The sequence below is a fragment of the Heloderma suspectum genome, chromosome 4, assembly GCF_057233095.1.
Source record: "Heloderma suspectum isolate Gila_16-S chromosome 4, 16-S_ref, whole genome shotgun sequence".
Lineage (NCBI taxonomy): Eukaryota > Metazoa > Chordata > Lepidosauria > Squamata > Helodermatidae > Heloderma > Heloderma suspectum.
In genome coordinates, this window is record NC_139461.1 from 188,057,373 (window position 1) to 188,180,559 (window position 123,187).

General features: G+C 41.9%; 1 protein-coding gene across 1 annotated transcript; it reads left to right on the forward strand.

The window, feature by feature from the left end:
- The first annotated feature begins 4,039 nt into the window (after window positions 1-4,039).
- Window positions 4,040-121,215, forward strand: CAMSAP2 (calmodulin regulated spectrin associated protein family member 2). The gene is made up of 17 exons (XM_084848208.1): window positions 4,040-4,912; window positions 19,317-19,576; window positions 55,282-55,443; window positions 57,026-57,109; window positions 72,785-72,926; window positions 74,302-74,441; window positions 99,391-99,484; window positions 100,945-101,038; window positions 103,027-103,109; window positions 104,359-104,428; window positions 106,188-108,387; window positions 109,808-109,944; window positions 111,821-112,041; window positions 112,745-112,817; window positions 113,969-114,084; window positions 115,560-115,678; window positions 117,914-121,215. Exons 1-17 carry the CDS (start codon window positions 4,774-4,776, stop codon window positions 118,217-118,219), a joined length of 4,440 nt encoding a protein of 1,479 aa, XP_084704334.1. The 5' UTR covers window positions 4,040-4,773; the 3' UTR covers window positions 118,220-121,215.
- Window positions 121,216-123,187: the final 1,972 nt, after the last annotated feature.

The following is a 123,187-nucleotide window of genomic DNA, read 5'->3' on the forward strand; positions in this document are numbered from 1 at the left end:
CTACCCATAGATATTTGTTCATACAAAGTACACGTATATCTGAGAATACTCACATCAACAATATAATCAGTCAACTAGCATTCTGTACAGTAGACTGAAGTAAAATTAATTTTATTAAAACCCAGTGTTAGATTGCAAATAAACATATTATTTGTTTCAGCCAGGTTGAGTAACTAAGGCAATGTACACCCACAACATCAATTTTTCGAACTCACAAAAAGCACAGGGAGGCAGCTGCGTTGGTCCATTAGAAAAGTTCCAAAAGCCCTAACAGGGCAACAACTTTATTAAGCCCAACTAATAGTCAATTTCTAATAAAAACATTGCCTCATTAGGGATTTTGGATTTTTTGACCATTACTGCAGGGATGGCTTGCAATGTTTAGCACAAGCCTATGCAACAAAAAACGCACATTTGACCTGTACTACAAAATATGCAGAACTGTCTGGGAAAGTAAATAATGAGAAAGTAATTGTGTCTAAAATGTTGAGATTTTATCCCAAGAAAAGCCTACATTTTAGGCTGTTAATCAATTAAAAGCTGGGGGATTCAAGTTCAGTAAGATTCCAATGTTAAAACTGAGGTGGATGAGCAGCTAGGGCCCCAGTCTTAAATATATATGCAGTTTAATCATATACATGATCCTTAACTTATGCAGATGCGAAGTTCCACTGAGTTTGTTGTTGTTGTTCAGTCATGTCCGACTCTTCGTGACCCCATGGACCATAGCACGCCAGGCCTTCCTGTCCTGCGCTCTCTCCCGGAGCGTGCTCAAGTTCATATTCATTGCATCCGTGATGCTATCTAGCCATCTCATCCTCTGCCGTCCCCTTCTCCTTTTGCCTTCAGTCTTTCCCAGCATCAGGGTCTTTTCCAGGGAGTTTTCTCTTCGCATTAGGTGGCCAAAATATTGGAGCTTCAGCTTCATTATCTGTCCTTCCAATGAGCACTCAGGGTTGATTTCCTTTAGGATGGACTGATTTGACCTCCTTGCAGTCCAGGGGACTCGTAAGAGTCTTCTCCAGCACCACAGTTCGAAAGCATCAATTCTTCGGCGCTCAGCCTTCCTTATAGTCCAGCTCTCACAGCCATACATTACTACTGGGAAAACCATAGCTTTGATTAGACGGACCTTTGTCGGCAAGGTGATGTCTCTGCTTCTTACTATGCTGTCTAGGTTGGCCATAGCTTTCCTCCCAAGGAGCAAGCGTCTTTTAATTTCAGGGCTACAGTCATCGTCTGCGGTGATCTTGGAGCCCAAGAAAGTAAAATCTGTCACTGCTTCCATTTCTTCCCCTTCTATATGCCAGGAAGTGTTAAATAGGAGTAAAACCTGCTCCTACAGAGTTAGGCATGCCTAAATGTGTATAGGATCAGGCTGTATATCCACAGATCATTGCAGCCTCACAAAATCAGGGCTATGTAGGCATTCATTCTACAGCTCTGTGATGGCAGCAAATATCAGTCATCCACATGACCCCTACAGCAGTCACACAGACCTGCGTAGCTCATATGGTGTCCTGTTCCCACACATCCAGTCTCTGCTTTTAATTGTCAAAATAAAATGCCTATTGGAGAGTTTTCTTTAATTTTACTTTTTTAATGCCACCATCTTCATATTAAGTACAACAAAGAGTCCTGTGATGCCTTAAACCAACCTTCCCCAACTTGGCGCCCTCCAGATGTGTTCGACAGCAACTCCCATAATTACTGGCCATGCTGACTGGGAATTATGGGAGTTGCAGTACAAGACATCTGGTGGGCACCAGGTTGGGGCAGGTTGCCTTAAACGTAACAAATATATTGCAACATATGTTTTTGTGCAGCATAAGCTTCCAAGTTGATAGTTGTATATAAGCAACCTAGAGCACAATCCTATGTATGTTTAGACAGAAAAAAGTCCTACAACATGCACAGGATTGCAGCCTTACTCTTAAAAGAAAGGGATATATAGTATGAACACAGTATAGAGAAAGCAGCATTCTGGCACAACACAAAAGCTGTTTTATTATGAGCCAGACCATTGGTCCATCTCGTTGTACTGTAAACTGCAGTGACCATCTAAGGTCTCAAGAAGGGGTCTTTCCCAGCCCTGCTACCCAAAGATCTAGATGTGAAGTCGGAGATCAATGAATAGGATCTCTCATACCTGAGGTCTCCCCCCAAAATATTTGGGTATCTATATGTTTTGTGCTGTAGAGCAAATAGCAGCTTTTCATCATGAAAACGGCAGAGAGAGGAATTAAAAATCCCAAAACTGATTCAGCTCTCCCCTGCAGCTGCTATTACTCCTTTAAAAACTGTGGGAGATCCTATTATTCATGGATCTCCTGCATCTAGCTTGGCCCCCAAATCTCTTTTAACTAGATATACCAGGAATGAACAGATCTTCTGTTCTACCTTTCTCCTGACCTACAGTCAGATGAATGGGGTGACGGGACAATTCTACTTCCTTTGTAAATGGCCACATAAGCACAGTGGCAATGATAACTTTTTCTACTGATATGCTGATCCAGATATACTTACCAACATACAAGCACCCAGGCTCTAAGTATATGTACTTACTAATTCTGTATATTTTATTGTTCACCACTCTAGAATCGGTCTAGATGTGGAGCGGTATATACATGTTGTAAATAAAATAAATAAATTTCAGTGGAACTTAATTCCATGCTTAGAACTGCAGTGAAGATCCTATGTATGAAATACACACATAGGACTACAACTTTCCCAATGAAGTGGTCAAGTTAATCCTTATCACCCTTTTCCCTACAGCAGAATGACAGCAGAAGCTGGCACCATCTTTGAAACCCAGATGTCTCACATTCTGCAGGAACAGTCAATCCATTTGACATGGAAGCATTCCAAAAGGCAAATACTCCCAGTTAAAATTAGTGGTGGTTTGAGTGCTGGACTTGGATGCGGAAGAACTGCATTTAGATACCTACTTAAGACACAGATAATAGTGGGCCAGTCCCAGTCACTCTCTCTCAAGCTGCCTAACCTACCTCACAGATTTGTTTCAATTCTGGCACCCTAAGCCTAAGCTCATCACAAAAGGGTGATACACAAATGGGATAAGTAATTTTAAAAAGTAATGAAATTAAGAAAGAATGCCTGATACAAACGTATTAAAAAATTCAGATGTACAAACATATATGTGAAATTGTTACATAATTCCCAGGGCAGCAGAATGTAACTTTTTATTTTTTTTCAGGTTCAAGAAAGAGCACTGCCAATATGTATACCTGACAGCTGCCTTGTTTTACTTCTAATATTTCCTCCAGTGCATTAGTCTACATCAGTCTTCCCTAGCCTGGTGCTCTCCAGATGTTCTAGACTACGACTCCCAGCATCCCTCACCACCAGCCATGGTGGCTGGGGCTGATGGGAGTTGAAGTCCAAAACATCTGGAGGGCACCCAGTTGCGGAAGGCTGGTCTGCGTCAATGTTCTCTCCCCGCCATTCCAGCCTTCCCCAACTGGGCGTCCATCAGATGTGGCTGTGGGATTCTGGGAGCTGTAGTCCAACACATCTGGAGGGCGCCTGGTTGTGGCCTGTTCTTATCTCCCCTTGCAAAGAGAAGGACACCGCAACTACACGCGAATGGCAACGCTGCCCGCCCAGCCCTTGCATGACGCCTCTGCCCCAGGCCTTCCAGGCGCCCCCGTTCTTTTAAGCGGCCCACAATCTTCCCTTCCCTTTCCTCTGCTGGGCCCCGCCGTCGTCCGCTTCCACCCCGCTGGCAGCCTGCGCCTGGGATGCGCCTTGGAGCCAAAGGAGGAGAGATGCCGCCCAGCGCCAAGAATGGCTCATGGTATCGCCGGCCGGCCGGCCACGTGACACGACCCTCCGCTACCCAAGCCGGGGGCCCGGGGAAGCCAGCTCCCCTCTTCTCCGCCTCCTCCTCCCCTCGGCTTCTCCCCCGACAGCTCCGCCCAAGCCGAAGCCCGCTCACGATGAGGAGGGGGCCGTGGCGAGCCAGCGAAGCGCGCATGCGTCTTTGCGCCCGGTGGCTTTGCTCTTCTTTTCCCAGTCTGGTGCGGCAGGAAGAAGGGAAGCAGCGGCGGCGCCGCGGAAGAGGCGACGCTCGAAAGGGCTAATTGGGAGCTAAGCCAGAGACGACCAAGGCGAACCGTCGAGCGCCACCAGGAGGAACAAGCCCCGCACCCAGCGCCGTCGGGTGGTGCCTCCCTCTCCCAGCCGGCTTGGGTAGCCGGTCTGGAGCGCTTGGACATCTCGCCGCCGCCGCCGCCTCGTTTAGCTACTGCAGGAAAATCCGAGCCACCTCCCTCCGGACTCTGGCTCCTTTCCCCGCCCCCTCTGCATTTGGGGAGAAAAGGGGACACACACACACACAGCAGGAATCTCTTAAGGCTCTTCTTTTTATATACATAACAAACAAATCCGCCAGAGGAATCTCCGAACTTGTCATTGTTTGTATTATTCCAATTTTTAAATCGTGGGGAAGCATCGAAGGACAGCGCCCTAGGGGAAAGGCGTAAACGAGGACACCAGCTTGTTCTACATTCCTATACGGGGGGAGAGGTGGGGGGGATTTCTCCCCATAAACACAGCTGACTTCATTGCACCGCCTCCGTCCTCAGCTGCTACACCCGCATAAAAACGAAAAAATTGTACAGTATTAGGTTTTTCTTGGTTGGTTGTTTTTTTTTTTACATATATTTTTCGAAGGCTGTCTTCTAGAAAGAGAATCATGTAAATCGATTTTTTTTTTTTTTAAGGCTCTGTGGGCCGGGGTAGGGAAGAAAAATGGGGGATGCTGCAGACGTCAAGGAGATGAAAAAGACGTTCATTGTCCCTGCCATCAAGCCGTTTGATCATTACGACTTCGCCCGAGCGAAAATCGCCTGTAATCTAGCGTGGCTGCTAGCCAAAGCCTTTGGGACAGGTAGGATGGCGCGTCATCTAGCCTCCCTTTCCCCTCATTCTGGGTTTTTGGCTCGGTTCTCTCACTGGGGTGTGTGTGTGTGTGTGTATGTATGAATGTGAATCATCCATCCGCTGAGTAATGTGCAAGGAAAAGGCACTGGGGGAGGTATACTGGATAAATAACCCTGTGCTGTGTTGTTGTTGTTTAAAATTGTACAATATGTAATTGTGTGTTTGTGTACAACGAGTAATTGTAATTTGAATTCCTGTTAATGCTTAAAATACAGATCTTACAGTGTGATGTGTGTAGTGGCTACTGCCTTCCCTTCCCTCAGTCTCCCCCCACCACCCTCAGTGTCATAAAATAGACACTGTTTTCCCATTTAATAGCTGGCACAGAAAACTGGAGCAATGTACGAGTGCTGTTAGCTTTTGAAGGGTGAGGGTAGCCTGCAGTCATTTGGGTAAGGTAAAAGAATAAGCAGCCATAGGAGGCTCTGGGGGAAGAGCATTTCATACCAGCTGCCTCCCTTCACAACCCACAAGGGTTTCCCCTTGTCTGGATGTATAAAGAGAATTTCTTGAATGCTCTCTAAAAGGTGAGAGATTGCCATGCTGATTATAAGTGAGGCCTTGTGGAGGAGTGGCCTTGGGGTTCTACAGTAGACACACTAGCCTTTTTTTTTTTTTTAACCAAGGCAATATTTATAAATATATAAATATTTATAATTTTTATTTTGTGCTACTGCTGATGAGGGCAGAAACCGAAATGTTTAGCTTAATTTTTTTTTTTAATACTCTGTTAGTCTTTCTATCTTTCTATGGTGCTTCTTTAATACATAGCATGCAATAACAAGGAGCGGGGATGTTCCCAAAAGAGGTGTTGTGAAGTAGCAATCCATCATTTTGCCTCTTCTTTGTAGTATAACAGGAAAAGGTCCTGCTCCTCCTTGCAATTCTGCAACTGTTGCTTTTAAAGCTAGGCCATTGTTGCATGTTGTATCAGAGCAACAACATAAGTGTGGTATTTTGTTCTCAAACTGTCCGCATGGAAACTGGCAATGCTTGACATGACAAAAGGCCTTGAGTGCCTCTGTTGGACTTAATACCCTCCTGTGGGATATAGGTTACTCAAACTTTCTTGGAAATGGACAAATCAGTAGCAAGTCCTATACTTGGCTGTCAAAAAACCCTGGCTTTTTTGTTTGTTTGTTGGGGAAGCTGCACACTGTCTTTTTCTATACTTTGCAAAACAGTGATTTTTTTCTACTTCTATCTAATTATCTTGGGTTTGTGTAGCAAAATGCTGATGTGTTGGACATCTGGAGAGAACTCACTGTGGGAAATTTTAGTAATGGTATAATATCCCCCCCCCCCCAAGATTCAGTTCTGCAGGTACAATCATGAAAACATTTTAATTAACACATTGTGGTAACATTGAAATCATTCTTGTCTGGTAAACAAGTGAAACAGCATTCCTGCATTTTCACCTCCTAGTAATCAAATACAGAATAAAGTGATGTGCATGCATGTTTGTATGAGCCCTAAAGCTGCAACCCTATGCACACATTCTGGGCACTAAGTCCCATTGAATTAAGTGAAACTTACTTCCAAGTAAACATGCCTATAGGATCAGGCTGAAGAAATGTATGATTTCTTCTAGCATGTAAAAAGATAAAAGTAGTGGAAGAGTAGCACAGAAAAACACAAGGAAGGCAATTTGCTATTTTCTACTCTGTGCTAAAATGCTGGCTTATTTTATTTATCTAAACATAACATATAGAGTGGTGCATAAGCACTGAAGTACTTTAAAATTTGGACAGTTGTAATTAGGATCAAGTCTTCCAAGATAACCTGAAGAGGGGATAGGAAGTAAGAACTAATACAAACAGCATGAAAGACTGAAATATTACCCCCTTTCCATGAAGTAGAACTTGGAAAAATAATCTTGAGCAGAGAAGACCATGATTTGGGCTTTTAAGTCAGTTTTGTTACTCGTCTTCACAAAGAGAGCCGTAGATTGTCTTGCGGACATATGTACTCACTGCTCCAAGAAACAACAAACAATTGTCAAAATATAAATGTGGCTTTTGTATTGTGTCTCCATATTGTTCAATTGTTTAAAGAAGTGGTTTATTTCTTCAAGTTGTCCTTTATTTCACTCTTGAACTGGAATGGCTGCTGACCAAGAAGTAGATTGTACTATTCTATCAATTATGGATTATCTTGTCCCATTCCATCAAATATGTAATCGGGAAACCTATAACCACTATACTTTCCTTGAGAAATGGAAGGTTAATTGGTCTTGGAGGGGCGTACCTGAAAAGTGTTTGCCCCCAAGCAACATGCCTTACAGTTAGGGTGTCAAACACAAAGCTCAAGGGCTTTACCAGTCTTTTTAGGGCTCTGGCATTGTCCACAGCTCTCCACAGTTGCTGCCCTTAGTAGGACAAAGGAACTGACACTTTGGCTGTGTTCACATGACACGCTAAGCCACGGTGGGTAAGTTCCAGAAGCAACCCACAAGGGGTTAATGTGTCATGTGGGGGGCATTCTCCCCACTTACGAGGGGTTAGCTCCCCACTCTCAGAACCCACGCTGTGCAGTAGGGGTAAAGGGCCCTTATTGTGTCATGTGGGGAGCTCCTGTGGACAAATGTGAGCGGCCAGAGAGACAGCTGCCTAGAGTGGCTGGAAACGCCATCGACACTCTGCCCCACTTGGCAGATCACTAGGGCCACGATTTGCTGTGCAGCAGAGGCCTGGCCAGTGCAAGCCCATTTCCACTGTGGTAGCTGCTGGGATGCATGGCTGCTGCGGCAAGAATACACTGGAGGGGGCATGGCTACCAGGGGAGGAGGTAAGTAAACCATGCTGCCCAGCGTGGTTCAGCAGTCGTGTGCAGGGAGGGCCTCCCATGGTTCCCCTACCCCTTCCTCCAGCATGGCTCCGTGCTGCCATTGGCTCCCATAATCATCTAAATGTGCCCTCTCAGTCTCACCAGTGGCTGCTACTGCATGTCATAGCATCAGCCCAAAGAAGTGTATGCCACGATAAATCTGTTCACTTTTAAGCAGCCACAGAACTGTTTCTGAAATCAGGAATGGCTTGTTCTCCTAGGCCATACATTTAAAAGTAACAGTAGTTGTATACATGAAGTATAGGTTTCATGAATAAAATTCATTGTCTGCCTGTCTGTCTGTCTCTCTCACGCACTTTTACATGCACACGCGCACACACAGAATAGTCCCTGGAACCTACCTGGCACTCCAGCATGTGAACTCAGAAGTTAAAATTGCTTCCACTTTGTGTTTAGATCTTTTCTTATTTCACGATTCTAGTTTTTAATTAACCTGAAGTTGACAACCTGTACATTTTAGGTCAATTAACCTTTGAAAGAAACTCTCCACTTAGGTGCTTCCTTCTTGCAATGTATGCTTCTTATATCCTAATTACTAATAGCATTGTTTGTAGAACCAGAATGAAGCAAGCCACAAACTTTCGAACCATTGCAAACCGGAAGTTCGAAACGTAAATTTAGAAGTGGTAGTGTAGAACATGGGAAGCTGCCTTCTACTGAGTCAGACCATCAGTTCATTCAGCCCAGTATTGTCGACACTGACTGGCAGCAGCTCTCCAGGGTTTCAGGCATGAATTTTTTCAGCCCTACCTGGAGATATCAGGGATTGAACCTGCGAGCTTCTGTGTGCCAAAGCAAATGCTCTACCACTGAGCCATGGCCCCTCCCATGTGGTATAATAGCATGCTACCCTGGAGTAGCAGTATGCTACTTAATAACAATAATGCTTAGTATTTATGTAGCATATTCTAAAGCATTTTACACACGCGCACGTGCGCACACACACACACACACACACACGACAACAACCCTGTAAGGTGGAATAGCAAATGTGGGATGGGGCTGAGGCTGAGAGAGAATGGCTTAGCAAAGGCCACGTATTCAATTCGAGCAGCCGTGGCTATAATAGAGCAACTGCAGAAGGTTCCAGGTTCAGCCCTTGGCATCTCCAGGTAGGTTTAGAAAGGAATCCTGCCTGAAACCCTGAAGAGCTGCTGCCATTCAGTCCCAACGGTGCTGAGCTAAGTGGACTAAGGGTCTGACCCAGTATAAGGCAGACCTTATTATGTTCCTAATTCATGGCATAGATGAGATTTTAACCAGGGACTTTCCAGTTGACAAATTCAATCTTGCTATACTAGCAATTTATTTACCGCACAGTCCTATGCATGTTTACTTGGAAGTATATTGATGTGAATAGAATGCTGAACTAGATGGACCTTTAGTCTGATCCAGCGTGGCTGCTCTTACATTCTTAGGTCTAAGGCTAAAATCCTATACCACTTTCTTGGGCATAAACTCTCACTGAATTCAAAGGGACTCATTTCCAAGTAAACACGTATAGGATTGCACTGCACCAGCCCTAATCAAATATTCCTTTCACTAACATTGAAGTTACAACCGCCATGCCATTACAGTGCAGCAAAATGTAAGGTTTGGCAGATAGACTGGGGGCATCGCAACTTACTGAGTGCATTCAGAGGAGAAGTGCAATTCAAACTTCCTACTATCAAATAACTCTTTCCATCTTGATTTGCCTGCCGTATTGATGCATTACTCAGGTTTCTGTGTTGCATGTTAAGGTGGCAATAAAAGTCTAAAAATACGTGTCTAAAGTCTAAAATAGGCTTAGGGAGCAAGCTATGGCCCCTGGACAGCATCTGGGTGGGGGGCATAGGATTTTTCGGATTCCTGGCTCCAAGGTTGGAGACAGGGCTCTGACCTTGGAGACAGGGAACCATGTTTCCCAACTCCTCCCCTGCCCCATTGCAGCCGGCATGGAGAGAACCACGCTGGCTGCCTCCACGAGCTCGCAAATGCAAGCTCATAAGGAGGGAAATGGGGTGCTCCCGTGGGCGGGGAGGGGATGGCTTACGTCCAGCCTTCCCCCTCCTCAAAGCATCTGCTAGATGGGTAAAAATGCCTGTCTACCTAAAATGCAGAGCGGGCAATACAACATGTTCTGCATTTGGATACTCGTAAGGCTCCAAGGCTTATGAGTACCCAGGGCAGATCTCATAGGATTGTGCCCTTAGAAACTCTCATCTCACAAGTATATATGTATATAACAGATAAGATAATTCAAATATTAATATGAATAATGGGACCCAATAAAGTAATTGTTAATACATGTTATATGTATTATAACATATAGAAACATTTAGGGCTGTATTCTTGATTTACATTAAGCACCTGTTCAACCTAGCTTATTGCTGTGTTGAATTTCTTCCATGATGAAATGTTTGAAAATAATGTAATTTGTATTAAGTACTTTAAAAAAGTACTTAAAAAAAAAATGAAGGGCCGCGGTGGCCACTGCAGATTGGAAGGTCGACAGGTCAGCAGTTCGAGACCTGAGTGCTGCGTGACGGAGTGAGCTCCCGTCTTCAGTCCCAGCTCCTGCCAACCTAGCAGTTCGAAAGCAAGAAATTGCAAGTAGATAAATAGGTACCGCTTCAGCGGGAAAGGTAACAGCGTTCCGTGCACCTTGGTGTTCAGTCATGCCGGCCACATGACCACAGAAGCGTCTTCGGACAGCGCTGGCTCTTCAGCTTAGAAACGGGGATGAGCACCGCACCCTAGAGTCGGACACAACTGGTTGGGGACACCTTTACCTTTTTACTTTAAAAAAAAAAGAAAAAAGTGAAAAAAAACAAGGGGGTATACACTACAGTAGAACTACTTATGGGGTATCTTGAGATTTAGCGAGTAGGGTAAACTTAATATGTTGGACAGCTCTCATGAAGACAAATGCATAACTGAAAGGCAAGTCTTGCCTTTTTCAGGTCTGTCTTAATGCTGCCTGAATGTAAAGCTTACAACTTTAGCATAGTAAGGGTGCAATCCTATGCATGAGTCCTACAATTCCCAGCATTTCCCAGCCAGCATGGCTGGCTGCGGAGTGCTGGTAGCTGTTGGAGTTTTTCTGTCTAAACATGCATAGGATTGCACCTAAAATAATTGGCCCAGTAAACAGTATTCTTGTTCTTCACCATTTTAGATTCTATATGCCCCTCCTTTGGGGAGTACCAATATATATGTGGCTCATAGGATTCAGATTGACAGAACTGTGGTGGCTGTACGTCCAAGCGATGTAATATTGCCCCTTCTTGAACCAGGCAGGTGGTTAAATTGTTCACATTGTCTTTATCGGGCTGCACTTTTTATCCTGGCATCATACCACTAGTAGCATGGTGACACAGCTATTGCAGCCCTGTACAGTTTTTGAAGGTATATTGGTATGGGACATTGGGCTATGTTTTGTGTGGAGAGCCCATGGTGTGATATTTAGCTGCAAGGCCTGAAGACCAAATTAGACATGTCAGAAGATTTGTATTTAGATCTCCCATAGTTCCTCCCCAAAGGTAAAAACAGTAAAGGGGGGCCTGCAAAGTGGAAAGGCTGAAGGAGGGAGTGTAACTCTTTCTTCTGTGCCACTTCCCTGATTTAACTTGTTCCCTCCTTCCCCAAAGCTACTATTTGCCCCTCAGAGGAAAACATACATCTGATGTTATGTCTAGTTTGTCTCCAAGAGGCTAGAAAAGTCATTACAGTTGGAATCTGCTTGGGTGATCTTATATCCTATTTTATAGGTTCCCTTTTACCAGAGAAGCTCTCTGCTTGTCACTTCAACTCAGGATGTAAATTTATTTTATTCAAAATCAATGCAACAGTAGTGTGGATATAGATATCCTTTATGGTATAAAAAGCTCTTGAGCAAATTGGTCAAAGTTAAAACAGAATGCACAAAGACTATTTTCTTGGTATGACTTGTTTTGGGATATAGCTGCAGAAATCTACCTAGATCTGATAATCTAATTTAGTTGGTTAGTACATTTTTCTATGGGCCGCGGTGGCTTAGTGGTTAAGACGCTGAACTGCAGACTGGAAGGTCGGCAGGTCAGCAGTTCGAGACCTGAGTGCTGCGTGACGGAGTGAGCTCCCGTCTTCAGTCCCAGATTCTGCCAACCTAGCAGTTCGAAAGCAAGAAATTGCAAGTAGATAAATAGGTACTGCCTCAGCGGGAAAGGTAACAGCATTCCGTGCACCTCAGTGTTCAGTCATGCCAGCCACATGACCACGGAAGCGTCTTTGGGCAGCGCTGGCTCTTCGGCTTAGACACGGGGATGAGCACCGCACCCTAGAGTCGGACACGACTGGTTGGGGACACCTTTACTTTTTTACCTTACATTTTTCTATAGCAGGAGTCTGGCACCTGTGGCCCTCCAGATGTTGTTGGACTTCAATTCCCATCAGCTCCAACCAGCATGGAGGATGGTCAGGGATGATGGGAGTTGTTACCTAAAAACATCTGGAGGTCCACAGGTTCCCCACCCCTGATCTATAGACTGCTACATTGTTTACCTGTCTTACCTTCTCCTGCAACTTATCTGCATATAATGATGCTCACTGAGGAACACCATGATCAATAAGAGCATCAGTACAAAACCAAGTCATTTAAAAACTTTTCTTAGCACTGACATAACGTAAAAATATGTGCTTTGCGTCTGACTTCTTAGGATGCTTCTACTGTCTGTCTCATCCTGGTTATCTATCTTGTTCTTGATGGCTTTTTAAAGCTAAATATATTTCTCTATTTCACCTTTCCATCTTGAACCAGTTGTGGCAGTTTTGTCCTTAAATGACTGCCTGAGGTCAGTAGTTGGCTTAATAAAGGTGAATAAATTGGAATTAAATCCAATCAAGACAGAGTTGCTCACAGGGGTTGGGGTGGCCCTATTCTCAGAAAAGAGGTAGAAATGTGGGTTCTGGATAGGGTTGCAGTCCCTGTACAGAGCAGATTTGTTGCTTGCAAGTGCTCTGGACCTGGGGCTCCTCTTGGATTTGCAGGTGGAAACCATAGCCAGGAGTGCTGATATAGTAGCAGATATAGTACCTGACCTTCTTCCTGGAAAAGATCCCTCCTACATGCACTGAGTATCTTTTCGACTAGACTGCTGTAATGTGCTGTGATGGGGCTGCCCTTGAAGACAGCTTGAAAGTTTTTGTTGTTCCAGAACATGGCAGCAGGATTAATGGTTGGTATTAACTATGGGGAACTTCTAATTCCAATCTTGCAATATCCCCACTAGTTACTAATCTATTTCTGGGATAAATATAGTTTGCTGGTTCTTACTTTTTAAAGGTGGATAAGCTTGGTTCTCAGATACTTGGGAGAGGGCCTCCTCCTTACATGTTGAAGTCTAATAATGAGACCTTGCTGCAGGCCCCATCTTTATCAAGAGGTATGTGGGCAAATACAATCTGAATTTGGTCTCTTTAGATGGCCTTAAATAAGGATACTCGCTTGTTGCAAATGACTTTTAATATGTAGTGCCTAGTTTTATTGCTATCAGCTTTAATGTGCAATATCTTTTAGCCTTGCTTCTGCTAGGTTTTTTTTTTTGTGTGGGTTATATCATTTTTAGAAATTGTTAGTTATATTTTTATGATTTATATAGTATGCTGACTGCTGCCCTGGGTACAATTAGTAGAAAAGTGGGATATCAATAATTATTATTTAAATTGAGAAGCAGCGGGTAGCATCCATCTTCACGTTCTTTGTCAGTAACTTGGGGTGGAGATTCAGAGACCTGTACTGAATCTTGCACTTCGGAATGTTTGTACTGTATAGAGCAGAGGTACAAAGAAGTGTTTGTGCTGCTACTACTTGAAAGGTGTGCCACTTAAGGATGCAGGGATGAGGCAGGGGAAAGGCGTTGGGGGTGCCTGTTTAGATTGACAGAGCAGGCCCCCTGTGCCTAAAAATATAAGCAGCAAAGTTGTCGAGTTTTGCCCTCATTGGGTAGTATGGGGTGTTACAGTAGCTTTTGCAGTGCAAACTTATGCTTGTGCCACAACATCTTCAGGAGGGCATAAGATAGGGCTGTGCTTCTGTAATCAAGACTTTGGCCTCTTTGTGGTTAGTGCTTTCTGAAAATGGAACACAAATTGCTTCCTGATGTTATCTCCTTCCATCTTAAAGTAATTTCTACTTGCTTCAGCTGATAATCTTAACCAACATTATACTTACTGCAAGCTAGTGTGCACAAATAGCTAGTTAAAACTGCTCATCAGCTTTACTGTCTTAGCCCTTTGGGATAGAGGGGAAACTAGCAGAATGTCAATTTAACAAATTTAGTATTGGATTCTTAGTGTATTGTGAATTTGAAGTGAGAACTTCATAAGTGCTACACACTTCTTAAAAAAATCTTATAGTAAATATGATGATTAAAAAGAAAATGTAAAGCACACATGTATTTATGATGATGTTATAAAAATGTAATTAGGCAAGTCAGATTTCCAAAGTATACAATGTCCATAGCTTCATGAATGAAGAGTTCCTCTTTTGGTCCGTATTTCAGAAAGCTACTTGAGGCATGTCTGCTGGAATCAGATTGTTTTTCCTTAACGCCAAATCACAAATGGCTTTTGAAGTGCCTTTAAGTTCACAAATAATACTGGAGAGTTGACAGAGCTACGGAAAAGGGAAACTAAAGTGATCAAAGAGTTGAAGCATATTCCCTACAATGAAAAACTAAAGATGTTGAGGCTTTATTTTAGGGGGTAGAAAACTGTGGTGGAGGGGTGAAGGGAAGCCATGATTGTTTTATAAGACTTTATGGGGGTGTTTGGATGATTGTACACTGCATGCATGCCGGTTGTTTACATAATTACCTGCACTGCAGCGCAGGTTGGCATGTTGTATGAGCCTGGTGTGCGGTGCAGCAGGGGTCGTTTGTGCCCACCCTACAACCGCTACTGCATATCATGGGTTGTGGGGGGGGTATGAAGCCAGCCATGCTGCACGCCAGGTTTGCACGACATGCCAACCCATGCTTCAGTGTGAGTAATTGTGTAAACAACAGGTGCAATGGTGGGGGGAGAAGCCACAATGACTCCTTTCCCCCGTGATCATCTGAACCATGTGTATGAGTATGAAAGACTTGGGGGTCATCCAACTAAATTGATGGGCTGCAGGTTCAGGACAGATAAAAAAAGCCGTTATCTGTACAGTTAAGGTATCATATTACCAAAGGTCTGCAATCCCAATCACTATGCTTGTGTCCCACTCTCCATTTGAGAATGGTGATTCTCTGCTTCTCAACCCTGGAGCTGGAGAAAGGGTAAATTATCATCCCCATGATTGCACAGGACATCCAAAGCACTCTAAGCACCTCGGAAGTAGAACATGACAAACTCCAGTGCTCCCCTTGAAGATGAGGAAAGGGTGGAAGATTGTTCGAGCAGTTGTGTTGTGTTTTGGAGATACCTGAAAGGCCTCAGGAGCTCTGTGAAATGCACGAGTGGTTCCTTGTGTCTTGGTTCCTTGGCTGCAAGCTTGAGAAGAAAGCTGGAGCCTTTTCTTGTTGCGCTGTCATTCCAAAGCACCCCAGGCACTTAAGACATGTGGCTTGATGACTACAGGAATGGTCTTTCATCCTGGCCTGAACCGTGTTTGGGACGAAGACTGGGACATGCCTGCTTCTGAGGTGCTTGGAGCACGTCAGAGGTACCGCACAGCTGCCAGGATGGTGTTCCACTTTATGGTTTTTTTAAAAAAAGACCCACCCTCTGCTCTATATGTGAATGGGACAGGTCTGTGAATAAATACACACAGTTGCCCAGTCAGATCTAGTTTGGTGTTAGGAACTTTCTCTTTATATAAGGATTTTAATTTGCTTGCCTCTAGAACTGCAGTGCTTGGGTATTTCACTCCATCAATTATACTAAGACCAAAGCTGACTGATTGTTTCCACAGTACTGTCATACTTAATTTCAGCTAGACAAACACAATTCACTGCTCTAAAGTTATGCATGAGTAACAGACTCATGTGAGTTTTAAATTCAAAATTCATTGTTTGAACCATAATAGAAATGTCTTTATGTTACATTTTCATGAACAGAATAAAATTTGTACTAGAACGAGATGAGGGGCATTACATAATTTGGATAAAGTAGTCTTCCCTATAAACCAGCTTTCTCCAGTTATTTCTTTAAAGTTTAAAACTAAACTTCATTTTTGTCTCTTTAGTGTAAATTTGAAGTCAACTGTAATGTTTTACCATTTAGCTTCTGTTTATGATAGTGCTAATTCTTTTTATTAACTCTGCAGTATTAGTGAAAGTAAGCTGCTGTAGTATTACGCTAATTGATTTTCATATCTAATTTTTTGGGAAGCAGAGTGAATAGTTACTTAGGTCATTAATACTTCTTGTCAGCCAAATCCATGTGAATTGTAGCAACTTAATCTACAGAAATGGGATTACTTTTAGAACATGTTCTGCAAAAGGGAAAATTAAATTCAACTGGAGTCCCATATATCTAAACGTAACTGTATAAACAAGGGCACACGTTTAAAATTCCCATAAATTCCTTCAATCCTGCTTGTGTTCAGCATACATCGATGAAAGATCCTGTAACAAAAATGGGTTTTCAGTTCTTGTGAAGGAAAGAAACAAAATTGTATGGTAAGGAAAATCACAAGTTCATTTAGAAAATCTAATTAGTATAGTGAGACAGGATGGGAAAGACAAGACTTAATACATCTTTTAAAAACTTTTTTGTTGCTTGGTTTGTGGTTTGGTAGTAGAAAATAAGTCTAGGGTACTATGTTCTTTTTCTAAAGCAATTTGTGTAAATTTGGCCTTCATGGAACAAAGCCAAAGAAACTTGGCATAATTGGTTTTGGGGACATTTTACTGGTCAAAGGCAACCAATTAATACCCATATTTTACATGCTAGGAACACTGAAGCTAAGAGACAAGTGATTAGCAGAAGACCCGTCATGGCAGAGATTTTTAAAAAAACCCCAACGTTCTGTTTTGCTTGCTGTTGTTGAACTTTTGGGAGACAGAAACCATTGCTGATCTACTGCAAATCACCCAGAGATCTACCGGTAGATCCCAATCTACTTTCTGCCCGCCCCTGTGCTAAACCATGATGTAGCATTGCGTCAGAGCACAGCTGCCAATGAATGCATCAGATAGAGGCCTAGTTCTCACAAGCAGCAGATGAAGAGAAAAACCTGTATCTGGGCTATACCACTTCAGTTTTCAGTTACGGGTTCACATGGTTGAATGTTGCTATATTCAGAAACGATTCCTTGTGCATAGAAAACTAGCAAAGTAGGGAAAAGACTAGATTAAAATCTAGGGGAAGAAGTCATTGATAATTGGCATTGATCTTAACTGCTCTGGTTACATAGTTCATAATGTTGGAGAAGGTAGAAGCAACCTCAGTGTAATTGCATCTTAATACTTTATATAAGCTGCCTTAAGGATCTTTCTGGACTGAAAAATGGATTAAAAAGCAAATAAATAAATGAATTTCAGAAGATTTAAATTAGTAGATGTTCATAATTCTATATGTGCTAAAGTGGGTGAATGTATTTTTCACTTTAACTTGTATTATCTTAAATGTTTGTTCTTGTGTATCTGGCTATGATGTTGGTATAGCATATTTTGTGATATGCCTGCATGGCTCTTGGTATGTGGCTTCTGCAGTGCTCTTCTGCAGGCAAAGGATATCTTAGAATTTCTTCCAGAAGTACATTTTCCTACTTGCAAATGAATGTAGAAGAGTGGTTAGGACATAGCTACTGATCTTTAAGGAAATGGCTGAATGAGCAGATGATCGGTAAAGAGGCTTCTGGGAGCTGATGCTGTGTGTGGCTAAGAGAAGGGACATTGAATCAGGACATATGAGTCAATGTGCAGATACCACTAGCCTCCGTGGAGGGCTGTTAGAGGGATTACTGCGATACTGTAAAGCACTTCGTACACTCTGAAGCAGCCTTCCTCAAACTGATGCTCTCCAGATGTTTTGGACTACAACTCTCGGAATTCCCGACCATTGGCTATGCTGGCTGAAGCTGATGGGAGTTGAAGTCCAAAAGTCTGGTGGGTACCCAGTTGGGGAACACTCCTCGAAAACATTATATAACAGTTTCTTGTTACTGGATTTGTGTCTGACCATTCCCACACTATAAATAGATGGCCTGAAGCCACTTCTTGTATTTAAGGAGTGGAGTTCTTGGTTGAGATGCCCAGTTTGTGCAGTGAATATTGATCTTTCTTCAGTGACTTTATGGGTAAACACAAACTTGGGGCAAGTGATGGCCATTCTTATTTTATTCACAGCTTGTGGTCAGCTGTTCATGGGTGGAAAAGACTATGACTTGGTTTGCACATAACAGCAATTATGGGTTAATTAAGCCATAAATTACCAAAATATAGTGGGAGTGAGTGAGGATTCTGCCTCCAGCATGCTCTTCGCTTCTGCTTTCACTTAACAACTTACGATCATTCCATTCATAAGTTGTTAGCATGACATCTTAACCTGGACACTCTGGGTTGTTTAACCCCTAAAATCCATGGTTGTTCTTGGGTTAACTCTAGGTTGTTTAACCTGTAAACAGTCCAGAGTGTCTGGGTTTAAATGTCATGCTATAATGTCTTGGGCATGCTAGGTATTACCCCCACCCTTGACTTTTCAGCTTGTCAGAATTGCAAGCTTTTGCCAACAGCTGGGCAGCTCATACAACAGCCTTCTTCAGCATCACCAATTACCTTATACTGTGTAATGTCTGATCTACTCTCACCTTCACTGTCCACATAGGACAGCCATCTGAATGGGACCTATGCGTGGAGAATCCTGCATGCGTAGTCTGTGCACATAAGATTTTAAGCACATAGGCCCTGTTCAGATGGGCCTTTCCCACGTGGATAGCAGAGGTGGGGCAGGTATTCAATCATACAAAACACCATTTGCATCTCAGACACAAGTTTACCATCTTGCGTTAGAACTAGGCCTCAGCGAGGATAGAATCTCTAGCCCATGGAGGGAGGGAGAAATTTGCTCCACAGGATGGTGCCTTATTTAACTTTATATGCTAATTGCTTTATAAAGTAAAGGTAGTTTATATGGGAACTACACTTTGAAGTGGTGGCTGCATTTGCACACCACTGCAAAACCACCTAAACGTAGGCTTATAGTTGTTGCATGTGAGATATCCTACTCGGCACCAACACAACCTTTCAGGGCCATTTTCTGCAAATCATGAGCAACTCTGCAAATAAAATTAAAGGGGGCATGGCTATTGCTCTTAACCCCAAGTTAGACCTTGGCAAGTTTTACAGGATGAAGAGTGAAAACTAGTGTTGTGATCTTAATATCTTGCGTCATGAAATTTAGAAATCTGAACTTCAGTAATGTAATTATTATGATGTCTTTACTTCTGGTGTGTTATGGTTCATTTAAACAGATTATCACTAGGAACATGTCCTGGCAATTAGACTCTCTTTTTTAATTCAAGGTGGCTTTTTTCTCTCTCACTTTTGTAGAAAATGTACCAGAGGAGCTTCAAGAACCATTTTATACAGATCAGTATGACCAGGAACATATTAAACCTCCTGTGGTTAATTTGCTGCTATCTGCTGAACTCTACTGTCGTGCTGGGAGTCTTATTCTGAAGAGTGATGCTGCCAAACCTCTCCTGGGTCATGATGCCGTTATCCAAGCCTTGGCACAAAAAGGCCTCTATGTTACTGACCAAGAGAAATTGGTAACGGAGAGAGACTTGCACAAGAAACCCATTCAGATGGTGAGTGTTGGCATTAAACCTTGGTTCATGAAGTAGTGTACGTTGTTCCTAGCAAGTATTAGTAGCATTTCTATTTTGAAATAAACTTTTCATAAATTAACTAGTAAAAACATTTCATAAATTGAAGTTGCACCTTACTTTGCAAGAAATAGGCATAGGCACAAGAGATTGTTTCATATTCTTCCCTGTTTCTGGCATTCATTCACAACATTCATATTCAGGAATTATGGCAATTCAAAAGGTGGTTGTTCTCGATAGTAAGAATTTGACCTTCTTCATATGGGATTAGATTCAGAATCAGTCATACTTGGAGCAGACCCATTGAAATCAATGGGACTTAAGTTAGTTGAGACTAAAGTCCTTTTGAAATCATTGGGTCTATAGCAAGTATGACTAGGGCTGGATCCAACCCATGGTCTTTCATTTTAATAAAAATATTATACTCTATATATTATATTATCTATATATTTCCTGTATAGATTCCTAAATTTAGATTTATATTAATAATTGCAGGTTTAGGAAATAGTTTCTGTAAGAACATAGCATCATTTACTTGAACGAGAGTTCAGAAGCTACACATCTCTTTGAAAGAGCTGGTTAAGCATGAGGGCCACAATATAAGATAGCCCTATGCATGGGGAGAAATTTGAACACAGTGGAAACGTTTTTAAAGTTTTCACTGGACCTGGTCACCCAGCTCAACAGTCAAGTACTTCCCATGTAAAACCCAGATGGCATGTTCTGCTGGGTGATTGGCTTTAGTAAAACTCTCAAAACCGCTGTAGCTCCATCTTTGCTCCTTGCTTGCCCACCTGTATAACTCTCTAGCACTGGGGCTAATGTTACTCCTTTCATTTTTGAAGTGTGAGACAAATGCATAGAGACTAAACATCCTTCTTGTTAGCACTACTGGGAGACATCACAGCCTCTTGACAAATCTTTAGCTAGTGAAGAAAATCACTCAATTGATATGACTTTTTTTTTTTTGCAAGGGGAGGGAGAAGGGAGGAATTGTAAAGTTTTTATTCCATATCTCTTACCCAAAAGACAAGTACTCTGCTATTACCAAACTTCGTTGCAATATGCAGCTACAGGAGAGAATACTGGGCAGAGTCTAGAGTACACTCTGTCTCTGTAGGATAAAAGTTACACCCAGCAAGCCTGGCACGGAACCCAGAATGAACTGTGGGTGCATTGCCAGAATTCTTTGCAATGCACAGCAGTTCTGTGCCCAACATGACAGGGGCTCTTTGGCAGATAAATAGCTGTGGGAATGTTTCCCCAAAGGTGGGAGGTTTTGAAAAACCACTGGCTTAGAGTATTGGAAAGAAATACTACTTATGGGCTAATGAGAACTTTTTCACAGTTGAAAATGGAAGATTGGAAAAATACAAATGATACAAACACATCTTTTTTACTCAGGATCTTTGACATGAATGCAAAGAATTAGAAAAATAAACATAGAGGAGCACGTACAATGAGTTGTTCTACATATAGCAGTATAAAGTAAAGCCAGCTAATCAGATAGTAGAATGACAATTCACAAATTTCACTTGTGAGGGTATTCTTCCAAACCACTAGATGGGGTGAGAGTAGCCTGGGAGAAAAGGGAACAAATGATACAAACCCGAAAATATAAGGCAGCCTTCTCCAATCTGACACCCTATAGATGTTGGCTGGGGGTTGTAGTCCAATTTATCCTAGAGGACACCAGGCTGGTGAAGGCTGATATAAGGAATCATACAATTAGAACCTCTTTATGCTTTTCCTGGTTGTCCAGGCCATTTCGCTCCAGGTACCTGACAATGTGAATGAAATACTTTTCTGATCATTCAGATGCCATAATGACACCACCACCCCTCTGCTGTTGCAATTATGGCAGCTCTTTAAGGTGTATCTGGTGGGAGGGGCCGTAGCACATGCTTTGCATGCAGGAGGTCCCAGGTTCAGTCACCAGCATCTCCAAGTAGGGCTAGGAAAGAATCCTGCCTTAAACCCTGGAGAGCTGCTGCCAGTCATTATCGGCAGTACTGGGCTAGATGAACCAATAGTCTCATTTGGTATTAGGCAGCCTCCTAGGTTCCTATGTACTTCCATTCCCTGCTGTTTTATATGGGCAGGTTATAGTGAAAACTGAATGTCTCCTAGGTTGTACGCTTGTGGTTTTATTCAAGTAGCTGCTGACTGAAATAGCTGCTGACTGAAGTTGAGGCATATGCCTACTAATCTCATGTTAAGCCCTATGACCTGGGGTTTTAGCTTTATTAGTAACAGTGGTTCTATATGAGGCAACAGTGGGCTGCATGTAGCCTGTAATGTCCATCCCTTTGTACATGTCACAGATCCCATAGTTTGTTTACTCTGGTTTCTGTGTGCTTGACTGACGTTCTGCTGTGTCTGGTAGTGTGGTGTGGAGGACCAATTGGCAGGAGTTGCAGGTTTTGTCCTTTGGTGTGTTTGAGGCAAAACAAGGAGTGCTGAATACCCGTGTTGTGGGAATTGCCCAAGGCTTGTCTCCCAACTAACCTCTTTCCCACAAGTAAGAGCAGAATAAATAACGAGACAGGAATTCGTAACAGACAGGAAGGGAGTTCTGGGGTGGAGAAAACATGGCATAAATATGACATCCACCTCTGTTGTCATCTTGATAGCACCAGTGTTATTAGGGACCTTTGACTTTTACTGTGCTAGCCCAGTAATGATAACCGCTACCAGCTTTGCACGTGGGAATTTTAGCCTGTTTGTTCAGATCCTTTAATTCCAGAACCCTGTCGACAGCAGCAGGATGCAAGCTGTTGTTAGGCCTGTGTGTCTTCTGTTCCACAGAAATGACATTTCAGGTTCTGTGCCGAGAATAAATCATGCAAATTAATGGTGCTCAGATGCAAGTTGTCCATACCTTTTTTAAAAAACAAGGATTCGCAGAAGGCCAGTTTAAAGAAAGGAGCAAATGTCTTGGTGATGGGACTTACTCAGGTGTAAGTGTGTGCAGTCCCAATCTGGATCAGGACCATGGTGCTCCAGGAAGGGAGGGGTTAGGCTTCCTCACACCCATTTACCCCCCAAATTCCACACATCCCCATGTAGTGGCCAGTAAAAACTGTGAGTACTAGATTGTTAATGTGTATTGGGGAAGTGGCTTTGCTTGAAAGACCAACGGTCCTCCTAATATGGGAAGTGTTGCTGAGGTTCAGTTAAGAGGTATCGTATAAATATTTTGAGCTTTGGTATATGCAGCAGTAGAGCGGTGCGAGGTGGGGAAGGAGAACCATATTAAATGCTTAAGGACTACTATATATACCAACCAGGATGATGCACTGCTTTTTTTTAGTTTTTTTCTAATCTGGGTTTTGCTAATTGTGCACACAAATTTGGCAGCTGCTCTCGGTATCTCAAGCAAGGTCTATGTGATAGTAGTTAAGTGCTCTTCTGGGGTCTTAAACAGCTTTGTCTTTAGAAGAGTGAGGTTAGAAACATGGGAGTTATTCCACAGTTTCCTAACTTCTTAGGTCCTCCATATTCAAGTCATTCAAATATTGGGGACTCAGGGTTTTTTTTTTTTTCAAATATCCATGTCCCCTAAAATACCTGAACATAAACTGCAATGCACAAACTGCATGTGCCACCTCAGATTCTGTCACTGAGCCCTACTTCACATGACTTGACCACCTCAGGAAGCCTGTTTGGTATGACACCCCCATAAGCAGTTCATATGTAGCAGTTCACCTGCTGTATCAGCTACTACCATGTCACTGTATCCACACCAGTACAAAAACATGCCGTTCTTCTGCAGAATGACAGAGGAAAAACACCGTGGTTGTTGCCCTTTATTTAGACAGTTCTGTGTGATAGGTAGGTTAAGGGCCAAGCTACATGTTCTACTAACTGCATTGGTGTAGTTAACTCTGCTATTTTTCTTTACTCTGGTGTAAGTCTGTGCAGTGCCAATCTGTATCGGGACCATGGAGCTCCAGGAAGGGAGAGCCATTTATTTTATTTTATTTATTAAATTTCTTAATCGCCCATCTGGCCGGTCACCCAGCCACTCTGGGCGATGTACATTGGTATAATTTAAAACAGTAAAATTATACATTAAAACATTATTTAAAATTACCCTAACCCACCCCAAATGCCTGCCTGAATAACCAAGTTTTCAGTGAGTGGCGGAAGCTCATTAAAGAGGGGGCATGGCGGAGTTCCCTAGGGAGGGAGTTCCACAGAGTGGGGGCCACCACAGAGAAGGCCCTCTCCCTTGTCCTCACCAATCTAGCTGTCCTGGCTGATGGGACAGAGAGAAGGCCATCTGAGGCTGATCTTGTTAAGCGGCCTGTCTGGTGTCGCTGGAGGCACTCCTTAAGATAGGCTGGGCCGGAACCATATAGGGTTTTAAAGGTCAAAACCAACACCTTGAATTTGGCCCAGGAAACAACTGGTAACCAGTGCAACTCCTTCAGCACTGAGGTGATGTGATCACGACGGTGGCTGCCTTTAATGATGTGAGCTGCCGCGTTCTGCACCAGCTGCAGCTTCCGAACTGTCTTCAAGGGTAACCCCACGTAGAGCGCATTACAGTAGTCTAGACGAGAAGAGACCAGGGCATGTACTACTGATGGGAGCAGATGGTTGGGAAGGTAGGGGTGCAGCCGCTGTACCAGATGGAGTTGGTACAGCGCTGCCCGGCTCACAGCTGACACCTGAGCCTCCATGGACAGCTGGGAGTCTAAAATGACCCCCAGGCTGTGGATCTGGACTTTCAAGGGTAGCCATACCCCATTCAATACCAGGTCATCATCCTCCAACCTCCTCTTGTCTCCCACCAAAAGTACCTCGGTCTTGTCAGGGTTCAGTTTCAGCTTATTCCTCCCCATCCAGCCACTCACCGTCTCCACGCATTTAGACAGGGATTCCACGGCCAACCCTGGTGAAGATTTGAATGAGAGGTAGAACTGCATGTCATCCGCATATTGATGACACCGCACCCCAAACCTCCTGATGATAGCCCCCAGCAGCTTCACATAGATGTTAAATAGCATCAGAATGGTTAAATACCATTTCCCCCAAAATTCCACACCCACCCATTGGGGGGGTAGAAAAAGAAAAAAAAGCTCCCATTGATTCCAATAGAAACTTCTTTTTTAAATCCCCTGCTGGGGCTGTGGGGAGTTTTGGGGGGAAATGAGTTGGCTTAAACCCTCCCCTCCTGGAGTGCCATGGTCCTGATCTAGATTGGGACTGCACACTTACACAGGACTGCTGAGCCCCCACCTGATCCGACCTGGTCCATGTGGATTACAGCAACAGATCTAATGACCTGGTTCGCATGTCACAACCCAAAGTATGGGTTGAGTATGGGTTGTTGCTGAATCGTGGGTTGTTGTTATGTGCAAATCCTGCACTACAATTTAACTATGAGTTGTTAACCATGAACAACCCAGAGTTCACAATCCAACAACAAACCATGAGTTATCTTCCTGGGCTGTTCATGGTTAACAACACATAGTTAAACCTTACCTCAGGGTTCGTGTGTAATGACAACTCACGATTCAACAGCAACCCACAAAAACAGCAATTCATCGACAACCCATACTCAGTCCATACTCTGGGTTGTCATTACATGCGAATCAGGTCAATTGGTGAGTGTCCAGTGATGTCTCTGCACAAACTGGATTTTAATGTGAATTTGATTCCCAGATAACTAATTCAACAAGTATATGTGCATGTGCATGTGCTCCTGCTTTTGTTTTTGTTTTGTTGTTGTTGTTCAGTCGTTAAGTCGTGTCCGACTCTTCGTGACCCCATGGACCATAGCACGCCAGGCCTTCCTGTCCTCCGCTCTCTCCCGGAGTGTGCTCAAGTTCATATTCATTGCATCGGTGATGCTATCTAGCCATCTCATCCTCTGCCATCCCCTTCTCCTTTTGCCTTCCATCTTTCCCAGCATCAGGGTCTTTTCCAGGGAGTTTTCTCTTCGCATTAGGTGGCCAAAATATTTGAGCTTCAGCTTCAGTATCTGTCCTTCCAACGAGCACTCAGGGCTGATGTCGTTTAGGATGGACTGATTTGACCTCCTTGCAGTCCAGGGGACTTGTAAGAGTCTTCTCCAGCACCACGGTTCGAAAACATCGATTCTTCGGCGCTCAGCCTTCCTTATAGTCCAGCTCTCACAGCCATACATTACTACTGGGAAAACCATAGCTTTGATTAGACGGACTTTTGTCAGCAAGGTGATGTCTCTGCTTCTTCTTTCTAGGTTTGCCATAGCTTTCCTCCCAAGGAGCAAGCGTCTTTTAATTTCATGGCTACAGTCACCATCTGCAATGATCTTGGAGCCCAAGAAAATAAAATCTGTCACTGCTTCCATTTCTTCCCCTTCTATATGCCAGGAAGTGATGGGGCCAGATGCCATGATCTTAGTTTTGTTAATGTTGAGTTTCAAACCAGCTTTTGCACTCCCCACTTTCACTCTCAACAAGAGGCTCTTTAGATCCTCTTTGCTTTCTGCCATTAGGGTGGTATCGTCTGCGTATCTGAGGTTGTTGATAATTGTCCCAGCAATCTTAATTCCGACTTGTGATTCATCCAACCTGGCGTTTCTCATGATGTACTCTGCATATAAGTTAAATAAGCAGGGCAACAATATATACAGCCTTGTCGTACTCCTTTCCCAATTTTGAACCAATCGGTTGTTCCATGTCTGGTACTTATTGTTGCTTCTTGACCCTCGTACAGGTTTCTCAGGAGACAGGTAAGGTGGTCTGGTACTCCCATCTCTTTAAGAATTTGACACAGTTTGTTGTGATCCACACAATCAAAGGCTTTAGCATAGTCAATGAAGCAGAAATAGACGTTTTTCTGGAATTCCTTTGCTTTCTCCATGATCCAGCGAAAGTTGGCAATTTGATCTCTAGTTCTTCTGCCTCTTCGAAACCCAGCTTGTACTTCTGGTAGTTCTCGGTTCACATACTGCTTGTAGGATTTTGAGCATAACGTTGCTGGCATACGAAATGAGCGCAATTATACGGTACTTTGAATACTCTTTGGCATTGCCTTTCTTTGGAATTGGAATGTAAACTGACCTTTTCCTGTCTTGTGGCCACTGTTGAGTGTTCCAAAGTCTTTCCCATTCTATTGTTTTCCTCGATTTCTTTGCATTGTTCATTTAAGAAGGCCTTCTTGTCTCTCCTTGCTATTCTCTGGAACTCTGCATTCAGTTGGATATATCTTCCCCTTTCTCCCTTGCTTTTCGCTTCCCTTCTTTCCTCAGCTACTTGTAAAGCCTCATCAGACAGCCATTTGGCTTTCTTGCATTTCTTTTTCTTTGGGATGGATTGAGTTGCTGCCTCCTGAATAGTGTTACGGACCTCCGTCCATAGTTCCTCAGGCACTCTGTCTATCAGGTCTAATCCCTGAAATCTATTCCTCACCTCCACTGTATATTCATCAGGGATATGATTGAGGTCATACCTGAATGGTTTAGTGGTTTTCCCTACGTTCTTCAATTTCAGCCGAAATTTTGCAAGAAGCAGCTCATGATCTGAGCCACAGTCAGCTCCAGGTCTTGTTTTTACTGACGGTATAGAGCTTCTCCATCTTTGGCTGCAAAGGACATAATCAATCTGATTTCCATATTGACCATCTGGTGATGTCCATGTGTAGAGTCGCCTCTTGTTCTGTTGGAAAATAGTGTTTGCTATGATCAGCATGTTCTCTTGGCAAAACTCTATTAGCCGTTGTCCTGCTTCATTTTGTACACCAAGGCCATGCTTGCCTGTTATCCCAGTTATTTCTTGACTTCCTACTTTAGCATTCCAATCCCCTATGATGAAGAGGACATCTTTTTTTGGTGTTAGTTCTAGAAGGTGTTGTAGGTCTTTGTCAAGGGCTCCTTGGAGGCCTCCCTCAGTCTATTCCAGTAGCCAAGTCCAGACACAGACGAAGGGATTCTTTTCAAAGCTTTATTCCTCTTTTACAACTTAACAGCTCTACTGTTAGCAACTAGATATGAGCAGCAGAGTACCTATGCCCTAAGTTGGAACAGTTGGTCCCCGTTTGAAGGAGAATCATTGGCAGACCCTGAACTTATGGGCTAGGGAGAGTCCTTCCCCTTTCCCCTTGGATCCTCTGGGTGCAACTGTTGTTTGCGCGCCAACCGGGCCCTACGCCTCCTTTCTGTGCCCTCCATTTGGTGCCGCTCCCTGCGTCGGCATCGCGCGTCCAGCAAGTCTGCTTCCTGCGGTCTCTCAGTCCCGGGACTGCTATCTATGCTAGGAATGCCGGTGGGAGGAATCCCTGCCAGCTGTTGGCCCTAGGAAGGATGAGCGCGCTCCTCTCCCAGGAGCGGCTGCTCTTCCTCAGAATCAGAACTACTCTGGGATTCTATGGGCTTAGTGTCCACCCTGACAGTCTTCATAGAACCGATCAACCTCAGCTTCTTCAGCCTCAGTGGTTGGGGCATAGACTTGAATTACTGTGATGTTGAATGATTTGCCTTGGATTCGTACTGAGATCATTCTATCGTTTTTAAGATTGTACCCCAGTACTGCTTTTCCCACCCTTTTATTCACTATGAGTGCTACTCCATTTCTTCTAAGGGATTCTTGCCCACAGTAGTAGATATGATGGTCACCTGAATGAAATTCGCCCATCCTTGTCCATTTTAGTTCACTGATTCCCAAGATGTCGATGTTCGATCTTGCCATCTCATGTTTGACCACCTCCAGCTTACCTTGATTCATTGATCTGACATTCCAGGTTCCTAAACAATATTGTTCTTTACAGCATCGGATTTTCTTTTCACCACCAGACACATCCACAGCTGAGTGTCCTTTCGGCTTTGGCCCAGCCGCTTCACTCTTTCTGGCTCTACTTGGAAATTCCCTCTGCTCTTCCCCAGTAGTATATTGGATACCTTCCGACCTGAGGGGCTCATCTTCCGTCGTCATCTCTTTTAGCCTTGTGATAGGTTTCATGGGGTTTTCTTGGCAAGAATACTGGAGTGGGTTGCCATTTTCTTCTCCAGTGGACCACATTTTGTCAGAACTCTCCACCATGACCTGTCCGTCTTGGGTGGCCCTGCACGGCATAGCTTATGGCTTCAGTGAGTTACGCAAGCCCCTTCGCCACAGCAAGGCAGTGATCCATGAAGGAGTTTTGTTTTGTACTGGCAGATGAAAGGTCCATGTTTTGTCTTGTCACATAAATCCTGCTTTCATATTATTTTGGTATCTACATACAGGTTTGTTTGGTTGTTTTAGTTAATCGTATATGATATGGTTAAAGCTTTTCACAGCAGTTACCTCAGAAACTGCATGCTGCAAATAAAATCTTTAAAATTACTGTCTGGTTTTCTTAATTGGGATCAATGTACTCTTTGTGGAAAACTGTTACTACATGGGTTGCTGTTTGGCTGATCATCTTTTCCTTAACCTTTTTGTTTAAGCATTGTGTGCCCTGATTGCAATTTTAGATAAACGGGGCGTGGAGAGGGTAAAAATGTTAATTATGAGTTGACAATATGCAACCTCCATTATTCTCTTATTGGAAAGAGGGCATCCTCACGTTGAGAACTAGACCAAAACGCAAATGCAGATCCTTTTCGTGAAGCTCATTCAATGCATTTAATAAGCTCTACTCTTAAAACATCTCTATATGTTTTCAGGACCCACCCATCTCTATTTAGGCAGAAGTTTAAATTGTGGAACATATTCTAGCAGATGGAAATGATGCTTAATCACTTCAGCAGATAAAAAATGATGTTCTGTGTGTGTGTGTGTGTGTGTGTGTATATGAATGACTGTGTATTGTTTAATGTGATAATGGCTTTAATGTGATAAAGAATGACCATTAAAAAACTATGTTTTAAAGTGGTAAAACACTATGCAAAAATGCCCTTGTGTGACATTCAGCTATTAATTTGTCTTTAGGTAAGATTTCATATTTTCAATAGAAATTAAGGTGGAATTCTGTTTGTAAAGTTTCCTAAAATATAGGATTTCTTTTTTAAAAGTGTGGGGGGTGGGAGGGGGTTATGTAGTGTGCAGGACTAGTCCAGTCCCCTGCCCCCCAGGGGAGATTAAAACAAAGAAAAAAACCCACTTTTGTTGACTCGGGGTGGGGGTGTTTGAATTTCAGGACAAAAATGGGCTAGTAAGCTTAAACTCCCCACTGTCCCAGAGGGCTACAGTCATGATCTGAATCTGTGTGTGCTTACTCTGAAGTAAATAAACCAATTATGCATAGCTCAGCTAAGTGTGATTACAGGAATGTTTAGTTCCGCCCTAAGTATACTACTACTCATACTAATTTTTAAGCACTAAAACATTTAAATATGTTCACCTCCATATGTTGATATGTGGAAGATAGTTTGTCTATTTATTGATGCTGCCTAGAACTGAATCTGAACCAGGCCCATCTTCATAATACAGCATTTTCAACTTGTTCATAAATTATCTGGAATTAGGAATGAGCAGTGAGGTGGCCACATTTGCTGCTGACACCAAATTATTCAGGGTAGTTAAAACAAAAGTGAAGAGCTCCCAAAGGATCTCTCCAAACTGGGACAATGGGCATCAAAATGGCAAATGCAGTTCAAGCTAAGCAGGTCTAAAGTGCTGCATGTTGCAGGGGGAATCCCAACTTCATGTATACACTGATGAGATCTGAGCTAGCAGTGACTGACCAGGATAGAGATTTTGGGGTTGTGGTGACAGTTCAGTGAAAATGTCAGTCCAGTGTGCAGCAGCTGTAAACTGTATTTTGTTTTTGTTTTTTAAGAAAAGGCAAATTCCATGTTGGGCATAATTAGGAAAGGAATTGAAAATAAAACTTCCAATATCATACTGCCCTTATACAAATCTGTGGTGTGAACACCCTTGGAATACTGTGTACAGTTCTGGTCACCACACTTCAAAAAGGATATTGTAGAGTTGGAAAAGGTGCAGAAAGGGGCAACCAAAATGATGAACTGGCTGGAGCAACTCCCCTATGAGGAAAGGTTACAATGCCTGGGTCTGTATAGAGGTGCACAAAATTATGCATGGTGTGGAGAAAGTGGATAGGGAGGCATCTCTCTCTGTCTCTCTCATAGTACTAGAACCTGGGGTCATCTCATGAAGCTGAATAGTGGGAGATTCAGGACAGATAAAAGGAAGTTGTTTTTTCAACAGCACATAGTTAAACTATGGAATTTGCTACCACAAAATATAGTGTTGGGCACCAGTTTGGATGGCTTTAAAAGAGAATTGGACACATTCATGTAGGTTAAGGCTATCAATAGCTACTAGTTATGAAGGCTAAATATTGCCTCCAGTATCAAGGCAATATGCCTCTGTATGCCAGGTGCTGGGAACATGAATGCCATTTCGCTTATGTCCTGCTTGTGGGTTTCCCATTAGGGCATCTGGCTGGCCACTGTGTGAACAGAATGTTGGATTAGATGGACCCTTGGTTTGATCTAGCATGGCTCTTCTGTTCATATCCTTGGACAGCTGGCAGGGCCCACTGTAGATGTCTCCTCTGGGCCACCTTTCAATTTTTTTTCTGGTACAGCACCAGGCAGTCAGTTGGCCACCATTTTAACTTTCTCACAATGTCCCTGACGTAGTGTTTCTCCAGAACATAAATTTTTTCAATGCCCCAGAGCAATACATTAGAGGAATTGTGGGGGAAGTAAAATGTCAGCTGCCTAGTGCTTACCAGAGGAGCACTGACAGTGGACAAGCTCACAGAGATTGACCCACTGGTATAGGGAGAGGTCCTGTACTGAGGGACACCTCAAACTTTGTTCTGGCCCTGTCAGGCCATAGACTGGCAGTGGCTCCCTAACTTCACAGGGATAGAGAGGTCTTTCCCAGTCTTGCTACCTGAATATTTGCAACAAGAATATTGTGTGTGTGTGTGTGTGTTTTTAAATGGACCAGTTTAAATGGTACTCAAGTTGGTCCATATGCATGCAGCACCTGCACACCAGCAAATGTATAGGGCAGAACATAGCTTAACAACTGTAGTTGTGATACAGCATCTGCTTGTCACAGTGTCTTGACACTTCTTAGAATTTCTCCCTGCACTGGCTAAAAGGCCTAAATAAGTAATATGCCTTTTTCCCATTATCTTGTTAGAGACGCCTAAGGCAAGGCCAAAAATCTGCTAAAGCTACTTGGGTAATCCAGGTTTGAGTATGCATTAGGAAGAATTATTATGTCATAGCGTGTGTTTCCTGCAGATTGGTTCTCATTTCTTAGAGAGACAATTAGCTTTGTTGTTGGAGTGAGAATCCTTGGAAGACAGTGGAGCTTTGTTATAATGCAATTAGCATTTGGGACTGTCCTTTATCTAGCAATTACAAAGTTTATATGGCATTTTTAACAAAATGCAGTCATAAAATAGCAGAACTGTATGAGAGCAATATTATTCTGCCTTCTATACTAATAGATATCAGTCAACAGACCAGAATGAAAAACATTCAAAAACAGCCTTAATTGCAAAATAAAATTTAAAAACAAATATGTAAGTAGCATCAACTAAAACATATAGCTGTTCAAAACAAATGACCTGAGGTACCCCCCCTCCAAACCAGTCTGCCAAAGTCAAATAAATAATTGCTTCCCTATTTGCATTATCACTAACAAAAATTTACCAGAACTGGTGATATTCATGGAATATTATGTATCAACAGGTACTTAACATTAAATTGGACTGGCCTATCTGGTAATGTGGCTAATAAAGGAGCAATCATTTGCTGCTCATCTCTATCATCCAAGTGACAAAACAGAAGGACACTTTTCACAGATTCTACCGCCTGATAGTTACACAGACATGCTCTTTGCAAGGAGGCAGCAGCATATCTTCCCCAAAGCATTTTGGAAGGCAACACATGGAGGGCACAATTCTATGCATATTTAGACAGAAAAAAGTCCAAAACTCCCAGCATTCTCCAGCCAGCATGTCTGACTGGAGAATGCTGGAAGTTGTAGGTGTTTTTTCTGTCTAAACATGCATAGGATTGTGCCCTAAACCGAGCAAGAATAAAAAAACCTACAATATTTAGCAACATAAAATTGCTCAAATAGGCAGCTGCCTGAAAAGGGTTTTCATAAGGAATGCCTAGAAAATAAGGTGAACAAGTTGAACATGCCCAAGTAGAACAATCTCGAAAGGAAATGTACCAGAGTCTTTGCTTTATTAGAGCTACTGCAGAATCTAATCCCATTTGAAGAAGAAAAGGGGTGGCAGTCTGATGCAATGAGCTCTTTTAGCAACACACTTCATGTAGGCACTGCTATAACTATCATCAGGAAGACAAGACAGTAGTCCCACAGGCTGCCAACCAAGCTCTTGCATCAATAGGGCATCGTCTGGTTTCCATTAATAAAGCTACCCCAGGAAGAGATACAGGGATGTGCAAAAGAGTTCATAAAATGTGGCTTGAACACTGTTAAAATGTGAAGACATTCCTTAATATCCAAATAGCAGCTCCATAAAGGAGCAGAGAGAATATCTTATCATTAAAAGCTTTAAGAGATGCAGGAACATACTGACTGCCTTTTGTGTTGGAAAAAACACAATAATGCAGTCTGACTAACTTGAACTTTCAGAAAGGCAAAGGATCTTTGTGTAGACTATGGGATGGAATGATGGAACACAACCCCCAGATGTTGGAAACTTTTAACCTGTTCCATAACCTGTTTTAACCTGCTTGATCATCCAAAAGCCCTCTGTGCTGAATAAATTTCTTCTCAAATACTGAAATCTTTGATTTTCCATAATTAATATTTAACTCATTACTCTTGCAATAAAAAGAAAACTTAATTAGCGAATACCAACGCCCAGGTCTAGAGCGAGAGAGAATGACTGCATACAAATTTTCTTGTCTCCATGTTTCAGCAAATGCACACAAGAATCATCTAAGGCATTTTCTAAATAATTTAACAACAAAGTGGGAGCAACAGTACAACCTTGCCTGACACCCCTAGATGTAGGAATGGCTTCAGTAAGCTGTTCCTGATTACTACATAATTTGAAGAAGGCTGTTACTATACAGGGACTTAATAAGAAAGAACAATATTTTATAAACCAGAATATCCAGTTTCTGCCATAATGTGGCCCTAGGAATAGAATAATAAATTCCATTTATCTGCTAGTATGCTTTATATATCCACCTGTGTGGTAGTTTTTTGTTCCACTTACATTAAGGTCACTGGTTAGGGACTTTGTATGTAGAGTGGGGAAGAGGGCACATGTATGTCTCCTGCCTTGTGTACAAAGTTACATAAAATTTGGGTAGTATACAGTTACATCTATATATGGCCAAATTCTCTGACGTTTCTCGGAAAGGAAGAATCGTATTAATTGGATGTGCATGAGTATGGATGTACACACACTATTTATTTATTTATTTTGTTTCTATACCACCCAATAACTGAAGCTCTCTGGGCAGCTCACAAAAATTAAAACCACAGAGTGCAACATAAAACAATATAAAATATGAAAGTATTAAAACCACAGTATAACAATACAACCAGAATAAAACCTAGCAGCAATGCAGAGAGTTAAAATACAGATTTAAAACACCAGAGCTAAAAGATTAAAATGCTAAAATACTGGGAGAATAAAAAGGTCTTCTGTATTAGGCCAATAAAAAGGTCTGTCTGTATTAGGCCAAATTACATGTTACATGCAAATGTGTGCAATGTGTGTAATGTTTGCATGAAAAGCAGCTTTGAGAGGGCATGATGGGAAGCAGAGAAGTGGAAGAGAGAAGGGTTAAGTGATGTTCTTGCCACCTCCAGGCCAAGCTGCCCCTTCTTGAAGCAGTTTTTCATTGAAAAAGGGCCCATCTGGCTACCATCAAAGTAATTTGGGTGAACCATGTAGTTTGGTCTTCATATTATCTCAGCTGGGTTGATGGGGTGTGGAGGGGATGTCCTTGCTGCCTTACCACAAATGAATGTTTTCTCAGGTAGTCAGACTGCAACCCGGCCTGCGGTTTGAAGAACCCTAATGGAAACTTCCCAAATCCATACTTTATGAAGGATTGTGGCCACAGCTCTTGATGTGACAGCATAACACTTTCAGTGGCATTCTCTTTATGTGGTTCCCTAGGCATGTAGGCCCCTTTGGAGTCATTGAAAGAGCAATCCTCTTCCTTGATCTGTTCTGAGGGCCCATGGGCAACACAACCTCCATGGGCCCCCTTCCCTCAGTGAGTCTTAGTCCAAATAATAACCCCTTAGTCCAAATAATATCCCCTCTGATGCTGTCCCTTTGAACATAAACTTTTGCCACTGAACGATATAGTAAATTACCTTTTCCATGTCAAGGTGGTGTGACCGGGCTCTACAAACCCATAAGCCCTTCTCAGTTGTAGGCCCCTAATTATGGAATACCCTCCCCCAGAGAGGTCTGCCTGATTAATTTAATTTCTTTCTGGCAAAGACCTTTTTATTCTCACAGACTTTTAAAAAATGGTATACTTTTGCTGTCATGTTGTGTTTGTGTGGTAAGGTGGTTTTAACTCTATAGAATTTTTAAGGTCTTGGTATTACTTTGTGTGTGACATGACTTAAGCCTCTGCTTTGTTTTAACTAATGGTTTTTAACTGGTTGATTGTTTTAATGTTGCTACTAGCTTGTTGTAACCATTGGTTAAAAAAAAAAAGCTTCACCAGTCAGTGTTGTGCTTTTATTTATTTATTTGTGTGTTTGTGTGTTGTAATTTTTATCTGCTTTATTTTATTTTCTACATCTTCCGCGGAAAGATTGTCAAAGGGTGACAAAAAACAAATAAATTGAATGAATAAATAAAATAATGATGTGCTGTTATAATAGGCAACTTAGAGCCTCCCAGATGTTTTGGATGACAACTCCCAGCATTCCTGACCATTGGCCATGCTGGCTGAGGCTGATGGGAGTTGAAGTCCAAAGCATCTGGAGGGCACCAACTTGGAGAAGGCTGATCTATAGCACACCAGCAAATTGAATGCCAATATGTCAGATTTATCCATCAGCACTCACTCTCCTACATGGTCTCTAATTTTACCTCCATGACCTCCTCTTGGACTATGAAACAAAGTGCCTTGTAACTAGGGATGTACGAAAGTCATTTACCTTTTCGACAGGGTGATTCGTGGGGGGGGGGCGCTCCACACCTCTCCCCAAAATCCTAACCCGGCCGGCTCTGCTCCGCAGAGATTCCACGGAGCCGCTGGCCGGGGCTGCCTGCAGCTGGACATCTGGCCGCTGGGCAGCCTGCAGGCAAAAAACAACAACAACAGCATACGCAAATGGTGGCAGCTACGGCGAAAAAAAGGGAACGCAAATGGCGGCCACCGTAGCCACCGCCATTTGCATATGCTGGGGTTTTTTTTAGCTTGCTGCGATAGGCTACATAAATGCTTACATAGCCTATCACGTACTCTGCAAGGACGCAAATGGTGTCCCTGCGTTAGCCGTGATAGGCTATACAATTATTTACGAAGCCTATCACAGCTATGATGAAGCGAATGGCGGCCGCGCTGCGGCCGCCATTCACAAGTCAGCGCAGACGGCAGCAGGTAAGTGCTCCATTTCTCACGCCTTTCGTGGGGTGAGGGGGTGGGGGCTTCGTTCCACCACGGATTTGGGGGGCATTCGGCCTCGCCAAGATCTGTGGCGGAATTCTCTGACATCCCTACTTGTAGCCAACTGCCTGAGACAGGAGGAAGTTGCATGTGCTTCCATCTCAAAGGCCTAGCAACAGAACGGTGCCATTTCCCAGCGTGAGGATGCAGTGGTAGGAACCAGGCAGAGAGGACCAAAATTGTCACGTCAAGATTCTGGTATGATAGAGACAGACATGAATATAAAAGCAGCTTTCGCAGCGCAGTGAGTATTCTCTATGCGTTAATGAGTGTCTTTTGCCTTTATTAGGTTTCTAGAAGGGGAAATAATATTGAAGGCCCGGTTAACTTATGAGTTCTGCATTGTAGGTTTTTGATTGGATATTTCAGGAGTAGCTGAACCGTTAGGGAAATTACATTTTCCTTGCCCTGAGGTTGAAAATTCATAGATTATTTGTACTTAGGCTATATTGCAAGGAATGGGTTGGTCTGGTACCAATATATTAAGAAAAATTTCTGAGAGGAAAACCTGAAAGAATGGCTACCTCTAGGATGACAGAGAATTTCCCTAGGAGGCAGATTCAAGGTTTCCTCTTGCAGCATGTTAGTTTTGCACCATTGGGGTTTATTTTGCTGTACTAACTGGTTGCGCAAACTGGCAAATTGTCACCTGGATGACTTTTATAGGCTGCCACCTTCTGTGTTGTAGGTTGGTCTGTGAAGAATATTTGGGCATGGAGCATCTTGCAGCAATGCAATGCTTGGACTAGTTGTGCATCTGGTCCTTTCCAGTCCTCCAACTTGGAAGTCATTCCACTTATCTTTTCTCTGACTTCTGTCTTTCCTCTGGCTTTCCTCTCTTCCCTGGCCTTAAGGGTAGGCATAGTTGGGCACCTGCTGAGGATTCCTACTGTAGCAGGGACCAAACAGTCCCCTGAACGTGCTCATTCCCTTCACCATTGCAACCTGCTTGTTCACCTTCCTCTTTCTCTGGCCCAGACAACAGTGGTAGCGAGAAGGAGGAGGAGCAGATGGCACTGTCTACTTGCTCACTGGCTCTCCATCTGTCAACAGGCAATTTCTCGATGATGAGAAAGAGGATGAGGAGTAATAGCAGATAATGACAATGGTGAGAAGGCAGACTCACTGAGGGAGGGGACCCATGGAGGTTGCGTTGCCCATGGGCCCTCAGAAACCAGCACTGTTTGTGAGGGGCAGTGTGTACCACAATTATGCAGGAGAGCAGAAAAGCACAGTATGTGGTATTGCATGCTTCCTTAGACTTGACTTTAAAAAACCCACCGGTTTCTAGTCCTTATTGTTCTGAAAATATATTTGAAAATAAGTGAGCAATGTGTACTGAAATGGCAGAACCCAGAAAAGTAGCTGAATAATATTTCCAGTAGTTAGAATTAGAATTGAGCTGCAGCACTTAAGAACATAAGAAGAGCCATGCTGGATCAGACTAAAGGTTCATCTAGTCCAGCATTCTGTTCATACAGTGGCCAACCAGCTGTCAACCAGGAACCCACAAGCAGGACACGAGTGCAAGAGCACTTGTCATTCCTACTTGCCTTCCTCCGTGACTGGCAAAATAAGAAAGAACATGCTGGTGATTCAGTTTGCATAATTTGGACAGATTGCACAATTTCTCTTTTTTTTTTTTGTATTGCACATCACTGCCTTGTTGTGGCGAAGGGGCTTGCGTAACTCAGTGAAGCCATAAGCTATGCCGTGCAGGGCCACCCAAGACGGACAGGTCATGGCAGAGAGTTCTGACAAAATGTGGTCCACTGGAGAAGGAAATGGCAACCCACTCCAGTATTCTTGCCAAGAAAACCCCATGGAACCTATCACAAGGCTAAAAGAGATGACGCCGGAAGATGAGCCCCTCAGGTCGGAAGGTGTCCAACATACTACTGGGGAAGAGCAGAGGGTATTTCCAAGTAGCACCAGAAAGAGTGAAGCGGCTGGGCCAAAGCCGAAAGGACACTCAGCTGTGGATGTGTCTGGTGGTGAAAAGAAAATCCGATGCTGTAAAGAACAATATTGTTTAGGAACCTGGAATGTCAGATCAATGAATCAAGGTAAGCTGGAGGTGGTCAAACATGAGATGGCAAGATTGAACATTGATATCTTGGGAATCAGCAAACTAAAATGGACAAGCATGGGCGAATTTAATTCAGGTGACCATCATATCTACTACTGTGGGCAAGAATCCCTTAGAAGAAATGGAGTAGCACTCATAGTCAACAAAAGGGTGGGAAAAGCAGTACTGGGGTACAATCTTAAAAACGATAGAATGATCACAGTACGAATCCAAGGCAAACCATTCAACATCACAGTAATTCAGGTCTATGCCCCAGTCACTGATGCCGAAGAAGCTGAAGTTGATCAGTTCTATGAAGACCTACAACACCTTCTAGAACTAACACCAAAAAAAGATGTCCTCTTCATCATAGGGGATTGGAATGCTAAAGTAGGAAGTCAAGAAATCACCGGGATAACAGGCAGGCATGGCCTTGGTGTACAAAATGAAGCAGGACAAAAGCTAATAGAGTTTTGCCAAGAGAACACGCTGATCATAGCAAACACTCTTTTCCAACAGCACAAGAGGCGACTCTACACATGGACATCACCAGATGGTCAATATCGACATCAGATTGATTATGTCCTTTGCAGCCAAAGATGGAGAAGCTCTATACAATCAGTAAAAACAAGACCTGGTCCTGACTGTGGCTCAGATCATGAGCTTCTTCTTGCAAAATTTCGGCTGAAATTGAAGAACGTATGGAAAACCACTAAACCATTCAGGTATGACCTAAATCATATCCCTTATGAATATACAGTGGAGGTGAGGAACAGATTTAAGGGATTAAACCTGATAGACAGAGTGCCTGAGGAACTATGGACAGAGGTGCGTAACATTGTTCAGGAGGCAGCAACTCAATCCATCCCAAAGAAAAAGAAATGCAAGAAAGCCAAGTGGCTGTCTGATGAGGCTTTACAAGTAGCTGAGGAAAGAAGGGAAGCGAAAAGCAAGGGAGAAAGGGGAAGATATATCCAACTGAATGCAGAGTTCCAGAGAATAGCAAGGAGAGACAAGAAGGCCTTCTTAAATGAACAATGCAAAGAAATCGAGGAAAACAACAGAATGGGAAAGACTAGAGATCTCTTCAAGAAAATTGGAGATCTCAAGGGAACGTTTTGTGCAAAGACAGGCATGATAAAGGACAAAGAAGGCAGGGACCTAACAGAAGCAGATGAGATTAAGAAGAGGTGGCAAGAATACACAGAAGAACTATACAGGAAAGATCTTCATGTCCCTGATAGCCATGATAGTGCGGTCACTGAACTTGAGCCGGACATCCTAGAGAGTGAAGTCAAGTGGGCCTTAGGAAGCATTAGTAACAACAAAGCTAGCGGAGATGGCAGTATTCCAGCTGAGCTATTTAAAATCCTAAAAGATGATGCTGTTAAAGTGCTGCATTCAATACGCCAACAAATCTGGAACACTCAACAGTGGCCACAAGACTGGAAAAGGTCAGTTTACATTCCAATTCCAAAGAAGGGCAACTCCAAAGAGTGTTCAAACTACTGCACAATTGTGCTCATTTCACACGCCAGCAAGCTGATGCTCAAAATCCTACAAGCTAGGCTTCAGCAGTATGCGAACCGAGAACTACCGGAAGTACAAGCTGGGTTTCGAAGAGGCAGAGGAACTAGAGATCAAATCGCCAACATTCGCTGGATCATGGAGAAAGTAAGAGAATTCCAGAAAAACGTCTATTTCTGCTTCATTGACTGCGCTAAAGCCTTTGATTGTGTGGATCACAACAAACTGTGGCAAATTCTGAAAGAGATGGGAGTACCAGACCACCTTACCTGTCTCCTGAGAAACCTGTACGAGGGTCAAGAAGCAATAGTAAGAACCAGACATGGAACAACTGAGTGGTTCAAAATTGGGAAAGGAGTACAACAAGGCTGCATATTGTCACCCTGCTTATTTAACTTATATGCAGAGTACATCATGAGAAACGCCGGGTTGGATGAATCACAGGTCGGAATTAAGATTGCCGGGAAAATTATCAACAACCTCCGATATGCAGACGATACCACCCTAATGGCAGAAAGCGAAGAGGATCTCAAGAGCCTCTTGTTGAGGGTGAAAGAGGAGAGTGCAAAAGCTGGTTTGAAACTCAACATTAAAAAAATGAAGATCATGGCATCTGGCCCCATCACTTCCTGGCATATAGAAGGGGAAGAAATAGAAGCAGTGACAGATTTTACTTTCTTGGGCTCCAAGATCACCGCAGACGGTGACTGTAGCCATGAAATTAAAAGACGCTTGCTCCTTGGGAGGAAAGCTATGGCAAACCTAGACAGCATAGTAAGAAGCAGAGACATCACCTTGCCGACAAAGGTCCGTCTAATCAAAGCTATGGTTTTCCCAGTAGTAATGTATGGCTGTGAGAGCTGGACTATAAGGAAGGCTGAGCGCCGAAGAATTGATGCTTTCGAACTGTGGTGCTGGAGAAGACTCTTACGAGTCCCCTGGACTGCAAGGAGGTCAAATCAGTCCATCCTAAGGGAAATCAACCCTGAGTGCTCATTGGAAGGACAGATGCTGAAGCTGAAGCTCAAATATTTTGGCCACCTAATGTGAAGAGAAAACTCTCTGGAAAAGACCCTGATGCTGGGAAAGACTGAAGGCAAAAGGAGAAGGGGACGGCAGAGGATGAGATGGCTAGATAGCATCACCGATGCAATGAATATGAACTTGAGCACACTCGGGGAAAGAGCGGAGGACAGGAAGGCCTGGCGTGCTATGGTCCATGGGGTCATGAAGAGTCGGACACGACTGAACGACTGAACAACAACAACAAGAAATGTAGCACCTTTTTTAACTAAGCAGTACATACAGCCCTGGGCAAAGTGTGTCATTGTGATGTAGAGTCAGAATAGGACCAGGGAGATCCAGGTACAGATCTGCACTCAGCCATGAAGCTCCTGATTGACTTTGGGCCAGTCTCATACTCTCCGTCTAAACCACCTCGCAGGGTTGTCATGGGGAGAACCATGTACTGGCCTTGAGATCCTTGAAGGAAAGACAGGATATAAATGTAATAAATTATTTATTTAGTTATTTATATACCTCTCCACACCAAAGATTTCAGAGCGGTGAACAAGATAAAAGAATAAAACACAATATTAAAACAATTAAAACATTTTAAAAGATTCTGAACTTAATAAACTGCAGCTGGTCACTCAAGGAAGGCCTCTCGAAATAACAGTGTCTTCAGGAGGTGCTGAAAGCAACACAACGTTGGCGCCTGTCTGACCTCCAAAGGCAAGGAGTTCCACAGAAAGGAGGCCACTACACTAAAGGCTCTTTACCTGGTGGACTCCAGCCGGGCCATGGGTCCATGTGGAACCACCAGGAACGTGCCCTCTGTTGATGTCAGTGACTGGGCAGGTTGGAAGGAAGACTGCGTTCTCTCAGGTATCCTGGTCCCAAATTGTTTAGGGCTTTGTACATTAGTACTGATACCTTAAACCTGGCCCTGTAGCAAATAGGAAGCTAGTGCAGTTCCCTTAACAAAGTAGATACATGCTGAAAAGGGGCAACTCCTGACAACAGCCGAGCTACTGCATTCTGCACTAGCTCCAGTTTCCGGACCAGTGTTAAGGACAGCCCCACATAGAGTGCATTGCAGTAAATTGTTGATAATGATAAATTGTTTTCCTTAATGATTAATGATAAATTGTAACAATTAATGATAAATTGTTGTCATTATATCCTTCTGAGAAATGTGCCTTCCCTCAACTGGACTTCATGAGCACCAAGTTAGACCCTTATCATGATCTTTTGATTTGTTACTCCTGAGGATACCACAGCTTCACCATATTTAGGCCAAGCTAGGTTTATTAGCAGGATGCAAATGTATTTTTTTCTGAAAAGTGAGAAATAGTTAAAAAGAGAACATACTTTAAACATATGTGCTTTCCTTCTTCTCTTGCTTCCTCCTTGGAATAGGGCAGGTTTATATATAGAAGATAAATGGCACTTCCTCTAAGCTTCTCCCAGTCTGTTCAGTCTATGTGGCTCCAATCAATAAAGCACCTACTAATCAGTTACACTGGAATGAGCAATGATATGTCCTTACTGCTGTTCTCTACTTAACCGTATTCCAGTGTATTTGCAAGTTCTGTACCTGATGTTTGGTTTCCTGAACACAGATTGAATTGCGTCGTGTAGCTTTATTCTAGATTACAAATCCGACTAGGACTGTGGAATAGACTGCCATAGTGAATAACTACAAGGGCACAGATATCTTTTTGGATTTCAGTTTCCTACACCTATATTTCAACATCCTAAGCTTCAATAAATACCTAGACCTGAAATGGGGGGTTTGTATCACTTCAGTTGTACTGCAAAACTATTTCAAAATGCCTTTTTTCACCTCATAGCAAGAATATTCAGTCCCAGCATTTGGTCTCCATGATTAACAGACAATACATACAACTCTTGAAAAAAAAATTAAAAATAATGAACCCAGCACTCAGGGTTCACACATCGTGCTCAACATCCTATGAATGGGCCAGTCACAAGATGTTGATTAAAGGCGGAAGTGGCTGGCGTGCTGCAGGCAGCATGCCCGCTGTCTCCCGCTTGTCCTACAGCCCATGGGTTAAACAACTCATGGGCTGTCATTATTTGTGAACTGCCTTGTTAATTACAATTTTGAAATTGCCACTCTTGGCTAATATTGTATTTGCAATTGGTATGCATTCATTTTAACTAATGAATTTATGAATCAGAAAATTTTCTGCAGCAAAATAAAGCACTGGAAAATTTCTTGCCCCACATCACTGCTCCGAGGTTAAATGTGTATAGGATAGCAGCGTTATTGAAACAATTCATGATTCAGCTGTGGATTCTGGTCCTGACTTGTTCAAATAAACCATCATTTAAACTCACCACAGTTCCTCTTTTGGAAGTAACAACAAACCGCAGTCAGTTTTTAAAAAGGAAATGGATGCTGCCATTCTCTTTCTCGTGGCACATGCGGGGGGGGGGGGATTGCCTGCTAGTTCATAGCTCATGTCCTTTGATTTCTATTATATACTGGGGGGGCTTAGTGCTTTATAATTCACTATAGTTCTTTGAAAACTGGTGTTGCGGGGTGATATTTGTTGGAATTGGATTCTTTGAATTCATGTTGCACACCGAATGTCTTAATGAATATGAACGTGGCTGTCTGAACTTGGTTCTGGAAATGCTTATGCACAGCAGATTAAAGATTTAGGTTAAAATAGCTTCTGAACAATTGACCTTTATGTTTACTGAGGCGTAATTAATGATCAGTGAGCACTGAACCCTGTACATAGGTGGAACTATATTAGATACAGTTCAATGCATACTGTAATTATTATTATATAGAGCAATAGTTTCCAAGTGTTTTGCTGAGGGCGTGCATAATGAAATTTTGTCAGACTTTTATTTCCAACTCAGTTTTTCCCCATCTCTACTCTGTCACTACTTTAAAGCTTGAATTAAATTGTTAAAATCACTTCTATATCAAATATGTATTGTCAGACAGTTGAGTTATAGAAGTTAGAATTAAACATTATGTAAAATATTATGAATTACACAAAACCCATTTTAAAAGGACTTATTGACATTAAAGCTATATCTGTTTGGGCAAGTGTCTTAAGTAGATAGTCATGTCCGATTTCTGTTTCTAAACATCACTGCTAACTGATGATTTTATTCTTAATCACTGTCAGCAAGTATGCAGAGTTATACTTTTGGGGCGGGGGGTAGGCAATAATGGTAAAACCATAAACTCATTTGCTGAACTACCAAACCTGGGAGTTCTATAGAACATACAAAGCTGCATTATACTGACCTGGTTCTCACACAAGCACAATCCATGAGTTGTTGGAAGCGAGCAAGCGTGCTGTCTCCCATCTGCTCACTGCTTCCATTTCAGTTTTGCTTTTGCCCTGTTCCTGGGTTGTTTGTCATGACGTACGAACCCAGCATTGTGGGTTGTTGAGGGTGAAACAAACCAGAGTTTTAACCCAACAGCATCTTTGTTAGAAACTGTGGAGAGCTGTTCTGTGTCAGGGTAAAATGGTACTGAGCTACATGGACCAAGGGTCTGACTCTACTACTACCGTGGGGTGGGAGATTTATTTATTACATTTATATTCCATCTCTCCCCCCCCCCTGCTCTTGCAAGGAACCCAGAATAGCCTACATGGTTATTCCTTCTCTCCATTTTATCCTCACAACAAACCTGTGGGGCAGCTTAGGCTGAGAGTCCGTGACTGACCCAAAGTCATCCAGTGAACTTCATGGTCAAGTGGGAACTAGAACTTGGATCTCCTGAGTCCCAGTCGAACACTCCAAATACTACACCACATGGGCCCTTGTGAGTTTCAGATCCCCTCATCCAAGTGCTCCTTTTGATCTTAAAAAAAATTAGACATGCACCCCTTTTTATGTTTTAATAAAATAGCCATGAAAAGAAACAAGTATGGCTGTTATAGACATGTCCAGTTTGACACGAAGTGTTAGGAATTTATTTTCAAGGCTGCTTGACAAGGCGGCGGCTGCTGCTGCTGCTGCTGCTTCTTCCTGCAGGAGGAGGTTGAGCATGCCCCTTGAATTGAGGCTAATATTCTGTTTTAAATAACCCAGTACCCTGGAAGACAGTAAATGGACAAAAGCTGTTTCACTGGCCTGACATAGGTTTTTAAGGGTTAATTTTACTGCCCAACGAATGTTTTTCCTCCTCCAGCTCAGATTATGAATTGGAATAAGCAAAGAAGTTCAGGAGTGAACAGAGCTGTAGTCTTGAGTAAATGTCTTGCTCTTGTCTTGTTTTGTTCTGTGGACAAAGCTTCTTTAAAGTAATAACAACATTAACTTCCTTCTCCAAGAAGTCCTTCATTGTGGATTATATTTAATTGCCATTTAAAGTGGCAAGACATTTCAGTGTATTGGTGTAATAATGCTTTCCCATTCCCGCCCTCTGTGCTTGAACTGTCACTAGGCTTTCTCTTTTGTCTAGCTGTCATTGCTTTGCCAGCCTGTCATGGCTCCTTATTCACTAGATGGAAATGTGCAGGTCAGCTTTCTAGTAAATCAGTTGGCGGCTTATTGCTCTGAAGGATTTGTGTTACAGTAATGACCAAAGGGGACTCCAGTTTTAATGTGATAAGTATATTTTCCCCCTGTCCATCTCCATTCCTCTCATGCCACTAATGCATTGTTTTAAGTAGGAGCCTGGGAAATGTCCCACTGAGACTCCTGTCCTGGGTCCTTGTAAAAAGCAGTCTGACAGAACTTCCAAGTGGGTGCTGCTGTTCCTCTGCCCCTCCAAAGCCTATTATAAAGGATAAATTCCCTGGCGTGGTTGCTCTTGCGCCTTCTTCGAAAGTATTGAACTTGTGCTAGTTCTAAATGTGCCATTACAAGGAAGCAATGTGGAAATATTATGATGATAGAGAAAATAGCTTGCACTGGCGAATTATTTCAAAATTAGCTTTAAATAAATGAAAGCAATCTGAATTCATTTAAACTAAATGTTACAAAGAACATAGGGATCTTTGTGCAATGTGTGCCTGGCCTTCTGCCCTAAAAATAGTATTTCCTGGCTTTACAGATACGCAAAAGTTAGCATCCTTTTTATGACCTCTTTGTAAATAGAAGCTTTTCAAAAATATGGCCTCTGTTTATAATTTTCAGGTAGTGGAAATTTCTAATTTTAGACACCAACTAGAAAGTTAAAAGTGTGTGTGCACGCAGACACATTTACTCTGTAATGCACAAAAGTGAGAAACTCCAGGCGAAGACAAAAGCTGCACAATTTCTTGGAAGTATGACTTGTTAAATTTGATGCAAAATGTTAAGGTCCAATTTTTCCAAAACATCAGCTTGATGGCAGAAGCATGGGAGCGTGATATGACTTCTATGTATGAATACATTTTAAGGAAACAGATGTTTGCAAGTCTTACTATTCTAATAAGAGGAACAATCCTGTGATTTCATTCCTCATTTTGTGTTTCTTAGAGAACCAGGATTACAATTAAAATTTTATGTTGGCTTTTAATTAGATAGGGTTGGAGCCATGGGAGTTATTTTATTGATGGGGGGGGAGTGTCAATGTAAATGTTTTGTTTGAATAAAATGAATGCCCTCTTTGATGTTAGTATGTGTGTAGATTGGATAGAGCACAAAGCAATATATTATTTCATACAAATAAAAAGAAAATAGATTTTGCACTGCATAAGATAATTGACAGATTGATTCAGTGTGCAAACTTAGTGTCATTGAACAAAATAGTAAACATTTCACTGCAATGATATAGCTTTGTTCCCTGAGAGTCTTCAAAACTGTGCAGTGCTTAATGGCTGACCCCAGGATTTTACACTGACAGTACTACATGACACTTGTATTATATTGTGGGATGTAGTAAGCCTCTTGACTCTAGAAATATTGTGATTTGTTAATAAAATCCAGTCCTGCGAAGAGCTACTTTATATATAGGTGCCTCAATCCAGTGAGGTGTACACGGGCACAAGAAGTAAACATTGGTCCACATCTCTGACTGGATGATGGACCCCACAGTCAAAACAGATGTTGTGCATTTGCATCTCAACCTGATCTAGGTGCTGGGAGTGCTCATGGGTAACTCTGGTCAGAAATTTAATGATAAAGCTACTCAGCTGTTCAGGGGGATGATTTGAGTCATCTCTTTGTAAGAGGGGCTTAATCTAGAGGGCTGGACTGAGCCCCTCTTACAAAGAGCTGATAAGTGCAATCACGTCATTTGATGTCTTCTGCACCTGGATCAGGGTGGGTGTGTTTTTCCTAGATTTCTGTAGGATAAGGCATTCACGCAATTTAAAATTGTAGGCTTAGGGTGCAACATTCTGTGCGTGTTTAGAGAGAAATAGGATTGTTCCATTAGGCCGCAATCCTATGTGTGTTTAGACAGACAAAAGGCCTACAACTCCCAGCATTCCCTTTTATCTGTCTAAACACGCATAGGATTGTGGCCTTAATTATCTTATTTCAGAGGGTCTTCAAGGCAATAAGGCTCTGTTTATCTGTTCTGCCCATGTTGCCAGTGTTGCTGAACATTTTGTTTTTTGTTTGGGGCGTGTGTGTGTGTGTGTGTGTGTGTGTGTATAAGAGAGAGAGAGAGAGAGAGATTACTTTTGTTTGCTTTTTATTGTAACCTACCTTCCCTACTCTGTTGGAGTAGGGAATAGCAGGATACAAATAAATAAAAACAGGCTGCAATCCTATACCCACTTATGTGGTAATAATCCTCATTGAATTCAATAGGACTTATGTCTGAGTGGATATGTATAGGATTGCACTGTTATTTTACCATAAGTGCATGGATCAGGTAGCCCAAGATGTATTAGGTTAAAGTGTCTCTCTTGAAGAGAGCATGGCCAAAGATGGAAGGGGTGGGGCTAACTGGGCATAACAGGAAGACCAACAATCCCTGCAGGAGTTTTTCTACACAGACACACTACTAATTAGCGTGTACCAAAGCGGAGCAGGAACCAAGAGATTGTGCATGGCATGATTTAATGCATGGATACAGACTGAGTGGTCACTCTCTGGGGATCCTCAAACAAGCCACAACCATGCTTGGGTGAGGCTTGATCATTTCCTTCTGCGAATTGTGACACTTCCTTGGTAACTGTGCCGTTCCACACTCTTTCTTATCCAAACAGGGTATGTATTGATGTAGAGGGGAGCAGGGCACATATATTTAATTTTTCATTCAGTATTGGCTTGCCTTGAGCTCCCCCCCCCCCTTGTAAACACTTCCAGGGATCTGTGGCTAAGATCGTGAGCTTGGTAATTACGGATTCAATCTAACCACTACCATTAGTCTGGTTCGCACATAATGTCAAGCCATGCAGCTCCTGCCTGATTCCTTCTGCAAGTGGGAGCAGCCAAACAAGGCAGGGACACTCTCCAGTAATGTTAGTATTATGCCTAAACTGGGAGCTTTGGCTTATCTCTCGCCCAAACAAGCCAGACCTCCCGCAATGGGGGAAGCCACAGCTCAGGTGAAGCTGCCTCAGCTGTCACTGCTTCCCCCGTGCCCTGTCCTCCCCAAGGCACAGCACGGGAGACTTCCTGACTATTACTTCTAATCACAGATCAGAGTGGAGACCAAGCTCCACATCATGGAGGAATCTAAGGAGGCTCTGCAGGCCAGAAGGGAAACCTCTGCAGGCCAGATTAGGTCTGCAGGTTAAAAGTTCCCCATCCTTTCCATTTCAGAACCACTGTTCTCATACTAGCCTTGTTTACAGTTAACTAGTGAATGAGAGTCACTAGGATACAGAAGAAGGAAGAAACATCTAATGTTTTTATTATATTTTGGACATGAGCACATGGGTATACATGCTTGAATTAGTGCATAAAATGTACTACTCTCACTTTACATACATTCCAGTCTGTGTTTTTTGTTCCCTGCAGAAAGAATTCATAAGGTCTCCCAATGAGCCCTTGTGTCATACTGGTTAAGAGCAGCATCTATGAGCCAGGTTGCCCCCTCCCCCGTTCAGTCTTTCCCCAGACATGAACTTACACAAGCCTCTCTCTGCCTGCTCCCCACTCTTTCTGCTCCATAGCTGCATTATGAGCCACCTTCTGCTAACAGACGTAAAGACAAGCTAGACATGGTGGGGTAGCTACATGTATTTATTCATGTCTGCTCCAATCACATACATAGATGAGGATGGCTCTTTTGTTTTTTACATGAAATAGATCTCGTGGGTGAGGGGAGCGAAATGGTACTTCGTCTCATGCTTCACCCTGCTGCGATATGTTGCTGCAAGCAATTTTCTCCTCTGTGCAGCAGGTCTGTTACCAGAAGTGAACTGGGCTACAGTGAAGTGTAATTAGTTAAAGTGGGAGAAAGGGCTGGATTCTCCTTTTGGCTCCCCCTAACCTTGGGTGTTCAATTCCGTGCAAAAACACATGTGAACAGGGAAGGCACGTGAATAAAATATTTGTGGTTGTGGTTACCCCGTGTCATCTAGTTTGGTTCTCATAGTCACTTCCTTGCTGTTGTTCAGTCGTTAAGTCATGTCCGACTCTTCATGACCCCATGGACCATAGCACGCCAGGCCTTCTTGTCCTCCGCTCTCTCCCAGAGTGTGCTCAAGTTCATATTCATTGCATTGGTGATGCTATCTAGCCATCTCATCCTCTGCCATCCCCTTCTCCTTTTGCCTTCAATCCTTCCCAGCATCAGGGTCTTTTCCAGTGACTTTTCTCTTCGCACTAGGTGGCCAAAATATTTGAGCTTCAGTTTCAGAATCTGTCCTTCCAATGAGCAGTCAGGGTTGATTTCCTTTAGGATGGACTGATGGTCCTTTAGGATGGTCCTTGCAGTCCAGGGGACTCATAAGAGTCTTCTCCAGCACCAACCTTTGAACGCATCAGTTCTTTGGCGCTCAGCCTTCCTTATAGACCAGCTCTCACAGCCATACGTTACTACTGGGAAAACCATAGCTTTGATTATACAGACCTTTGTCGGCAAGGTGATGTCCCTGCTTCTTACTATGCTGTCTAGGTTTGCCATAGCTTTCCTCCCAAGGAGCAAGCGTCTTTTAATTTCATGGCTACAGTCACCATCTGCGGTGATCTTGGAGCCCAAGAAAATAAAATCTGTCACTGCTTCCATTTCTTCCCCTTCTATATGCCAGGAAGTGATGGGGCCAGATGCCATGATCTTAGTTTTGTTAATGTTGAGTTTCAAACTAGCTTTTGCACTCTCCACTTTCACCCTCAACAAGAGGCTCTTTAGATCCTCTTCGCTTTCTGCCATTACGGTGATATCATCTGCGTATCTGAGGTTGTTGATAATTCTCCCGGCAATCTTAATTCCGACCTGTGATTCATCCAACCCGGCGTTTCTCATGATGTACTCTGCATATAAGTTAAATAAGCAGGGTGACAATATGCAGCCTTGTCGTACTCCTTTCCCAATCTTGAACCACTCGGTTGTTCCATGTCCGGTTCTTACTATTGCTTCTTGACCCTCGCACAGGTTTCTCAGGAGACAGGTAAGGTGGTCTGGTACTCCCATCTCTTTCAGAATTTGCCATAGTTTGATGTGATCCACACAATCAAAGGCTTTAGCGTAGTCAATGAAGCAGAAATAGACGTTTTTCTGGAATTCTTTTGCTTTCTCCATGATCCAGCAAATGTTGGCGATTTGATCTCTAGTTCCTCTGCCTCTTCGGAACCCAGCTTGTACTTCTCGTAGTTCTCAGTTCACGTAATGCTGAAGCCTAGCTTGTAGGATTTTGAGCATAACCTTGCTGGCATGTGAAATGAGCACAATTGTGCGGTAGTTTGAACAGTCTTTGGCATTGCCCTTCTTTGGAATTGGAGTGTAAACTGACCTTTTCCAGTCTCTCCTGTACAACTATCCAGAACTGAATTCGGGCAGATCTGAGAGATGATGTTCCAAAATGAAGTTCTAGAAAAGTGAGTCCACAATTCTTATTTCTCTTACTTATAACATTATAAACAAGTAGGATGAACCTAACAGTGCATTGATATAATAGAGAGGATTACAGCTATTGTGTAATCCTCTCTATTATAGGGTTGTGGTCAAGGTATAGAAGCGGGGGGGAAGTACTTAACTCAGTGCCTTCTGTGAAGAGACAAAATATTGGATCTGCATATCCTTGTTTCAAAATGTTTAATTTGGATACTTGCGCACATGATTTTAAGACATTTAGAAATAATACAATGCAATGCAAAACACGTGTAGTTGGGAACATCATATAAAAAACTGCAGTATTTTTTAAAGAATGAAGAAAATGTTTAAAATTCGAGAAGACATTGTTGAATAAAAGTGGACTAAGGATTTTTAAAAAATTAATGTTGACCTGATAATTGAGAGGCTTGTATTCTTTTGAAGGTGGTTAAAATCTAGCATTCTTATTTACTCAAATAAGACATAATAAGAAAGAAGCAAGTGGCACAGCGATATAGCTAGGGAATAAATTCTAAATTAAACTCTGTTTTCCAGTTCCATGAATTATATGCTCTACAGCCAAGAGTAATGTTGCTTGTATTGATGACATAGAGACGCATTAATTAATTTGTTTTTTAAACTTGGATTGTATACAAAAATAGCTCCATGTGTGTTAAATAAGAGAATGTAATTATAATTCTTGAGAAAACAAAACCCTTCTAAATCTGGCCCCATGGAGAATTCTACAGTTAACATCTTGCATGAATGGAATTTGACTCTTCTACTTGTCACTGATGAATGCTGGCACCTTCCACTATATGTAGTTTTTGTTATGTAGTGTTCAGGTTGCAGTGCAGAACTGCAACCACACTATTCACTGGATGATAGAAATAAAGACCGTATTTGTTACAATTTTTAGGGGGGTTGCTATTTATGAAGCTTGAAAGATTTGATAAACTACGATATAATTCTACCACCTGCCTTGGACCTGACTGACCTCATTTCAGTTGTAAGCCCCTCTGTTGTGCAAAGATTCCCTGCCTCCACCTCTTTTTCAATAAGTAAAAACTGAGGGTAGCCCACCTCATGCTGCATTGCTCTCCTGCCTCTTTTGCAGTAGTGAAAGGTAATTGGCACACACCTGATGTCAGCTGCAGCATTGTCCAAAGTTCTTGATTTCTTGTGTCTTATCTTGATTTTGACCTTCAAGAACAAATGTTGCCTAGAGGGAATCTTGTGCAAGAAAATGCATGCATAGGCATTTATCCATACAGCTCTCTCACTTGCACATAGGGATAATTTAATGTGTACATATCTCAGGTTTTTCTACCCCTCAGATTCTATGGTATGTTTACAGTAGTAAAGTATTCCTGAGGTTTCATATAGCTTTTGACTGTCTTTATCCAGGTTTGTAAATGTGAATTACTGAGCAGGACAAATGAGCATTTTTTTTAGTGTTCACTTTATTCACAGATAAATATTAAAAACAAACATTCCTTCGTTTGCGTCCACCTTATTTTGTTCCTTTGCTTCCCTCTCTAAAGAGGACGTTGTAGAAATGTGGGGCAGACAAATTCTGTGAGGTTTCCTCTGCATGCATTTTGTTTTGTTCTTTGCTCTTTTTCTTCTTACAAGCTATGTTGGTATCTAGTAAATTCCCATAACATCTAGGAAAATAGCAAGAGTACATCCCTTAAGTCCTTAATTCTCAGGAAAGTTAGTAACTGGTGACTTTATACGCCTAGCTTTTAGGAATATTTATACTCATTTCTTTTCTTTTCAATTTGGGTGCTGTCAGTGAGGCACAAGGCGGAAGATGAATCATGGTGTGTATCAGAAAACTAGTCATCTGCATTGACCTGCCAAGTGGTGGGGAGGATTACACCACTTCTCTTCTGGATTCTTGCTCAGGTGCAGAAGTGCAGTTAGATGTTGCTACCAAGTGGTGAGGAGAATGCAGGCAACAAGCTTATCAAATGGTTTACAGTACACCTTGCTAGATTACCACTTGATAACTGGTCATCAATATTCACCTAGAGTCGAGGCCTGAAGTGACACAGGATTCTGGCAAGGAAACTTCTGTCTCATTGCTCAGGCAAAAGAGGAAACTGAACGTGGAAGGCGTTATAGAAGTTGGGCATTAGCACATGGTCTGCTGTGGCCTGCGGCTATTCAGTAGGTCATTCTGGTTTCTTACCTTGTAGTTCCTACCTTTAGACAAAACTTGGAACTGTGAGCGCTAAATCCCTTCCTGACATCCCCTAAGTTTAAGATTCAGGATCTTTTGCAGTCTCTACTCCCAACAATAGTAAGTATTGCATGGCAAAACCTTTTTCTCCTGTAAGACTATGCTGTCCTGTGGCCATATACAGGACATGTAGGATCCCAAAAAATCACCACATCACCAAAAAAGAGGTCAAAGGAGGGTACAGATTTGCATAAATTGAATACGCTAATTTATTTAGGCATAATTGTTATAAATAGAAATACAGTATATTTCACCATAGTGGAGAAGACTGTGACCAGTGAGCAGGGAGCTGTGTCCCTGCTCAGTCTGCTGCCCAGGTGCTAACTGTTGATGGGTACCTTCAAAGTCCCTGCTCTCCCTTCTTCTGGTTCTTTTATCTTGAAACCAGATTTAGACTGGACAGCCCTTCAAACAGAGCAGGAGTGGCCAGCGTCTGGGTATCAGGGGTCTACATTTCCCACCCAGAACCACTAGAGCTGCACCCTACCCTGCCAAATCACAGCGCCAGCAAAAATAGCCATGACTTTGCAAATAAGCAACGTGTGCAGGGAGCGCATGCCTTGTTTGCAAGCAAAATCGTGCTCCCAAGAAGCTTCCAGGAGTGAAATTGTACTTGCAAACAAGGCATGTGCTCCCTGTGCACAATCATGATTTGTTTCATTGCAAAATTGCTATTGTTTTTTTTTTTTTGCTGGTGCCACAGCAAATGTGGGAGTGGGGCAGGAGACCACAAAAATGGCTCGGGGGGGGGAATGTTTCCCACCCTTGAAATAAGGGATGCCTTGAAATAGAGAACAGATGGCTACCATATGTAAATTAATGTGCATCTGTACTCTTCTGGTCTCCTTGAATAGGTTTTTTCAGAGAGATGGCTTGGGGAATAGGCCCTACCCCATCTTCTGCCCAAATAAGATCTGTAAAGGTTTGGAGCAGGGCCTTTTCCATTGGGGGGGGGCACACACATTGTCAAGCTCCTTACCAAATAAAGTTTTCCTGTCTAATGGTATCCTGCCAGCTGGTGAGAGCATTTTTCTCATGAAAAGCCTTTGCTACTGGGCCCGTTGCTGGTATGTTAGCCCTAAATATGGGTTAAGTAAACATGCAAGGAGGGGGAGGGGGACTGAGCACACTAGCTCTACCACTCCCTCTGTTGCCATTTTTATCACCCTCCATGTGGAGAGTGACTTTCTGAAGGGAAGAGCTTCTTCTATCCATACAGGCATCTTCCAGGGTTTTGGAACCCTAGAAAGTCAGGGTTCTAGTTCACAGGGAGAGCCTCCATAGATACAAGAGGCTCTCCCCCTCAGAAAGTCACTCTCCATCTGTATAGGGTGATGGATACGTACAAAGAGCGGGTGGGGCCAGCATGCTTACCCTTGCTCCCCCTCCCTGTCCTCCTGCATTTTATCCGCATTTAGAAAGCCTGAATAGGGTGATTGTTGTTACTGTGTATGTGTGCTTTTATATTTCCTTTTATTATTGAGTTAGTACATTTTTAATCTTGTGGCTAATGCCTGGTTATTATATTAAGGAGTTCTTGTGCTGCTGCTTTTTGCCAGTTGTGTTAAAGATTTTCACTTCTCATTATGGAATTTTTAATTTTATGTCATCTCAAATAGCTTGTTGTAAAGGGATGACTCAAATATTAGTAATGAAACAATTCAGAAGCAACATATTTGCTTCTATTCACAATGCTGCACTTGTAACAACTATGTATCTTGAAATACAGATCAGGCTGTGTAAAAAAGGGAACATTGGTGTTGTGAATCTTAGCCTGAGACAGCGTGGTTTCATTATATGTATGACTCTCGTTGTCCAATTTCAAATCCAATTTCCCCTGGGTGGCTAAAAGGCTAAACCGTAAACTAAGACACCCCTTGTTCAGATGTCTTGTTTGCTATAAACTTGGTAGGTTGCCTTTGCCTATTACCGATCAGATTCTGCAGTACTGGAATAATCACGCTGGCATGTAATACTTAACACGATTTTATAAGGATTTCTAAGAACTTCAGAATGTTCAAACTGCTATTTTATTACGTCCCAAGTGTTACTACTCCCAATCAGCCCTTCCCATAGGTAACCACTGGCAGAGGATTTATGCTCATTGCTAAATTATTTATGGGAGATCTTACTGCTTCCTGCTGTGATTGATAAAATATCTTATTTAAGATCATTCATTAGTTTTGCACTTGGATATCTATTTGTCTTTATGTGTCAGTGTATGATCTCCTTCAGATTCACAACTATTTAAGAAAAAGAAAATGGAGGCTTAATTTTTGTCAGCATGTATTTTCAAAATACCTATGACAACTTCTCTTTGCAGAGTGCTCATTTGGCTATGATTGACACGCTGATGATGGCATATACCGTAGAAATGATCAGTGTGGAAAAAGTGATTGCATGTGTACAACAGTATTCCTCCTTCTTCCAAGCCACGGACTTGCCCTATGACATAGAAGATGCTGTCATGTTCTGGATAAACAAGGTAGGATCTGCAACAAATACACTCTTCATTTAATATAGGATGTTTTGTTTCTCTAAGGTGAGATTATACAAGTCAACTGCTACAACAGATCACTAAAATCAGTTTGACTGCAGAGTTAGTGGGTAGGTTCAGACAACATGATAACCCACACTCAAAGCTTGAGTATGGGTTGAGTGTGGGTTGTCATTGAACCATGGGTTGTTGTTGAAACGTGGGTTATTGTGTTGCCTGAGCCCAGCCACACTAAAAAAACCCCATGATTTGTTAACCACAAACAACCCACAATTCACAACCCAACAACAAACCCAGGGTTCTCTTCATGAGTTGTTTGTGGTTAACAAATCATGGTTTGTTAACGTGGATGGGTTCAGGGAACACAATAACCCACATTTCACTGACAACCCACGTAGTTGGGGGTGTGCAGCAGCAAGACAACACGCTATTTTCTGCCTGCTTGCCACTTCCACTTTTCATCAGCTTTCATAAAAATTCTAGGAATGCCTCGTTCCTTGGTTGTTTGATGTGACATTTGAACCAGGAACTCTAGGTTGTTGAGGGGTCAACAACCCAGGGTTTTAAACCCACGGATTGGTGTTGTGTATGAACCGGGTCGCTGTGCCAGTGGTCCATAGTTTTGGGCTGGACTTGGTAGCCAAGTCTAAATTTGTCACCAGGACACTGCCCCTCCCCTTGTTCTTGACCTTGTGCTGTGCCTCCATATAAGGTCAGGAACAATGCCCTGCTCTTCCCTACAATTATCTTCTGAGCTGGAAATAGTGGGCAAGTTTGTTTTGGCCTACTGCTGCTGAGATGTTCCAGGCACATCCCTGCACACCTGCTGGGGCAATCCCTGCCCTGCTGTGCAGATCTAAGGTTGGAAGGTTTTGCATCTGTTAGCAGCTGTCAGCATTTAGCTGCATCGTAGCAGCTTGTGGTTAAATCCAAACTGCGCTGGGTGGCTGCTGGTTTAACTGTTGTCAGATGGAGCTAATATCTATCTCTGTGCACCCACGCACACATATTCGTGCTTGTTCTACCTAATTCGTAAGGCTGTGGGTGGTGAATGATTAAATATGGAAATAAATTAAAACAGTAACTGAGTCCATATTAATCTCTGCAACCAGTGACTCCAGCAGATGGAGTTCCACACATGGGACAGCCCTTGAGCATGCTCGTTTGTACCCTTCCATATTCTGGCATTGTACAAGGGCAGTACAATAAAGGTAGCATCTCCTTAGATGATTTAAGTGACTGCAATCAGTTAAAAGGGTTGAGGCCTTCTCTAAGACATGCTGGGCTCAAACATTTTAGGGCTTTAAGGGTTAATTCTACTTTTCCACTTAAGATTAAAATGTGTACTCTAAATGCTGAAACTTTTTTAAAAAAGAAACTCCCTCAAAATGGGTTGAAAGTAGTGTATTGTATTGTGTAAACTTTAGTAAAATCTAGCGACATTGTATTGCATAATAAAATTATGCTAAATTATCTTTACAAAAAGCCCTGTTCCATATGAACTAGGCTGTTGCTTTCAATTCAGCAAGAATTCAACATTCATTTAAAGCTCTTTCATTTGTCATTTTAGGTAAATGAACACTTAAAAGACATCATGGAGCAGGAGCAAAAACTAAAAGAGCATCACACTGTAGAAACTCCAGGAGGTCAAAAGGTATGTGTAGGAAATACACTAGCAGAAAAAATAGTTCCAGAACAACTGGAACTAATGTCATTCCTTGCTGAAGTATGCTAGTCTACAATTGTAAAATTGTTCTGCAATTGAACCTTAATGCCAGTGTTTCATTAAACATTCATACCTCTTGGGTCGGGGGGTGGGGGGGGCTGTATTTTCGTGATAAGTTATGAGGGGAATTGGAGAATTTTGCTTTTGGTACAATGTAGCCAGAAGCCCTATTGAAAACAGTGTAGGACAAGGTGAACTCCCTTTGCTTTATGTGTGGTAAGGATTCAGCTTGGCATATTGCCCTAGTGAGAACAGAATGTAGAGTATTAAGAATAAGTTATGGAGCTAAATTTGTATAATTCTGTCAGCGAACCTCCTGCCATAAAAATACTCAGCCTGCACTGAGTTCCAGACTGGATGGAGCGCACTGAGGCATCATGTGACTGCTGTCTACACATACCAGCTTGTAGCCCATCACTATAACCTAATCAGACCGTTGTGGTAGTGTGCTAAAAACCAGTGAGCATAGAGGTCATCATATGCCAATAGAAGGTGTACAGCCCCCCAGAATGGGCTGCTGGGGTTGGAGCATGGTGTAGACTTCATGTTTTCTAGCAGCAGCTTCATACTGATGTGGTCATATGACTTTATTTTTAAACTTCCATGGCATATAGCAGCTTCTTTAGCTGTGGAGAGCAGTATCTGTTTTTATTCAGTAATATGTTCCTATCTTCCTTGATAGCAAAAATGAATCTGAAAATGTGGAGAGAGATTTGTGGGATGTGACAGCTCCATAAAAAGTTAGCACCAAAAGAGTGGGTAAACTAGAAATGTGATACTTTAAAAACAACCACTTGTATTTATTTGAACACCCAGGTATATGCAATGGGAATACTTGACTGGGTCAAGGCTCCCTACCACATGTACTTGAATTTTTAAAGCAATCTACACTTTATTTACAGTGAGAAACACTGGTATTTCACCCGAGTACACACACACAGAGTTTGGATGACCATATCTCATCTTAATAAGCCAAGGTATAAATGCGTATTTTTCCTGCACACCCATACTTTTTGCTCCTCCTTTTACATGAGCTGCAGTTCAGCCAGAAAGCCTCTAATTAACCATACTTTCCTCTTTTATCTGAACTAGGAAACTATGGTTACTGGCTTCAGGACAAAGCGGGATATTAAATAACTTCAGACCATGGTTTAGTGTATTGGCTTGTTCTGAAACTAATCACTATAGTTCCCTGGTTCAGATGAAATGGAAGACTATGGTTAGTTGAAGACTTACTTGTTTGCTCATGCCACAAAGGAGCTGCATGTGTGAAAAAAAGGCCCATTCATAATTTGGCTGATTAAGCCAAGATACGATAATCTGAGCACGGTCATAGTGTGTGGAGCTGACGTCAGCCACTGTAAATGCCAAAAACATTACTTGAAAATCTCCCTCACAGGACCATATCACTTACTTTGACAGTCTTACTCTCTTTTTGTTACTTTATTTATTTATTTATTCATTTATTTATTATTTATTATTCATTTATAATTCTACCAAAACTGGCACTCAAGGCAGCTTACAATCACTAATAAAGTTTGATAAAAACAATAATAAAACAAATACATTAAACACAATTAAAAACACAGCAACGGAGTATAATCAGCCTCCAACCCAACAGAGCTGCTTTCACACCAAAGGCCTGCTTGACTAAAGTAGTCTTTGCCTACTGGCAGAAGGACAGCAGAGAGGGAGCGAACCTAGGTTCCCTCAGCAGGGAGTTCCACAACATTTAATTATTACTCCAGTAGAATCCTGTACTGGAAGTCAGTCTTTTGATTAGTCAGATCTGTAGCCTTCAAATGTGCACTGTGCTGTTGGGATCCAGAAATTCCTCAGCCTCCAGAGAGATGTATTATACTCTTTCCCCCAGTTTGCCTTATTTTTCCTGAAGTTCATGGCTAAACATGTCACGTGCTCTGCTTCCTTGCTATCTCCTAAGTTGTGCTGTTCACAGCTGTGCAGCCATCACAATTATGTTTCTTCACTAGTTTTCCCAAGGCTGACATAGGCACATAATTACAGCTGTCACTCCTGATGACTTTAGTCTCCTTTTTGCCCTGTCCTCCCCCTGACCCCAGATTGTTTTCATTGTGTACAGGGGAACTAAATTATTTGCCTCGCTGGAGACTGTAATTAACTGATTCAGAACTGGGTCAGATTAAGGAACACTAATGTGCTAAATTACACCAGTTCAGAGATTCCCCACCCCCACTGCTCTGATGCTATGACTGGAGGACTACATTGTGGCTTTAACCTTCACTTGGAGTTGTAATTTTTCTTCCCCTCTCTGTTCAGAGTGGAAAGAACTACAGAGCTTCTTTCTGTAGTAATTTGAAGCATGTTAATATTATTTCAGTTATGCATAGTGTTTTAATCTGTGTCAATATTGTTGGTGTTCCCTAGAGAGATGTCTGGACTAGCAATGTGCTGTTCACAGTTGCCAAATCATTTGGTGAAGGCAATAACCATGGCCTTTTTTTACCTCTACTGCATAAGTCAGCCCATGCCCTATAATCTCAGCTTCACTGTCTCCTGAAATTCCCGCTTCAGAGTCTGCAGGGAAAGGAGGAAGTCTCTTAATGGTTTCTACCTTTGGGTTTTGAGCTTCCCAGGGCACAGTCCGAGTGGGTAAGAGCCACTCCCATTTTATCATCTCCCACCCTTTTGGGAACTGGTTTTTTTTTTTCATTGTTTCATTATTTAGTTATATATTATTACATTTATATACCACTTTTTCCCCTCTTGCAAGGAACTCAAGGCAGCTTACATGGTCCTTGTCCTCTTCATTTTATCCTCACAACAACCCTGTGAGATAGGTTAGGGTGAGAGTCAATGACTGGCCTAGGGTTTGTTGTTGGGTTAACCACTGGGTTGTTTAGCCTTAAACAACCCAGTGGTCCAGGTTCACACATCATGGTCCACAACCTACAAAGAAGCTGATCATGGGTTGTGCTATAAAGTGGAAGAGGCGGGCATGCTGCAGCCCCAACAACCCATCAGTTATTAAACCGATGGGTTGTGGTTGCGTGCGAACCAGGTAATTTTGTTGCTATCGTTAAACAATTGGGAGTAAGAAGTCCTTGCCAACCCACTGCAAATATCCCAGAGATCTACCAGTAGATTCTGATCTGTTTTATGCCCACCCCTGTTTAAAGTATGTAGCAGTTAAAATGGACAAGGAGAAGAATATCGTGGAACCAGAATGTGTCTGTGTTTATTGAGAAAAGGGAAAGAGGGCAGTGGGCCTGTGCCCCAGTCATCTCGCAAGAGTGAGTGACAGCTAGTGATTCCCACTGCTGCTGCCTCCACTTTCTTTGCACACCTCTCCTGCTCCTGTGTTAACAACTGGTGAGCCAGCTGGTACTACTTGGTGGAGGGAGAAGATTTGTCCCTGGGTTTTGGCCTCCGGTTGCTTGACCCTGAATCTAGATGATGTCAACAGCCTTGATAAACGTAGCCATTTTTCTCAGTTTTACATGACTTGAGTCCTCTGTTTTTGAGTCATAGCCTGGATATAAAGAAGTTTATTTTGTGCATTTCTTCTTTTATCCATCATATCATGGAAGATGTGCTTACATTTTAAAATTAGAAGCTCCATCTGCAGCCTGTTTAGGTTATTGGTTTGGTTGTTGCCATTAGCTACTAGGCTGATAGTCTGACATAATAAAAGTTCTGATTTATGCAAAAGGTTATGCTAATTTTATATGCAAGTTTATGGCTTTCAAGAAGCTTTGTTACAGCAGTGTAAGTCCCAGGGTAGTATCAAGGAAGCTTAAATAATTTGTCATCTTAAAATCAATTTCACAGTGGAGTTATCTCAAATGAGCTTAAGACTGAGGTAGAGCCAAATTATATCTTGTGTGAACCTGGTTTATAACATAATTGCTGTCAACTTTGTTACCTTATAGTCATTCTTCCCATAAGGAAAATGACACACGAAATTATTTGAACAGTCCAATCAAGTTAAATGTATTTTTCCTAATATTTAATAACTTGCTGACTAACCCAAAGGGTTCTTGCAGCAATTTAGAATAAAATGCAAAGAGAGAGAGAGAGATCTGTATAAAAATAAGAAATAGATTCAAATTGTAATTACGAAACATACAAGAAAGTACATTAATCTGCAGTTAATAAAAAAGTTCAAATGTATCACAAAGCCTTCATAAAGATAAAAGGGGGTCAGCCAGATAGATCCCCTTAGGTAGGAAGGTCTACAGCAAGAATGCCACCACCAAGAAGACCCTAGACCAGGTGGCCTCTTACCACACTTCAAATGGTGACGAAACTCTGAACAAGGCCTCCCTGGACTATCCAGGCATGATGGGACCAGGGAACAAGGTAGAGGATGCACTCTTTCAAATTCAGTAAGCTAAGACTTTCAAAAGCTATAAAAGTCAAAGCCAGCGCTCTTAACTGGACAGAAACTAACTGGTAACCAGTGCTGCACATTTAGGAATAGCCTGTTAATGGTCCCTGTGGTGGGCACCAGTTAAGAGCCTTGCTACTGCACTCTTGACCGAATGCAGTTTCCAAACACTCTTCAGAGGCGCTGTATGTGGATTGTGTTACAGTAATACCACCTCAAGGTTCGCAGGTTATATATTGTGGTAGCCTACTCCTTATCTAAGAAGGGCCACAACTGTTGCACCAAGTAAAGCTTGAACTAGACCCCCTTGGCCACAGATGCCATCTAAGCTTCAAGTACAAGAGTTACTAAAAGGGTCCAAATTGATGTATAGTCAGTCACAGCCAAAGCCAAGTGTCAAACGTGGGAGAGTCAGGGTGGTATAGTGGTTAGAGTTTCAGACAAGGACTGGGAAGTCCCGAATTCAAATCCCCACTCAGTCATGAAGCTCACTGGGTGACTACTGGCCAGTCATACTCTCAGCCTACCGCACCTCACAGGGTATGTATGTATCATTTTGAACTTCTTAATGGAAAGTGGGATATAATGCAAAAAATTAATTCTAAAAAGAAAAGAAAAAAAAACGCCGATAGTAACTGCATGGAAGGCCACAGGTAATACCATGACACTAATTTTAAAACTCGGAGAAAGCAAGAATATTTTTACTCCATGCCTGCATTTCAATAGTAATGTGATGGTAGACAGTCCCAAAGCTATCCCTGAGAGAGCCTTTTTATAGAACCTCTAGGGTTTGTTTTGATTGATGTGAAGACATTGTGCTGTGGATTTAAACTGTAAATTTTACTTCTGAATATGTTTCTGTTATGGACTGGGAGGGGGGGGAATGATTTTCCCTACTGGTGGACTCCTCCTTTACAAGCCCCCCCCCCTTGTTGAGGAGGAGGAGGAGAATGATTGCTACTATTACTACTACTACTACTACTGATAGGCTGCTACCAGGCAGGATGAACCTGCTGACACACCCTAGTCTGTCCAACTGCTTGGGGAGTTTCTGAGCTCTGTTGCCAAGGACCCCTCCTTTTCAGACCAGACCAGGAAAACAAATTAAAAAAAGGCACTTTGGATTTTCTTGCTCAAAGCCCAGAGACACAGAACTCATCCAAAAAATCTTGTGGAAATTTTAAGAACATCAGCAGCAGCTCTGTAACTATGTGGTTCTTCATGTGGGGAAGAGTTGAGTGAGAATTCCCTTTTAAAACAGCACAGCCAAATGTTCAAATATTTTAAAAGGTGGGAGGGGAAGAAAAGGGGGGGGGGAAACAAAGGAAGGCAACAATCCCATACAGCAACCCAAATAAAATCAATAAAGTCAGTCTAACTTGTCTAGTTACATATTACCTACTTGAGTAGAGTCTTGGGTTCCAGAACATATGCAGAGTTCATTGCAGAGAAGGGTAACTTGGCTTCTGATTTGATGTTATTAGGAAGGCTGACAAGGATTGAGCAACCTCTTACTTCTAATGGGACTCTGAGTTCAGTAAAATCCCCTTAGCGGGTACTTTATCTTGTCCAATAGTTCATTACCCTCCATTTCTGATGTCAGTGGTCTATCCAGCAAATCAGAAAATTACTTAGTGGTTAGATCCACCTTTTGTAGCAGCCCTAAACTTACATCTCAAATGAGCCAACCTGTTTGAAACAATTGGGCTCTTACAAAAAAAAAAAAAAGTTTACATTTTTGGATGCATATTGGAAAACAAAACAGGCATGATAAGCCTATCCAGGCATGGTTTCGACTTCCAAGACACTGTATGGGGCATTGTTGAGCTACATCATTTCATGTGTCACAGTGTCCCTACACGATATTTGTCATGACCTGCTAATCCAATAAAAGCAAAAGTTCTCAAACGTGTTAAATTGGCCATGACTGAGTGAATTCAGTACAGGGTTGATGTCAGTAATCAGCATCATTGGGCACCTTCTGCTACTACTTATGCTAAAAGTTTAGCAAAAACTATTCTCTACATGCCATATAATTTCCCAGAATGTATTTTATTTTTGTTTTTGTCATTATCAAACTACCAGTGTAAAACTCCTTTAAAAAAAGTTTTATATTTTCAACATGTTATTAAAAGTGTATGTGTGCCTGGCATTGGAGATTTGGCAGTGATCAGAAACTGCTATAAAGGGTGTGTATAGCTGCATTGCTATTACATAATCCCTTGGTTCCTCTGTTGCTGCTTTTTCCTGTTACTTCACTTAGATGATCTGCTGTCAGTAATTCTAATATTAAATGAATTTTTCAGCTAGAGAAATGGAATAGAAATATCAGTACTACTATTCTAGTGATTAAAAGCATTAGTTTATGTAAATCTATCTCTGAGTGATAATTATTCTGTTGAAATGTGCTGAAAAGTACAAAAAGTCATTATTTTAACAGGAGTCCTATTATTAACCACTTTTATAACAAATGAAAGTGCTGGGAGTGTTCACACAGTGCAATGAAATATAATTAGTTATGCATAAAACTGAGAACATTTCAGGAAAATGTCATGATGAAATTAAATTGTAAACTCTGGTCAACTTTTCACCTTTCCTTTGCCTTTTGCTTTTCTTTTTTTCCCTGCTGCTTCCTCTGAAGTCTCCTTCCAAATGGTTTTGGAAACTGGTTCCTGTAAGTTTGCTCAGCTGCTTCACTTCAATACAGTAGTTTAATTTTAATGAATGGCTCTGTCCATGTCATGCTGGTCCAGTCATTCATTTCACTTGTGCCCCTTTTCCCCATTCACTACCTTTCAGTAGATTCCTATCCAAAGGGGCAGCAGAGGTAGTTTATGGTATCCTGGAAACACTATCGTTTGCATTATGCTTAAGTTCTGATGAAGTTGCAGTGTTATTTGAATAATGTATAAGCATCTATAGAGGTATGTAACTGTGTACATATGATAACTGCAATGTGGAATTAATTGGAAGGGGGGGGGGTGTTTATCCCAGGGGATAATATGTCTGTAACAATAGGTTCGCATGCAAATTCATGTTCAATACAAGTAAGAGTAACTTGTCCATGATACTAAAATAAATTGACCTATTGAAGCTGCTTTTTGTAGCTGATGGAGAGAGCAATCCTATGGCCCCTAGACAGCATCTGGGGGGCCACAGGATAGTTTGGATTCCTGGATCTGAGGTTGGAGATAGCTGTCCTATCTTGGACCCAGGGGTCCAAGCGCTCTGCCCCCTTCCCCTTGCAGCTAGCATGGCGAGAACCATGCTGGCTGCCAAGCAACCTCAGAAAGGAGGGAAAGGTGGTGGGTCTGTGGGTGGGGCAAAGACTGAGGAAGCAAGGATACGAGTTATCTCCAGCCCTTCCCAGCCTCCTTCCCTCTCCTTCTGCAGAGACCTAGCTGGATGGTCTAAATAAAACACCCATCTAGCAAAAATTCAGAGCAGCAGAATTGCGGAGGCAAAGATTGCCTCAGCTGCACCCCCTGCGAATGCCCATCAGATTCTGAGTTTGGAGGCTGACAGGCATCCAGATAGGATTGTGCCCTTAGTCGTCTTACATTTTTGTTCCCTTGGAGAAGAAGTCTGAAACAAACCACTCCATTCTACTTTTAAACACATTTTAATATAGCTATGGTACTCTGTTTACATATTTGGTCAATTTTTCTCTGTATGTTGTGTGAATGACTTCTCATATTCTAAGTCATCTCAAAATCCTACAACTCCCAGCATACCCTAGTTGGCCATTTCCCCATATATAATTTCATTTGTGTACATTTTTTTTTGTAATACAGCAATTTTTGTGTGCACTTTCCCCTGATATATGTATTTTTGTATGCCTTTTTTGATTGGAGAACTGCATCACAAAATTCATAAACATACTAATATTGAAGTATAACTGTTTCAGTTCACATATTTGGTTTGGGAAGTGCAAATTAGATATGTTCACATTAAAATGTGAACTGAACAAATTTCTCACCCATCCCTAGTGTCAGATGGCCTGAGGGTGGGGACAATTCCCTGTGGTACCTTGTTCACTGTCCAGTCCTGTGACTCAAAGCCCATTTTTCCCTGCTCATATGGTTTTCCCTCCACTTTGTGTCTCATGGTGCTACTCAGACACCTCACCTGTGATGGATCTGAGGGGCAGAGAGTTTCAATACTGGTGGACCCCCTTATGCTAAGAGTCCCCTCCCCCCTGCCCCCAAATCCTGATAGGCTGCCACTACAGGAAAATCCTAGCCTGAATACTAGGATTGGTATTGGTATCTAGCCACTTGGGGGGTTTCTAAGCCCTACTGCCAGAGACCTCTCCCTTCAGCCTAGCTCTAGAAACAGTAATCAATAAGGAGCTTTTGGTTATCTTGCCCAATGCCCAGAACACACAGAATTTCACCTTGTGAAATGTCGTAAGAATGTGAGGGGGTGGGGGCTTAAGACCCGTACAGTCTAAACATGTGGGGAAGATTTTTGTGAGTAATCCCTTTCAAAACCAGTGAAGTTAAAGGACTTTGCATTTAAGAAAGTTTTTCTAGGAAAGGGGTGCGGTGGGGGAAAAGGGAAGGCAACAAAATCGCACACACAGGCGTACAAATAAAAATCAAAGTTGCTCTTAGTTACCTTTTACCTGCTTGAATAGAATCTTGGGTTTCAGAGCATGTGTGGTGTTCCTTGCAGGTAAGTGAATCTGAGAGAAAGCATCTTTGGTCACCCGGCTGGATGGTTCCAAGAAAAAAAATATTGAGATGATGCTTCACCTATTTATAGGAAGCCACTCCTTGAAAGAGACTGACTGTTTTGACCAGTGACTGACCATCCCCATTTCTGATGTTGATGGTCTAGTTGGCCAATCAGAAATGTACTTCGAGGTTGCTGCCAACTCCTTAGCAACTCTTGACTTACATTTCAAAAGGGCTGACCAGTATTGGCTAGCTGAAGTATTGTAAAGAAAAAAAAGAAAAAGGATTAGCCTCTGAATGTATATTGGGAAATTTGTTGTTCAGTCGTTCAGTCGTGTCCGACTCTTCATGACCCCATGGACCATAGCACACCAGGCCTTCCTGTCCTGCGCACTCTCCTGGAGTGTGCTCAGGTTCATATTCATTGCATCGGTGATGCTATCTAGCCATCTCATCGTCTGCCGTCCCCTTCTCCTTTTGCCTTCAGTCTTTCCCAGCATCAGGGTCTTTTCCAGAGAGTTTTCTCTTCGCATTAGGTGGCCAAAATATTTGAGCTTCAGCTTCAGTATGTGTCCTTCCAATGAGCAGTGAGGGTTGATTTCCTTTAGGATGGACTGATTTGACCTCCTTGCAGTCCAGGGGACTCGTAAGAGTCTTCTCCAGCACCACAGTTCGAAAGCATCGATTCTTCGGCGCTCAGCCTTCCTTATAGCCCAGCTCTCACAGCCATACATTACTACTGGGAAAACCATAGCTTTGATTAGACGGACCTTTGTTGGCAAGGTGATGTCTCTGCTTCTTACTATGCTGTCTAGGTTTGCCATAGCTTTCCTCCCAAGGAGCAAGCGTCTTTTAATTTCATGGCTACAGTCACCGTCTGCGGTGATCTTGGAGCCCAAGAAAGTAAAATCTGTCACTGCTACCATTTCTTCCCCTTCTATATGCCAGGAAGTGATAGGGCCAGATGCCATGATCGTAGTTTTGTTAATGTTGAGTTTCAAACCAGCTTTTGCACTCTCCTCTTTCACCCTCAACAAGAGGCTCTTTAGATCCTCTTCACTTTCTGCCATTGGGGTGGTATCGTCTGCATATCGGAGATTGTTGATAATTCTCCCAGCAATCTTAATTCCGACCTCTGATTCATCCAGCCCGGCATTTCTCATGATGTACTCTGCATATAAGTTAAATAAGCAGGGCGACAATATGCAGCCTTGTCGTACTCCTTTCCCAATTTTGAACCACTCGGTTGTTCCATGTCCGGTTCTTACTGTTGCTTCTTGACCCTCGTACAGGTTTCTCAGGAGACAGGTAAGGTGGTCTGGTACTCCCATCACTTTAAGAATTTGCCACAGTTTGTTGTGATCCACACAATCAAAGGCTTTAGCATAGTCAATGAAGCAGAAATAGACGTTTTTCTGGAATTCTCTTGCTTTCTCCATGATCCAGCGAATGTTGGCGATTTGATCTCTAGTTCCTCTGCCTCTTCGAAACCCAGCTTGTACTTCCGGTAGTTCTCGGTTCGCATACTGCTGAAGCCTAGCTTGTAGGATTTTGAGCATCACCTTGCTGGCATGTGAAATGAGCGCAGTTGTGCGGTAGTTTGAACACTCTTTGGCATTGCCCTTCTTTGGAATTGGAATGTAACTGACCTTTTCCAGTCTTGTGGCCATTGCTGAGTGTTCCAAATTTGTTGGCATATTGAATGCAGCACTTTAACAGCACCATCTTTTAGGATTTTAAATAGCTCAGCAGGAATACTGTCATCTCCGCTAGCTTTGTTGTTACTAATGCTTCCTAAGGCCCACTTGACTTCACTCTCTAGGATGTCTGGCTCAAGTTCAGTGACCGCACTATCATGGCTATCAAGGACATAACTGTCATGGCTATCAAGGACATTAAGATCTTTCCTGTATAGTTCTTCTGTGTATTCTTTCCACCTCTTCTTAATCTCATCTGCTTCTGTGAGGTCCCTGCCTTCTTTGTCCTTTATCATGCCCGTCTTTGCACAAAACGTTCCCTTGAGATCTCCAATTTTCTTGAAGAGATCTCTAGTCTTTCCCATTCTGTTGTTTTCCTCGATTTCCTTGCATTGTTCATTTAAGAAGGCCTTCTTGTCTCTCCTTGCTATTCTCTGGAACTCTGCATTCAGTTGGATATATCTTCCCCTTTCTCCCTTGCTTTTCGCTTCCCTTCTTTCCTCAGCTACTTGTAAAGCCTCATCAGACAGCCACTTGGCTTTCTTGCATTTCTTTTTCTTTGGGATGGATTGAGTTGCTGCCTCCTGAACAATGTTACAGACCTCCGTCCATAGTTCCTCAGGCACTCCGTCTATCAGGTCTAATCCCTGAAATCTATTCCTCACCTCCACTGTATATTCATCAGGGATATGATTGAGGTCATACCTGAATGGTTTAGTGGTTTTCCCTACGTTCTTCAATTTCAGCCAAAATTTTGCAAGAAGCAGCTCATGATCTGAGCCACAGTCAGCGCCAGGTCTTGTTTTTACTGACTGTATGGAGCTTCTCCATCTTTGGCTGCAAAGGACATAATCAATCTGATGTCGATATTGACCATCTGGTGATGTCCATGTGTAGAGTCGTCTCTTGTGCTGTTGGAAAAGAGTGTTTGCTATGATCAGCGTGTTCTCTTGGCAAAACTCTATTAGCTTTTGTCCTGCTTCATTTTGTACACCAAGGCCATGCCTGCCTGTTATCCCGGTGATTTCTTGACTTCCTACTTTAGCATTCCAGTCCCCTATGATGAAGAGGACATCTTTTTTTGGTGTTAGTTCTAGAAGGTGTTGTAGGTCTTCATAGAACCGATCAACCTCAGCTTCTTCGTCCTCAGTGGTTGGGGCATAGACTTGAATTACTGTGATGTTGAATGGTTTGCCTTGGATTCGTACTGAGATCATTCTGTCGTTTTTGGGATTGTACCCCAGTACTGCTTTTCCTACCCTTTTGTTGACTATGAGTGCTACTCCATTTCTTCTAAGGGATTCTTGCCCACAATAGTAGATATGATGGTCACCTGAATTAAATTCGCCCATTCCTGTCCATTTTAGTTCGCTGATTCCCAAGATGTCGATGTTCAATCTTGCCATCTCATGTTTGACCACCTCCAGCTTACCTTGATTCATTGATCTGACATTCCAGGTTCCTAAACAATATTGTTCTTTACAGCATCGGATTTTCTTTTCACCACCAGACACATCCACAGCTGAGTGTCCTTTCGGCTTTGGCCCAGCCGCTTCACTCTTTCTGGCGCTACTTGGAAATACCCTCTGCTCTTCCCCAGTAGTATATTGGACACCTTCCGACCTGAGGGGCTCATCTTCCGGCGTCATCTCTTTTAGCCTTGTGATACGTTCCATGGGGTTTTCTTGGCAAGAATACTGGAGTGGGTTGCCATTTCCTTCTCCAGTGGACCACATTTTGTCAGAACTCTCTGCCATGACCTGTCCGTCTTGGGTGGCCCTGCACGGCATAGCTTATGGCTTCACTGAGTTACGCAAGCCCCTTCGCCACAACAAGGCAGTGATCCATGAAGGGGATATTGGGAAATAGAAGACAGGATATCTGTCTGTTGTGACTTTCAGGGGAGTGGCCTGATCAGACACTCTAGGAGGCATTGTTAGTCTGTTTAGAATATAAAGTTCATCACAGTCCACCACACTTTTCTTTAGGCCACATATATCTGTTGCAGTTCATTAGCTCTCCACACCAAGGGCAGTATCCAATGGTACTCCTACACAGAGTACACCCATTGAAGTGAATGGGCCTACTCTGAGTTAGACCACCATTGGATATTGCCCTGAATGATTTAATACTGTAAACATTACTAGATATGTGTGTCCAAGTCACAAACCCATTACTTAATAAAGAGACAGACTTTTTTATTTGTGTTGATAATATTGCTTTGCTTATTATGAGGTGTAAAAATTAATACTCATTACATTTTCCCTTGTATAATTTAAACTTGAATGTATGCAAGAGTGGATCTCTAATCCTTTTACTAATTCTCTTTTCTGCCCCCTTCTATAACCTAAAATGGCACCTCTGTCAAATTCCCCTTTACTGGTGTTTACTACAAGCCAAAATAATCTAAACTAAGTGAAGATCCATTTGAACACCCAGAGTGATGGGATAGTGTCACAGCAGGTTTTATCACCATGAGAGAAAGATGGATGCTAAGGGGCTTGGACCTCTATAGAGACTTGACAGTCTTATGCTATTTATAGCTGAGCCCGAACCAAGCGTTCAGAGATAGGTGACACTAAAATAAATGTGCATATAAAATATCAGTTAAAATCCAGTTAACAGCAACTAAAAGAAAGCAATAAAAAAAAACCCAGCTGGAAGGTTTCTGACAAGGCTGAATATGTCTGTGTCCCAAGGAGAACTTGAATTGTCAAACATGTGATTGCCCGCATGCGTATCTTGCTCTGCTTGTAAAAGACAGTGGAGCCTTGTCAAAAACCAAGCCTAGCTGAAGATATAGAAGTCTGTAGCCATGGGCAGCCATCAAGAATGCCTTCTCAGATGCTTTAGCTCAGTACTTTATCATGTGCCATGACAATGCAGATGGGATTAGTTTATAGAGGGGTTTTTTCCAGAGAAGTCCGGGAACTGCTGATGGTATGATGGTATATTTAATAAATACACGTTAGGGAAGCTGCAGTCAGTGATGTCAGTTCAGACATCACAATAAACCATGGTTTATCATGGCAGGAATAAGCTGTAGCAGGCCTTGGGCTTGCATGTTGCCCCTCCCTTCTCCTCCTCTGATGTGGCCCCAAGGAGGAGATTGGAAGCTTCATAGAATCATAGAAATATAGGGTTGGAAGGGGCCTACAAGACCATCAGGTCCAACCCCCTGCCCAATACTGGAAGCCTGATTCCCAGGCGGTTTCCCATCCAAGCACTAACCAGGGCTGGCCCTACTTAGCTTCCAAGATCAGACAAGATCAGGCACATCCAGCCCTTTGCTCGTCTTCCCACTTCCATTCTAGATTAACTGCAGTTTAGCATGTCATCCAAGCCCTAAACTGTATTAATCTTTACTATGGTTACTTGAAACAAGCCAGCTTCATTAACTGTGGTTTCAAATTTGTTCCAACTGACCCTAGTTAAGATTAACCACAGTTTGTCTAGGGTTTGGATGTGAAAGAACAAGCTGCAGTTTTTCAAAAGCAGAAGCTTCCAAACACCTTGCAGTCATGCTGGAACTGGGGACGGGGAAGGGAGTATGGAAGCCTGAGGCTCGCCGCAGTTCACTCCCATCATGATTTTTTGGGACATCTGAACCGCCTCATACCCTTTCTGCTTTTACATGATAACTTTCAGCACTGAGTATGAACTGTGACACTGTGCTTGTTTTATGGGTGGTTTGCACACCGTCGCTGGATATTCTTTAAGGAACTTCCTCCTGCTGTTGTGGAAAACCCTCCATGTCATTAGGGATTTCCATGCAGCAAACACTGCTGTATGTAATATCCATAGCATGGAGAGTCACCAGCGAGAAGTGCCTACCACACAGACATGATACATTGAAGTACTAACCATCTCCCTGCCAAGCTGTCAAGATGAACTTAGATGCATTTGTAGTTCATCTCTGTTTAATACATTGGGAAAATCGAAAGCTGAATAATAATATTGAATGGTCAGGACAGCAAAACAAATGTTGGGGAATGTTGTTCAACAGATTTCCCTGTCCACCCCCAACCTTCACATGGGAAATGGAGGTTTGAATAAAATGTGTGAAAAGATTAGTGCTTCCCACAAATAAATGGTACAGCTCTCCACACCTGGAGGGAATTTTACTAAATGAATTTTTACCAAAGTCTGCACTGGGATATGTGGGAAATGTCCCTGCGTCTCCTAGAAGAGTTTCAGTTTCTTAGAGTTTGGATGCTGTTCCTCTCAAACGCTAAACATTTTGAGAAAAAAAATCTCTTTCTCGGAAGGAAGAGAGCAAGATTACTAGTATATTTTAGTCGTAACCTATACTTGTTTTATGGAAGAACACTGCCTGTAAGAATTTACTGTTATATTTTGTGAAGCAGCAGTACTAGGTGGGTGAGCATTCCCTGAACTGTGAGCATGCAAACAAGTTCATTAGATCCTCTTCTCACATGGTTGTAGAAATTAGTGCCACTCTTACTCCTGTTAGAAAGCCTTGCTGAACCAGAGCAGAGTTGGACAGCTTGTTATTCTGTGTTTCCCACTGCTCAGGTCTATGGAAGCTGGGTACTGCTCTTCACTTTATGTCCTAAGTACTGTATTAATGTTAGTTCCATATTGATTGATTGAAATAGAGAGTGTGTGTGACTGATTAAAAACTGGCATAGCTCTGAATGGAATTGGCACTGGGGTTTCCTTTAAAATGAAACTATGTTTTGCTTATGAGTGTGAAATCTATATAAAATAAGATTATTATGTCTGGTTTGGAAACAGTCTTTTTTGTGTTAATGGATTAAAAAATCTGCTGTACGAATCTGTTCTCACATATGTTTCTGGGCATGTGTCTATATTATTTTTCCTTTTTATATGACAGGCTCGTTATAGGAAGGAACAAACTCTGCTTAAACAGCTGCCCTGCATTCCATTGGTGGAAAACCTGCTGAAGGATGGTACAGATGGCTGCGCTTTAACTGCCCTGATCCATTTTTATTGCCCAGATACAGTCAGATTGGAGGGTGAGACCAATATTTCTGCTTAATGATAATACATCTGCTTATTAGACAGTAACGTTTGATTTTATTTGATCCTGGCTTCTTTTCCTGTTTTGTTACAGACATCATGCCAGAGTTCCCCAGCCCAGGCATAACAGGAAACTCTGACTTTGAATACAAGCCAGGATCTTTGTGCTGAAGGCAGTGTATGATGGAGGAGGGCACGGGAGGAGTGCTCGGCCCCAACATGTGTTCTGAGCTTCATCAACCATGGTTTATGAAGCCAGGAATGGTTGTCCAACCCAGGCCACAGTGATTGAACTGATGAGTTAGTAAACAATACGTCAGTATAAAATTTAAAGAGAATTAAAATCTTAAGAGAACTAAAATAGCCAAATAGATGTAGATGAGATTCTGACTGGGTTCGGATGATCAGTGGACGAAAAGAAGCCACTATTGTTTCTTTTCCGTATCTCACGCATGCTACTTGTGCACCCTCCGTTTCCCTAATTACCTTCACCACGGTACAGGTTGCCATGTCGTCTGAACCTGGTGAGATGCGTGGCAGGGGTGGCTTCCAAACCACCCTGTAATCCCTACAACAAGCTATGGGTTGTGGGGTGGTTTGGAAGCCAGCCCTGCCATGCACTTTGCTGGGTTCAGACAACACAACAACCTGAAGCATGGCGAGGGTAATTAGGGGAATGGTGGGTGCACAAGCAGCATGCGTGGGGTAGGGAAAAGAAGCCATTGTGGCTTCTTTTCCATGCTGATCATCCAAACCCGGCCATTGACTGTGTTTCACTGTCACGCTAAACCATGGTTTATCATGACGAAAATGAGCAACAGTGAATCTCAGGCTTGAGTGCCCCCCCCCCCCCCGCAACACTTGTGTTTTGATTAACTGCAGCTTGTCATTTCATCCAAATCTGACAAACATTTGTTAACTATTGTTTGTTTGAAACAAGCCAAACCATAGTTTATGAAGCTGGTTTGTTTCAAGAAACCATAATTTAAGAGCAACCACAGTTTAGGGTTCTCACCCAATGCTAAATTGCAGTGAATCAAAAATGGAAGTGAGAGCATCTATCTCCTCTTCACTGCTGTACTGGGAGAGGAGAGTGGAGGGGGAATGTGTGAACTTGAGGCTCACTGCAGCTCATTCCCATCATAATAAATAATGGATTATCATGGCATCTAAATGCAGCCCTCTGTATAATTCAGAATTGGTATGTGCAGCAAACAAAATTCTCAGTAGTGTGCTTTGAAATGAACTGGAGCTTTCATTTGGTTCTGAACACCTAAAACCAGGAAATGTCTTTCATAATGTCTTTCAACTCTTCTCCTAGCTATTTCTACTCTTTCATCAAATGCCTACATCTTTTTCTTCATTTTATAGATATATGTTTGAAGGAAACTATGTCACTGGCTGACAGCTTGTATAATCTGCAACTGATACAGGAGTTTTGTCAGGAATACTTGAACCGATGCTGCCATTTCACACTTGAAGATATGCTCTATGCCGCTTCCTCAGTAAAGGTAACAAAAGAGACCTCTACAATATGTTTGAGTGATTCTCCACAGGAAGGGGGTAGATAAAGTCATAGCCCTTGTAATATCTTCAAGTTTCCATGCACTATTTATTCTGTAGATGGGGTTATGGATATTCCAAAAGGCATGAACCTTCTTTAACATTTTGCTTTTCTTTCAATTGGAAGATTCTTACTCTTCAGGTGTGATTCATTTTTAATACTCTTGTCTTTTAATAGACTGAGTGTGTGTGTGTGTGTGTTTGTATGCACACGCATGCATGCGCTCATGTGGATATGCTTTCTACATTCTTAAGGGCTTGCTTACTTGACCAGTTATGTTGTCATAACTTGCTTCACTTTCTTGTTCTGAACTAAAACCAGAGATATGCTTCACACTTAGACAATTAAGGGAGCAATCCTGTGGCCACTAGACACTGTCTAGAGAGCCATAGGATATGCTCTTCTCCGAGAACCAGCCTCGGAGCCCGTCGGTTCCCAGAAAACGGACCTCTCCTCATGTCCGTGCTGCCTTGGAGGCAGTGCGGAGAAGCCCCGTCCTCCACGCTCGCAAGAGGAGCGTGGAGCGACTGAAAAGGGGCATTCCAGGGGTCGTTCTGGGGCGGGGAGAGTGGGGCTGCATGTACAACACATCCTATGTGTTGTACACACAGCCTCCTCTCCTGGTCGACCTCCCCTGGCTAAAAATAGCAGGGCAGGAGAGGCACGGAGGGAACGTGCCTCTCTTACTTTGGTGCCTCTCTTACTTTGCCTAGGATAGGCGGTCGCCTCCAAATTTGGAGGCAGCCACCTGTCTTGATAGGATTGCGTCCTATAAGGTTTATGAGTCAGGCATGCCAATAATTTTAGTAAATACGTTATTGAATTAATTTTAACAATGTATACATGTAACACTTGTTATCATTAATTGTTAATTTTAGTTGGATTTTCTTGCAAGTAAATGTGCTTAGCATTGCAGCCTTTAAAAGCTGTTTGCCTCATTTTTACCAGTAATCTCCTCACTATCTTGTTTTTTAAATTTATTGTGTATTCACATATTTCCAAGAGTTTTAAAAATTAATTTCTCATACCACAATAGTAGTTCCCCCCAAGTCACACTATTGTGACCTGGTGAACAATTTGCGAATGCTTGGTTTATATAATGAAAGTATTAAATAAATGTGAGATTGTCTTCTGCATAGAATACTTTGTTCTTTATTGCCCCAGGCACTCTGGCTCAGTGGTTTGGTCCAGTACTCACAAGCTTTACACTACGGGTGGGAAACCTCTTTCATCCTGAGAGCCAAATTCAGATTCGGTTTCAGAAAAGATCTTGCCTCTGTATTCCAGTGGTGGGTAAGGTCAAAGGCAAAAGAGGTGAAATCAAAATAACCCAAATAGTTGCACATTTAGCTTAAAGCTCATACTGCCAATAACTAAGCCTTAGGAGAGGCATTTTAACCTTTTAAAATGGGGGGGGAAACCCACAAAATAATCGGGCAGGGGAAGAAGGATGTGGCTGTCAGGGAAACCCCAGAGGGCCAGATTGGGACCCTAGGAGGCCTGGATTTGGCCTGTGAGCCTGAGGTTGCCCACCGTGCTTTACACTTTAGGTTGTAGCTTCAAATTCCATAGCGCTCTTGGTTAAAAGGGGATAGAGATCATTATATTTTAGAAAATTTGGGAAGGTAGCACAGCGCAGTGGTGGAGTGCATAGTTTTTATGGGAAAGTCCCGAATTTAGGCCCTGGCATTCTCCGTTAAATGAACCTTAGGTAGCAGGATGACAAAAGACCTTGAAAAGAAGTTGTCACTTAGAGTAATCAGTACTGGTGTAGATGAACTGACTTAATATAAAGTGGCGTAATACGTTCATACATTGCTTTTATGTATTAAGATCCAAATTACACATTACCTGTGAGTGATCAGATCTCCGCATAGTCTTGTATTTACTTTAAATCAGCACTGGAAAGCCCTGAATAGGATTGGATGAATGGTGCTGGTGGAGGGGCTGTTCAACCCTTTTTCTATATGTTATTTTGCTAATATAAATCTCTTCACTTCCCCCCAGCATGTAGCTGCTTTTAGCCTGTATTCTTCTCCACCACATGAGGCTAACAGCAGGGGAAAGGGTTAAACTCCCCAATGCCAGTGTTTCAATTCAATTTGAAGCCCCCTGGGACTGCTCTAAAGTAAAAAGAAAAATAGGAAGTCCATAAATGGCTCTCCCCCACAATGTATAATTTGGCCCGTATAGTAGGTCTGTGCAGGCATTCGTCTACAGCACAAGTATGGTTAAAGCATGGGGTGGATGTGGGCGCCCGTGCAAGTCCTGCACCCCAATATTCCTACATGCTTGACTGTGTTGGGGAACTTTATGTGTTTTCAGATCTGAAAGTGGGGGTTAAGCGTCATGGGTCCCTGCTCACCGATACTCTTGTAAGTGCATTCAGCCAAACAGACTTGTAACCCCCTTTCAAATCTTGGTGCTAAAAGCATGAGAACCTCTAATGCACCAGGGCATGTGGGGACACTGGGGGTGAGATTTGCATGCACCTGCATGCGCTTCCTTCCCACTGCATTCACTGGGGGAGAAATTACTCTGCGCTCAAGGTAGCTTACAAAATGCAATGAAAACTTCCATTATTATAAAGTTCTGAAAATGTATAAATAAAAGCCATACGTTAAGTCAGTGGCTGCATCCAATAATTCAGTCATTAAAATAAATGTGGAGCCCGCGGTGTTAACTAGAGCTTGCAGTTTCGATCATATAGCCCCCAAACTAGGTTATCTTCAGTGCTTGCCAACTGGTTTCTGGGCTTATTTCAGAGTCCTACTTTTGACCTTTAAAAGCCCTAAATAACAGCAGAGTATGTTAAGAACTATGTCCTCTCGTACAAACCTATCAAATTATGGAGGTCAGCTTTGGAGGTTCTGCTCTCTGCCAACCATCAAATAACGCATGACTTGTTTTAGGGTTATTCGAGGGTTGGCTAACCCTCAGACACTCACTGCTGCCTGGGTTCAGATAACACAACAAGCAACAGTAAGCCACTCACCTGTGGGTGCCTTGCAAAAATGGTGCCTGTGGGCACCCGGCACAATGCAACAGCTCCCACAGGTACATTAAGCCATGGTGGGCTGTTGTGTCATGCGAGCCAGCCCATTGTTTCCTGTCTTGTCTGAACTGGGACGCTAAGGTTACCAGCTCTGGAACAAGCCAGGATATTAAACCAACTTCAAAACATGGCTTAATACCCTAGCTTTGTCCTAAGCTGGTAAACATAATTTTCCAGTTTGAACAAATGGTTAATTAACATGGGAAGTCTCTAATTATGGCTCACGCACAGGAAAGAACAAAGGGTCTCGGTGTCCAAGCAAAAGGTTAATTCATGTTTCGGCTTAATAAACTAAATATGATCATCCAAACTGGCTTATTTAAGCCAGGTTTGATTCTGGTTTTCAGGGCGAGGACCAACTGTAGCTTATCGGTTTGGATGAAACAATGGTTTGCCTCAACCAAGATAAGTCAGAGAAGAGGGAAAGAGCACATGAAACAGGTGTCTTGGTTTGGTGTGATGTCTAAACCATCTCCAAGGTCTTTCAGGAATGACAGTAATTTTCCTGCTATTTTTAGCTGCTTTTAGGGCCTACCTCTAATGATTCATTAGAAAAGAATCTTACATCTGTTGCGGCATAATGATTAAATTATAACATGCATATAAAAAGCAGTCTGTAGCTTCATAACATATCACTTCTTTCTAATGTTGGTATTGGCCTTTTAATTTACTTTTGCCCAAGTTTTGTTTATTGCAGGACCATTATGAATCTGTGTATGGAGAATTTTATAGAAATATATATGGAAATTGGGCCCCTGGGGCGGGATCTCAATTTTGGGTGAAAGTCAGCCTATATTCTGTGTTGTGAAAAGCAGGTTCTACAACATGTAATACACCTTCATCTTGAATACTTGCATAGGTGACCAGAATATTTGCATGGATCTTCTTTGTTGTTTAAGATGAGCAGACATCGTAAGGAAGGACCACCATCCTTTTCCAGAAACAAATAAGATGGGGGTTGTAATTGAGGGGAGAAACAAAAGAGAAGTCTGGAACAATGTTTGACATGAACAGTACACAGAACAGTCGAAAGGAATTTAAAGTTTTCAGAGATATTTGGCTGGCATTTGTTCAGAGTGAAGCTGAGAATGTAATACTGGCCCCCTGAAAACCATGGCCTATAAATAGTGAACCAGCCTTAGAATGCAAGCTTACTCCTTTGCGCTCTTTAGCACAAAGTCCTCCTCTTCCCTTCTCAGCTTTAACCATGGCTTAGTGTCACATCTGTGCCAATGTCAAACATGGTTAATGCTAATCAAGGTTCTTCTCTCAGCCATGGTTTGGTGTGGGTTTGCAAGCTGGACTTAAGTGGTGAACTCACTTAGCATTAACGTGGCTAGTCAGTGAAGATAGAATGCTGAAGAATGGTTAAGGCCAAGAAGGGAGGGGCTGAGGGAGTGTGTGTTTTTGAGGCTAGCCCTGGGAGAAAATCTTGGTTTGCAGGGAGTCAGCAACATGTCTCCATCAGACCTATGGAATCTAGCCTCTTTTCAGGAGAATATTAGGAGGGGTTTTAGTTCAATAGCACAGTACATGCTTTGCATATATAAGGACATAAATTCAGTATTTGCTGCCTCCGCTGTAGACAGTATTGGGTTAGATAGATCAGTCATCTTACAGTGTAAGGAAGTTCCTTATATCCTTAATTTCCTTTTACTATTTCCTCATTTTAGAGAAATTAGGAAGTGACACTCCCCCCACCCAAATTTTTTCCCCAAGTTTATGTGGAAAAGGAAAATCCACCTTTTTGTTTAATTGCTTCCCCCACCCCCCAATTTTTTTTTCTTCAAGTGAGCATTGTTTTCATGATGTCACCGTATTCACTGAATGTCAGCTGTAACCAGCTTTCTCCATAACTGGGTCATCTTACCATTGTTTCTGTGCTCCTTCTCTTACAATATGTCACTTTCTGTCAGAGATACTGAATCCTTACAGTGGTGGACCTTCTCTCTAAGAAAAGAACAGGGTCAAATTCTAAAGCAGCAGCTACTAATGACTAATCCAGAGAACCATGCAAATTTGGTATATTTGCCAGTAGGGCACTTTAAAAAAAATAGTTGTTGTCTCCTGCTTTCCCCTCCAAATGCTGTGTGACAAACTGCTTGATTAATAAGGAGTTCTATTCAGAGGTGAGAGTAGAAAGCTCAGCTGTGCAGGCATATCTTTGCACACTTATGCATTCACTAGGTATGGGAAAGTTTCATGCTTTCCTTGCCATCCACAAACATCCCGGTAGGGCTTAATTTGAGGTGCTGCCCAGGCCTGGAACATTTTGCAATGGGATACTAGTGTTTGCATTGAATTTTGCAGATACTGCTGTTATTTTTCTAGAAAGGTAACAGAAGAATATGCAGACACATTTGCACTTGAAAGAGTGAAGCGGCTGGGCCAAAGCCGAAAGGACACTCAGCTGTGGATGTGTCTGGTGGTGAAAAGAAAATCTGATGCTGTAAAGAACAATATTTTTTAGGAACCTGGAATGTAAGATCAATGAATCAAGGTAAACTGGAGGGGGTCAAACATGAGATGGCAAGATTGAACATCAACATCTTGGGAATCAGCGAACTAAAATGGACAAGCATGGGCAAATTTAATTCAGGTGACCATCATATCTACTACTGTGGGCAAGAATCCCTTAGAAGAAATGGAGTAGCACTCATAGTCAACAAAAGGGTGGGAAAAGCAGTACTGGGGTACAATCTCAAAAATGATAGAATGATCTCAGTATGAATCCAAGGCAAACCATTCAACATCACAGTAATTCAAGTCTATGCCCCAACAACTGAGGCCGAAGAAGCTGAGATTGATCAGTTCTATGAAGACCTACAACACCTTCTAGATCTAACACACAAAAAAAGATGTCCTTTTCATCATAGGGGATTGGAATGCCAAAGTAGGAAGTCAAGAAATCACCGGGATAACAGGCAAGCATGGCCTTGGTGTACAAAATGAAGCAGGACAAAGGCTAATAGAGTTTTGCCAAGAGAACACGCTGATCATAGCAAACACTCTTTTCCAACAGCACAAGAGGCGACTCTACACATGGACATCACCAGATGGTCAATATCGACATCAGATTGATTATGTCCTTTGCAGCCAAAGATGGAGAAGCTCCATACAGTCAGTAAAAACAAGACCTGGAACTGACTGTGGCTCAGATCATGAGCTTCTTCTTGCAAAATTTCAGCTGAAATTGAAGAATGTCGGGAAAACCACTAAACCATTCAGGTATGACCTCAATCATATCCCTGATGAATATACAGTGGAGGTGAGGAATAGATTTCAGGGATTAGACCTGATAGACAGAGTGCCTGAGGAACTATGGACGGAGGTCCGTAACATTGTTCAGGAGGCAGCAACTCAATCCATCCCAAAGAAAAAGAAATGCAAGAAAGCCAAGTGGCTGTCTGATGAGGCTTTACAAGTAGCTGAGGAAAGAAGGGAAGCGAAAAGCAAGGGAGAAAGGGGAAGATATATCCAACTGAATGCAGAGTTCCAGAGAATAGCAAGGAGAGACAAGAAGGCCTTCTTAAATGAACAATGCAAAGAAATCGAGGAAAACAATAGAATGGGAAAGACTAGAGATCTCTTCAAGAAAATTGGAGATCTCAAGGGAACGTTTTGTGCAAAGAGGGGTATGATAAAGGACAAAGAAGGCAGGGACCTAACAGAAGCAGATGAGATTAAGAAGAGGTGGAGAGAATACACAGAAGAACTATACAGGAAAGATCTTAATGTCCCTGATAGCCATGATAGTGCGGTCACTGAACTTGAGCCAGACATCCTAGAGAGTGAAGTCAAGTGAGCCTTAGGAAGCAGTACTAACAACAAAGCAAGCAGAGATGACAGTATTCCAGTTAAGCTATTTAAGATTCTAAGAGATGATCCTGTTAAAGTGCTGCACTCAATATGCCAGCAAATTTGGAAAACTCAACAATGGCCACAAGACTGGAAAAGGTCAGTTTACATTCCAATTCCAAAGAAGGGCAAAGTGTATTCAAACTACTGTACAATTGTGCTCATTTCACATGCCAGCAAGGTTATGCTCAAAATCCTACAAGCTAGGCTTCAGCAGTATGTGAACCGAGAACTACCGGAAGTACAAGCTGGGTTTCGAAGAGGCAGAGGAACTAGAGATCAAATCGCCAACGTTCGCTGGATCATGGAGAAAGCAAGAAAATTCCAGAAAAACGTCTAATTCTGCTTCACTGACTACGCTAAAGCCTTTGATTGTGTGGATCACAACAAACTGTGGCAAATTCTTAAAAGATGGGAGTACCAGACCACCTTACCTGTCTCCTGAGAAACCTGTATGAGGGTCAAGAAGCAACAGTAAGAACTGGACATGGAACAACCGAGTGGTTCAAAATTGGGAAAGGAGTACGACAAGGCTGCATATTGTCGCCCTGCTTATTTAACTTATATGCAGAGTACATCATGAGAAACGCTGGGTTGGATGAATCACAGGTCAGAATTAAGATTGCCGGGAGAATTATCAACAACCTCAGATACGCAGACGATACCACCCTAATGGCAGAAAGCAAAGAGGATCTCAAGAGCCTCTTGTTGAGGGTGAAAGAGGAGAGTGCAAAAGCTGGTTTGAAACTCAACATTAACAAAACTACGATCATGGCATCTGGCCCTATCACTTCCTGGCATATAGAAGGGGAAGAAATGGAAGCAGTGACAGATTTTATTTTCTTGGGCTCCAAGGTCACCGCAGACGGTGACTGTAGCCATGAAATTAAAAGACACTTGCTCCTTGGGAGGAAAGCTATGGCAAACCTAGACAGCATAGTCAGAAGCAGAGACATCACCTTGCTGACAAAGGTCCGCATAATCAAAGCTATGGTTTTCCCAGTAGTAATGTATGGCTGTGAGGACTATAAGGAAGGCTGAGCGCCGAAGAATCGATGCTTTCGAACTGCGGTGCTGGAGAAGACTCTTACGAGTCCCCTGGACTGCAAGGAGGTCAAATCAGTCAATCCTAAAGGAAATCAACCCTGAGTGCTCATTGGAAGGACAGATACTGAAGCTGAAGCTCAAATATTTTGGCCACCAAATGTGAAGAGAAAAGTCACTGGAAAAGACCCTGATGCTGGGAAAGATGGAAGGCAAAAGGAGAAGGGGACGACAGGGGATGAGATGGCTAGATAGCATCACTGATGTAATGAATATGAACTTGAGCACGCTCCGGGAGAGAAAAGTCGGACACGAGTGAATGACAACGAAATTAAGCTGCCATGCAATCTTCCAGGAGTATATTTGAGTGAGTGAGTGTGTGTGTGTGTGTGTGTGAGAGAGAGAGAGAGAGAGAGAGAATGAGAATGAATGCACTTGGGAAGACTAGGGTGGCCTGTGCTTGCCTTTTCAGTTTAATGAAATGTGTATTAACTTCCTTTTGATGTCTAAGTTTGGGGGTTCCTTTTCTGTGTTGTGGGCTTCTTTTATCATGTTTTGCAACAGTGGGTTTAATGACTTAATTGAAGTTGTTGATCATAGAAAAAGGTACATTAGCATGAAGGTTTAGTCATAGGGGGTGCCTTTTTTCTAATCAGAGTGGGTTTTTGTTGCTGTTTCTACATAGATATTTGATAGGCTTTTTCTGTACAAGGTGAAAGTTCACAGTTCAGAGTGCAGTTCAATGGGTATATCAGGAAATATTCTGTCTAAATCGTTTCTGGAACAACAGTCCTCAGATTCAGTATTGAACCCTTTCCAAACTCACTTATTTTGGGTTGGATTTAGATTTAAACTGGATTAACGGTACTGGTGGAAATGGACTACCCAACCCCCTCCTTCCCACTGCAGCCCTTCCAGCCCCATGAAAATGCTACGCAGAGGAAGGCCCCCAGTCACGGAAGGTTCCTGTTTTTGGGGATTCCCCCACTCCCCCTCACACCAAAGCTCATCCCATTCAGCAGGATTTCCTGACTCTCTGGGCCTGTTCATATGATCGCAGCAAGGGAAATAAACCACTGTGGATTATTTCCCTCGCTGCATGTGCTGGCTGGATTTCCTAGTTACCATTGCTGGTGTAGTTTGCCGTGTTGTCTGAACCCATGCAGCATTGCGGGGGAGGGGGGCAGCAACCCTCAAATAACCCAACAACAGCCCGTGGGATATTTGAGGGTTGATAGCAAACCGCACCAGTGAGGGTAATTACAGAAATCAGGCCAGCATGCACAACGGGGTTAACAAGCCTCAGTGGCTTGTTTTAATCACCCACTGTACATGCTGAGCACCATTTCCCTATTTACCCACCCAGGTACGACCTGGGCAGCATGGCTTGTTTGAGGGGGAAATAACCCTCAAATAACCCATGGGCTGTTGTAGGGTTATTTGAGGGTAGCTTCCCCCTCAAGCTATGCCGCCTGGGTTGAGGCAGCATGACAAGCCGTGCCCAGGCAGGTAATTAGGAAAATGGCACCTGGCATGTGCCAGGGATTAAAAGCCACTGGTTTTGAATAAGCCACTATGGCTTGTTTGATCATGCAAACTGGCCCATTGGCTTACTTAAATACACTGGTGTCAGTCCAAAGTTCATCATACATAGCAGAAGTTTTCTCAGACATTGTTTCACACAAGGATATCTTCCGCTGCAAAGATGGTTGACACTGTCAGGTTTTTTAATAACTTTTAATAACTTTATTTTACAAGCAGTATATAAGCTAAAACACTAACTCAAATATAATAAAATATATATGTAAATCCCTTATTTCAAACTTTGCAAAACATACTGCTTCAACTCAGCCATATAAGCCATCCTTTAATTCCTTTTCAAATAATGGAAATAATTTGTTAATTAATTAGACTTTCTCAAATCTCTTTATTGTGTTTGCCCCATGTTGAATTATGTATGTTATTTTTAAATGTCTGATAATGAGCCAAGCATTTAATTTTCCCACAGTATAATTGAAGGGACTTTTTTCCTGTATCAGACTTCTTGCTACTATCAACAAATTGAACCATTAATCTAGTATTTAGTGCTTCAAGTCCTTGAAGCTATCAGTTTGACAGCACCATTGATCCGCTGAGGGGTAAAAGAGGTTACTCAAAGAAGGTGATTGGAGCTGTCAGGACAGATGTGCGAACCAGCCCTGTGTTTACCATGTGTTAAACTGTGGCTGCATTCAGCTTTAGTGCTATGGGAATAAGCCCACCGTTTAGTGCTGTGGGAACAAGCCTTGAGTTTGTGTGCTCCCTGCTCTCCTGGCGTGACTGTCAGGACGTCAGAAGCATTTGCTTCCATTTTCAACTAACAGCAGTTACTAATTTTGTCCAAACCAAGAACTTTGGTTAGCCAGTATCTTTGAGATGTTTTACAAATCCCATAATCCCTGGCCATTGGCCATGCTACCTGTGGCTTATGGGAGATGTAGTGAAAAACATTTGAAGAGCACCCCTAATTTAGGGAAGCAAGCCAGGACTGCAAATAAAACTCTACTTTGAAACTGACTTATTTACCTAAGCTGTAGTTAAGACGAATCACAGTTTCTTCAGGTTCAGACAGTTAGTTGAAAAGAGAAGTAAAAGCTTCTGATCTCCTTGTGGCAACACTGAAGGAGGAAAAGAGATGAAGAGGGAACCTGAGACTTGTGAATGTAACACTAAACTATACTTTAGCATTGCACATAAGCCAGGCCTATGGGTATGGTGTACAAAATGTGGTTTGCATCTCTCCCTGCCTCCAAGTATCTTTTTGGTATTCACAGATCCCAAACAGAAAAGCAGACCATATATGTAACATGTTTGCAACACCCTAACCATATCAGGGTTACTATTTAAAAGTAAGTACAAGTAGCAGATAGTTATTTTTAGAGTGAATTTTGGTGGTTGTTTGTAATTATATTTAGGTAAAAATGTGTTTAAAAAACACCCATGAATATCCACTCCATTCATAATAGTACTTCACCTCTTTAGCTAAGGTTTCAATTCTGTACACTGTTACCTCGGTGTAAGTTCCATTGAGTAGACATAGAGAGGATTGTACATTTGTTTACTCAGAGAATTAACAACTCCTTGGTGCAGTTGAAACTTTGCCACTGTTCTCAATCAAGTCTCAATAGTATATTTAAATCCATTAGCAAAAACAAACAAACAAACAAACAAAAACAACAGGGGAGACCTGTTTTGTCATATTTATGGCATGAATGAATAGATTTTGCTAAATGCATTTTGCTATATGATCTTGAGAGCTTACCACTTGAATTTTTCCCCGAAGCAGTGTTATGGATGGTTCTTGGAATATTTATTAGGAGAAAATTGAATTGCGGTCTATTCACAACCTTTTCATGACACATATTTATTTAGATGCAACTGTTACACAGAAGATGTTGCCAAGTTTTCAACCAGAAAATACTTAGCTGATGCTCTGAGCTCTGTTAAGCATGTGTGAAATTCATCTGTTCTCTAGCATCACAGTTAGAGGGTACAAGTTTCCACAATCAAATGTGTTTGTTACCTCAGTTTAAGAATTTCTAGAAAAAGAGTTGCTGCAAAATTAAAGCAGCAATAATACAAAATGTCAATTTTAGAATCATTTTGAATTGTAACCAAGGCCAGCAGAATAATAAACTGTTCAAATCATTTTACTTTTGGAGTTAAATCTAAACAGAATTTTAATTGCAATAAACGTGCTGTATTTTTTTTTAATTGAACTTGCAAGAAAGAAGCATTTCAATAGCATATAAGGATGTGACCTGCTGTTTTAACTTAACACGTATTGCTTTAGCTCTGCCTCTTAATCTTGCTCACCTAGACTGCTTTGATCCACTGTACCTATTCTTGCTCCCCTTCATGGATCACTGCCTTGTTGTGGCAAAGGGGCTTGCGTAACTCAGTGAAGCCATAAGCTATGCCGTGCAGGGCCACCCAAGACGGACAGGTCATGGCAGAGAGTTCTGACAAAATGTGGTCCACTGGAGAAGGAAATGGCAACCCACTCCAGTATTCTTGCCAAGAAAACCCCATGGAATGTATCACAAGGCTAAAAGATATGACGCCGGAAGATGAGCCCCTCAGGTCGGAAGGTATCCAATATGCTACTGGGGAAGAGCAGAGGGTATTTCCAAGTAGAGCCAGAAAGAGTGAAGCGGCTGGGCCAAACCCGAAAGGACACTCAGCTGTGGATGTGTCTGGTGGTGAAAAGAAAATCCGATGCTGTAAAGAACAATATTGTTTAGGAACCTGGAATGTCAGATCAATGAATCAAGGTAAGCTGGAGGTGGTCAAACATGAGATGGCAAGATTGAACATCGACATCTTGGGAATCAGCAAACTCAAATGGACAGGCATGGGCGAATTTAATTCAGGTGACCATCATATCTACTATTGTGGGCAAGAATCCCTTAGAAGAAATGGAGTAGCACTCATAGTCAACAAAAGGGTGGGAAAAGCAGTACTGGGGTACAATCTTAAAAACGATAGAATGATCTCAGTACGAATCCAAGGCAAACCATTCAACATCACAGTAATTCAAGTCTATGCCCCAACCACTGAGGCTGAAGAAGCTGAGGTTGATCGGTTCTATGAAGACCTACAACACCTTCTAGAACTAACACCAAAAAAAGATGTCCTCTTCATCATAGGGGATTGGAATGCTAAAGTAGGAAGTCAAGAAATCACCGGGATAACAGGCAGGCATGGCCTTGGTGTACAAAATGAAGCAGGACAAAAGCTAATAGAGTTTTGCCAAGAGAACACGCTGATCATAGCAAACACTCTTTTCCAACAGCACAAGAGGCGACTCTACACATGGACATCACCAGATGGTCAATATCGACATCAGATTGATTATGTCCTTTGCAGCCAAAGATGGAGAAGCTCCATACAGTCAGTAAAAACAAGACCTGGAGCTGACTGTGGCTCAGATCATGAGCTGCTTCTTGCAAAATTTCGGCTGAAATTGAAGAACGTCGGGAAAACCACTAAACCGTTCAGGTATGACCTCAATCATATCCCTGATGAATATACAGTGGAGGTGAGGAATAGATTTCAGGGATTAGACCTGATAGACAGAGTGCCTTAGGAACTATGGACGGAGGTCCGTAACATTGTTCAGGAGGCAGCAACTCAATCCATCCCAAAGAAAAAGAAATGCAAGAAAGCCAAGTGGCTGTCTGATGAGGCTTTACAAGTAGCTGAGGAAAGAAGGGAAGCGAAAAGCAAGGGAGAAAGGGGAAGATATATCCAACTGAATGCAGAGTTCCAGAGAATAGCAAGGAGAGACAAGAAGGCCTTCTTAAATGAACAATGCAAGGAAATCGAGGAAAACAACAGAATGGGAAAGACTAGAGATCTCTTCAAGAAAATTGGAGATCTCAAGGGAACGTTTTGTGCAAAGACGGGCATGATAAAGGACAAAGAAGGCAGGGACCTCACAGAAGCAGATGAGATTAAGAAGAGGTGGAAAGAATACACAGAAGAACTATACAGGAAAGATCTGAATGTCCCTGATAGCCATAATAGTGCGGTCACTGAACTTGAGCCGGACATCCTAGAGAGTGAAGTCAAGTGGGCCTTAGGAAGCATTAGTAACAACAAAGCTAGCGGAGATGACAGTATTCCAGCTGAGCTATTTAAAATCCTAAAAGATGATGCTGTTAAAGTGCTGCATTCAATATGCCAACAAATCTGGAACACTCAACAGTGGCCACAAGACTGGAAAAGGTCAGTTTACATTCCAATTCCAAAGAAGGGCAACGCCAAAGAGTGTTCAAACTACCGCACAATTGCGCTCATTTCACATGCCAGCAAGGTGATGCTCAAAATCCTACAAGCTAGGCTTCAGCAGTATGCGAACCGAGAACTACCGGAAGTACAAGCTGGGTTTCGAAGAGGCAGAGGAACTAGAGATCAAATCGCCAACATTCGCTGCATCATGGAGAAAGCAAGAGAATTCCAGAAAAACATCTATTTCTGCTTCATTGACTACGCTAAAGCCTTTGATTGTGTGGATCACAACAAACTGTGGCAAATTCTTAAAGTGATGGGAGTACCAGACCACCTTACCTGTCTCCTGAGAAACCTGTATGAGGGTCAAGAAGCAACAGTAAGAACCAGACATGGAACAACCGATTGGTTCCAAATTGGGAAAGGAGTACGACAAGGCTGCATATTGTCACCCTGCTTATTTAACTTATATGCAGAGTACATCATGAGAAATGCCGGGTTGGATGAATCAGAGGTCGGAATTAAGATTGCTGGGAGAATTATCAACAACCTCCGATATGCAGACGATACCACCCTAATGGCAGAAAGCGAAGAGGATCTCAAGAGCCTCTTGTTGAGGGTGAAAGAGGAGAGTGCAAAAGCTGGTTTGAAACTCAACATTAACAAAACTAAGATCATGGCATCTGGCCCCATCACTTCCTGGCATATAGAAGGGGAAGAAATGGAAGCAGTGACAGATTTTACTTTCTTGGGCTCCAAGATCACCACAGACGGTGACTGTAGCCATGAAATTAAAAGACGCTTGCTCCTTGGGAGGAAAGCTATGGCAAACCTAGACAGCATAGTAAGAAGCAGAGACATCACCTTGCCGACAAAGGTCCGTCTAATCAAAGCTATGGTTTTCCCAGTAGTAATGTATGGCTGTGAGAGCTGGACTATAAGGAAGGCTGAGCGCCGAAGAATTGATGCTCTCAAACTGTGGTGCTGGAGAAGACTCTTACGAGTCCCCTGGACTGCAAGGAGGTCAAATCAGCCCATCCTAAAGGAAATCAACCCTGAGTGCTCATTGGAAGGACAGATAATGAAGCTGAAGCTCAAATATTTTGGCCACCTAATGCGAAGAGAAAACTCCCTGGAAAAGACCCTGATGCTGGGAAAGACTGAAGGCAAAAGGAGAAGGGGACGGCAGAGGATGAGATGGCTAGATAGCATCACGGATGCAATGAATATGAACTTGAGCACACTCCGGGAGAGAGCGCAGGACAGGAAGGCCTGGCGTGCTATGGTCCATGGGGTCACGAAGAGTCGGACACGACTGAACGACTGAACAACAACAACAACAACAACAACCTATTCTTGCTTTGTTTTCTTTTACTGCTCTTCCTGTAAGGAATGTACCACTTCTTGTTAGCGGAGAGCTGGTTTACATCATATCTGCAGTATGTGCAGACTGCAGAGCATATGATTTCTGCTTTTGGCAGTTCGGCTTGGTGCAGTGAGCATTATCATCACCCAGAGTAATTTCTGATCATTGATTATAAGCTATATTTGCTCATATGTGGTTTATGCCACCTTTCCAAATAGCAATCAAAATTAATTGCTTATTAAATACATTATTCAGTGCCTTGATATTCTAAGACAGTCATTTACAAAATGCATTTTCTAAAAACTATCTGTGGACTGGAAGATTTATGAGAAAAGAACAATTTGATTTGTCCCTGGTTATCTATTTAGTGCAAAACCACAGCAGGGTAGATTGCTCATTTGCAAGGCTGAGTTCTGAGTGCAATTTAGTGGAACCACTTGGCCAAGAACAAGGAAACATTAGTAGAGGTTCCATGCATGTATGTTCTACTCCGAAGTTTGCATGGATTCCCCAGCATTCATGCAGGGAGATAGGAGGGTTCAGCCTTCAACAAACCCACTGGCCAATAGGCAGGGACGAAAAAGTCTTTGATCTTGGCAAGCAAGAATGTTCAGGGAGGGAGGTTGCATTATACCTGCTAAATTAGGCTGCAAGAAAAACCTGGACTAGATTTTTGGGAAAGAGTCCATTCTGTAGTTCTGAATGGCATGGGCATTGTTCCCTTTCCCTCATTTCTCTTTCTGGGAGCACTGTGGATCTGACTGGTGGGCTGAGGTGGGTGGAGGGCTGGCTGCCCTTTTTCAATCTCTCTCTGATGCTGCTCAATATTGTGTATTAGTTTCTTTCGCACTCCATGTGTAAAGGGCAAAGGTTTGCCCTCCCATGCAGTCTTATTTGCTTCCTTCTCCAGCACTATCTTCTAGCAGCCTTTGCAGTCGGATCCTCCAACCCTCACCCTGGGACTTGATTCCTTCAAAATTCCTCCCAGTCAACAAGTTCCTGCCACTTCATTCTTATTGCAGATAATATATTGTTAAGAACAGAAGGAACTGCTTTGTAAACTGATTGACTGTGGGGGGGGGGTGGGGAGAAGACAGAGGCAGTTTCAAATCTCCCTTTTACTTCCTTCAGTTGTTCAGTGCTGCTTCCTTCCCTCTGCAGCCTTTATCCATTCCTGAGCCCAGGCCCACTTGCAACTGGCTTCTCTATCACTCCACATTTCCACACCAGAAAGAATAAGAATGAAAGTTTTGCAGGAACCAAGGGTGCTTCCAGATGAGGCTTTTATGGCACTTCCCTCCTGCTTCATCCACAGAAGTTTACAGGAGGTCCATATGTTGTTGTCTTCCACGTGTAAGCCTCCCATGTTTTCCCACCTCTTCTTCTGTCTTTTCTCTTACTGCAGACAATCAGATACAAATATGTATTTATTTATTCATTTACATTTCTATACCGCCCAATAGTCGAAGCTGTCTGGGTGGTTCACAAACATCAAAATGACAAAGTACAGAATAAAAACAGTATAAAATATAAAAGCTTTAAACTACGGTATAAAAATACAACCGGAATAGCTGTACAAAGCTTTATTATTGGTAGTACAAGTAGCCTGGAAGCACCCCAGCTCACTTTATTTTGTCCTTTGAAGGCTGACGAAGATAAGAAACAACAGCAGAATGTCTGGGTTGCCTAGGGTAGCTACTGCAGGGAAGGAAGGAAAATCCAGATTGGATTTCTTTGGGAGAGAGGGACTGTGTTTTGAAAACAGATGCTTGCTGGGGCTTACTGACATAACTGCATCATAAATGGAAAACTACACAAAACTGTAGGTAGCCATTAGGGGGGAAAAAAAGTCCAAAAGAACACATTATGGTAATAGGACCAACCAAAATGTCACAAAATCATGAGTAAGCTTTCATAGTCTCAGAGAGGAAGCAACAAAAAAAAAAATCTCAAAAGCATCTAAAGCTTCATGCTCTCCAGATACATTGGGCTGCAATTTCGATCATCCCCTGCCAGTGTGGTCAATGAGGCACTCTTTGAGGATGCTGACCATTGTGGTCCAACACATCTGGAGGACACCAGACTGGGGGAAGCCAATCTAGAAAATAAAAAATGATCTTCAGGTACTCTTCTAAATGTGCAGAGGTAAGAAAAAGGGGGAAAATGTGGAGGGAGCAAGCAACAGACAGGTGAAGCAAAGGCCTGGTTGCCTGCCGAGTCTGTACCCAACAGAGAGATCTGCGCTCCAAACAACAGATGGTGTCTGAGTACAGTCTGTCTCCAGGGTGAGATTCTGAGAGCAGATCAAGGCACTAACAAAGAACTAGTGAGCATCTAAATCATTTTATTGTAGAATGTTTGGAGGGGGAAGCTAGATGCCTTTGACACTATGGATATTAAATAGCTCTGAGCATCCTTAGGATAGTCTTCTGCAACCTGGTGCCCTCCAGATGTTTTGGACTGCAACTCCCAGCATTCCTGGCCATTGCAGCCAGGGGGCTGATGAGAGTTGAGGGCACCAGGTTGGGCAAAGCTGCTTTGAGATAAGTGCTTCCTTAAAAACATAATGTGTGATCCACCAAATCAAATGTGGCCCACTGGTAGTTTGATAAGCTTTCCTTTTTTCCTCCGGTATGCCTGGAACTGCAAATGGGGGCTGTTAAGCTCCTGGTAAGACATAGTCAATGCCTGTGTTTTTGCTTCATAGGTTGCAAGTGGTTTGGTTCATTCTTAAGCAGGTCTGCATGTGGTGTTTAATTAAGTGTTCGTGTGTGTAAAATATTCCTGATCTTGGCACTTTTCCATCATGTACTGTGAAGTAGGTCGTGTTTAGCCATTGAGTGTTAATTGCTTTCAAAGGGACTCAGCAAAGGGAAGAAGAAACTGGATCCTTTTTTAACTGCTTCTTCGTGACACGTGTCCTACTTTAGACTGTTGTAGGAGTTCCCTGCTCAATTTACTGGTGGCCCAAGGAACGTCCGTGTGACTGGGCCCTGCTTAATAGCCTGAATTCCTCTGTCTGCTATGCATCAACTTCTTATAAAATATTAATGTTAAAAGACCGCCAGTCTGAACCCACTTTTCTCGAAAGTCGGTCAGCCAGAATTGAGACGTATCCGGTATAATCCCTTACAGTGAAGCAAGATAGTCCCATGGGTATACTTAAAAAAATGATTTATGTGTTTTAAAAGAATAGGTACTGCTACAGCTGCTTCTATGCTAGGTCTTGTGTGAATGAAACATTATTTGTCCTTTTAAAAACTTGATTTATTGCAGTATAATCCAGTTTGTATGTTTGATGGAGAAGGGAATTACATATACTATAGCATGCTCTTGACATTTCTTTTTGTAAGACGTGGCACTTGAGAGGGGCTTACAGTTGCAAGAAAAAGTTTGTGAACCCCTTAGGACTGTCACATATTTCCAACCTAAAATGCTATTAGATCTTAATATAACTCCATAATCCTAGATAAAGAGCAACAGATAAACAAATGACACACAAACATGATGCTTTTTCAATGTTTATTTATCCACAACTGAGTCAGCATTCAAAATCCATGCATGAAAAAGTATGTGAACCTTTCGATTCAGTACCTGGTGGCACCCCCTTGAGCAGCAATGACTTCAAGTAAGCATTTCCTGTAACTGTTGGTCAGTCTCTCACATTGGTTTTGAGGAATTTTGGCACATTCCTCCATACAGAACTGCTTCAGCTCAGTAACATTTGAGGGGTTCCTTGCATGAACAGTTTGCTTCAGGTCCTGCTGCAACATTTCTATGGGGTTTAGGTCCAGACCTCGACTAGGCCATACTAAAACACAGAATTTCTTCTTCTGCAGCCATTCTTTTGTAGATCGGCTTGTATATTTAGGGTCATTGTCTTGTTACATGACCCACTTTCGGTTCAGCTTCAGCTCACAGATGGATGGCCTGACATTCTCCTCTAGAATCTTCTGACTGAGAACCAACCATCTCAAAGTTCAAAATCCACATATATAGATATCATTTTTCTCTATTTCTTGCACAAATTCTATAAAAGGTTTCTAATCTAACATAAATTTAGTTGTTGATCCTTCTTTAATTATAATAGTAAGTTTTGCCATCTCTGCCAGCTTCATCATTTTCATGATCCACTCGCTCACAGTTGGTATTGTTTCATTCTTCCACTTTTGTGCATACAATAACCTTGTAGCCATTGTCATGTAGAGAAAGAGGGTCCCGTCCCCCCCTTCTCTTTTACGTGTTTATCTGTTAGTCCCAATAAAAAAGTTTCTGGCTTTAAATCTATAGTAGTCTTTAATATCCTTTGAGCTAAAGACTGTATTCGTTTCCAAAATGTTTTAGCTTTTTTATAAGTCCACCATAAATGATAAAACGTTCCCTCTTGATCTTCACATTTCCAACATTTTCCAGAAACACCTTTATACATTTTAGACAATTTAAACGGTGACATATACCATCTATACATCATCTTATAAAAATTCTCTTTAAGACTCGTACATAAAGTAAGTTTTAAATCTTTTCTCCACATACTTTCCCACTCTTCCATTGATATATTATGACCAACATTTTGTGCCCATTTTATCATACAGTCTTTTACTTGTTCATCCTCTGTCTCATACCATAACAGTAATTTATACAGTTTAGCAATAACATGTTCATCATTTGTATGCAGTGTTGTTTCAAACTCAGATTCTGTTTGTTCAAATCCACCATTTTTCTCATCTATTTTAAACCTTTCTTTAATTTGCAAATATGAAAACCACTGGCAGACATGACTTTCTTCCAATAAGCTTTCCCTTGATTTTAACTTATATTCCCATTGTGACAGTTCCAGTCTTATCTTATCCATTTATGCATGCTATCAAATTCTCTTCTATGCATTGCTTCTTTTGAAGATATCCAACATGCTGTTTTTTGATAGAACCTTAATTTATATTTATTCCAAATTCTTAATACAGCCCTTCACATATCACATAGGGTCTGAAAATGATCTTGGTAGAACTTGTATTTTGCCAATATTTGTAGCAAGCTCTTCAGTTGTCAAAATCATATCCTTGAAAAAGATGTATGTCTTTCTGAAAAATATGTATATTCTTTTGAGTTTCCATTTTTATCTCTCCATACATCTACTAAAGCCAAACTGTCCATCAATTCAAATTTTTTTTAGGTAATTTCCCTTGATTACTCTTTTTTCTCCAATATTCTATCAATTTGAGGTGCAATCACCCTATTCCAATCTCCCATTAAACACCAACTGTCAAAAGTTAGATCCACATGTTTGGATAAGAGATCCTCATAAAATTCCGCTTTGTGGCCATTAGGTGCATAAACCCCTAAAATCAACATTGATACACCATTCAGTGTAATTTTAACTCCCACAAAACAACCTTGTTCATCTGACAATACCAATTCCAGTCCTAAATGTGGCTTAATATATAAAACTACTCCATTTTTCTTGTTTCAGCTTGCAGTTATAAACTCTTCACCTAATTTTTTATTAATTAAATATTTGGTATCTTCTTTCTTAATATGAGTTTCTTGTAAGCATATTATATCTTGTTTCAATTTTTGTAAATAATAAAATATTTCCTTTCTCTTTTGAGGAGCATTCGCCCCATTAATGTTCCACGTTAAAAATTTGTAATCTATTTTTTAAAAAAATATAAGATGAAGGTACATTCTTAATTTCCACCTGTTGCACACTGAGTGCTGTCCTATTCTTGTACATCACGTTGTAGGCCTGTCCAATCTTTTCCATAAGTTCGAAGGAACTCTCTTGCTTTTTGAACTGAGTTCAACTTCAGTCTCTGTTGTCTGTAAGAGAAGACCACACCTTCTGGGAATTCCCATCTAAACATAATCTTTTTCTGTTTCAGGATTGTTGTTAAAAATGCATAATCTCTCCTTTTCCTCAGAAATCTTCCAGGAATTTGTTTCATGACAATAATCCCTTTGCCCACCATCTTCAGTTTAGTTTTATAGTGCTTCTGGAGAATTGAATCCCTTGTAGTTTTCTTTACAAAATGGACAATAATATCTCTGGGTAGACCTTTTGTTTTTGCATATGTTGAATTCAGTCTATAAGCTCGATGTATTGCCATGATTTTCTCTTCTTTACTCAAAAAGGCTTTACCAATTCCGTTCTGAGGTCAGGTTCTGCGCAGCCACAACTTTCCGCGACTCTTCTAAAATGTAACGAGCGTTCCTTGTCTTTAAGCTCAAACCAAGCTAAGGCATCCTGCTCACGTTCTAACTCTGTAGTTACAATTTCTACATTATTTTCCAGTACTTCCACTCTGTTGGTCATTATTTTAAATTCTTCTGTTCTTTGATTTAATGCATCATCTAATTTCTTAAATTCTTGTCTCAATTCTTCCTTCGTGTTTTTAATCTCCTCCTTTATTTCCAATACTTGCCTTTCCATCAGTTTTTCTATACGTTGTTCAAAGGTGCCCATCCTTTGTTCTATGCGTTGTTCAAAAGTGCCCATCCTTTGTTCTATGCGTAGTTCAAAAGCCTCCATCTTTTTGCTTACAGCATCTATAATATTCTGTGTTTCTTCATCCAAGGCCATCTTTTGTATATCTTGCTTCTGCTCAGGTACCTCTTCCTTGCTTATAGATGTTGCTTTCACTGATAATTTCATAGCTCCTGTCAAGAGTCTGTTTTAGAGAGCCTTTCCTGGATTTAGTATTTCTACTTAATTGTTCTGTAGGCATCTCCCAGGTATTCGCTCTGCTATGAGTTATTCTGATATCTTTTGCTGGTTTATCCAAATTCATAGCACTCATTCAATTATCTTCTTCATTACTTCCTTTATAAATTAATCTATCTGGATATCCAGTAAATTATTGATCCTCCAGTGCTAAAAGAGATCTCTCTCAGTATCAAAAGGAGAAAAAGAGATTAAAAAAAGAACATGAAAAGAAGAAAGATTTTTCATAAGCTGCTGATTTTTTTAACATACAACAGGTGTCAGCAATACTCCTTCTTTAATAAATTTCACTCAGTCAGCCCACAAGTTGATATTATTCCCGCCTATTCCAGGCTCTCTACCAAAGATTTATTTATTTTGACTTCGTTGCTTTCTCAAGATCATACAGAAGAAAAAAGCAACTGGACAAAAACATAGCTTTCAGCTATATAAATTCAAACATTAAAACCTTCAAACAATGATTTAAAGGAACAGAAAGTTAATTATACTGTAATATTGATAAAAAAATGCAAACAGTCTTAGTACTCTTTCTTTTTTCTTCTTTTGAAAGGACCTCTTGAGCTAAATTCACTTTGTAAAAGTCTGCAACTCCTTGATTTTAATTCAGGTTAGATTTATGCAACTGCCATACTTTCACTTTTTGCTGTGCAAGTGGTGCTTGCTGGTCGCTTAAGTTTCTATATACTATCTAAGATTGGAGCTCACCCATCCTTATATTCTCTTAATTAATTAAGAGTTTCAAAACAGCATTTCAGTAGGTGATTATCTCCGGTGACTGACCTTAGTTTTTAGCCCCTTTGCATCCTCCGCAAAGGCAGCTGTTCTTCTAAGATTTAATCCAGATGGTACTGCAGGCTTCCCCATTATTTTCTGGGGGGGGGGGGTTCTCAACCTTTTCACAGCTGTTTGAAAGAAGCGACCTGTGGAGCCCCACAAGTCACTGCCAGGATGACATGGCTCCTTACGCTATCCTCCCCTTTCTTGTTCAGTCTTTTTCTGATCGTTAAGTCATGAACGCTCACATTAGCCGAGGCAAGAGTGGCCTGCAGATCCTTGGATGTTACTCTGGGGTTCTTTTTGACTTCCTGGATGATGCGCCGGTTTGTTCTTGGAGAGATTTTGGTAGGACAACTGCTCCTGGGTAGAGTGACTGTGGTCTTGAGCCTGCTCCATTTGTAGACTACCTGTCTGATAGTGGATTCGTGGAGCCCCAAATCCTTAGAAATGGTTTTGTAATCCTTTCTCGATACAGGAGCAGCAATAACTGCTTTTCTGAGGTCCTCAGAGGTGTCTTTTGATCATGGAATGACATGTTTCCACACAACTGTATGGTGAAGACTGAACTCACAAAGTTTCTGTTCCTTTTAGAGGGTTGCCACTCTAGTGTTAAGAGTGTTTTGAAATATAGTAAAAATATTGTGTATAGATAATACTTTAGCTATAAATCAATGCACAGTAAAGACTATGGCCAGGATCCAAACAATTGTGGAAACTGTAAAACTAGTTCTGTGAGCCTAAGGGGGCTTTAAAGGACTTTTTTCTCAAACAGGAGCCCCACCCTGAAACAATGCTATCTGGCAGCCTGCTTTTTAAATTGAAGATAATTTCAAAAGCAGTTTGCAATATGATACAAGGAGTTGCTGTTCAAGAAAAGAAGTTACACATTCCGCTGCGCTAGTGTAAGCCCCTTGCATGAGTGCAAGCGAAAACTGGGATCCTAGCCTGTGTTATGTGAAACGCTTAGTTCAGCATGATATATTTTAAGCCCTCCAAAAAATGCTGAAGAAATTCCACGTATGCGCTTGCGTGCGTGGGCATGCACACACACACACACACACACACACACACATCTTCCTCTCTTGAATGGAAAACATTTCAGTACATTTTCCATTCACTTTAATTATTGTTGTGCTAAATATAAAAGGCAGTATTTTTTCCTTACACAGCTATTTGTAGCTTGCATTTGATAACTGTGGCAACAAGGGGGGATTGGACTCGATGGTCTTCTAGGCCCCTTCCAACACTACTATTCTATGAACAAGAAGCTTGTTCTCAGCTATGAGCAGACAATGGTTGGGCTTGGATGATCATATCTCAGCTTTAATAATATATATCTCAATGTATTGTGGGCCCCATCTTGCTGCCTCCTCACCCACATTTTCTTTTGTTTTAACTTTTATCTTCTTTCAGTTTTGAAAGGCAAATGCCCTAAGGAAAATGCTGAGAACTCCGTTGCAATAGCACTCAATAGTAATGAAGTGTGTATGCACGTGTGGGCCTGATAGTTTTAAAAATTTATCATACCCTGACAGTTTTGTGACACATGAAAAGAAGTACTGCTTTAGTCTTTCCCTTTATTGCCACCTTGTGGCCAGGTGGGGAAAACATGTTTATATACATTTATCTGTTTAGTGAATATAGATAATCTGATATCATCAGCAGCTATTTTTTAGGCTAGCCAGAATCCTGAACTAGTATTTTACTCCGTTTTTTAAAAAAAGCATATAAGCCCTCAACACTGGTTTAAATTGTACTCTGAACACTGACTTAAATTGTACTCTATTTAGTACAGAAAACTAGTTCTAAAGTGAGAAATGGAAAACATTTGGATTTGAATGCTGTCCTTAGTAGGAGGGCAAGCAGAATAGCAACGTGTTACTTTTACAACTACCTTAGCATCTGATTTGCCACGGATAGGGGCCTTTGTCTGAATGGTTGCCCCTGGAGTGGTTCCTTCCTCCCTGAGCCTAATTATCTTCTGCCTAGCAGCCAGGCCCTGGAGTTGAGCCTTCCATTTCTGCCTCCTGATCCAGACTAGGAGCCCTGTGCCTATTCCAGAGTAAAAATGAAAGAAGACAGATTACTTCAAAGTAATGTCTGTTTTGGCCCCTAGTTTTAAAATTTCCCAGGCTATCTGCCATGTCAAATGTGTAATACTTTTTATTCATAATGCCATCTTCTAAAACAAAACTGATGAGGTGATGGAAAAACTGAATATAACACTACGATTTTCCCTCCATTTCAGCTAGGTGCTTTAGAATCTACATTTTAATTCTAACTAAATTTTTATCTCTTATTTATAGAGTAATTATTTGGTATTCATGGCAGAGCTCTTCTGGTGGTTTGAAGTAGTAAAGCCATCTTTCGTTCAGCCTCGAGTTGTAGTTCATCCTCAAGGTAATTTTTTAAGTTCATTCATGTTGTGCTTAACTCTACGGACTCTATGAAGGAGATTAAAATGGTGTTAATTCAGCAACTATTTTTAAATATGGGCCATATTGTGAACAGGTGTAGACAAGAAGTCTCCCAGTATTTTATTATTTATTAAAATAATTTTTTGATTACTTACTAAAGTTATTTCTAGACCGCCATTCATTATAAAAGATAACTAGAAGTGCGGTCAGATAATTTTAGACTCTGGATTTATGCTCGGGGGTGGGGGGCGGGCTTTCGATGTTTATGTGCATTATTTCACTTATTTCAAAATGTGGTTATGCTCATTCTGTTGAGTGGGGTCCTGGATGTATACCCCAAAGTGGCGTCACTGCCTGGTGGCACCACTGAAGATAACATAACAAGGTAGTTTACATGCTGCGCTCAATGAGACCCAGGCAAATGGCTTCTTAAGCCCTGCTTCTACAGTGAGAATAGCAACAGGAGCTTTGGCAGTTCTCAGGGAGGGACTGTAGCTCAGTGGTAGAGCACACACTTTGCATGAAGAAGGTCCTAGGTTCAATCCCTGGCAGCTCCAGTTTCTTTTTTAAAAAATTATCAGTTAGTGGGTAATGTAAAAGACCTCAGCCAGAGACCCTGGAAAGCCACTGCCAGTCTGTGTTGGTAATACCTGGCTAGATGGACCAATTGTCTGACCTGCTAAAAGGCAACTTCCTATGATTTCCCATATAAACTCCATTATGTCTTAGCTCTTACATGGCTGTGAACCACTGTATGGCATTTCGAAAGAGTAGCTACTATTGCAGTTGATGCTGGAGGGTGGGTTTGTTTTTCTGTTTAACAGAATAATTTCATGGAAATGCCTTTCCATTTACTAGAGTAGCACACAATTAGCAACATTCAAAGAACAATAAAACAACGTTCACTAATTAAGCAATTAAAACAATTAAATACCAAAAGACTGAAACAGCAGATAATTAAAACATCAGAGTCTGCTTAAAATACCTTTGTCAATAAAAGCCTACCTGAACAAAAATGTCTTCACTTCGCAGCAGAAGCTAAAGGTGGGGGAGGAATGGGGGAGAGTTACAGAACTGGGGTGCAGCCACAGAAAAGGCCTTGTCACTCGTCTTGACTAACTTAGCATCTATTGTTGTCAGGACGCAGAGAAGAGCCTCCCCACAGATCTTAGGGTATGGGCAGGATGATATGGGAGGAGGTGATCCTTGAGGTACCCTGGACCCAAGCCATGTATTGCTTTACAGGTAATAACCACCACTCTGCATCATTCCCATAACCATATTGGTAACCAGTGCAGGTGTTCTAAAATGGGTGTTATATGCTCACATAGCCATGTTCTGTGAGCCCCATGGCTACTCTGTTCCAGACCAGTTGAAGATTTGCCTGTGTGTGGGCTTTTACTTTTACAGCCATAATATAAAAAAATTTAATTTTTGTTTTAGCTGAACCTCCAAAAGTAGCATCCTCTATTCCTGCTGCAAATGCCAACAGAAGAAACTATCCAGATGATTCACATGATTCCGACCTGATAGCCAGGTATAGCTCACTAACTTCTTTTGTACATATTTATATTTCAAGACGTAACTGGTATGAGCAAAACAGGTTATATGTTTTCTCGGCTTCGCTCTTTTTTATTTACCCAGCCAGCAGTGTTGGTGCCAACTTTTAAAAACTTAAGCTGGTTGATGTGAGCTGGCCATTTTATGTATTTCCTTTCTTTTATTGTTGTAGTTGATGTTGTTTTTTTCCTGTATACTATTTTAGGATTTTGGTTTAGATTTTTTTTGTAATCCCTAGTATTGTAAGAGGAAAGGCAGTATACAATATTTTTAATAGTAAATACACATAGGGAGGCTTAATCTGAACATTCTCCTGTTCCCCCCACTTCTTCGAAGTGTTGTGGGACAAGGTCCTCAGAGCACCAGACAAAGAAAGTATATCTTGCAATGCAGTCCCATTTTCTGATGTTATGGAGGCTCATGTGTCTTAAGAACTGAAGGTGGCAGGAAGCAGTCCTCTCCTTTTCAAACTGTTAATGTCCTGTCCTCTACTGATTAGGTAGATTGGAAGAGAAAGACTGTAACTCACTCTTCACTAACATAGTAATACACCAACATTTCTAATTTACATTGAGGACAATAGTAGTCATAGTATCGCTTTTAATAATTTTGGATTGAATTAGCCCATCCTTAATACGTAGGGCCAGTAACATCAGCCTGCATATAAGTTTAACACATGTACACGTTATAAACATGTCATTGTATTTGTCATAGAGCAAAACCTATAAAGCATCATGTGACTTCTTAAAGACAACCAACAAAGTAGGCTGTGTCCCTTGAAAGCTTATGCCACAATATGTGTGTCAGCCCATAAGGTGCCACGAAAGTGTCTGTCATGTTTGAGGCAACAGACTAACATTACTACCCTTCTGGGATTTGTCTCTTACTGATCATCTCATCAATGAATCACTGATGAGCTTCTGAGCAAACCCCAGGGGCCATAGATACACTGTTTGAAAACTACTGAAGTGTCTAATGAGAACACCCTTGCATTGTAGGTTCATTATTTGGGGTGTTTTTTTTCAGTTTAAGTCGCTATTATTCCAAATAAGAGTGAAGGTATTGTGGCTGTGTTAGAAACACTGCTCATAATAGCTCTTCATTCTTTTTCATTTTGTCACTGAGACAGCACATAGATTTGGTTGTGAAATTAATAAAGCCTTGTAGAGTCTAAATACATTGCTACTTAAGTATCTGATGTTCTCTTCAGTAGGAAGTCAATTAGCCTTTTTATACATATTTGGTTAGTGGCGGACATAATATTTGACTGGGACACAAGGGGCAAATCATAATCTATGTGCCTCTATGGGGGCTTTTTAGACTACACTAACAGCAGCTTTCCACACCCGTCAAAAAGCCAACCTAAATGAGAACTTGAATGTTTTCCTCTATGATTTCTCTTCTCCATGTGGATTATACACACAGTTGATGAATTATACTGCCAGCTCTGAATATATTTGCAGTAGGTAATTTTGTAGATGGAAATCAGGATTATTTTAAAAGGTGGTTAAATACAATTCATAACTTCAAATTCATAAACTTTCAATGAACTGTAATGAATAGTCTTGCTTTATAACATATAGGAAAGGCTTGAAGTATCATAGTATCACAATGCAGGCAATATTTTAAAGAAGTACGATACTCCAATGAAGATGATAGCTCTTCTCAAACACCACAGACAGATCATGTATTGGAAAATTATATTCAATTTAATTAAATTGAAGGGTTGAGTATGAACTGTTATGCCAATACAGGTATTACTGAATACCTTCTCACAGGGTACAGAGTGAATTAAAACTCCACATTTTTTTAAATCTGGAAAAATAATTGTAACTATACTGATTCATCAATGAATACCTTCAGGCCTAAATTCAAACACAAGATTGCTTCTTAAAGTGGTCTGGTCTGCAAGATTTTATATACCTAAAACAAAAATAACAAGGTGGTGTTTTTTTCATTTTACAGTGTGGCGGGTCCAGTTTTTACACCATCTCATCAGATCCCACCTGCTAGCTGCACTCACCAACAGCCTTATTCATCTGCTCCAGGTAATAGCATAAAACTGAGAGAATGGCTTTTTGCCTATTCAAATCAGGTTGGATCCAAAGGTTCTTCCATCGATGATAGTAGACTTCTTCCAACAAAAGGGAACATTTTTCCCAACTCAGTTTTCTTTTCTTTTTTCTTAAGAGTCCTGGACTACCTCCATTCAGTTCTACCCATGGCTTAGAATGATTAGATTTATCCTGGAATTTATTTTTTTATTTATTATTCCCTTCCTCTGAGGGACTCAGAGCAGTATATATGGTCCTCTTCTCCCCCTCCACATCTTCACAACAGCCCAGTGAATAGGTTGGGCTGAAGGCAGAAACTGGCCCAGCATCATTCAGCAAGCGTCTTGGCTGAACAAGGATTTGAACCTGGTTCTCCAATTCTAAGTCTAACATACTGTTCACCATACCACATTCTCTCTCCGTTATAGACACAAAAAAGATGGGGGTGGGGTGGAAACAAGTTAATGGCACTTTTTGAGTTAAATGAGATATATTCGTACATTCTTGGAATATGATGCATGGGCAAACAAATAATATATAGACTTTCTCTGTAACAGTAATAGTTGCATTCTGTACAACTAATAGTTTTGTGATACATAACAAGATCTCTGGCTTTGGCTCATTCTTTTTAATTTTGCACAATACAACATTTTTAAATAGTGGAGGATTGTCTGCATAAATGCAATTCCTGTTAAATATGGCTGACAGAAGTTCATAGAATGGTTGTGATCCAAACTCAGTTGATGTCAGTGACAATTTAATGAAGTCACTGTAGACAAGGTTTTACCTGGATAATACTTACAGAGCCAAAGATGTACAGCCTTTGTTACTTTTCTACAAAAAGTTGTTGGGATGTAATTAATTTTTGTAGCCTACCTTAATTCACATCAGCAGTAGAAATCTATTTCTGATTCTTAAGGAATTTGATTTGCTACCTTATTTTTAAATTCTCTGGGTTATATCCAGTGGTGTCATTCTGCCAGTACAAAGCTTCTACTGCTTGTGGAAACCCATTTTCAGCTTTGCACCAGTGTCAAATCGAATACTTGGATTCCATTTCTGCAGCCTGTTGCACAATCTGTTGAGCAAGCCCTTGCATGACTCATTACAACATCATTAGGCTAGGTGTTGCTTGCACTAGTTGTGCTAGTTCTTCTGCTAGTGTAACTTCGAATACAAGACCTTTTTTAAGTGTCTCAGAAGAGTGGACCTTAATGTTGCATTCTGTGTTGATTTCAAATAGGCAGCATTAGAAGATCTACATCTATGTCTTATATGGACGGATATGTAGGGACGTGGCCCAAAGAAAAAAGGTAAGCACTTTGTCATTTGGGGCCATATTGCTTTAATATTTCTCTGAGATGCAAAGAGGATGGTGCTTTGATTTGAGTATCCTGGCAGTTCAAATGCAGTTTGAATATGCATGTAATACACATGGAGGAGCACAATGAGAAACCTTGGGGCTCACAATATTCTCTCATGCATAGAGGGTTGGATCCAGGATCTGCCTTCCATCAGAAGAAGGGCTCATAGAAGGTCCCTCAACCCAATTTTTGTGGCTCACACCACATCTCATCCCACTTAGCAGGGTCTCCTGACTTTCTGTATAGCATTCTCAAGGGGCTAGAGGAGCTGCCATGAGAAGGAAGAGGTTGGGAAGCCCATCTAGAGCCAGTGCAGTTGATCCAGCCTAAATCTGGATCCAATCCAGAATCTTTAAAGTGAAAGGGCCTGTGTGTCTAAATGCCTAGACATAGACCCCACTTGCAAGAACCGTACACCTTCTTTTTTTTTTGTGGAAGACAGGTCAAGTCAACAGAACCTATGCATGTAAATGTTTACATGCATAGGCCCTTGTTTATAGTGACTATTTTATGGACAATAGGACACAAGCCCATGGCTCATTCTCACACCCCTAACCTGACCATGCGTGAACAGGCTCATAGCTTAGCACCACACTTTCTAGAACTGCATCACCTACCCACCTTGACACACTGCTTGAATAGTTTTCCAATCACTGCTTAAGTGATTTTGTTTTGTAGTTTGGATGGGGAAGGTACACAGAGGTTCCATACCATTTGAAGGCCAGCTGTTCTGGTTCAAATTGTATGGAGAATCTGCCTGCCTTTCTTAACACGTTCTTCTTATCAATTACCAAGAGAAAACTGGATATCCCTCCTTCTTCAGAAGGAATTTTCACTTTTTTTGTATTCTAAATTTACAAAAATGATGTAAAGGTCACAAGACAAGCTAATATTTTTGTCTGCAAGACATTCGGAATAAGGAATACATGTGTCTAAATTGTATATAACACATACATACAATGTACGTAACAGATCTTGGAATATTAATTGTGTTAGGGATATTTGTTAGCCCTGGGCCAAATGAGTAAGTCAAGTCACCTTTGCAAACAGACTTGACAGCAGGGAAAAGCCTCTTTTCAGCATCCTTCAGCAGCTGCAACAAAAGAGAGTGAAAGTGCCCATTCAGAGTGAGACCAGTTGGTGATCTAATTGGCTGGGATCACTCATATGACCAGTCCAGGAAGCCCTCACTCTCTCTGTTTTGGTTGTCCTCAGTGACATCAAGTAGTCATATCTTGATTGGCTATGTAGTGCTGTGATGATATTACATTCACGACTTGATCCCTTATTGGCTGGGATCATGTAGTTGAAGCAAAAAGGAATCCCTAGGAAAGGAAGAAAGGGCACAAAAGTAGCAGCAGATATGGGAAACAATGGCTGCAAACAGGATCAAAAAGACACAAGGTGGAGATGTATTTTTGGTCATATTTGGAGGGCCCGCAAACCTAAAATGGACAAACGTTTGGTGCAGATCTACTTTTTGTGCTAAATGAATGTATGACTAGATAACGCTAATAAAATAGTAATAATTTTACTAATGCGCCTTGTATTTACATTTTCACAATTTTACTACTACAGTTTGATATGTTATAAAATTAAGGATACTATCATTCAGTACTAAAATGTTGGAATGTTTCCACCTTTTAAATATTAAATAGGGGGTTGCTTTAAAGGCTTTCTCTGTTCTATTATTTTAATTCACTTTTAGATCTTCAGTGCATGGAGTTTCATTTGACATTTCTTTTGATAAAGAGGATAGCATCCATATGACAAGTCCAAACAGAGGTATCACTAGATCTCTCAGTAATGAAGGGCTTGTGCAAAATTCTAACCGTGTGCCCAGACATGTTAGAAAAAACCTATCGTTCAAGCCTGTGAATGGTGAAGAGGAAAGTGAAGATATTGAAGAAGAAAAGGATGTAGAATTTTGCAGTGATCTAGAGGCTAACAGCAATCAAAGGAATGCCAACCAGATTAGCCCATACAGCCTACCAAATGGAGCACTGCAGAACAGGTTGGTTACAGATGAATTTGGCAATCAGATTGAGACACCAAGCATTGAGCAAGCTTTGCAGATTATCCATGATAGTGAGAAATCTCCCAGTGTTACTCAGCCAGAGCAATTTACAAATGGGTTTTTCCTTCACAACAAGGACATGAGCATCTTAAATTCAAATATAAAACCAGATCAGGATAGTCCAGATATTATTACAGATACAAAAGGTGCCCTCAGTCCTGTGACTGACAACACAGAAGTGGATACTGGAATACATGTCCCTTCAGACATTCCGGAGACTATGGATGAGGATTCTACTTTAAGGGATTATACTGTAAGTCTGGACTCTGATATGGAAGAACCGTCTCGATTTCTGCATGAATATGATAGCAGAGGTGTCAACCACAAGGAGCAATTGAGTCCTTGTCCAAGCTCAATAAGTGCCAAATCACAAGCAGGCAGTAGTGCGTCTTCGAGTTCGGGAGTTAAAATGACAAGCTTTGCAGAGCAGAAATTTAAGAAGCTGAATCACACAGATAGCCGAAGTAGTGGAAGCAGTTCTCAGAAAACTACCCCTGAAGGGTCTGAGCTGAACATTCCTCACATTGTGTCTTGGGCTCAAATCCCAGAGGAGTCCCCTCTCCCTCAGGGAAGAGACACAACGCAGTTGCTGGCCTCTGAAATGGTGCAGCTGAAGATGAAGCTGGAAGAGAAGAGGCGAGCAATTGAGGCCCAGAAGAAGAAGGTTGAGGCCGCGTTCACAAAGCAGAGGCAGAAAATGGGAAGAACAGCATTCCTTAATGTTGTGAAAAAGAAAACTGACGGGATTTCGCCACTTAGAGAAGAAGCAGCTGGAGCAGAGGATGAGAAAGTGTTCACTGACAGCCATAGGCTCAAAGAAAAAGAAGCTCAGAAGCCAGGTGAACAACTAAACAAGGCTGCAGAGATGATAAAAGAAAGCTCTGAAAATACCCAGGCCAAATGGTTGAAGTCTCCAAACACCCCAGCTGATACAGAAAAGCATTGTAACTTAGTAAGCCCCTTAGAAGAAAACTTAAATGAAGGTGACCTTTTGGAATATACAAAATCTATTGAGAAGCTCAATTCTTCTCTAAACTTCCTGCAGCAAGAAATGCAACGTCTGTCACTTCAGCAAGAGATGCTAATGCAGATGAGAGAGCAGCAGGCTTGGGTTATTTCACCTCCTCAGCCATCTCCTCAGAAACAAATTCGGGAGCTAAAGTCTTCACTAAGGCTTAGTGGATCATCCTCTCCCAGTGCCCCGTTTTTGGTGGAATCTCCTCGACCATCTCACCAGTCCCCACAGTCATCTTCTAGGAAGAATTCCTCTCTCCCCAGTAAAATACAAAGGACTCCTAGGCCAAATGAACTGAAAATAACACCTTTGAATCGCACTTTGACCGCACCACGATCTGTGGATAGTCTTCCTCGTTTGAGAAGATTTTCTCCAAGCCAGGTATCCATTCAGACTAGATCGTTTGTTTGTTTTGGAGATGATGGCGACTGTAACCTTCTGAAGGAGGTCAAAAATACAATGGAAGAGGCTGCTGACAAAGAAGAAGCAGGTGAAAAAGAAGCTGGGAAAAAAGTGGCTGGAGAACCAGTTGAACAAAAATCAAAGGAGCAACAGATCAGACCTCTAGAATCTACAGTGTCTGAAGTACTGTCACAGCCCATTACTGAAACTGTCTGCCTTACTCCAAGTGAAGAGCTGCTGAACCCCCCATTATTTCCGACGCCTACGCCTAAAACTGCTAACCTCATAGAAGTTTCCCTCATGGATTTGAAGCCGCCAGAAAAGTCAGAAGAGTCCGTTGAGAAATCGGAGGAGGAAAGTGACAAAGAGCAATTGGAGGATGACCAAAAAGTGTGTTGTGGATTCTTCTTCAAGGTAAGTGAACGAGTACATTATAAGATGTTTCTATGACAATGTTGTGCTAAAAGAGGTAGTGTCATGATAGGCCACTCTGGAAAGTACTAGCGTAAAGCCCATGTCGCCATGGGCACTAGTACTCCTTCTCCTTTCCTGCTTTTTTGCCCCTCAGTCCCCCCCCCCCCCGCAGAGTTTAGCAGTTTTAGGTGCAGGCACTGGAAATACTGGGGCATTCATGCATAGTGAATCCCCACCGAAATGTGAATGTGGCGCAGCCCTGGCCACTCCGTCATGCATCTCGACTGGCCACCTCCATCCCTTTCCTGCTAGTGGTGACTGCCTAACCATCTGGCTAAGCCTGGGGCCCTCCTTCACACCACACTGATTGGTGAAGCAAGGCTGCCTGCCATCCCAGTGGTAGCGGGGCTGCCCTGCCTATTCGGTGTGGAAGAATTTAATTGCTATTAAAGCTCAAGCTCTGAATGTTTTTGAACATTCAAAATTTATTGCATGTCTATGCTGCTCAAGCTTTAGTTTAAAACAAAAATGAGCAAAATCAGTCTGGTAGATCTCAAGTAATAAGCCTTACACTACTGTATTCTTATATAGATAGTTAGCCTTTGGCCAGTACTAAATTCTCCTTTATAGACATTTTTCAAGAGAGTAAGTGCATTTAGGCTCTTTGGGAAAAGGAGAAAAATATGTTAGACATTTTTTTTACATCATGTGCAGCTTTTTCCTAGCACTTAACTTTCCAGCTGTCCTGGATCAGGATAGATCTCCCAGCACTGATGGTGGTGCCTACTTGAAATGTACTGCAAATTTTGTCCACATTCCCAGACCTGATTTAGGTGGATTCCCCAGCAGGTCTGTCCCCTGTCATCACTTTTCCTCAGCCCCTACATCTTTTGAATTACAGAGCTACTGCTTCTCATGTTAGGCAGGTTGTCAGTTTAAGTACCTCTGCAAGTGGACCTAGGCCTTTCTCTCTATTGTATGATAAATCAGGGGTAAGTATCCTTTTTGGATTTATGGGCACACTTGTCCTTTTTTTCCGGGCCTGGGGGCACATTTGTCCTTAGGCCCGCACACACTTATTTTGGGGTTTGCCGACGCCTGCGATAAATAAACCAACTCATGTTGTTTTGAAGGATCGCAGTCAGGTGTAGCATAGGAATCTTCCATCAGTTGAAGGGTCATAAAGCTGCAGGAGAGTGAGGTCATTGATTACTCCAGCAAAGCTAAATAACGTAAATTTTTAATAAGAACTAGACCATGCATATCCTGATATACCCCTGAAACAGCTTTCCCTTTGTGATTTTAGACCAATCCTTAAAACTTTCAATCGATCCCAATATTTTTTAGTTCCATGGCTACAGGTTGATAAAATCTGCTAATGATTTTAAAAATATAATTCCTTCATAAATGTTGCCACTAGGATGATCAAAAGCCTGAAAATGATATGGCAGTGAAACGGGCAGCATTATTGGAGAAGCGACTGAGAAGGGAAAGAGAAACCTTACTTCGAAAGCAGCAGTTGGAAGCAGAGTTGGAACATAAGAAAGAAGAAACAAAGTAAGATGAACTGCAGATGCTAGTCATTCTGAGAGATAGCTGACTTTAAATTTAGCCTGTCAAAATCTTAATTGCTGTATCTTGGGAAGTGATCCTTCTCATCACACCATTTCCCAGCCTAAGTCCCACAAATCACTTGAAATGTTCTACTGGAGGTCAGTTTTGGCATAGTTAACTAATAACAATTTCTTGTGCATACAGGGATTAGGAGAGAAATAAGGTGCCTAAACATTGGAAGTAAAGTAACTAAACAGTACTGTCTGGTGTGTACTTGATCAAGTATTTGTGATTAGATTAGAGCTGAAATGTTTGTGCCCTCAATGGGTGATGGCCTTTGGATAAAGGCAAAGATCACATGTAATAGGAAACCATGGTTTCTTGCTATGTACACAAACTGCAGCAAGCATCAGGCTCAGACACTTCCTGGCCTCATGTGTGAGAATAAGGAGTTCAGCAGCATTTGCTTTCAGTTTTAAACTAACCACAGTTCCCCATAACATCCAAACTTAGGATCTTTGGTTTGCTTAAACTATGATTAGTGAGAACAAGCCAGGATCAAACTGTGGTTTCAGTTCCTGGCTTTTTCATTAACCATAAAGAAACCATAATTCCACAGGAAGGCAGAAGATTTTGATCTCCTCATGAGTGTGAAAGAAAAGGAAGGAGAGCATGAAAGCCCAAGTCTTGTGCATGCAACAGGAAACCCAGCCAAAGGAAATATTCAGAGAAAATATATCAGTACAGCTGATATAGATTCAGCTCAAAAAGTGTTTGTTCCTCATATGCACCTTATAAAGCCCATTAACTTAATTTATTATATGTCCTGCTTTTCCTTTGAGAAACTCAGAGCAGCTTGCATAGGGCTCTCTAACCAGTCTCCCTTTTTAGGTAGTGATCAAGCTAAAACCTGCTTAGCTTTATCAGTGAACAACATCATGTTCCCTCAGACAATTCTGTGTGCCCCTATGCCCTATAAAGCCAATGTCAACTGCTGGGAAGTTTTTGGCCCCAGTGTCTGTCGGATGATGATGATGATGAATATTAAATGATTAGAATCTGTTTATATATGTCAGCCTTCCCTAACTTGGTCCCTTCCAGGTGTATCAGACTACAATTCCCATGATTCTCAGCCAGGCTGTTTGGGGATGATGGGGGTACAGTCCAACACTTTTGTGCAAGGTTGGGGAAATGTTGATATATGTATTTATCTGCAAGCGTCAATATTCCAAAATCTATTCTTGCCTAACTAAGGTATATTAAACTTTCAAAAGAACTCATTTTTCGTTGAATGTTACTAAGCAACCAAATAAACCATGTGATTCTCACAAGTACACAATGCTAAAGTATTATTGGTTGATATTTCAGTATATCAGCTATTAGAACTAGTGTTAAAATAATAAGGGGACAGCTCACTGAATATTTACACTAATCCAGTCCCGCTGGATTTTTAGGACTGCCAGATGTTTGTTTTTTATTATTACATTTATGTCCCACCTTCTTTTTCTCTTGGAAGGAACCCAAGGCAGCTTATATAATCATCCCCCTCTCCATTTTATCCTCACAAATACTCTGTGGAGGTAAGTTAGGCTGAGAGCCAGTGACTGGCCCAAAGTCACCCAGTGAGCTTCATGGCCAAGTGGGGACTAGAACCCAGGCCTCCCGAGTCCCAGTCCAACACTATAACAACTACACCATTACAATGATTAATACATTGTTGTATTAATTGCCCTGCAAACCTTAAATTAGGCACGAATGCTAAAACCAGTTTTACACAAATATCTTGAGTTTATCGTGTGTGTGTGTGTGTGTGTGTGTGTGAGAGAGAGAGAGAGAGAGAGAAGGATGCTTTCACTTATGCCAGTGTTGCATTTCCAAGGAGGAAGTCTGAGGAAGAACGGCAGAAGAAAGAAGATGAAAGAGCACGTCGAGAATTTATTAAACAAGAATATATGAGGCGGAAGCAGCTGAAACTCATGGAAGACATGGACATTGTTATAAAGCCCCGCGCCCACTCATCCAAACATAAGAAGCCACGTCCCAAATCCATACATAGAGACCATATTGAGTCACCTAAAACGCCAATCAAAGGTCCTCCAGGTAATAAGTGCAAGGAGGAGTCTGTTGATGTTGAAGCTGCTAGAAGAGGAAGTAGCTGGCCATCACATAACTGAAATGTGATGCCCAGCTACTTCCTCTTCTAGGGCCTGCAATCCAGGGAATTTAAGTGCAGTAAGACTCCTGTTATACCTATTCTCCCCTCTTGTTTCTTGTTTTGCTTGCCCCTAGACTGAGGAATAAAGGTAAATGCTTTTGAGGTGGACTTTTGTTATGCCTTAATTACACTTGGGAAGGTGCAAGCAATTGCTGGTTTACCATAGTGCACCTCCCCAAATTAAGTTTGAGTGAACATTAACTGGACCAATACTTGGAACATCACCTCTGCTTTAGGTAGATATTCATACCTATGGTCCATGAACAGTGTTTATTATTAGGTTTGATATAACTAAATTCATGTTGTAAATTATCTGCTTCAGTGGTTTGCTATATATAAACCCTTGTGAAGGTCTTATCTGTATAAAAATATAGATAAAATATGTAGTGTGTGTGTATCCACATACAATTCATAGTACCAGTAAAAGAGAAATTTTTCTTAGAAATCTTAACAGCCTTCCTTTCCCAGTGTTAAACCTATTGAATAGACTCTGTTTTCTGTATCTTTATTCTTTTAAACTTCCTTGTATTTACCTAGGTTAACAACTTTACTGTTTTGTTGATGTTGTTCTCCCCCCACCCTCCCCAGTATCTAGCCTTTCGTTGGCATCGCTAAACACAGGCGACAATGACAGTGTGCAGTCAGGCAAGAGAACGCCAAGGTAAATCTTCAGTTAACAATTTCTGTTTGACAGAAATTATCAACTGACAGAAAGTTTTATCAAATTTGACAGAAATTATCAACTTTATATGATTGGCACAACATTGTTCACTCAGTGATGTGATAACTTGATGCATAATTTAAGAATAATTCATGACTTAACACTTTGGACCAATGATACAAACTGTGACTTGTTTCTGAACAAACTAGGTCTGTTCACATGATCATCTGGGTGCACTGTGGCCCCAAGACATGCCTGCATTTATTAATTCCTAGGCTGTGGTGAGGCAGTCATGAGCCTGTGTGATACACAGCTTTTGAGCATTTGCAGTGATCTGACAACACCAGTCTTGTATACCTATAGCTTGATTTCTACAGACTGGGAGCCTACATCTGTGGTGGTTTCATTCAGTGCTTTCCATGTGCTAGTGTTAATAGACTTAGAAATAGAATAAGCTTCACTTCTATGCATACTTAACTCAGTAAATATTAAATAATGGTCTCTTCACTCATTAGCTCCAGCCTTTATTGGCAGCACTCATCAAGGAGTAGGGAATTCATACTGGTGCTGCCTTCTCCATGCCCCTCAGGTGCCAATGAAGGGTGTAACAATAAGTAGAGAGGAGGCTTACATATGTTTCTTACTTATAGCAGCACTGCAAGAGGACTGGGGTGGAAATGTACACAGATTTCTCAGAAATTGGCCAAGAGTTCACTGAGGGAAAGGTGATGTGCTGTTTACACATTCCTGAGGTCTATATTCTAGACTGGCCTCTATATTCTAGACTGGGCTCTATATTCTATAGATACGGTCTATATTCTGGACTGGGGATGAGCAACTTGTGGCCTTCCAGATGTTTTGTCCTACAACTCCTATCAGCCCTAACCAGCAGAGCCAGTGGTGAGGATGATCGGCGTTGTAGGCCAAAACATTTGGAGGGCCAGAGCTTGCCCAATCCTGTACTGGACACTTGAAAGAATTAATCTGCTGCTACAGTATTTGGTTCAGTGTTTGTTTTTATGTAGGGTTCATATTCATATCTTTCAGCATAAAATACTGGGTTTTTTCCTCTTAATAACATAAAACATGCTTGTTAATATATTGGCAAAACACCGAAAGAACAAATTCTGGTTGTTAAATCATTTTTTTAGGTCTGAGTCTGTGGAAGGATTCTTATCTCCGAGTCGTTGTGGTAGTCGTAATGGGGAAAAGGATTGGGAAAATGCATCGACAACTTCTTCAGTGGCTTCTGCTACCGAATATACAGGTTGGTATTGTGAGTGTTGTTTGATGGAAACTCCTTGAAAATCTCAAAATGCTCTGGTCCAAAAATTGTGGGCAGGTCTGTTGTCCCCTTAGAAAATAATGCAGGACTCTTTTCCCTGCTTCTCCACCAGCCCTTGTCTTTGTGAAAAGTGTGTCTGCCAAACATATTGCAGTGTGGCTGGCTGTTACTTCCACGGGGAGAGGCCATCCATGCTTACTTATTTAGATCCAGTAACCTTGCACTTCCCGAGGGCCCCAGAAAACATTCTACTCATGTTTTAGAGGAAGCGCAACCTTTTGGCCCCAAGAGCTGCATGTGATGCTGGATCAGGGGCCACGCACACATCCCAGCAATCCTGACATGGATTCCCCCTTACTTGCTGCTAAGAGCGGTAGGGAAAGAGCTATCTTACGAGGATTGCTGAGGGAGGGAGTGGAGAGTCTTTTCTCCATCCCTCTCTCCCAGCAATCCTGACATAGATCTCTCTTTTTTCGTTGCTTCCACCAGTGAGGAAAGAGCCAGCTGTATCAGGATTGCCAAGAGTGGAGGTGGAGAGAAGGCCAACAATTGGTGTTAGCAGACATGGCAGTGGTGGCCATAATTGCAACAGTACGATCAGTGGGGGGAATTTGGTGGTCAGGGCACCCTGAGGGCCTGCAGTTAAGGCCTTGGAGGACTGCATGCATACACACACCCCAGGCTACAGGTTGTGCACCCCTGTTTTAGAGGGAGGACTAGGTGTTCATTTATATTTACCCTTTCTCGCGGAATTTAACTACATAAGATTCTACTAGTATAGTACTGTACTTGCTTCTTGTTCATGCATGTGCGGTAATTAGTTCCCCGTTTGCACCACTTACTGCTTTTTTGCACATTTATGCTGTGGGTAACAGTCCTTTACTTTTTATTCACACTATTGGAGTTCCGGAACTAACAAACAGCTCCCAAAACCTGGAGGTTCTCTGGGAGCTGCAGTTAAGACAAGGAATTGTGGAAGGTCCTATTTGTGTGTGAAAGTATTAGGGAATGGGCAGAAGTCTCTTTGGATCCAAGCTGTTGACAGCAATCCTAGAAATATTAGTAGGAAACAAGTCCCACCGAAGTAAATGGAGCTTACCTCAAGTAAGCAGGTTTAGAATCATAAGTGTTACGAGAAGTGGTACAGTTCCCTTTTTTTCCTTAGGCCAAAGGATTTTGTAAAACTTTACTTTTTTTATTCCTTATATATTTAATCCTATGAGAATACTTTGAATGGAAAAAGTACATGAAAGGCAGGTGGAGGCCCAAACAGCCCTCTTTAGTGATGCTTTAAATTGCTTCATCCAGTATCACTCTCAGGTTGATCAACATGCACCCTAGTCTGTCTCATTTATTTTACCCATCTTTGTGAAAATGAGGAAAACAGTGCATGACGTTTTAAGGCTTGCTCCTCTAAAACATATTGATTTTGCTTGAATGAATTATTCTCTCTCTAGGACCAAAGCTCTACAAAGAACCCAGTGCAAAATCCAACAAACACATCATCCAAAATGCCCTAGCTCATTGTTGTTTGGCTGGGAAAGTAAATGAAGGTCAGAAGAACAAAATATTGGAGGTAAGCCTAACCTGTAAAGGGGAGAAAGGAGGAAACGTAAGCTCCGAAGTGATTTGATATGCAATTTTTGATACGGCACCGTAGCCAATGAGGTTCCATTGTGTTTCAAGCGTGTCCAGTGGACGGGCTGCCAGAAGAGACAGACAGACAGACAGGACAACTATCCCAGGCCCAAAGCTTGGGATCATGTCCAGGGGCAGCTGCTGAGTAAAGTGGGGCAAAGCGTGTGTGAAATTAATCCTCTGGGGTGGGAGGTTGGCTGCTAGACCAGAAGCAGTGTGTAAGACACTTTTGCAATGTGCTTTTGACATGGCAGTGCTACCTTCCAAGCATAATCTGTCATGGGGAGGCAGTGACACTGCCTGGCCAAAAGCAGTGCATGAGCTGCTCCACAGCTGCCAACCTGACAGGTGCCCCGCCAGGTGTGAAAAGAGAGGATTATAGTGAGGCTTCTGGAGTGAGTTCTCTATCAGGATTTTGTTTCTTTGTCTTATCGGAAGGGGATCTTGTGAAGCAAACCTGTGCAGACTGTAGGTTTGCCACCCTCTCCTTAAAACCAAGGGCAGTTTTGTCAGGTGTGGAAGCTTCAGGAAAGCAGCTTTCTTTCCTCTGCAGGATCAGGCTCTACAAACTTTGGTAAATTACGTGGAGAAGGAATGGCTTTGGTTTGAAATACATTACAGTTTGGCTTTAAGAAGGTTGCAACCTTCTCCGAGCCTTCAAGATATAACGGAAGGTAAAAATCTACTTGTTCTTGGGAATAAATGCAGCATAAGAAAAGTCCTGCTGGATCAGACCAAATGCCTGTCTAGTCCTGCATCCTGTTTCTCACAGTGGCCAGCCTGATGCATCTCAGAAGTCCACAGACAGGACATGAAGGCAATAGCTCTCTCCCGCTGCTCTTCTCCAGCAACTGGTATACAGAGGCATGTTGCCCCTGAACTTGGAGGTAGCACATGTCCATCATGACTTGTAGTCATTGATAAACATACGCACCATGAATTTGACTAATCCCCCTTTAAAACCATCTAAGTGGGTAACCAGCACTACATCCTGTGCACTGAATTCCATAAGTTAACTGTGTACTATGTGAAGAAATACTTTGTTTTGTCTGTCCGGAATCTCCTGCCATTCAACTTAACCAGCATTTTGAATTGTGCCTGGAAACAGACAGGCACCTGTTATAACCTAAGAGGCATGTGCTCCCTATAATTGGCCCTGGTCAACAATCTGGCTGCAGCATTCTGAACCAGTTGAAGCTTCTGAACAGTCTTCAAAGGCAATAATCTAAACAAGATGTAACTAGGTCATGTGTCCAGAGACTGGGAAGGAGAGTTAGTGACATCATAGACTCTGGCTAACAGGCACCCTCCATTGCTGTTTTTCCCCCTGGTTCAAACAGAAAACTTCGGAAACTCTGGGGGGGGGAAATTTTCTCATCACTTCCCAAAACAGAAAAAGGTGTGTTTGGATTTCATGCAGTGATTGCACTTTTCAGACTGCTCTAAAAATGTTGTCTTATCTTCATCGGTAAAGTGCCCTAAATAGATTATGAAGGAGAGAGAATGAAAGATCCCCCCTGTTTACTTTTTCTTTTAAAAATATTTTTTCTAAGGCACTGTAGACATTAATAGTTGGTGCAAATCCCTGATGCAGGACTGAATTCTCAACTTCTCTCTTTCACCCTGGAGTTGTCTGCTGAGCTAAACTGTCTTCTGAATACAATATTGCTATCAGGATAGGAATTTATGCACTGTAAGATTCTCTACTAACGTATCTCATTGCCATGTTCTGATTATATAGATTTTTCAAGAGCTCTAAGTTGAAGTAAGAACATAGACTGGCACATCAAGAATATATCTAGTTCTTAAAATTACCCTTGGCACCTTATGGGACTTGCGATGTACAGGCATGTACATCACTTTATTTCTCTATAATTGATTACTCAGCAATTGATGGCAGCTGAATGTGTGCCAAGACAACTCCATCAAAAATCATATTTGAGGGGATATGGAAGTAGTATCTGTGTTGTTAGTTCAGTGGTGGCCCGTTCACTTGTGCAAGTGATGACTATGAATGTTTGAATCCACTTCCAGTTTTATTATATTTTCTAGAACATTTTGTGTTGTATGTGTTCAAATTAGAGCACTTTTTACTTAAAGGGTTCACAACCTGATCTTTAACTCTCGCATGATTTGAACTCTCTTTCCTTTTCTCCCCCTCCCCTCCCCAAAGGAAATGGAGAAATCAGACGCCAACAACTTCCTAATCCTCTTCCGGGACTCAGGCTGTCAGTTCCGATCTTTATATACATACTGCCCTGAAACTGAAGAAATTAGTAAGTTGACTGGGATAGGCCCCAAGTCTATCAGCAAGAAAATGATTGAGGGGCTCTATAAGTATAACTCTGACAGGAAGCAGTTCAGCCACATCCCTGCTAAAACACTCTCTGCCAGTGTCGACGCAATTACCATTCACAGCCATTTGTGGCAGAGCAAAAGACCGGTAACTCCGAAAAAACTCTTGCCTGCAAAGGCATAGTAACTTGTGGGGAGGTTCCCTTGCTGCATACAGTTGTGGCAACCTTGCACTTCATATTTGCTGCCTATTAAAAAATAGGTTCCTATTTGTCAACAAGACTTATTTGAACTCAAATCTGAAGAACAAGCTCTGTCATCATGCACAACTGGAATGTAAACACAGTATTGAAGACTTAGAGAAAACTGGCACATAGGTGAATAGGCATTCAGATGCTCATGGAAGATTGAGTCACCACTGGAGATGGGTATGTGCTTACACACAGTTTATAGGGTTCGTCTCTTCTCCATTTTAAAACACTGAATTATTGAATGTTTGCAAATCTGTAGTGACTGAAATTAAAGAAAATTTACATTAATTGCCTTATACTTTGGTGTGTTATGCTTGTTTGTGAATTGCTTTTGCTCTTTATAACTTTGCTTGGAAAATGTTCTGTCTTGATTTGCTACAATGTTAAATGTTTAGTGTCCTGCAGGTAACAAAAGGACACACACCTCTTTGCAATGAAATGAAGTTTTCAGTTCCTTTTCTGCTCTCATTCATTTCAAAGGGTTTTGCACAGGAAAAGTTCCTGGTGGAGAATACCCAGGATTAAATGTGGCTTATGTCTTAAACTCTGACAAGGAAATGCCTGTCATTTCTTGTTCTGCAAGGAAGCTTATTTTCTTCATCATTGTAAAGGTGAAATGAGATCGTTGTATGCACTGGTGCTTTGGGGGGTTTGTTTTGTTTTGTCCTTTTTCTTCTGGAGTCCACCCTACATTTCTGCCCAAACAGCTGTTTAAGCAGCACCCCAAGATTCAGCACTGGAGTGCTACTTGGTTTAAAAAAAAACAACAACACCTGAAGTTGAACAACATCACTTAAACATATGCAAGCCCATATGTACATGTAAGGGGTTCCTGGAATCAGGGTCCATGTACTTCTTCCATTTCAAAATCCTAAACAAAACAGTATTAACTGTGTTAAAACTAGACATTTTGTGTGAGTCCTTTTGAGAAACTTAAAATGAAATTTACCTAGATATGACTACTATATAAAAGCTATTCTGATAAGTCACCAGGATCATGCTACCCGGTATGTGGACCAAAGTAAATTTTATTCTGAGGCACAGAAGAGATGGATTAAATTTTGTTAACATAAATAACTGTATTGGTTAGGATACATGACATCCTGAGTGTACTGAAACCAAGAATAGCAGGGATCTTCAAGGTAATGGCAATGTAACAGTTAATTAAAATAATCACTGGGCCATCTTTTCAGTATTTGCAAAGGGCTACACATCTGATTACTTTAGAGAAGTAAATTTCTTTAAATTTCTTTAGAGAATTTCTGTTTGGAAGATTGTTTTTTTTTTAAAGAAGCCTATTCAATATAGTAAGTACTGTTCCGGCAGGTTGAAAAAGGTAAAACTTGAAACCTCCCTTTCTTTCTGTGATTGTTTTTTTTGGACATTTATACACCAGAAGACTTAGTTAGGGGTAGGAGGGGAGCTTGGTGGAACCTCATTCTCAGGAAAAGACTTGAATTACTGCTAAACCTGCTCCGTTTCACTGTTGCGAGAAGTGTTGGAACTTAAAGACAGTATTGAACTACCTGTCTGTAGTATGTACTTTATTATGTGTCCTGCAAAGGAGAACTTAACATTTTGTACACTTCTCCCATCAAACTGCTCAATTTGGAGGAGGAGTACTTCATTACAGTCTGCTTTATATAGAAGATGTACAGGAATGAGAAGTCCTTAAATAATTTAGAGAACAGTACTTTTTTTAATTATTAAAAGGCCTTAGGCATCAATGCATCTGGGTTGTTTATCAACATTTTCTCAGAAATGCAGTCAATATTTTACTGTAACTTATGTTCTTATATTTATGTATATTTGCTAAAACTGTACAAAAGAACCCCCTCCTGTTTTAATAGGTATGTGGCTCAAATCTATTTGTGGTTAGCTGATTCCTCCTGTTTGCATGTATATGGACCAGGATGTCTAACCCATCTTCTGTTTCAAGTGTAAACATATTGTGTATATTATATATATTTTAAAAAATATGAGAAAGAAGGTTTATACATTCTACCTTCTAGGCTTATCCTCCAACTAATGGCATAGGGAAAATTTATTGCACACCCATGTAAACGTACAACTAAGCTGAAACTAGTTCCAGTACATCTATGGTTGGGGGAAGAGCTGCTTGGGCATAAATGGGACAGACAAAAGGGGAAATCGCATGGAAGGTTTTTTTTAAACTAAACTATTCTTGCTTTAAAGAGAAATGTAATTTAAAGATATGCACCGCCTACTGATTCATGCACACCTATCTAAACAGGATGATTGCTGAAATGTGATAACAAAGGATGTCATTTTAAATTATTGAATGTATTATGAATTTTGTCTGCAGTTCAGAAAAAGACAACTGCAATGTCTAAAGGTAGAATGTGAATAATACAATTAAAGGTTGAGAGACTTGGGATTAAAATTTTACAGCATACTAGGACAGTAAGGACAGATTTCTTTTTTTTAAGCTTGCAAATTTTCTAATGACAGTATATCTTCATTTGGAATCTTATTTAGGAAAAAAAAAGCCTTTTGTGAAGAAGTCCAGTGTTTATCAGTGACATTATCAGAACACACTGGTGCTTTCATCAGAGGGGTGTTGTTTTTATTGTTTATATGATAGAATTTGCCAAACTTCCTAATTTCCAGGCCAGGTATTCAAACTCTGACAGTCATAGTGGCTACTGAAACCATTTTTGGATGACTGTTGTTGTGTGTTTTTAATTATTTGGCTGTTTAAAGCCAAATTCTGTTTATTTATAATTTAATGGGCACCGTCCGTTGAGAAATGTACAGTGTATTGTGTGCTTACTTGTCCACTTTTGTGGAGCATTGCTACCCTTTTTTTTTTTTCTCAGATGCTGTGCTGTAAGATATAGTCATATAGCGATTTACCTAGTACAGTGTAGTTCTTCCCTTCCATCTAAGTAATAAAAAGCATGGCACCAAAACATGGTTGTGGTTTTATCTTTCGTACATGTTTTCCATTCAGCTTCTGCAGCCATTATCACACACACACACACACACCCCTCTGAACAGCTAGTTTTCCTAGTTTGTCAGCTTGTGGAAGGGTACGCGGGTCCCACCTCACGTTCCCCCAAAGAGTCTGCTGGCATGCTCTTATCTCTTGATTGGCAACTGTGGGGCCAGTATTCTACAGGGAGCTAGATTTGACCCCAGAGGTATCAGGTACTGAATCCAAATACACATACACACATATCTGCCTTCCAAGATATATCTAGTCCAGCATTTTGTCCAGTAGCCAACCAGGTGCTTCTGGCTGGAAGTAAAAATATACAAGTGGGGTTTCACAACAAAATGTTGCAGTGTATCCCTGGTAGGCATGTTACCAGAGCATGTGGCTGAGGGGGCTGTGGGCTCAGGATTGTGGGGGTAGTTCTCCCTCTGCATAGGAGTGGCCCACTAAAGCCCCCTCCCAAAGAGGGATGTGTGCCTTCTCAACAGGCTACAGTTCTGGTTTCCTTGGGAGAGCAACAGGCTCCTCATTGTCCCCTTCTCCAGCTCCTCAGTCTAGGGATGTACGAAAGTCACTTACCTTTCCCGGATTGTGTTGATGGTGCGGGGGGGAGGCATTCCGTTCCTCCCCCCTGGAATCCTCCGCGGCCGGCTGTGCTCCGCGGCAGCTCTGCGGAGCAACCGGCCAGGCCAGAGCCGTCCGCAGCCGGATTTCCGTCCGCAGAGGGCTCTGGGGAAAAAAACAAACGCGTACGCAAATGGCGGCGGCTACGTCTGCCGCCATTTGCGTTCTTATTTTCGCCGTCTTAGTCTACGTAAATATTTACGTAGACTAAGATGGCCCAAAATAAGGAACGCAAATGGCGGCAGCTGTAACCGCCGCCATTTGCGTATGACTTTTTTTTTTTTATCCAGTCATTTTAGGCTACATAAAAACTTATGTAGCCTATCACGTCTCTGTAAAAAAAAACAAAAAAAACTGCAAATGGCGGCGGTGGCAGCCGGTCGGAAGACCAGCCGCCGCTGCCGAAGCCGCCTCCGGAGCCGCTGCCGCCCGGAAGATCCGCCCCAGGTAAGTCTCGTCCCGGGGGGGATTCGCGGGGGGGTGGCAGGCTGTTCCACCACAGATTTCAGGGGGCCGAATGCACTGGCATTCGGCCTCACCGAGATCCGTGGCGGAATTCTCTGCCATCCCTACCTCAGTCACCTTCCCAGCCTTTTTCTTCCCCTCTGCCTCTGCTCTTGACTCCCACTTTCTCCTTCTCCTTTTAACATTCTGCTTTATAGAATACTATAGCAGGGTTGGAAAGGGCCTACAAGGCCATCGAGTCCAACCCCCAGCTTCCTCTCCCTCTTGAGATTTGCCTCATCTTTTCCCTTCCTCAGCTCAAATACAGCTATATTAAAACCTTGGATTTTTCCATTTATCTCCATTGGCAGCTCTTACTTCCTTTCCTGGGGACATTTAAAAATAGCTTCTCAGTGTGAACCAGAAACATCAAACAGCCTTGTGGTACCTTAATGACTAACAAATTATGGCATAAGCTTTCATGGATTGCAGTCCACTTCATCAGACCGTGATGTTCTGCTGAGTTATAGAGTGAGTGAGTAAGAAAGATACAAAGACTAACAACGGAGTAATCAAAAAATATATTTTAAGGTAAACATTTTGGCTTCCACCCCCATCAATAGCCGTGCAGTTAAATGGATATCAGGAGTGGCAGTTTGGAATGCCTGGAGATTAAAGTTCCTTAGGAGAATAACAGAGGTATCTATTAGTATAATGCCTATGAATTGTCCTCCAGATTAAGGCCATTGGGACTCAGAGTTCTCAGTCTGTAGATCCAGAAATTTTCCCTTTTGTCAAGCATGTCATTGTCTTTTGTTTGTTCTGTTGGAAGCAACTGTAAATCCGACCTACCACACACGCGCGCACGCACACA

What these genes read in the sequence shown, in the direction of transcription:
- CAMSAP2 (XM_084848208.1), top strand. Translation starts at nt 4,774, where the DNA reads ATGGGGGATGCTGCAGACGTCAAGGAGATGAAAAAGACGTTCATTGTC. An exon ending in ACAAGAAACCCATTCAGATG is followed by an intron (nt 19,577 to 55,281) that starts GTGAGTGTTGGC and finishes TTCTCTTTGCAG; the next exon opens with AGTGCTCATTTGGCTATGAT. An exon ending in TCATGTTCTGGATAAACAAG is followed by an intron (nt 55,444 to 57,025) that starts GTAGGATCTGCA and finishes TTGTCATTTTAG; the next exon opens with GTAAATGAACACTTAAAAGA.